Source organism: Astyanax mexicanus, chromosome 21 (genome assembly GCF_023375975.1).
Source record: "Astyanax mexicanus isolate ESR-SI-001 chromosome 21, AstMex3_surface, whole genome shotgun sequence".
Taxonomy (NCBI): Eukaryota; Metazoa; Chordata; class Actinopteri; order Characiformes; family Acestrorhamphidae; genus Astyanax; species Astyanax mexicanus.
Genome location: NC_064428.1, coordinates 34,708,948 through 34,853,126, shown reverse-complemented (window position 1 = coordinate 34,853,126; position 144,179 = coordinate 34,708,948). Strand labels below are relative to the sequence as shown.

The 144,179-nt window shown below is 37.1% G+C and overlaps 9 protein-coding genes and 1 long non-coding RNA gene across 20 annotated transcripts in view; 6 read left to right on the top strand and 4 right to left on the bottom strand.

Moving 5' to 3' along the window:
• Positions 1 to 1,392, bottom strand: part of LOC103032879 (transportin-2) — a 63,291-nt gene extending 61,899 nt beyond the window's left edge. For all 5 annotated transcript variants that reach the window (XM_049469185.1, XM_022674518.2, XM_049469184.1 and 2 more), the window contains exon 1: positions 1,157 to 1,392. The gene's annotated coding sequence lies outside the window, so the exon portion shown is untranslated. The remainder of the gene's footprint in view (positions 1 to 1,156) is intronic.
• A 4,895-nt stretch (positions 1,393 to 6,287) lies between these two features.
• rln3b (relaxin 3b) lies at positions 6,288 to 11,221 on the bottom strand. Of its 2 annotated transcripts, none has more exons than XM_049469221.1 (2): positions 11,013 to 11,221; positions 6,288 to 7,184 (listed from the first exon to the last, which is right to left on the bottom strand). In XM_049469221.1, exons 1-2 carry the CDS (start codon positions 11,182 to 11,184, stop codon positions 6,895 to 6,897), a joined length of 462 nt encoding a protein of 153 aa, XP_049325178.1. In that variant the 5' UTR covers positions 11,185 to 11,221; the 3' UTR covers positions 6,288 to 6,894. The 2 variants fall into 2 exon arrangements, with proteins under 2 accessions (XP_049325178.1, XP_007229570.3); XM_007229508.3 differs by lacking the exon at positions 6,288 to 7,184 and adding an exon at positions 8,967 to 9,863.
• A 4,425-nt stretch (positions 11,222 to 15,646) lies between these two features.
• Positions 15,647 to 42,495, top strand: rfx1b (regulatory factor X, 1b (influences HLA class II expression)). 4 transcript variants are annotated; one of them, XM_049469193.1, is made up of 18 exons: positions 15,647 to 15,896; positions 20,503 to 20,861; positions 25,959 to 26,062; positions 26,202 to 26,261; positions 27,476 to 27,555; positions 27,689 to 28,040; positions 29,215 to 29,396; positions 30,759 to 30,878; positions 31,067 to 31,188; positions 32,119 to 32,237; positions 32,345 to 32,454; positions 32,599 to 32,750; positions 33,481 to 33,578; positions 34,218 to 34,367; positions 34,624 to 34,832; positions 36,607 to 36,760; positions 37,819 to 37,864; positions 38,489 to 42,495. In XM_049469193.1, exons 2-18 carry the CDS (start codon positions 20,522 to 20,524, stop codon positions 38,626 to 38,628), a joined length of 2,538 nt encoding a protein of 845 aa, XP_049325150.1. In that variant the 5' UTR covers positions 15,647 to 15,896; positions 20,503 to 20,521; the 3' UTR covers positions 38,629 to 42,495. The 4 variants fall into 4 exon arrangements, with proteins under 4 accessions (XP_049325150.1, XP_049325149.1, XP_049325148.1 ...); XM_049469192.1 differs by having other exon boundaries at positions 26,187 to 26,261; XM_049469191.1 differs by having other exon boundaries at positions 26,184 to 26,261.
• Positions 42,496 to 45,712: 3,217 nt separating this feature from the next.
• On the bottom strand, positions 45,713 to 62,170 carry dcaf15 (DDB1 and CUL4 associated factor 15). 2 transcript variants are annotated; one of them, XM_049469197.1, is made up of 14 exons: positions 62,027 to 62,170; positions 60,375 to 60,472; positions 59,734 to 59,872; positions 57,992 to 58,098; positions 57,537 to 57,682; positions 56,448 to 56,606; positions 55,237 to 55,629; positions 54,170 to 54,400; positions 53,299 to 53,387; positions 53,025 to 53,147; positions 50,570 to 50,652; positions 50,107 to 50,211; positions 49,663 to 49,778; positions 45,713 to 48,220 (listed from the first exon to the last, which is right to left on the bottom strand). In XM_049469197.1, exons 1-14 carry the CDS (start codon positions 62,126 to 62,128, stop codon positions 48,165 to 48,167), a joined length of 1,947 nt encoding a protein of 648 aa, XP_049325154.1. In that variant the 5' UTR covers positions 62,129 to 62,170; the 3' UTR covers positions 45,713 to 48,164. The 2 variants fall into 2 exon arrangements, with proteins under 2 accessions (XP_049325154.1, XP_049325153.1); XM_049469196.1 differs by having other exon boundaries at positions 53,299 to 53,390; positions 62,027 to 62,169.
• A 6,831-nt stretch (positions 62,171 to 69,001) lies between these two features.
• On the top strand, positions 69,002 to 126,667 carry LOC103032576 (uncharacterized). The gene is made up of 11 exons (XM_049469486.1): positions 69,002 to 69,377; positions 71,422 to 71,469; positions 72,137 to 72,751; positions 72,985 to 73,050; positions 73,956 to 74,015; positions 77,564 to 78,256; positions 79,998 to 81,947; positions 86,823 to 86,870; positions 89,091 to 89,765; positions 91,044 to 91,585; positions 124,231 to 126,667. Exons 1-11 carry the CDS (start codon positions 69,362 to 69,364, stop codon positions 125,641 to 125,643), a joined length of 6,126 nt encoding a protein of 2,041 aa, XP_049325443.1. The 5' UTR covers positions 69,002 to 69,361; the 3' UTR covers positions 125,644 to 126,667.
• LOC111193606 (GTPase IMAP family member 9-like) lies at positions 108,203 to 109,792 on the top strand. Its single transcript, XM_049469218.1, has 2 exons — positions 108,203 to 108,250; positions 108,654 to 109,792. Coding segments are annotated over exons 1-2 (636 nt in total). The 5' UTR covers positions 108,203 to 108,249; the 3' UTR covers positions 109,289 to 109,792.
• LOC125785563 (uncharacterized) lies at positions 108,244 to 122,504 on the bottom strand. Its single transcript, XR_007427909.1, has 5 exons — positions 121,978 to 122,504; positions 117,523 to 117,643; positions 113,392 to 113,519; positions 112,567 to 112,865; positions 108,244 to 108,442 (listed from the first exon to the last, which is right to left on the bottom strand). It is a non-coding gene; the product is annotated as an uncharacterized LOC125785563 (long non-coding RNA).
• Positions 126,668 to 127,953: 1,286 nt separating the features above from the next.
• Positions 127,954 to 131,520, top strand: LOC103032260 (GTPase IMAP family member 4). Its single transcript, XM_049469219.1, has 3 exons — positions 127,954 to 128,007; positions 129,951 to 129,998; positions 130,987 to 131,520. The coding sequence occupies exons 1-3, from the start codon at positions 127,992 to 127,994 to the stop codon at positions 131,484 to 131,486; spliced, it is 564 nt and encodes a 187-aa protein (XP_049325176.1). The 5' UTR covers positions 127,954 to 127,991; the 3' UTR covers positions 131,487 to 131,520.
• A 1,515-nt stretch (positions 131,521 to 133,035) lies between these two features.
• LOC125785562 (GTPase IMAP family member 9-like) lies at positions 133,036 to 136,849 on the top strand. Its single transcript, XM_049469213.1, has 2 exons — positions 133,036 to 133,247; positions 134,432 to 136,849. The coding sequence occupies exons 1-2, from the start codon at positions 133,049 to 133,051 to the stop codon at positions 135,253 to 135,255; spliced, it is 1,023 nt and encodes a 340-aa protein (XP_049325170.1). The 5' UTR covers positions 133,036 to 133,048; the 3' UTR covers positions 135,256 to 136,849.
• Positions 136,850 to 137,998: 1,149 nt separating this feature from the next.
• Positions 137,999 to 143,278, top strand: LOC111196378 (GTPase IMAP family member 4). Of its 2 annotated transcripts, XM_049469214.1 has the most exons (3): positions 137,999 to 138,309; positions 142,312 to 142,362; positions 142,624 to 143,278. In XM_049469214.1, the coding sequence occupies exons 1-3, from the start codon at positions 138,144 to 138,146 to the stop codon at positions 143,247 to 143,249; spliced, it is 843 nt and encodes a 280-aa protein (XP_049325171.1). In that variant the 5' UTR covers positions 137,999 to 138,143; the 3' UTR covers positions 143,250 to 143,278. The 2 variants fall into 2 exon arrangements, with proteins under 2 accessions (XP_049325171.1, XP_049325172.1); XM_049469215.1 differs by lacking the exon at positions 142,312 to 142,362.
• The last annotated feature ends 901 nt before the right edge of the window (positions 143,279 to 144,179 follow it).

Sequence of the window (144,179 nt, the reverse complement as noted above, 5' to 3'; positions counted from 1 at the left end):
CCTATTAAGTGTTTTACAAATGCAAGAATGGAAAAATCTGAAAATTAAGAAAATACATATTTTTCCTGACATACTGATGGTGAGGTACATAGAAGAAAATTGAAAAATGCATTCCTTTACACTTATAAATTAAAAAACGAAATGTTACTCAGACCTAACTGAATCAGTGTTACCAATGTTAACGCTTAACAGTAACATTTTCTGATTATTTTATTCTAATTCTGAAAACAAAAAATGGGTGTTATACGTTTTCCATTCAATGTAGTAAATGTAGGGGTCATCCACTTTTTAAACAATTGGATAAAGATTAAAAACCTCATTTCTTTTTCACTACACTTAATGGATTTTTTTTTCATTTTTCCCCTTAAATTCAGAATTTTACCAAAAAAATTCAGTGTTCTGATTTTTCATTTTCCATGTTTGCATCATGTAACAAAAATCGGATGCTATAATTATAAATCCAACCTACTTTTGTTACAAGACGGAACATATGAAACAACAGACAGTTTACTAAATATTTTAAAATTTATTTTTTCTAAAAATCTGATTGTAAGGAGCAGAAATAGAAAAAGAGAAAATGTTGAAAATTGATCTCCTATTAATATACTGTACATTAAATATAAAAAGGAAAATTTAAAATTTCTCACCCAATTTTCTATTATCAGGTTTAGCACGAAACGGTCAGAAAATATAACTGATAAAACATTACACTGTCATTATTTGCTTAAGTGTCAACTGTAAAACATGCAAAGGCCATTCATATTAATAACAATAATAATGACATTGATAATAACAATTATAATAATAAATAACAATAACAAAAGTAAAAGTAATTTTAATCAACTCTATTAGGTTATTGCCTTGTATTATTGGCAGCATGATCTAATCTGCTTTTTTGGCATATTTTTACCTTTAAATAAACACTAGGGTAGCACAGTTTGGCAAGGTCGCACAATTCGGCATGACACCTAGTGACATAACTACACATGGAGCAACAGGGACGCGCGCGCGGGGGGGGGGGGGGGGGGGGCACGGCGGGACGACGCGGTTCTTCTGATTTCGGTCTGTTCGTGATGTTTCTGATTCTGATTATGTCGAGTCTGGGGCGCGAGCGGGAGGTAACGCGCTGGAAGTGCCGCCAAAGCGCGGGTCTTACCTGCCGCGGTCCGCGCGCCGATTCTCCCCTCCGTCTCCTGCCTCTCCTCGGTCTGTCTCTCCCGCTCTGTCCGGTCCTGCGGGGGTTGCGGGGCTGCGGTGTAGCGCTGCGGCGGTCGCGGAGCTGCGGGAAACCTGCGTGCGGCGTTTTCCCCGTTAATCTGCGGGGTTTGTTATTCTCTCCCCGGCGCCTGTCTCTCCGGGGGATTTGAACTCGCTCGGCCTCTGTAGCTGCGTAACCAGGGTTGCCAGATCCAACAAAAATATTCAGCCCAAAGTCAGTCTAAAATCCGCCCTTCAGAAGCTTAAACTAGCCCAAAATATATATCTGTCACACGTTTAAAGCAAATGGCAAACCATCTATCAGTGTAAGACTTAGTATTCAGTTTATAAGGGATTTATTATCCGTATTTTTATTTATCATAGTCATAAATAACATTGTAACATTAGTGAAAAACCTTTAATAGTAACATAATTAGCCAACTATCTCTTTTTAAACTGCTGCTGATGCAGCATTCCCAACTAGCATCACAGCACACCATTTGGGATGATGTGGGGAGAGAGCTACCCACCCAGAGAGAGCAAAGGCCATTTGTGCTCTCTCAGGGCTCCGTTAGCCAATGACAAGCTGCATAAACAGGATTCGAACAATCTCCTGATCTCTCCTCTTTAATGTTTTTTTCATCACCTTGTGATTTCTGGTTTCTAGTTACAATGGGATTTTTCTCATCTCTCTCTCTCTCTCTCTCTCTCTCTCTAAAAACCAAATGAAACCACTTAATTTGCCATTTAATTTGCAATTTTTAAGTATGGGTCATATGTGACAAAAATTTAATTTGAACTAGAAAGGCTTTTTTTCCATTCGGGTATTTCAAAGTGAATTAATTAATACAAATAAAAGCTTCACTTTGGCCTTGCCAAAAATGAAATCAAAACCCAATGGAAACGTTTTATTTATTAGTCCTTGCAATGGGTTACCTCACATAGTTATTTTCTCCTGGTTCTTATTGTTGTGATCAATCTTGATTTTAGTCTGGACCCCTAAACAAAAAAAATCAAATTTGGAAAACAGAGAACCTGGCAACACTGTGCTTGACACCGATTTCCCGCGCAGCCGCGTAGAGGAGCACAGCGCCACAGATTCTGTAGCGATGAGAAATAGCGCGCCGCTAAAGGGGCGCCCGCGAGGGAGTGCTAAATGAATGGGAGTGAATAGAGCTAAAAGGCTAAAAACTCAAATTAAAAATACTAACCAACTATTTATCCACGTTTTTATATTGATTTCACAAAGTAGAATAAAGTATTTTGCTTACTAATCTAAGAATAAATACCTATACATTTTATTTTTTCTACATTAGACAAACTTTACACAATAGATGCGCTAGCATTACTGCTAACTACTCTTTTTGCTGTGAGCTGACTGAGTTTAAAACGCCTAAAATTGGAGTTTAAAAGCTATAAAATGAATATCTGCACCACTGAACCATTTAATATTTTTTTCAACGAATACAATTTTCAGCATAAAAACTATCCAACATTTTCATATCAATCATTTTGCTCAATTGCTCCATAGGAACCTATTCATTGTTATTTATTTACAGTTATTTGTTTAATTATATAAGACTGTAGCTACAGATATTCTAAGATGATGTATTTGGTTGTTTTGTACATATATATTGAAACAATGATATAATATTTTATATAATATTTTATGTCATAAGAGTTTATATTTTTCTTATTATTTATTTATTTATTGTTAGTTTTTTCCCTAATGTTTTATATTTCTTATGTTCTTAGTTTATTATTAGTCATTTAGTAATTAGTAATTATCATTTCTCATGTTTCTTATCATTTTACTTTACTTTTACTTTTATATTTTTCTTTATTTTATATTTTATAAATTATTTACTTTTAATGCGTCAATTTGTTTTATATATATATATATATATATATATATATATATATATATATATATATATATATATATATATATATATATATATATATATATATATATATATAAGGTCACAGGATAACACATTTTGAGGTTGCAAGATAACATACTGAAACCAAGTGTTAATATACTTGACGTGCTGCTTTTTTTTTAAATAAACAAGATCTATATTTTGCGCAATTCAAAAATGACGGTAAAATCATAAAATATACATAACCATTATAATATTCCTTGTTTTAGTGTTTGGATTTATTATAATATTATTTTTTTATTTAAAAGTATAGCAGCAACACAATTAAAACAAATAGAACTCCATTGAGGAATAACACCTGTAGAGGGAGACAAAGGTGCAGAAATAAAGCATTGTAAGCAAAGGCGCTCATGTTTATTCATTTTAATTCGATCACATTTTATTTTACAATATTTATTTTATTGTACAACTACTACATCATTTAGAGAAAGTGTTGGTGGGGAATAACTGATATAAAACATTTACCAGCTTCCTTTCTTCCTATCTGTAAATATATTAAACATTTCTAAACTCTAATTTTGCTCAATTGAGTGCTTTAGCAATGTTTTAGTTAAACATTTAGTTAAACGTTCTAATAACCAAAAATGATTAGCTGGTCTCTGACTACCTCATCCATCCATCTGTAAATACATCTGTACATCTGTATTTATAACACTATAGCCTTTAGTAACTATTGTACAGTTAGTATAGTTTTATATCGTATTATATATTATGTCATTTCTTTAAATAGTCTTCAGATATATGTAATGCAGTAAACCAAGACCACTCTGAATGACTTTAATGATGAAGAATTTGTGTTAAAGTCCTGTTTAAATTAGAAATGAAGTGTGTAACTGCTTCCCAACTAGTGTTAGAGTGGTGAAACTATTACACATTGAGCTCTTAAGATGTTTGTAGCCTTTTATTACCAGCCTGAAACTCATTTCTGTACCTGCAGTCTGGCATTCTGTTCTTTCAGATGGATTAGTCATATGGGCGTTGGCACTGGATGGCAGGCAAAGTCCTTATTCAGGAGAATGGAGCAATCATGACTGTCCTTCACCACCTAAAGATCAGATCTTTACTAAGAGACAGTGTTAGTTCTGAGAAAAAGACAATGATTCATTATCAAACTAAATAATTAAACTTTCTTATGAAAATATGATTTTTTACTTTTTGGCTCTAGGTGAATCTCAGTTGTTTTATATAAGACCAATTGAAATGTTCCAAAATACATATTTTTTATTTTATTTAAGATTTTTTCCCATTTTCTCCCAATTTATCTGGCCAATTGTCCCACCTATCCAGCTGTTACTTCCAGTATATCCCCCAAATAACTAGTGATGCCACAACACAAACGGGTGAAGACTAGCACACGCCTCCTCTGATACATGTAAACTCAGACTCCGCCTATTTTTGAACTGCTGCTCATGCAGCATTATTGAGTAGCATCACAGTGCTAACGCTCGTAGGAAAGCGCAGCGACTCGGTTCTGATACATCAGCTGATCCACATCACCCTAGGAGTGATGAGGGGAAAGAGACAGCGCCATCTACTGTACCCACCCAGAGAGAGCAAGACCAATTGTGTGCTCTCTCAGGACTCCGGCAGCTGATGGCAAGCTGCATGACCGGGATTTGAACCAGCATTCTCCTAATTATAGTGGCAGCGCTTTAGATAGCTTTGAGGCTGTTTTTACTCCAGATAACTTCAGCTTCAACCTAAGAGTGTAGAGCTACAGGATCTACAGGCCCAGCTGTAACAACATCTGTAGGAAAATGTACTGCAGGATCCATACAGAACCTCCACCATACCTAACTGTTTCAATCTCATCTTGTATCCAGCAGGCTGTTGCAACAGAACAGGCAAACCAAGCAATTGCCTGGGGCCCCAAGCTGGCCTGGGGCCCCTAGTCAATGACTGGTTATGAACTGAATGTAAGGAAAAACTGTGTGAGTATCTCCCTAAAATTCTGTGATGGTCAATGCAGGAATATTCAACACCACTTTTATCAGAATCCCCCTCAAGTGGGCGCCTCCCACAAGTTAATGACAGTAGAATATAACCAGACTGGAACATGTTCAGCAGTATTCATCCAGTCCTGCTGTTTACTTGCTGTCTTTAACACTAGAACGGATTAACATATCCTTCATATATGAAAAAAAATTTATCAACTTCACAACTTTACTCATCTTAAGTTTATTTAACTGAGTTTTATATGGTTTTATTTGTAGCCATTTGTATTTGTGAGGCCCAAAGGCCTTTAAAAACGGTGCTGGTATCCAGGGTATATATATACATAACAAAGCCATGTATTGCAAAAACAAACCTTTATTTAAGTTTATTTGAGTACCACACAGCCAACAAACACATTCTCGTTAATACAGAGCGTTTGCATAATATTTTAATAAGTATATTAATAATTTAAACAACATATACCACATTCATACCAGGTGTATTGCACCTTCCCAAGCACTGTATATCAATTTATATGCCTCCTAACAACAAAAACAACAATATTAACACTGTAGTCTCACATTATACAGAGAGAGAGAATACGCAGTGGAGCTCTACTGTCCTGCTGAACCTCAACTCCAACCCTCAACCCACAATCCATCTAAAATACAATCAACCAATCAAGCCCTTCTGAAGACCATCACTGGAATTAATGCAGGAATTGGTATTGATTCATTACAATATTATTAAATATAGTATATATTTTTCATTAAATAAATATCCTTATGCTTGTTATATTGTTTATTCCACTACCAGAGTTTAGAGATTTTGAATTTGATTCACTGAATCATTTCGCAAAGGATAATAAATAATTATAACCAAATCAAATAGAATCATAATTGTACCAAATTGCAAACAATACTGGGTATATCATTTTATATACTGTACTTTTATGTATTTATGTTTTGTTTTAGTATATTTTAGTATGATTATCAATTGCACTAAAATATACAATTCAAATAGTAGTGAAATCTGAGCTTTTGTGATACACTGAATCATTTTCCAATTGAATCAAAAAGAATGAAGATTTATTTTTTGTATATTGTAGTATGATTATAAATTGTACTGAAATATGCGATTCAAATAATGCTAAAAACTGTGACCTCGTGATTTACTGAATCATTTTCCAATTGAATCCAATTAAATCAAATATTTGTATATTTTAGTATGATTATCAATTGCACTAATATATACAATTCAAATAGTGGTGAAATCTGAGATTTTGTGATTCTCTGAATCATTTTCAAATTGAATCTAATTGAACCAAATATAATGAAGAATAATATAATTTTAGTATAATTATCAATTGTACTAAAATATGTGATTCAATTAGTGAATGAATCTGAGACCTTGTGATTCACTGAATCATTTTGCAGAGAATGGATTTCTAATTCAAACATAATTGAATAGAATCCTCATTGAGTCGAATCCTGATTCAGTCAGATCATAATGTACTTGAATGACAATCAAACTGACTCACAATAATTTTTTTAGCCCTACCGTGAATAATAATGTAATTATATCCTTACTGAAACATCATAATTTATCTGAATCATAATCAGATTGAATCATAATTTAACTGAATCATTACCAAATTGGATCATTTCGTGGGCAGAGATTAATACTCTGAAATATGGGTGGAGTTAAAGTTCAGCAGGAAGCTTTGTCAGTGACTCCCGGAGGTAGCAGGAGGGGTGGGATGACGGACGGACAGACGGATGGACGGACGGACGGACGGAGGAAAGGAGGAGTGTGTTGCTCAGCAGAGGGAGCTGATCTCACTCTTACTGCAGCCCCACTTGCAGCAGGCATTGGACAGGCCGACCACCACGTCCCGCCCCTTCCTGTCGGAGGTACGCAGGGCCTCTAGGACCTCGTCGGAGATGAGCGAGCGGGCGGGCCGGGGGAACACCTCGGGGCCCTCGGGGGCCCAGCCGGGGGCCTCGGAGTCGGGGTGGGGCTTGTAGGACAGGGCGGGGACTGGGTTCGAGCTCCAGCCGTCAGAGGCCTCGTCATCGTGAGCTGAGAGGAGGTCACTGGACAGATCAGCTGAGAGGAACAGGAGTGAACATGGAGATATAAACAATAAACTGAAGCAAATGAATATTGAAGTGATCTATCAGACTACGAAGAAACACATAAGGAATCATGTAGTAACTTAATATTGTTAAACAAAGCAAAATACTCTGTGAAGAAGCTTTTAGGTGCTCTCGGTTTCTGGGGCTGGTAACTCTGATAAACTTTTCCTGTGCAACAGAGGAAACTCTTGTGCTTTTTTTTCCTGGGGTGGTCCTGATGAGTGCCAGTTCCGTCATCATAATGTTTTTGATGGTCTTTGCGGTTTAAAGTTCTTGAAGTTCGTCTGTTCGGATTGACTTACCTTCATTTTTTCCTAAAATAATTTTGTTCTTTACTTTTTTCTTATAATCTGGATTAGAACATTACTCAAATATTCACTATTCACTGTATACCTGTAACTCTACCTCTTCACTACTTTACTGTATCTCAAACACTTTATTAAGAGACAAGAAATTCAAGTAATTAACTCTTGATGAGTTCAGCACAGCTGTTAACTGAAAGCCTGAATTCCAGGTGACTCTACCTCATAAAACTGACTGAGAAAATACAGCCAAGAATCTAAAAGTTAAATTGTTTTGTTACTAAATACAACATATGTTTTTCTTCATAGTTTGGATGACTTTAGTATTAATCTACAATAAAACATTTTGAAATAAAAAATATATATATTTTTTCTATATTTTCTATTTATATATATAAATTCTTTCCTTATTCCTTAGTTTTTTACTCTCCTATTACTTAATAAAAAGACTTAATTATGCTTCTGCTTTACTCATCTTAAGTTTATTTAACTGAGTTTTATATGGTTTTATTTGTAGCCATTTGTATTTGTGAGGCCCAAAGGCCTTTAAAAACAGTGCTGGTATCCAGGGTATATATATACATAACAAAGCCATGTATTGCAAAAACAAACCTTTATTTAAGTTTATTTGAGTACCACACAGCCAACAAACACATTCTCGTTAATACAGAGCGTTTGCATAATATTTTAATAAGTATATTAATAATTTAAACAACATATACCACATTCATACCAGGTGTATTGCACCTTCCCAAGCACTGTATATCAATTTATATGCCTCCTAACAACAAAAACAACAATATTAACACTGTAGTCTCACATTATACAGAGAGAGAGAATACGCAGTGGAGCTCTACTGTCCTGCTGAACCTCAACTCCAACCCTCAACCCACAATCCATCTAAAATACAATCAACCAATCAAGCCCTTCTGAAGACCATCACTGGAATTAATGCAGGAATTGGTATTGATTCATTACAATATTATTAAATATAGTATATATTTTTCATTAAATAAATATCCTTATGCTTGTTATATTGTTTATTCCACTACCAGAGTTTAGAGATTTTGAATTTGATTCACTGAATCATTTCGCAAAGGATAATAAATAATTATAACCAAATCAAATAGAATCATAATTGTACCAAATTGCAAACAATACTGGGTATATCATTTTATATACTGTACTTTTATGTATTTATGTTTTGTTTTAGTATATTTTAGTATGATTATCAATTGCACTAAAATATACAATTCAAATAGTAGTGAAATCTGAGCTTTTGTGATACACTGAATCATTTTCCAATTGAATCAAAAAGAATGAAGATTTATTTTTTGTATATTGTAGTATGATTATAAATTGTACTGAAATATGCGATTCAAATAATGCTAAAAACTGTGACCTCGTGATTTACTGAATCATTTTCCAATTGAATCCAATTAAATCAAATATTTGTATATTTTAGTATGATTATCAATTGCACTAATATATACAATTCAAATAGTGGTGAAATCTGAGATTTTGTGATTCTCTGAATCATTTTCAAATTGAATCTAATTGAACCAAATATAATGAAGAATAATATAATTTTAGTATAATTATCAATTGTACTAAAATATGTGATTCAATTAGTGAATGAATCTGAGACCTTGTGATTCACTGAATCATTTTGCAGAGAATGGATTTCTAATTCAAACATAATTGAATAGAATCCTCATTGAGTCGAATCCTGATTCAGTCAGATCATAATGTACTTGAATGACAATCAAACTGACTCACAATAATTTTTTTAGCCCTACCGTGAATAATAATGTAATTATATCCTTACTGAAACATCATAATTTATCTGAATCATAATCAGATTGAATCATAATTTAACTGAATCATTACCAAATTGGATCATTTCGTGGGCAGAGATTAATACTCTGAAATATGGGTGGAGTTAAAGTTCAGCAGGAAGCTTTGTCAGTGACTCCCGGAGGTAGCAGGAGGGGTGGGATGACGGACGGACAGACGGATGGACGGACGGACGGACGGAGGAAAGGAGGAGTGTGTTGCTCAGCAGAGGGAGCTGATCTCACTCTTACTGCAGCCCCACTTGCAGCAGGCATTGGACAGGCCGACCACCACGTCCCGCCCCTTCCTGTCGGAGGTACGCAGGGCCTCTAGGACCTCGTCGGAGATGAGCGAGCGGGCGGGCCGGGGGAACACCTCGGGGCCCTCGGGGGCCCAGCCGGGGGCCTCGGAGTCGGGGTGGGGCTTGTAGGACAGGGCGGGGACTGGGTTCGAGCTCCAGCCGTCAGAGGCCTCGTCATCGTGAGCTGAGAGGAGGTCACTGGACAGATCAGCTGAGAGGAACAGGAGTGAACATGGAGATATAAACAATAAACTGAAGCAAATGAATATTGAAGTGATCTATCAGACTACGAAGAAACACATAAGGAATCATGTAGTAACTTAATATTGTTAAACAAAGCAAAATACTCTGTGAAGAAGCTTTTAGGTGCTCTCGGTTTCTGGGGCTGGTAACTCTGATAAACTTTTCCTGTGCAACAGAGGAAACTCTTGTGCTTTTTTTTCCTGGGGTGGTCCTGATGAGTGCCAGTTCCGTCATCATAATGTTTTTGATGGTCTTTGCGGTTTAAAGTTCTTGAAGTTCGTCTGTTCGGATTGACTTACCTTCATTTTTTCCTAAAATAATTTTGTTCTTTACTTTTTTCTTATAATCTGGATTAGAACATTACTCAAATATTCACTATTCACTGTATACCTGTAACTCTACCTCTTCACTACTTTACTGTATCTCAAACACTTTATTAAGAGACAAGAAATTCAAGTAATTAACTCTTGATGAGTTCAGCACAGCTGTTAACTGAAAGCCTGAATTCCAGGTGACTCTACCTCATAAAACTGACTGAGAAAATACAGCCAAGAATCTAAAAGTTAAATTGTTTTGTTACTAAATACAACATATGTTTTTCTTCATAGTTTGGATGACTTTAGTATTAATCTACAATAAAACATTTTGAAATAAAAAATATATATATTTTTTCTATATTTTCTATTTATATATATAAATTCTTTCCTTATTCCTTAGTTTTTTACTCTCCTATTACTTAATAAAAAGACTTAATTATGCTTCTGCCAATACATCTAAAGCCAGACTTTGTCCAAATGCCACCAATAAAGGCAGCATTACTGTGCAGCATCACAGTGTGCGCTGGGTGCCCAGCTCTTAAACATCTGCTAAAAGTTGTGCTAACCAACTGATATTACATTACATTAGAAGTAATAAGAGAAGAGAGCTTCATCTACTGTACCCACCCAGAGAGAAACATTATGGCCAATTGTGCTCTCTCTGACTCCGGCTGCTGATGGCCAGCAACAGTATCGGCATTAAAACCCTCAGGAGCCTCTTACATAAATACTGTATATATGCATTAACAATATAAATGAATATTATATTAATATTATATATATGTTAATTCGTGTCTCACCTGCCATGCCGATGGAGCGTCTCCAGCGTGATCCTCCACAGGTGAAGATAACGGCTCTGATGAACTCTCTTCCACACAGCTTCACTCCGTAGATGGGATGGCCGTCGGTGGCCTGTGCTTGACTCGCCAGAGCCACCAGCAGACAGAGGGTCAGCACTACTTCTTTATACATGACTGCAGAGCAATGAGCAATATAACCAGATACAGGGCTAAAACTAAAGAAACTGAAGTTCCTGAGAGAAATAGATGATGGCAGGACTCTCCGAATCTACTTTTCTGGGGTTCTTCGCTTTCCTCCCGGTTTGGAGATGCTTGCTATGGGTTCCTCAGCATCCTGGAAGCTCTTTTATAGGTGCTGGGTGTTCTATGGTGACCTATCGTTGGCCAGTGTCATTCAGAGGGGTGATGATAGTAGGCCTGATAGTGTGAGAGAGACCTTTAGCTGGACAAAGGATCGTCCCCAAGCCATCGTAATTAACCCAGACCCGAGCAGAGGGGGTTATGTCAGAGGAAATAACCTTATCTCACCACTCGTGACCTTTCTGACAACACACACACACCTACACATCTACACACCTGTGTGTGTAGAAGTCAGGGAACACACTGAACTACCCTCACCCTGCTATCAGGACCCCTTTTATTTTATTTTATTTTATTTTATGTTTTACCTCTTTTATTTAATTTAAAGCAATAATCAAATCGACAATTCAGTTAACAGTTTCTCTCTTTTGGAGATTCTAACTATTCTTATTCTTTTTTTTTGTATAAAAATGTTTATTGAGAATGTACAGTCTTCAATAAAGGTAGACAATTGTAAACATAACAGTACTTTTTTTTTTTTTAGAACAAAAAGAAAAAAAAGAAAAAGAAAAGAAGTAAAACATAATACAAATTTCTTATCTTTGATGAATAGCACACCTCCGTTCTCCCACAGCGCTCCAAGATCCAGAAATTTTAACAGTTTCTACAAACACCCTTCAGACTGGGTGATACGGGGCATAATTTGCCCTGATAAATCACTTTTTACACCGTTATCCAGCTCAAAGTAGCTCCACACCTCCTTGCTAGACTCCGGAGAGCCCTGACATTTAAAACAAGTCATTTATAACTTAAAAAGTGCAGAAGAACCTTATTAAAAACCTCTGTTTACATCCCATAACGCTAGCTTCAGCTCCGAGCGCCGCCATTACTCCTGGAACCGGCTTTGAGCCTGGATAACGGTGGAAAAAGCGATTTATCTGGGCAAGGTGAGGGGTGTTTGGACAAACTGTTAAAATTTCTGGATCTCTGAACGCTGTGGGAGAACAGAGGTGTGCTATTCATCAAAGATAAGAACTTTTTATCATGTTTTACTACGACAAAAGTCCATTTTACACCAGAGTTCTCCTTTAATGTCAACTTTATATTTTGTATATAAAGAGAGGACTGGGATGGGTGGGAGTCAGCGCCGAGCACTCAAAACCCGAGGAAAACAGCAAAACAGTAATCAGCCCTTTAATCAGGCATTTAAATGGCTTTTTAAAAAGGTAAATAAAAGCGTTTGTTTTTCTGGGATTAAAAGTGTAAATTCCGCTGTAACTGGAAATATCTGCGCTGAAAAACTGTGCTAGACTGAGGAGCACAGCTTTCCACACATGCTCACATTTACAAACACGTGCCCAGCCATGTGGATGGAGGCCATGCAGTTACCTCGTGTTTACTTCTACCACCATACAGCTCCCCATTCCCCTCCCCCCTCGCGCTTCTCAGGCAGCAGCAGCCTGTCACTCACACAGACACAGAGACAGCGCTGTGTATCTACTTCTTGTGTCAAGAATCAAAACAATGTAACGTGAAGTGTTTGATTTAATTGCCTTAAGTGACATCACACGTCCTGCTATGTGACTATTGCGCATGCGCACATCGCCATGGCAATGCTTAAACAATATATCGTCCAGCCCTAGCTTGGATTTAGAGAATCTATCCTTTTTTGAAAAACATCTTGTACATAGTTTATCGTTCACAACACCATTGTGATGGTAACTGACTGACAGACGTTCTAGATGATCTACAATTCATCAAAATTACCATATTTCTTCTCTTAGCCCAATGATGTGCACCCTTCTCAAAGTCTGTAAACTAGTAAAATGCCTTTGATTGTGTAGTAGAGCCATATCTAGCAGTCAACAATCTCTCACCATGAGGTACACTACCCAAAGAAAGATGGATGAATGGATGGATAGACCTTTATCAAGACTTTGGTGTTACTTTACTTCACTGTACTGTCCTTTAATCCTCTTCTGTCAGTTCCTTGGGGTGGTTTTAGCACATATTTTACTATTTTTTAGGGTTTTTTTACATTTCTGAAAGTAAATTAGATTAGTATTGTTTCTGTTCTTGAAGGCGTTGTTGCTGTCTAGACAGTGGCCTACTTGAACATCTCTGTGAGTTCAAAGCTTAAATCAAGCTTAGAATCAAAGATTTGACTCTTTTTTGGGACGAATCACAGCCTTAGTTGGCAGCAAATCTCTAAGTAAACATAAATAACTTTGCCTTTGACACATAAATGACGTGTGTGGTGTTTGGGGGGTTGAGTGGGGGGTATTTTAAAGGCCTCCTTGAGCATGCAACAGTACATATCTAATGTCAAAAAACGATATATGATATTTTATGGCCTTCCCCTGTACAACTGTGCTGAGGAACACAGTGGTAATGGGCAGAAAAGGGGACCTACATTTACCACAGCTAGTTTTATTAGATCAGTAAGAAGTAGTTTGTGGTTTTGGGTTAAAATCTCCACTGAATATTCAACATTTTCCCCAAAGAACAGTTATGAGGTGAACAAATATGACATCAGACGTCACAGGCGCAATATTTCAGCCCGGGTCTCTTGACCTGCTCTGGCATTTGGGTCTAAAGATAAGGGAACACAGTGAAAGGGGAAATGAGGTCACTGCCTGTGTGTTGTTTTGCCGTAACTGGGTAATCAGCCTATAGCCTCCTATCAGCAATCCCTCCGAGCTGCTCAGGTGTGAAATAACAAAGCTTAGAGAAAATTGATTTAGCAGTTTGGCCTTCAGAAAGATAGGAGGAAGCGTCAACGTATTCAGTATAAAATTGTTTTCCCTTACGCCTATTGTGCTGATAGACAAGACAACAAATACTGTACGAAGCACCAGTCCTAATTAAAAATGTCACACAGCCCTATCAGCACATCTTCAGCCAGCTTTTTCATCCATATTCATGCGATATTCATGCGAGTGCATTTGCTTATAGTTTCCCCCTTTAAATCAGTCTCTCTACTAAGCTGAATTAAAACCATTTCATATTTGATGTTTTGATTTTTCAGTTTAATAAATTGTTCCCTCAGTTTAACAATTAATTTCCTTGATTTAATTACACGCTACCTGTTTTTAATAAATCAGTATCTTAAATTTAATAAATTGTTCCCTCAGTTTATTAAATCACAGCTTAATCCATTCCCTTGGTCTCATTAGTTATTCCTTAAAATTAATAATGCATTTCCTTAGTTTAATAAATCATTCCCTTAATTTAATTAGTTATGTCTTCAATTTAATAACGTGTTCCTATATTTGAATAAATCATTCCCTTAATGTATTATATATAGCACTGTGGTGCTTACTCACAAGAGGCTTGAACTTGTATATCCGTGAAGCTGCTTTGTGACATTTGTTTTAAAAACAAAATTAATACATTTGAATTTAATTAAATTTATTAAATAATTTCCTCTATTTAATAACCAATTTCTTCAGTTTAATAAATCATCCCCTCAGTTAATAATTTCTTTAATTTAATTCGCCATTACCACCATCTAATAAGTCTTATTTTTCCTGGTTTAATCAATAATTTCTTTTGATTTAATGAGTCACTACGTTATTTTACTCATTTAACTCATTTCCTCAGTTTGTTAAATCATTCCCTCAGTTTAATAATACATTAGTTTATTAGTTTATTATATTGTCCCCCAAGTTCCCTCAATTGATTAAATCGTCCCCTCAGTTCAATAACTCATCCTCTTAGTTCAATAACTCATCCCTTCACTTTAATAACTCTTTCCCTCGGTTTATTTAATTGTCCCCTCCGTTAATAAAATAATTCTCTTAGTTTAATAACTTGTTCATTTAATTTTTACTTTATGTCGATGAAATTATTTATTGTTTGCAATTGTTTTTTTCCTCAGTTATTAGGGAACTCAATCATTTTTCTATTTTGATACTTTATAGTCTGTATAAAATTGGTTGATTAGTAAGCGGATTGGTTGGTGCTTGATTAGTTTAATAAATCATTTAATTTGAGTTAATTAAAGGTTTCCTCAGTTTAGTAAGTACTTTTTAAAGTTGAGGGAACGTTTAAAAGTCTGTAAACATTATTTCTTTATCTTAAAAGCTACTTTACGCTGTTTAGAGGAGGTTTGGCTGATTGATCGTTTCCCACTAGTTGAGTGTTGAGGAACGAGGGGCGTGTTCTTCTTGCGTAATGACAGGAGATGATTGACAGGCAGCTGTCACGAATGAGCGCGCGCTTCTCAAGAACGGTCCAATCAGAGGGAGGCAGGAACGCCGTGCTTCGCCGCGTCGCGCCAATCAGAGCGGGGACGAGGGCGAGAGGAGGGCGGGGCTTGGGGCGGGTGGGTAGCAACAGTTGCCCCGGTGAGGACGAGGCGCCATAGTCACGGTAGTCGTGGCGACCAGAGCCCAGCAACGGGGATCAACAACAACAGTCCGCGCGCCGTTAACGAAGAGAAAAACTACCGGAACCGCGCGGTAACGGGGAAAACCGGGCCCGGGGCGCGAGGAGAGGCTCCCGTTGCAGCTCGGGGCGGCGCGCGGGGCTCGTTTGAGGCGCGTGCAGCTGTAGCGCCGCTGAGCGCGAGGCCAGGCGGAGGTAAGCTGATCGCGGTTGTTATGACGATCCGCGCGAGCGGTACAAGATGGCGGGCGCGGTAGTTAACACGAGCGCGCGCTCTACTTTCACTTGTTGCCGCGCGCGCCTGTGTGTCTGATCCGCGCGCGCCTCCGTAACTCAGACCGATTAACATTAATATCAATAACTGAGAAAGTTCCTCAGCGCGCGCCTGGGTAACATGGCGCACTGCCCGCACTCTGATCAGGTTTTTAATCAGGTTTTTAATCTTTATAGTTTAATCCCTGTGTTTATATTAATCCGGATTTAAATTATTAGTTATAATAATAATTCAGCTGAGTTGTGTTTATTAAAGATGCGGAAAGTTTGGGCTGGGGAAAGTCGTCGAAAGGCCATATGCTCCAGATCCGTGCTGTCAGTAAGGGAGTGGAAAGTGGGCGTGGCGAATGGTGAAACGGGCGTGGTCAACTCGTGATTGACACCCGTGTACATCCAGTCAAATTACAGTATACTGTATCAGTAATACTGACTAAAACATACAGAGCCCCTAAGGTGACGTCCTGTAAAAAAAAAATCAGAAATCAGAAATCAATATTTGGTGGAATAATCCTGGTTTTTAATCACAGTTTTCATGCATCTTGGCATCATGTTCTCCTCCACCAGTCTTACACACTGCTTTTAAATAACTTTATGACTTTACTCCTGGTGCTAAAATTTAAGCAGTTCAGTTTGGTTTGATGGCTTGTGATCTTCCATCTTCCTCTTGATTATATTCCAGAGGTTAATAGGATGTTGGTAAACTAAGAGATTGATTTAATAAGCTGAGGGAGTCCTTTATTGAATGTATTGATCAAATTATTAAATTGCGGGAAATAGTTAATACATGTAGGGATTGATTTAATTAAATTAAGAGGGAATTTATCATAAAACAGAGGAAAAGTTATTATTTATTTAACTATTTATTAGTAGAAATATTTTGGTATACTGGGGGAATTTTAGACTTTTAACTTTTTAATTGTATTATTTAATTGTATTATTCTTATTACTATTCAAGTTAGCTAATATTTCCTGTGGCAGTGTCCAAATAGAATGATACACTCGTAACCATCTGATTTAATCTTATTTTTTATATTTTGTAATATTTTTGTCTTATTCTTAAATATATTCTTGATATTTTATTTGATCTGCGTTTATTTGTTTTATAAGCGTTATTTTAATGCATTGCATTCAAAGTTTTTATAAAAAAAAAAAAAGCGGCTTGTAAAAGAAAATCTTTGCACTGTATTTAGGTCTATTTTTGCCGTTATGCTGCCTCTTGAGAAGTTTACCAAACTTTTATCAAAGTTTGTAAGGTGGTGGTAGGCTTTTCTTGGTAATTACATGATCTACTTTTCATACCAATTATGAACATGACCTCATTATGTTTTTACAGGCTTCATTGTTGCTTATTATTTTTACTTAGTAAGAAATAGCTGAATTGTGCTCCTCTGAAGTAATGAAACATACCAGTCTTGGTGACAGCCAACCGTCTTGGACTCACCACTGTCATAGGCATAAGCCCCTAAACCCATACATCACCCAGTACCCCCCCAAAGTAGTCCCATTTTTTATCCTTTTAAATTTGAGCTGTGGGTGGAGTCAGCTAAAATCAGGGGGTTTAGTTACCCTGTAAATCTGGTGTTTAGACACTCCTTATTTAGACACGCTTCATTTAAAAGCACTTATGTCAATAATACGGGCCCTTTAATTGACCCAGTAAACACTTATCTTCCTCAAATTACGGTTTCCTGTGGTGAAATGTGTAATTTAAGCCTCACTGACAGGCAGATGTTTTTTTCTGAGCTCTGAAATTCAGTCACAAGAATTCCATCACAAGACTGGGCAAGTAAACACGGGCCGTTTGCACCTAATTTAATGTAAAAGGGGTGCATTGTAAAACCAGCTTGACAGGCTTCGCACGGCGTGGTGTCTCCAGGCTTCAGTCTGGTGTAACTGATGGTGTGTTTTTAATGTGTCAGTGGAATATTTGCACGAGGTCAGATTTGCATCTTGATTTGCAAGTAAAACAGTAACTCTGTGCATGCAGATCTACTGTACTTACACAGAAACTAATCCTCTCTGCAGAGATTTAAAGCGATACATTTTAATATCTTTGGCTTTTGGCTGCAGTTACAGCAATACTAATTAAAGGAGAACTGTGGTGTAAAATTAACTTGTAGTGAATGAAACATTATAACGAATACAAACTTTTGTCGAATAGCTCACTTCCGTTTGCTCCCAGCATTCCTAAACACAGCTCTTTTAGCCGATGCTCCCAACATGCTTACAATGCTAGTGATATGGACATAGAGTTACCAATGCAAATAAATCACTATATTTACACCATTAAAAACAACTCAAAGTAGGCCATGATATTTAAAACAAGGCACTGAAAACTTTAATAGTGAACAGAAAGTTTATTAAAAACACTGTTTATACACAGAGTACCTTTGGCTGGTTGCAAATAGTGTTTTCTTATATGCTCCAGAGCAGGGCCAATATTTTCCAAGCTATTACATGGCGGGCCAGCAAAAATAAAAAAAAAATCTGTTTTGTAAAATGAAGTGTAATGGGATGGAGTGCTGCTACAGACTAGTAGCTCTCCAGTCCAGAGGTTTGTTCAACCCAATTGCAGAACAGTTGATCTCAAAGCAGGTAAACCCAATAAAAAGGAAAAAATAAACACACGACTCTTTTTGCGGGATCGAACCTGTGTCTTCAGGGTCGCGGTCCAATACACTACTGCTAACTGGATAATGAATTGGGACACAGCAGAAAAAAAATGCCCTTATAAGGAGATAGGGAACCCAGAAACGGGCAGAGTAATGAGAACGGGTGTAAACTAAAGTCACGCCAAACGCGACAGAGAGAGAAACAGGGAAGGGATGTAAACAAAAGCTCACCAGAGAAGTTTTTTCCTTATCGTTCATTATAGTTCAAACAAGGCCAGATGTTTCATGCTTGCAGGCCACATCTGGCCCATAGGCCACCTATTCCACACCCCTGATCTAGAGAGTGACCTGTGTGTGCTTTTGAACATATGTGGTGCAACTTTATTAATATAGCTAAATGTATTTATTAGAAAGGGGTGACAAGAATCATATGGTTGTATAGTGCCTCTTTCATCTTTGAAGAACATTTTGGCATCAGTCCACTATTGTCAGTTTCAGTGTCAAGTTTCCTCTTTACACATTTATCCCTCAAACATACACACACACACACACACACAAACATATACACACACACAGGCATTGTTGAAAGTCCTACTTGTGGCCTTCAAACAGGAACTAACTTCCCCGTGCATTTCAGCAAGACACAAAAGCTATATTTCCTGCTTCTACACACACACACACACACACACACACATACACACGCACACACTGCTTGTCTCAGTACCTGCTTAAGATCACACAGACAGAAAAACACATCCTTTACAGTTGTAGAAGCTACAGCTTTAGTAAGTATGACTGAAGTAAGACTGTATATCGTCGCTGTCCAATAAAAAAAACCCACACTCCTCCATTTTTGTTGATTTTTAGTTTACTACATAATTTGAACAGACAAACTGTCCTTTACACTGTGCCAAAATTTCTTGATGAACGGACCAATAGAAACTCTTCAAAATTACTAGAAATAAACTCTTTTTACATTGACTTCCATTAAAGGTTTACAAGGTTTTTCTCTCTCCTGTAAAGTTGCTGTTTTGGAGATAAGTGTTTTTCATTGGACAGCAACGATATACATATACACTGCACAACATCTTTCAAAGTCTAGCACCTCTGCTGGCTGGTTGCAGTAAACCGTGTAGCTCCGCTGATTCCCATATGCTTCAATGGCAGAGAGCCCCGCCCATTTTCTATTTTTTTATTTTTCTAAACTAAATGTCTTTCCATCTCCAGTATCCCAAGGGTTCCAATACTTAGTTAGTTTCCTCTGTGCTAATATAAGCACATTTTTATCACATTTTCCCCCAGATATCAGTTAATAAAAGTGTGATACTTACCTGTGATACTTATCTTTAACCGTGTATTGCTATGGTTGAGGGTGGAGTTTCTGGGGCAATTTAAAAGGCTGAGTAATAGGTAGAGTAATCCTGAAAGAATTAAGATGTAGTTAGCGGTTCAGCTAACGTTTGGATTCTGTAGTATTTGTATTTGGTTTTGGCACACCTTTATAGTGTTATCTCGTCTGGATTGAGTTCAAACAGCACTTACAACATTATTTTATTTTATTTTAATGGTCACTGATATGTGCTGACTCTCTGGAAGCAGCAGCTTGGGGGTTAAACTGGATTGTTGTAGCTTCAGTTCGTCTTAGCAAACTATACAGTTCGTGTATATTGATGGAAATGTAATTGTTTGGTAATAAAATACATTAATTGCCCTTTTACTTTCACGACATTACGCTTACTGGACTAACTCAATGAAGGCAGTCTGAGACACCGGCCACATTTGATCTCTACTGTGAAAATTCAATTTTTTGGCTTCATATTTAGAGAACGGAGAACCCTGATGTTGATATTGTCTTTTAAGCATGTTCTGAATGTATACATATATATTTTTGATGTGTTTTTTTTTCTTTAATGCAGAATTTAAGCTGTAATCATCATGGCAACTCCAGGCTACACAGAGGAACTCCAGCCCTCCCAGCCTCAAGGGTGCAGCATAACCCCGGCCAAGGCCAACCAGCAGAAAGCCACACCCACTGCCACTCCCCAGTTCCTCCCAGAGATACAGAGCCCCTCCAGCTCCACCTCTGCACAGACGAGCACCACCTCCAGAGCCATACAGGCCACGCCTCTGATAAGCCAGAAGAAGACTGCTTTGCCCACACCCCCTCCGGCAACCGTGGCAACAGCAGCTTATGTAACCTCAGAGATTCAAAGCTCCGCCTCCCAGTCCAGCAATGGCCAGAGCACACCGCAGTTCATAGTGGTGACGGTTACAGGTAAGAGTTTTAGAACACCCCCACTTTTTTCCTTTATTTTTGTCATTGGGCTTAAAAAATGAATATTTTTACACACTTACACAAAGCACATTCACACTTCCATCATAATAATAACTAGAAAAAGACAGATAAAACGCAGAGAACTCTGTAACTATTAAAAGTAGAAGTCTTTTCTTTAGATTAGAAATTACAGATGAAGCCAGAGAGCAGTGAGTACTGTTTCCTACACCTTCAAATAAAGACTCTTAGAAACTGGAGAAAAAAAAACTGCTACAGGAGGACGTCTGGCTGACCCACATGGAAACAGCAGCTTTAGCCTTTAGCTCAGATTAACATGATTACTGATTAAAACTGAATCTCAGTTTTAGCAGAGAAGAGAAGAATTAGAGTTAGTCTGACAGGTGAAGAACTGCAGTAATAAAGTTATTGATAAGATAAAGATAAAATAAAAAAGCAGCTTGTCTGGGTCATACAGAACTGCAGCTACTACACTAATATTCTTATTAAATACATATTCAGAGTGAATATCCAGAATTAAGTCTAACAATAACCAATATGAAGGTAATTCAAATTTAGATTCAGATTTAACTTCTACTAACTTCAGAAGAAATTTCTAATAAATCAAAATACTATTAAGCTTCTGTTCGAAGTAATAATGGTCGCAACATACATACATATAACCAAGTTAATAAAATCGAATTATTATCCAGGAGAAAGTTATTATAAAAATAATTTCCAGATTCTCTAAATAGTTATACACATTGATGACCTTCAAAGTGTTACATTAAATTCTATTTAATTTCATTTCTAACATTCGTAAGAGATTACAATTTAATTTTATTATTTTTAAAATGCATTCTAACAATCATATCTAAATATATTGTATTATTAAAACATATTTTAACACTGTATTTAGAAAGTCTGATATTTAAAGATGGTTTTAATCAGATATTCTTATAGTAAAATAAAAATATATTCTAACAATTTAATAAAATATCTAATATTAAAACATGCAATGTTAGTATTATATGTGCATATTATATATATATATATATATACATACAGGTGCTGGTCAACGAATTAGAATAATTTGAAATAGTGCAATCATGAAATTCAATCATGAAAGCAAATCAGGTGTTTCCGTTTAATTGAATTAGAATAATTTTTATTATAATTACAATCATCACTTTCTCAGTATTTTGTGGCTGCCCCCTTGGCTTGTATGACTGCCTGAAGTCTCCGCGGCATCGATTTGACCAGCTTGTCGCAAGTTTCCGCACTCACAGCTTCCCAGGCAGTGGCGATGTTCTGCTTCAGTTGGTCCAGCGTAGTAGGCTTTCTGTCGCGAATTTTCCGCTTGACGATGGCCCAAAGGTTTTCAATGACATTGAGGTCAGGCGAGTTGGCCGGCCATGCCAAAACTTCAAGCTGTTTTTTAGTGAACCAATCTTTGGTCGACTTTGCCGCATGAGCCGGTGCAAGATCCTGTTGAAATATGAAGTCTTCTTCGCCGAACTGTACCTCAACAGTCGGAATCAGGAACGTTTCCAGAACATCTTGATATACGGCAGCATTGACAGTCTTCTTGAGGAAGCAGAGTTTCCCTACACCTCGAGCGGACATGCATCCCCAGACCATAACGCTCTGGGTAAACTTGATGGATCATTTCACGCACTCGTGGTTGTAGGTTTCGCCACCACGACGCCAGACATGAGGACCTTGGTCACCGAAGGAGATGCAGAAGCGTGATTCGTCACTGAAGACCACTTTCTGCCAGTCTTCAGCAGTCCACTCGCCGTGTTCTTTGGCCTACTTCAGCCGTTTCTCCATTTGTTTCTTGTTCAGCATCGGTTTTACTGCTGGAACGCGAGATTTGAAGCCGAGTTCACGCAGACGACGGTAAGTGGTTGATCTGGAGACGTCAGCGCCGGTCTGCTTGTTCCACAAGTCGGTGAGCTCGGAAGTGGACTTGAACCGGTTGCTGACTGCGATCTTTCTCAGCTGCTTGTTGTCGCGAGCAGAAGTTTTTCGGACGCCGGAACAGTTGGTGCGCTTGCTGCAGTTTTTCTTGAGAGCTTTGCAGACGGAAGACTGGCTGATGCCGAGCTGCTCAGCAATTTTAGTTTGGGTCAAGCCTTGTTGGCGAAGGGCTTGAATTTGAGCCACTATTCCGGTTGAGAGGTCGCGCTGCTTACCCATGATTGATTTTACAACTTAGAAATTCTACTCAACCCTGACTTTATACTGCACAGTGAACACTCTTCACAGAAAACAAAAATTCGAGCATTTATTCTAATTCAATGAAACGGTTTCTCCATTATTCTAATTCAATAAAACAACAGTGTCACAGTTAAATGGCCTAAATGGGTCTTTTGGAAAGCTCAGCTGAGCAAATTTTTTCCAGGTAACGAGTTCTGTGATTAGTCTAACGAGTAGGACAGGTGCGGTGAACACCTGATTTGCTTTCTGCACAAAAAATGCATTCAAAGAATTTCATGATTGCACTATTTCAAATTATTCTAATTCGTTGACCAGCACCTGTATGTATAAATAGCAATGTAATTGTTATAATTCTCAATTCTACACTGTAGAGTTTACACAGTGATGGTTAATAGTGAGATAATAAACTGCAGATTTTCACATTTTCACCATTTCCTCTCCAAACTTCCTTATTTCCACACCTTCACCAGACTGGCTCTGCTGCTTCTGCTTTTACCAGCTTTTAATGTCATTAAACACACTCATACACACACACACACACACACACTCAGGCCGTGTGTTAGAGGGTGTGTTAGTGTGTTAGAATATGCTCTGCTGCTGCGTGTTTATTTCTAGGACTTTCTATTAGTGGAAAGGCCTAGCAAGTGTCCCACATCTCACATTACACACACACACACACACACCTGATACACACACTCTGTTTCCTTCTCATATGAGCCAACTGTTCTCATTCACATTAGAGTAACACACTCACTCTGTTCCACTCGCACACACACACACACACACACACACACACACACACACACACCAATTTCACAATTTCTTTTTCTGTCCTTCAGATCACATGACTGTGTTTTCTGTTACGGAACAACATGTATGAGTATGATCTACACACACTAACCCTAAACAATAGAAATAAAAGAATTTGGGTCAAAAGTACACAGAGCAGCGATTCTCAACTGGTGGGTTGGGACCCAAAAGTGGGTCGCGGACACGTACTGGGCGGATCTTAGACACCTTGTAAAAAATAAATAAGAATTTAAATAAGAAGTTCAGTTTCCACCAAAAAAAAGTTTTAATGCATCCCTAACAGCAAGAAAAAAATACTTTTTGGCTATTTTATTTATACGATGGTGAAAAAATGGCAATATCAATGAAAAGCTTTGAAAAACCTAAATGTTTAAGTTTTTTTGGTTTCGAATTCGACCAAAATTGTTAATTTCTGGGCAAAACTACCCATTCAGCTGCTATTTAGCTGTATATCCCTCATCACTAGTGATGCCACAACACCAGGAGGGTGAAGACTAGCACACGCCTCCTCTGAAACATGTGAAGTCAAACTCCGCCTCTTTTTGAACTGCTGCTGATACAGCATTGCCGAGTAGCATCACAAAGCTAACGCTCGGAGGAAAGCGCAGCGACTCGGTTCTGATACATCAGCTCACAGACGCAGCCTTGTGCTGATCCACATCACCCTAGGAGTGATGAGGGGGAAAAGGGCACCATCTACTGTACCCACCCAGTGAGAGAGCAAGGACAATTGTGGTCTCTCGGGGCTATGGCAGCTGATTGCAAGCTGCATGACCGGGATTCAAACCGGCAATCTCCCGATCACAGTGGCAGCGCTTTAGTCCGCTGGACCACTCAGCGCCAACTTAAATGTATTTAATTGAGATTTAAAGTGATAGATCAGCACAAATTAACACACAATTGTGAAGCGAAATGAAAATCATACTTGGTTTTCAAAACGTTAATCAAATAAAAATCTGAAAAGTGTGACGTGCAAAAGTTTTCAGCCCACCTATACCAATACTTAGTAGAGCCATCTTTCACTACAATTAAAGCTGCAAGTCTTTTGGGGTGTATCTCTACCTGCTTTGCACATTTAGGTGACAAAATGTGCAAAAGTTGACCTGGGTGGCAGTGGAAACAGAACCAGGACAGAGGATGAAAATGCAACAGGTTGCTCCTGAGGATCTTCCCTCTCTATCTCTCTCCGACTCTATCTATCCCTCCATCTCTCCCTCTCTCTATCCGAGCTCTGTGTTTACTAGAACATGAGAGTGCTCGGCCGTCTGCTGAGATTAGCCGCTCAAGGCTAGCCTTGAACCCGTCCGTATAAGAGGAGCGTGAGACGCTCCCTCGTTCCCTCTCTCCATCACTGCTCCTCTCATCCCTCCGTTCTCCTGCGGTGCTGTAAAGTCATGTTCTACAGTAGCTGGCTGAACCCGCTGGAGCCGGCCTACCGTGAGTTAGCACAGCTATTAGCACAGTTACCTTCAGCGATTTGTGGATTTGTATCTGTTTTAAGTGCGTCTTAGACCAACTCCTGAAGTAAGAAGTTTCAAGAATCAGATTCGTATCTGTTTTTTTAAGCATGTCTCAGACCATCTTTTGAAGCAGTTTGAAGGACTGGAATCGTATCTGTGTTTTAAGCTTGTCTGAGACCACCTCCTGAAGTGAACAGTTTAAGTCATCTGATTTGTTTCTGTTTTAATGTCCTTTTTTACATGGTCAGCCACTTTGTGGCTCAGATAATGTTGGTCTCAAATGCTTAACTTTTACAACACTAGCACTTACGGTTGGCTAGGGCAGCTCTAGCAGGGCAGAAATTTAATATAATGACATTAGCCTTAGCATTAGCATATCAGATTGAACACTTTTTGGGTTGATTTTGACAGTTGTAGTCTGTTTAGTCATGTGCTTTCGGCTGGAGTGCTGCTGTCTTTTCTTTCTCTTTTTTTATCTGTCTCAGTTCCTCTTTTCTTCTTCCTGCCCACACACACACACACACACACACACATTTCTGGTTAACCATTGGCTAGTATTGCTAAACAGCATCCCCCTCTTTCTCTCTCTCTGTCTCTCTGTATATAGAAGGATCTCTTCATTCGAACGACTCCGTGTCGGACTCCAGTCCTCCCCCTGCTGTCCAGACAGGTGTACCCACCCATGTGGTGCAGCAGGTGCAGGCCGCACAGGTAACACACACACACACACACACTGACTCATCTGGGCATCCTGTTGGGTCTCTGAAGGTGCAATGCATGGTCTTTCAGTGTGGGTTAAAGTACTGAAGCTGTATTTACTGTCTTCCACCAGCAGAGGTCGGTGGTGCAGACCACAGCAAAGAGCCAGAGCGGCCAGCTGGGGGTCAGCAGCCTGCACATCACTCCTGATGTGAGTACAGCACACACACACACACACACACACACACACACACACACACAATAGTAATGACATACAGTTAAGACCTATCACGATAACCAATACACTGTTTAAGAAATTATTCTCCTTCTCAAGACGCTGAGAAAACTATTCCAGGTGACTCTCCCTCATAAAGACACTGAGATTAAAATACCAAGAGTGGGGCGCAAAGTGGTACTGCGGTCTAAAGTCCTCCCTCTATGATTGGGAGACGCTGGTTTGAATCCTGGTCATGCAGCTTGCCATCAGCTTCCGGACCCCTGAGAGAGCACAATTGGCCTTGCTCTCTCTGGGTGGGCACAGTAGATGGCGCTCTTTCCCCTCATCACTCCTAGGGTGATGTGGATCAGCACAAGGCTGCGTCTGTGAGCTGATGTATCAGAACCGAGTCGCTGCGCTTTCCTCTGAGTGTTAGCGCTGTGATGCTACTCTGCAATGCTGCATCAGCAGCAGTTTAAAAAGAGGCAGAGTCTGATGTGTAAGTTGGGTAATTGAACTTGTAAAAAATTGAGGAAGAAAATGGGATGATGATGATAATAATATTAATATTAATAATAATAATAATAATAATAATAATAATAAAGAAAATACCAAGAGTGTGCAGATCTGTCCTCAAAGATAAATGTGCTGTTTAAAAGAATCTAAAGTATAAAACAAATTCTGTTTTTTAAGACTTTTTACTGTTTACTAAATAATTCTGCATGCGTTCCGGTATAGCTTTTAAATTTACAATGTACAAAAAATAAAAAAAGGGCTCATACTTCAAATATTTGTGTGTAATGAGTTGTAATTAGCGCATTTAAAATAAGACCCTGTAGTAATTGCAATTGTAAAACTGAATTACTGTCATTTTAATGATCATATAAGAGCACAATAATGCATTAACAAAACGCATTTTACAGAGCAGTAAACAATATTTATATATGAATATTTATTTATATTTATATAACAATATTATTATATAACAATATTTATATATGTGGCCTGAGATGTCTATGATTTTTTACATTTTGTGATGCAGTGAACAGTTTGAGTGATCAGATTTTTCTGTTTTATAGATTTATAGATAGATAGATAGATAGATAGATGAAACAGTGAGTTTCATTACTTTTGTCCATATAGTGTATGTATGGTGTTTATTGAAAATAGTGGCATATCTAAAACTGTGTGTGTGTGTGTGTGTGCAGATCGCTCAGGTGGCACAGCATGTCTACTCCAGCCAGATTCAGTATGTGGACGGAGACGCCAACTACAACAGCACACCCATGTAAGCCACGCCCACTTCCTCCCATATTCATAATTATTAGGACAGTGCCTTTGTTCTATTGTTCCAAACATGTTTTATTAATGTATCTCTCTGTCTCTCTCTCTCTCTCTCTTTCTCTCTTTATCTATCTCAGTCGTTCCAGTGCTTATCCATACACAGACTCCTCCCTCTACACCCAAGCCACACCCCCTGCTACATACTATGAAGCCCCGCCTACTTCTGCCTCACAGGTCTCCACCCCCGTGACCTCTCAGCCGGTGTCTGTGGCTACAGGGTCCAGCAGCGGGGCGGCACCCATGTACTCGTGTGGTGGTGGTGCAGGTGTTACCGTGGTGACAGGAGGCTCCTCCTCATCCAGTGGGGGTGGAGCCGGAGGCGGGGCCAGCGGAGCAGGGCCGGGGAGTTATGTGGTTCAAGGTGGATACCTGATTGGTGGAGGAAGCCAGAGTTACTCACCCCACCACACACGAGCCTCGCCTGTTACTGTGAGTATATACAGTGTTATTATATTACTGTCTGTATATCGTATTTTTCTGACTATGAGGCGCACCAGATTATAAGGAGCATTGAGTGACACTAGTAAGGATGCCTATATTAAAGTGAGCAAGGGTGTCACCCTGTTTCCCTTCTAATAGAGAAGCTGGGGGAAGAACCTAAGTAAACAAAACTGTAATTCCTAAACAATCAAAACGTCAAACTAAATGGGCTGAATGTTAATCTACACAGATTTCTCTCTTAAAAAACGTTTATTTTCGGTGAGTTAAGCGCTTCTGTTTATTTACAATAAGCTTAGATTTCCAATATTTTGTCTAAGGGCGAGTTTTTAGTGAAGTTTCTTCAGCACTAAGGCTGGGTGCAGCAGCATTAGCATTAGCCTAGCTAACTGCAGCATGAGCAGGATGTAAATGTCGCCCAATAGCGCTACACTGAGGAACCCTGAGTGTTCCGGTAAGCCAGAGCTCTATCAGCCAGCGGTTCGTTTAATTTAGTTTGTTTTAACAAACCAAACAGGCAGACTACAGTCTGATATACTCAACCTTTGAATGGCGAAAGAGTTAGCGCTGTGGTTAGCGGCTAATGCTAATGCTGCTGCACCCAGCCTTAGTGCTGGAGAAACTTCACTGAAACTCCTGTATAACTCTGTACTTCAGTTGACTGTACTTTTACTGCTCCTTAATATCTGACTGGTAGAATTCATACATAAGGAGCACTGGCCATTTTTGGGAAAATTAAAGGATTTTAGGTGCGCCTTATAGTCTGAAAAATACATTGCTTTTTCTAAACAAAAACATTCCTGTACGCAAATTCAACAGGACAATGCTCGTTCACATACCAAAGTGACTTACAAGGTTATTTGTATTACAGAGTTTGGCTAATGTAGTGTTAGGAGTCTAGTCCAAGGACTCTTATTGATGTAGAGCAGTATAGTGACCCAGATCGGGAATTGAACCCCAGTCTATCACATGATGTGGTAGCTCACTGGCAAGTAGTTGCTGCATCACCGGAGCTTTATCTTCCTTCCAAATGTATGGCAACCCAACACTTCTTACTGGGTGCAGCTATTTCTTTGAGGATGAGTGTATTTATTTAAACATGTATGAATATTTGTATCTTATCTGTGTATAAAAGTACTGAACCCCCTCGCTCTGTGTCTCTCAGGTGCAGTGGTTGTGTGATAATTATGAAACAGCGGAGGGTGTTAGTCTTCCTCGCTGCACTCTGTACTGCCACTACCTGCTGCACTGCCAGGAGGCCAAGCTGGATCCGGTTAACGCCGCGTCCTTCGGCAAGCTGATCCGATCCGTCTTCTTGGGTCTACGCACCAGACGCCTGGGCACCAGGTATATATATATATACACACTATATATCCAAATGTTTGTAGATACGATATATTGAAACAATATATTGTGCAGCAACAGTTGGAGCCATTGCTGACAAACACAGCTTGTCTCTGCCCTGTAGAGTAAAAGGACTGCCAATAGAATAGGCCTTGAAAAAAAGGTAATACAAAACTGCAATATATATATATTTTTTATTCCAGCAGGCACACCACCAACACACAATATACTTTAAAATAGTTTGGCCATTGTTCGGTATAAATAATTCACACTGCCTTTTATATGCTTTTCTCAACCAAAATATTTAAATAGCAGAATATTTAAATATAATTTAAATATTTACATGAATGGAATCTGAAAATAGTAATTTCCAGGCCTGGTTTAAGTTTTGGAAAAATAAAAAATACCCAGAAAGTTTTTAAAAAGTCTTGGAAATGTCGTCTACAAATCTTTTTAGTTTTAGTTTATCGATGGAGAAAATCTTTTTTAAAGAAAAATTTTAAACTAACAACTACATCAGCTCAGAGTTAATTCAGGAATTGTGTGTCAGCAGCTCTATCAGATTCATTTTAGACCTACAATAATAAATTTTTTGGTTTTATTGTCCATGTCTGCACTTATGTTTTAAAAATCGTATGGACATGAACGACTTGAAGGCCTGGAAAAATCTTGAAAAAATCATAGAAATATATTGGTTAAAAAGTGTATGAACCCAGTTTATTACTCTTGTATGTGCCAAGTATATATTTTTTAAACAAAAACATTACATGGAAAAGTACATACTTTTTAAAATTAACATACTTAAATACGTACTAAATGTACTATTTTGGAACAATTTATGGCAACTTCAGTATATTTCAATTGAAATTAAGCTGGATTTAAACACAACATAAAAGCATTAGATTGTGCTTTTGAGTGCTTTTTTTATGCAACTTCTGTGAACTTAAGTAAATTTAAGTTTGTGTTTTTTGAACCCCTTTTTAATATATTTGAAGTATATTGTAAATGTAGTACTTTGCATATTGATGCACATATTGTGAACAGAGTAAGTATATTTAATATGTATTTTTTTCATAAAGTATATTAAATTGAAAATGCACGTTTAGTATTCTTTTGAACACTAATTTGAACATACTTTTAATGCTCTTCAGTATACTTCCTTTTCACAATTAAATTCAATTCAATTCAATTCTTTACCTTATTTGAACATACTTTTAATGCCTTTAAGTAAATTCTTTTCACAAGAGTAATCTTTTTGCTTATGTGATTTATATTTAAAAAAGCCTGTGATTTAGTGACTACTGCCTCTGTCTAAAAACAAATAAATAAAAAAAACGTGTGTGTGTGTGTGTGTGTGTTTATCAGAGGGAACTCGAAGTATCATTACTATGGCCTCCGGATCAAGAGCAGCTCCCCTCTTCAGAAGCTGATGGAGGACCAGCAGCACCTGGCCATGAGACAACAGCCCTTCTCTCATAAACACAGGTGTGTTACACAGTCACATTAACGCTCCAGTGTTTAATTTACAATCTTCTCTGGACAGTAGAGACAGTTACTCCAACAAAAGCAGCATAAACTCTTTATAACAACCTTCATTTCAGAAGAAACAAGGGTAAACCTGGATTGGTTGTTTCAGGTTGACTGACGTCTTCTTCTCTGGTTCTCGTTTGCAGGCTGAAGCCAGTGCAGAAGGTTGAAGGAATGACCAATGGGATGGGGATGGGGATGGGGTCAGGACAGGGGGTGGGGCTTGCAGACATCAGCACTCAAGTTCAACAGTATCAGCAGTTTTTGGGTAAATATTTGTCCACACATACACACACACATAAACACACATATACACATATACACTGTACTGTTATTTGTCTTAAGTTAATAATTTAACTACCTTAAAATTGATGGGATATTCAATAAATTATTATCAAATACAGTAATTTCCTATTATAGTATTTATTCATTTGTCATTATTATGCACCAATTATCACAAACAGTTATTCTCCATAAATTGTGTCAATTTCATCCCAAAATAGCAGATAAACTGAAAATATCTTAAAAAATAATAATAATAAAAACTGGATGATTGGTTTGATGTTGTTGAACATAAACCAAGCATTTCTGTACTTGCCTTTTTTTTGCATCTGGCTGCTCCAAATGGCACAAATGATGTCACTTCCTCTTTGTTTTATTGTTTAAAGCACATTAACAGCACATTATTTATAGAGAAAACTAATTATCTTGATGTGGTGATAAGTCAGACTGAGGGGCACACACAAAAAAACATTAACTATTTACTAAAAGTGATGTTATTAGTTAAAAAAAAAATTCTCTAGAAAATAAGGTATTTCTCCCAGACAATTATTGCAATTACTGTGGTATACACAGGCTTATTTTGTGGATTGGAACAGCACAAAAAAAAATCAGAAAAAAAGTTGAATTAATTTCACACAAAACTATTGTCTTTTTTTTTTTTAAATAACTTTAAATAACTTGGTTGTAAGCATGTGATGCTTGAAAAAAGTGGATAAGGAGTAAGAAATTCAAGCTATAAAATACATTTAATCTGTCCTGCAGGCTCAGGGTGCATCAGTGTCAGGGCGAACTCTCTGTCAACATTTAATAAAATGAAACATTATTACAGGAGACCCAGAAAATGCTGCAGTTTACTTTGATATAAATGGTCATGTTCTAAAAAAAAAATAATAAAAACTCTCTCTTTCTCTCACAGATGCAGCTCGTGCTTTGCCGGAGTTTCCGGATATTGATGTCCAGGATAAACCCCTGCCGGACGGGATTCTTCCAGAACACATCCAGGCCTTCCAGCAGCTCTACAGAGAACACTGTGAGGTAAAGTAGAGTGCTGTGTGTATGAATGAAGTGTGTTTTGTATGTGCATGTATGATCTGTGTGTAATTCTGTGTGTGTGTGTGTGTGTGTGTGTGTGTGTATTTCAGGCTATAGTGGATGTGATGGTGAACCTGCAGTTTCCTCTGGTTGAGACTCTGTGGAAAAGCTTCTGGAGGTTCAGTGAGGGACCAACTAGTGAACTGGCTGCTCTCGAACTGTGAGTCTGTTATCAGTGCTAAAACACACACACACACACGTTTCTCCTATTCCACTAAAGTACGATAAAGTGTGTGTGTGACGCTGGTGTGTGTTTAACGCTGGTGTGTGTTTGACGCTGGTGTGTGTGTGTGATGTTGTGTAGTAATGGAGAATCGGAGAAGCGTTTGCCGAAGTCGTGTTTGGTCCTGCTGTGTAAATACGACCCTGTTCTGAGCTGGAGCCGCAACTGTGACAACTCCCTCTACCAGACTCTAGTGGAAATCCTCATCCCCGACGTCCTCAGACCCATACCCAGTGAGTAACACAACTCTACACAACACTACACAACTCTACACAATTCTACACAACACTACACACCACTAAACAACACTACACAACACTACACAACTCCCTCTACCAGACTCTAGTGGAAATCCTCATCCCCGACGTCCTCAGACCCATACCCAGTGAGTAACACAACACTACACACCACTAAACAACACTACACAACACTACACAACTCCCTCTACCAGACTTTAGTGGTAATCCTCATCCCTGACATCCTCAGACCCATACCCAGTGAGTAACACAACTCTACACAATTCTACACAACACTACACAACTCCCTCCACCAGACTCTAGTGGAAATCCTCATCCCCGACGTCCTCAGACCCATACCCAGTGAGTAACACAACACTACACACCACTAAACAACACTACACAACACTACACAACTCCCTCTACCAGACTTTAGTGGTAATCCTCATCCCTGACATCCTCAGACCCATACCCAGTGAGTAACACAACCCTACACACTACTCCACAACACTACACAACTCTACACAACACTACACACCACTACACAACACTATACAACACTACACAACACTATACAACACTACACAACTCCCTCTACCAGAATCTAGTGGAAATCCTCATCCCCGACGTCCTCAGACCCATACCCAGTAACACTACTCTACACAATCCTACACAACTACACACAACTACTACATTAACTCTGATTAACTCTGACGTGTTTCTTTAGGTGCCTTAACCCAAGCCATCCGTAACTATGCCAAAAGCTTAGAGAGCTGGCTCACCAGCGCCATGATGAACATCCCGGAGGAGATGGTCCGCATCAAGGTCAGACACACACACACAAACACAAAAACACACACACACAGACACACGCACACACACACACACATATGGTCACGGAAGAATATGTTCTTTTCTTACATTTTTAAGAATTCTTGAATTGTTGTGTGGTGTATTAAAATGGTAAAAACGCTGTATTCATATGAAAATGTATTAGGAGTTTGTATTCCATACAATAGAATACTGGGTCATTGAGTTTGAGAGGAGCACTGAGTTTGCCTGGACTGAGGGTCCTGAGAGATGTTGGAATGTGGGCTAAGAGCCAAGAACACCCCACATCTGTTTCCTACTTTTCCTTTGCCTGAAACATACATATGTCCTTTTATGGTAAAGAGATGTGATATGCCTTCGGTCTAACGTATAAAAACCCTGTAACACAAAGAGAGGGGAGAGAGCTTCGGACACCTTGAATCAGGAAAACTTTCTCTCTCCACTGTAACTTCTGGAAAACCTGTTGTAATAAAACCTAACCTGATTGATAAAAATAGAAGACAGTGTGTTAAGTCTCATTTCTTCAAGAACCATCCATCAAGAGGAAGACACCACAGTTGCTCAGAAACTGCAGCAGTACATACATTAGAGAATTGTGTGTGTTTAAATGTGTGTGTGTGTGTGTGTGTGTAGGTTGTGTGTGCAGGAGCGTTTGCTCAGACTCTGCGCAGGTACACGTCTCTGAATCACCTGGCTCAGGCTGCTCGAGCCGTGCTGCAGAACTCCGCCCAGATCACACAGATGCTCAACGACCTCAACAGAGTGGACTTCACCAACGTACAGGTATATACACACACACACACACACACACACACACACACACACACACACACACACACACTCTTTCTGTTCAGAATTTATTATAGTTCAAACAACCTCATCCACATCCTCAACCACACCTGGCCCTCTGATATACAGAATAAAGTTATAATATAAATAATGTCCAGGATCTAGTTTATCATTTAAAATCTGAAATAAAAACACACTAACTCCACACTCTCTCTCCTATGTGTGTGTGTGTGTGTGTGTGTGTGTGTAGGAGCAGGCATCATGGGTGTGTGTGTGTGAGGAGCGTGTGGTGCAGCAGATCGAGCAGGACTTTAAGCTGACGCTGCAGCAGCAGAAGTCCCTGGAGCAGTGGGCGGCGTGGCTGGACGGGGTGGTCTCTCAGGTCCTGAAGCCGTACGCCTCCAGCCCCGCCTTCCCCAAAGCAGCCAAACTCTTCCTGCTGAAGTGGAGCTTCTACAGGTCAGTGCATGAGCACAGGGTCTGGTCCCTTACATTTAAAACAAATTGACAAATTAAAGCCTTAGAGCTTTAAACAAGTACTTTAACCCATAAGAGCCTGGACACTTTTCTGAATATTAATACCACATTCACTTCATGATGTAACAAAGTTAGCCAATAAAAAAAGCCATTTTAAGCCATTGAAACAGTAGCTTACACCCACTTACTGTACTTGAAAAAAACAGCAACGCAGACATTAGGGCGTGGCAGCACTAAAGCCAACACAGCAAAGCACGGGCTACGCTAGAAATGCGCACTCTCTCCACTTTTAGTTTCTTTGACCCGTTTTTCTGCGCTAGAAATGCGCACTCTCTCCGCTTTTAGACTCTTGGGCTGCGTCCAGAAACTTTTGCTACTCCTCCTCTCCTACTCCTCCTTTCCTACTCCTCCTCTCCTACCCCGGAAGAAGGTGGATGAATCGAGGAGAGGAGAGGAGGAGGAGGAATGGAGGGAAGGAGCTGTAATTGGGGAAATGGGACAGCTGATCCCTTTTAGATAGGATGTTGACTACCGTTGAACTGAGCCAATCACAACGCTCACTTTCAGCACGTTTCAGAACATTACTATCACACACAGCTAAAAATTCAGATATTCCAATAAAATCCTGAGTACTCCCAGCCGCATTTTAGGCCGCATCTCTGACCAGTGACTCTGGCAGCCCTGTCTGACCTCAGCCTTATGAGGGATTCAGTTCCTCATCAGTCCCTAAGTTAAAATAAATAAGTAAATAAATGAATTAATTAAAATTATATATATATATATATATTATAAATAATATATGTTTTTATATGTATAACATGATACACATAGGGTCATAAATATAGTTTTACTGAGCATACAGTTTATCTAAACTATAAATTATATTACTGCTTTACTGGCTGTTTAATTAGATAAGGAACCTAGTTGATTAATATGTTTATGACGTATATTTGGGCGTTGCCTTCTCCATTTTCGCGTGCTCTGTGGGCGTGGATGCAGTGATGTCATTGGAAAATCCCTAAAAGTCTTCCGGAGTAGGATAAACTGATGTAACCTCCGTTGGAAGCTTACTACAGGTGGATTTTAAGCGGCTTCTTTCGTCTCCTACGGTATTCGGACAGGCGGCAAGATGGCCTCACGAAATCAGTTTCCGGCTCACGGAGGAGAGGAGGAGGATCGGTAGGAAAAAGGAGACACTTTTGGGGTTTCTGGACGCAGCCTTGTTTTGTCCCGTTTTTCTGCGCTATAACTGCGCACTCTCTCCGCTTTTAGACTCTTTTGGCCCGTTTTTCTGCGCTAGAAATGCGCACTCTCTCCGCTTTTAGACTCTTTTGGCCCGTTTTTCTGTGCTAGAAATGCGCACTCTCTCCGCTTTTAGTTTCTTTGGCCCGTTTTTCTGTGCTAGAAATGCGCACCCTCTCCGCTTTTAGTTTCTTTGGCCCGTTTTTCTGTGCTAGAAATGCACACTCTCTCCGACTCTTTGACCCGTTTCTGACACCTAGTGTTCAAACTTTGAATCTCACATTATAAAAACCTGCTTAACAGCGGGCCAACTTTCATTCTATTTCTAAAATACCTCGCGGGCCGCTCCAAAAAAGGAAACGGGCCGCAAATGGCCCGCGGGCCGTAGTTTGGACACCACTGATTTAGACATATTAGTCTAAATACAGTACACGTAATAAAGTGAAATATATTTATCTACTCTTCCCACCTTATTAAATAAGACTGTGTAATCCTCATTATCTTGTCTCTGTAGCTCCATGGTGATCAGGGATCTGACTCTGCGCAGTGCGGCCAGTTTCGGCTCCTTCCACCTGATCCGCCTGCTGTATGATGAGTACATGTATTACCTGGTGGAGCACAGGGTGGCCCAGGCCAAGGGAGAAACACCCATCGCTGTTATGGGAGAGGTAACACACACACACACACACACACATACACATAACTGTGAACTGTGATAGACCACAGTACACATTATACTTTGTTCACTTATTTATTTGGCCGAAGTTATTGAAATATAGTTATAGGCATGGGCAGTACAGCTCTGGAAAAAAATAAGAGACCACTTAAAAAGTTTATTTGATTTTATCAAATTGAAAACCTCTGGAATAAAATCAAGAGGAAGATGGATGATCACAAACCATCAAACCAAACTGAACTGCTTTAATTTTTGCACCAGGAGTAAAGCAGCATAAAGTTATCCAAAAGCAGTGTGTAAGACTGGTGGAGGAGAACATGATGCCAAGATGCATGAAAAAAACTGTGATTAAAAAAGTTATTCCACCAAATATTGATTTCTGAACTATTAAAACTTTATGAATATGAACTTGTTTTATTTGCATTATTTGAGGTCTGAAAGCTCTGCATCTTTTTTGTTATTTCAGTCATTTCTCATTTCCTTTTTATTTAGAATTTGGGAGAAATGTTGTCTGTAGTTTATAGAATAAAACAACAATGTTCATTTTACTCAAACATAAACCTATAAATAGCAAAATCAGAGAAACTGATTCAGAAACTGAAGTGCTCTCTTAAATTTTTCCAGAGCTGTATATTATTATTTTTAAATGTCATTATTGTGATACTCAATTTCATAGACACCAAGGTGAACTGCACATTTCATTACAAACAGTGTAATTAGTCCTGTTTAATAGGATGAAGTGCAAATATTTGGATTGTTACTATTTACTGTGAGAATGTCTAAGTATCACAGTTGCAGGCAAAAGCAAACTACAAAATTAAAACAAAAACTATTTTGCAACCAAAAATAATATATATATATATATATTTCAATAAAGAAGTAAAATTTTGCATTATTTTCGATTATATATATATTTTTTTACACAATATAATATTTTGACTGTATTTCCAAGTCCTATTATAAAGGCATACACTGATAATGACACAATCAGCAGTTTTGATCTGAGACCTTTAATAAATATTGTCTTTTTTTTTTTCTTTTCTTTTTCAGTTTTCCAGTCTGGGTCGGAATATGAACTCATCAGACCTAGATAAAGGTACAGCATCCTCCACATCCTACTGTATATAGTTCTTTCCTTTTTTTTTACTGCACATAGTCTGTAAAGGTTATAGACTATGTATCAAGAAATCCACACACAAAATATGTAGACATATTTCTTATAGGCAAAATCATGTAAACATCATGTTAAAACTATGATGTCACTAATGTAAAAAGCCTGGCTGATCCATATATTTCATGCATCATTATGGGCACTAGATGTTTCCAACAAATTTTTTTTTTTTTTTTTTTTTTTTTTACTTTTTTACTGTCTAAATGTTTACATGCCACTGTGTTTTCACTGTTTCACATGTTCATTTTACTGTTGCCAATGTATTTTATATTTCATTGCTATATAAATATCCATATCATATATTACTGTAATTTTGTACACAGTGTTGTAACCTTGCTGTAAATTTAACAGCAATTTAGTGGAGTATTTTTATATTTATTTACTCTATCATGTCTTGATTTATTGTTTTGTGCTGTTGTACTTTTTATCTTTAATTGGCATCTTTGTTAAGGATCAAAGAAAGAATTGTATTTTCTTTACTGTATAAATGACAATAAACTCTTTGAACTTGAAACTGATTAAAGTATGCGTGTGTTTTCCACCTTGCAGAAGAGGAGGAAGAGGAGGAGGAGGAAAGCGATGAAGATCTGATGTGCGTAACAGCTGATTCGTCTGGATTGGGGGAGGAGTCTATGGAACCGCCCACCAAACTAGCCAGAACGGACCTGTTCACCCCTGCACACAATTAAAACACACACATACACCACACACATACCTTTATACACACACACACATATATATATATGCATATATACACACATTTCACTCAACACCATACACAGCCATTACACACACACACACACTTTATACACATATACACACACTTCCCATTGGCTTTCGGCTTTCTTATACACATATATATCCTGAGTTTCTCATCTTAGTGCCATGTAGTCACCTGCCTTACCCTTTACTGAGCTCCTCTGTTGCCTCTATCCGATAGTGTAATGTATTGATGTCTAATGCCTTAACTTGATTTCAGTGATAATGCCTTAAGTATAACATATTATAGCCTGTTTGTGTGATTTACAGCGTTTACAGTATACATCTTATATACACATATATAAATATAAACAGAGAGAGAGAGAGAGAGAGAAAGTCTGCATGTCTGAGTTAAAAAGAGTGAGATTTAGAGATTCAAAATCCTCAGATTTCTTAATCAGGAATCAGGAAACCGTTATTTTTGATTAAACGCCCTCCTGTTGCTTTTTCTCCCATCAGCCATCATGTTTTTCATTGCTTTGCATTTCCCTGATTTGCTGCTTCATGGAAGCTGTAGTTCTGTCACTTCTCCACATTAACCAACCAGTAATTATCATTCATTATTTTACATGATGCTAATTGGCCCCTACTGGCTGTCAGGCACTTTTAGCAGCATTAGCATTTGTGGAGTAATGCTGATATATTCATTCTATTTACTGTGGGAAATTGGATATCTGTGCATGGAATGATGCTGTTTCAGTGTAACATGCAGATAATTATACACTATTTTAAAAACAAATCCCAAAATATTATACCTAAAAATATAAAAATATAAACAATGCTTTTTTGTGTTTTATACTTGTGAGGTGAGGGAATCTGCAAAAAGGCATAAACAATATTCAGATTTGTAAATTATATAAAAAATAAAATAAAATCTGTCTATTGGACGTTTCACCTTTGACCCTTCATATTTCTGAGGTTTAAATCAAGTATATATATATATAATTTTTTTAAATTCTATTAACAATTCTCACCACTTAGATCAAAATTTAATAAAGCTTTGTTAAAATTAATTTTTTTGAATTACAGTACCAGTCAAAAGTTTGCACACACCTTAAATTCAGTATTTTTTCTTAATTTTAAAAATCATCAGTGCTGAACTCATCAAGAGTTAACTACTTGAATTTCTTGTCTCTTAATAAAGTAGTGAAGAGGTACAGTTACAGTAAAAATACACCATCAAAAATGTTATGATGATGAAACTGGCACTCATCAGGACTGCCCCAGAAAAGGAATAGTAAGAATTATAGATCAAAATTCAAAAATGCATTGTTAAAATCACATTTTTTTGAATTACAGTATCATTCAAAAGTCAGGACACTTTTTTATATTAAAAAACAGCTGTGCTGACCTCGTCAAGAGTTAATTACTTGAATTTCTTGTCTCTTAATAAAGTGTTTGAGAGCATCAGTTAAAGTAAAGTAGTGAAGAGGTAGAGTTACAGGTATACAGTGAATAATAGCTCTATATGAGTAATGTTCTAATCCAGATTATGAGAAGCAACAACTACTCAACTAAATAAAAAAAGAAAAAATAGACCATTAAAAATGTTATGATGATGAAACTGGCACTCATCAGGACTTGAGTTAGAGTTTTCTCTGTTATACAGGATAAGTTCATCAGAGTTTCCAGCCTCAGAAACCTCTAAAAGTTAACAGCTCCCCAGATAAGATTTTGGTTTAACACTGTTTTTAAATTACTACATGATTCCTTATGTGTTCCTTCATAGTCTGATAGATCACTTTACTATTCATTTACTATGTAGGGAAAAAAAAGAAAGAAAAACATTGAACAAAAAGGTGTGTCCAAACTTTTGACTGGTACTTTTTACAAAATGCAGATTCAATACTTGCGTCAGCTTTTAAGATCCATACAGACAAAGCTGATTGAAAGAAGTTGTTAGCATCTGTTTGAGACATTGCTAATAGTGGCTAATGACCATTAGCACCCAAATAGATAGTTTTACAACTTTTATAGTTTGTTCAGTGTTTACAAATAAAGTGTACCTGAATTATGCTAGTGATATTAGTGATATAAACAATAACTATTTTACAGTTTCGTGGCTATTAAAATCATGTAGTGTGAACAAATAATGATAATCATAGTGTACTGTATGAAGAGTGATATATTCTGTTGCTTCAAATTAATTTGGTAAATTAAAAAGATTATTCTGAGATCTGAGGTGCGTGTTGCCATTGCAACTATTCTCTGATAAAACCAGAGGCTAAAAGTTATATATACAGCCCTGGAAAAAAATATTTTTCTCAATCAGTTTCTCTGATTTTGCTATTTATAGGTTTATGTTTGAGTAAAATTAACATTGTTGTTTTATTCTATAAACTACAGACAACATTTCTCCCAAATTCCAAATAAAAATACTGTAATTTAGAGCATTTATTTGCAGAAAATAACAAAAAACATGCAGAGCTTTCAGACCTCAAATAATGTAAAGAAAACAAGTTCATATTCATAAAGTTTCAAGAGTTCAGAAATCAATATTTGGTGGAATAACCCTTGTTTTTAATCACAGTTTTTGTGATTAAATCTTGGCATCATGTTCTCCTCCTCCACCAGTCTTACACACTGCTTTTGGATAACTTTATGCTGCTTTACTCCTGGTGCAAAAATTAAAGCAGTTCAGCATGGTTGATCTTGATTATATTCCAGAGGTTTTCAATTTGGTAAAATCAAAGAAACTCATCATTTTTAAGTGCTCTCTTATTTTTTCCCAGAGCTATATATGTGTATGATATGTGTTGAATTAAGTGTAAAAATAGATTAAAAAAAAAAAAAAAAAAAAACATTTGTTTTTGTTTAAATTTAAAGGACAGATGATCCACCATGTTTTTTTATTTGGGTGGGCTTTGTTCATATTTGTGTATTTTTTTTTTTGTCTTTTTTCTTTTTGATCTTTGATAAGACAGCCTGTTGCCTGGCAACACAACATTGCTCCACGTTTTTTAAAGCATAAAAATCCCTCTAATATGTTCCAGATCGTAATGATATACTATTCTGCTAGTCTTTGCTTTGCTTTTTGCATTATTATTATTATTATTATTATTATACTTATTATTTTTGCCAGAGAAGAGATTCAGCTTTCTGCTCAGTGTACTGACTGTATTGATTTGTGCCTTTAAATTGAATATCCCTCTGTCTGGAGGATCTTTAAATGTATGAATAAATTAAGAGGATGTCACATTTTTATGCTATTTATTTTGCTTAAAAAAAATGCATCTTAGTGGCTTTAGACCAAATGTAGCTATGCAGTAGAAACTAAACTGTCCCAGTGTTCATACATTTCCATTTCCATGCCATTTGTCTGTTTTTTTTTATTTGCATGACAATCCATATTTAATATATAGTTTCATTAAGTCATCCATAATGCTGTCATTCAAATATATATATATATATATATATATATATATATATATATACACATATATATATACATATATACATACAGGTGCATCTTAAACAAATGTTACTTTATATCAGTAATTTAGTTAAAAATTTAGTTAAAAACATGAAACTCATATATTATATAGATGTCTTACACACAAGGTGATCTATTTTAAGCATTTATTTATTTTATTGTTGAGAATTATAGCTTACAGCCAATGAAAAATCAGTGTCTCGGAAAATTAGAATATTATATAAGACCAGTTGGTACTTTCTGCAGTGTGGGCAGTGTGCCAAGTCCTGCTGGAAAATGAAATCCTCATCTCCATAAAAGTGACTTTAGACTTGATAATAAAACACAGTGGATCAACACCAGCAGATAACTTCTTTTTTTTTTTGAGATGCACCTGTAAATTCAGGCCTCGGTTAAAAAAATATCCTTTATTTAGGACATGGACAGAAGTAATGGGACACCAGCTCATTATTCAATTGCTGTAATGGTGCTGATGTGAAATTGTGGTAAATCTGAAACAGAGATGCATATATTTGAGTATGAATAGCGCCCCCTTGTGGAGAATCTTTAGCCTGCTCAACGTGAGAGAGTTATAGGCAAAGCCTTATGATGTCCCATATGAACCAGTACAAAATATTTAAAATATTTAAGTGTAAACCATTTTACCAACTATGTCATAACATCCATCACTGCTGTGTACATTTCTGACATACTGTTCTAAACTAGAAGGTTTTACACCACCTTTTTTAAATCGTTACGAATGTTTTTGTTTTTTTAAATACAATTTGAGACATTTACATATACACGTATACACACATACAGTACCAGTCAAAGTTTGAACTTAAATTCAGTGTTTTTCATTCTTTTAAAAAAGTTCTGCATTAGATTAATACTAATATTATCCAAACTATTAAGAAAAACATATGGAAATAATTTATTAAACAAAAAAAGTGTTAAACAAACCAGAATATGTTTTATATTTTAGATTCTTCAAAGCAGCACCTCTTGGCTGGGTTTTCTCAGTCAGCTTTATGAGGTAGAGTCTCCTGGAATTCAGGCTTTCAGTTAACAGCTGTGCTGAACTCATCAAGAGTTAATTACTTGAATTTCTTGTCTCTTAATAAAGCGTTTGAGAGCATCAGTTAAAGTAAAGTAGTGAAGAGGTAGAGTTACAGGTACACAGTGAATAGTGAATATTTGAGTAATGTTCGAATCCAGATTATGAGAAGCAACAACTACTCAAATGTTTCGGTCAGTCAATCTGAAACAATTCAAGAATTTTAAAAGTATCCTCAAGTGCAGTCGCAAAAAAAGTTATGATGGAACTGGCACTCATCAGGACTGCACCCAAGATAAGAGCACCTAAAAGCTTCTTCACAGAGTATTTTAGTTTGTTTTACACTTTTAAGTTACTACATGATTCCTTATGTGTTCCTTCATAATCTGATAGATCACTTTTTTATTAATTAACTATGTAGGAAATAAATACAGATAAAAACACTGAATGAGAATGAGTGTGTTCAAACTTGATATTCATTCACATGAAACATAAAACATATTTTTTACACACATGAACGCACACACACACCTATAGCCAGCAGAAACCTTTACTATAGTCTTTCTACAATGTTTCTCCTGTAAACCTGTTTTCTAATGGCAGCTGTAATAGCCGGTTAGCAGCTATTTTCTCGTGGCTTTACTGTCTTTGGATTGGATGGTGGTTTTAGTGCTGTGGCCAATCAGAGTCCTCGGTTCTGCGGCAGTCGCTTGCACAAACGTATTGGCGTAATGGTTTTCTAGCAAGAAAAAAAAAGATGAAACAGTGCAGCGTAGATCTGAAGCAGTATTGATTATTGATTAACGATGTCCGCACTTAGAGTTTCCTGCTGTTCGCTGTTCTAAACCAATCAGACGATTGAAGCGCCGTGGCTGTGGGTCTGTAAAGGGTGTATTTATAACTTATACTGATCTGTTGCTGTGGACAGTTACTCTGTTAGGGATTAATTAATGGTTTTATGGATTTATGATTATATTATACTGTTTATACCACTGCAGCCTTATTTGGAGTGTACCTGTAGGTTTTAATGTGGGAGAAAAAAAATCTGTATTTAGCTATTATTGTACAACAGATTATAATTAAAAAGAAAAAAAATGTTGACCTACCATGTTGTTCTTGTATTTTTTTTCCTTAAGTTATAAAAGAGGTAGAGTTACAGGTATACAGTGAATAGCCATATTTGAGAAATGTTCTAATTCAGATTATAAGAAGAAAGAACTACTCAAATGTTTCGGTCAGTCAATCAGAAACATTTCAAGAACTTTGAAAGTATCCTCGAGTGCAAAAAATGTTATGATGAAACTGGCACTCATCAGGACCGTCCCAGGAAGAGCAAGAGCAAGATCTCATCAGAGTTACTGATACAGGATTGTACTTGTTTGGAGCTCCCAAAAGTATACGATTAAAAAAAATGAAAAGAATATTATAGATTATGGATTTAAAAAAGAAATACATTATTTAGCCTATTTAAATTATCGGTACCACTTTAAAATAAGACTACCTTTATAAAGGGTTTATAAATGGTTTACAATTCGTTTATTAATGGTTACTAATTAGGTTGTACATGCCTTAAAAATCATTAATAATCAGTTATAACACAGACACAACAATGTAGATGTCTGTGGGTTCACTATTTGGCAAACAACAGGTCATTGTTGCCCTTTCTACGTACAGTATGTGTTATAACTGATTATTAATGATGTTAAAGGCATTTACAACCTAATTAATAACCAATAATAAACACATTGTAAACCATTTATAAACCCTTTATAAAGGTAGTCTTATTTTAAAGTGGTACCAAATTATCTGAAGGTAAATGATCTCTTAAACACTTAATTAAAAATAAAATGTAGGTTTTGTTAAATGAATTTTTTTTTTACATTTTGGCCCATTTGCCCCTTTTATACAACTTTATATAACTTTATATAAATCTTTCTAAAATAAATACTTAGTAGGGGTGTACCATATCGTATCGTACGTGATAATAATAATATCGCCAAATTGTTTCAATATGGTGAACGATATTATACCCTGAAATATCGTGCCATATCGCCCACACCAAATTATCACATCAGGTTTCTACTTTTTTGCTGTTTTTAGCAAAAGAAAAATTTACACTGTTCTCGTTTCCCATTATATATTTACTAGAGACAGATTATATCTGTCCATTATCATTTATTTTACTTTAATCCTGGATATATGGAGATATGTAGAGCGCATTATTAGTACCATGACATTCTGGATCATTGACTTCTGCTACAAATTAATGATTAATTACTGATTAATTTCTTGTATTTTTTTAAATCTCAGTTAAGGGTGCGCCAGATCATATTGTATGAATACAGTGGTGTATTCTTGAAATCATTTTTTAAATTCAGTATTTCATCATATCACCAAGAGTATCGTTATCGCGAAAATACCATGAAATATCGTGATATTATTTTAGGGCCACATCGCCCACCCCTGCTACTTAGTGTGAGAAGACCTTCACTGGAAGTCACTGGATAAGAGTTTTATGGTGAGAGTAAAAAATACAGCCAATAAATTATTTATTTCAGAATTATTTATTCTTATCAAAAAATAATTACATTAGACAAGATCAAGTGTGAATGTTTGCCATGACGGAACGGAGGGACTTCATAATGCATGCAGTCAGACTGGCTGAAACCCCACATTTCATCCAAAGTCCCAGTCTACAGAGTATAACACACACACACACTCTACACACACCAGTCTACAGTCATTCCTACACAAGTTTACAAAGATGTCGTCCTGGGTGGCAGCTCTATACTGTAAAGTGGAATTCCTCGATTAGCCAGAACATCTGTAAAATGTTCCCGTCCAACAATGAAGAATGTAAACGTCTGACATCTAACTTATTCAGCTAAATAAACAGAGAAAGAACATAAAAAGTGCAGAACTGTGTTGAGATTCAACACTGACAAATTCCCTGTGTAATACAATGTGAGGTTTACCAAGTCAACCATGTCAAAAACCCAACAAATAATACATAGCAAGAGCCCTAGAGGCTCTTTTCATGTATTATGAGGCTACAGCCTTATGTAAATTGGAGAGTGTCTATTTTTTGGATATTAGTCAGATGGTCAGTGCTGAAGATGGGCATTTCCAACACTTGGATTGGTTCCAACGCAACACAAAAGCCAATCGATGCACAGGAACTAAATGTCAGGTTTAGAAGGTCTGGGTTTGTAAGTCAGCTCTACAGAATGGTAGATCTGGAACAGCTGGAGAGTTGGTTAAATAGGAGACCCAGGTGACATGCTCACCTTGTTCACACCTGGTATTACCATGCGTTCTGGGTGATCTGATCACAAAGTGTCGAATAGAAACATACCGTATTTTTCACACTATAAGGCGCACCTAAAATCCTTTAAATTTCCCAAAATTCTACCAGTCAGGTATTAAGGAGCAGTAAAGCCACTTAAAGCTGAAGTACAGAGTTATACAGGAGTTTCAGTTTAGTTGGATGGAGCAGTATTAGCATTAGGCGCTAACCTCTATTAAACTTATTTAGAGGTGAGTATTATCAGCATGTAGGTTGCTGCTAACCCCAACTAGCACTGCTGGAGCAGCATTAGCATTACCCGCTAACCATACCAGCTCTTTCGCCATTCAGAGGTGAGTATTATCTTACTGTAGCCTGCTTGTTTCTGTTCCCCATATTAAAACTACATGGAACGAACCGCTAGCTAATATTGCCCTGAATTATCGGAACACTCAGGGTTCCTCAGTGTAGCGCTGTCGGGCAGCATTAGCCGCTAACTTCTAGCAGATATCCGCTAATGCTTTAGACTTAGTGCTGGAGAAATTTAGGAATCTAAGCTTACTGTAAAAATAGAAGCGCTTTACCCACACAAATAAGCAGTGTAAATAAACATATAGTGCAAAAAATACAGTACATAATAAACACAATGCAGGACAACTTCGTCCACCGTCCGTGTGGGTTAGCTGAGCATGCTACAATAATAAGTACTAGCTAATGGACTCAAGTTGATACTTGTGGATGGTGCACAACCAAAACTAGCTGCATTTATCTCGATTTGGGCTGATTAGGGATCATCCAGGATTAGATCATCCAGGAAGCATGCTAATGCCATGTTTAAACCATGTTGGCACCAGGTGGGCATGAGTTCTGAGTGGGTTGGTTGTCCAACAGCAAAGCCCCGTGAGAAAATACAAATTACTACAATGCAGGAACTCTCCGTCCACCGTCTGTGTGGGTTAGCTGAGCACAAAGGTGATACTTGTGGATGATGTGCAACCAAAACTAACTGCTTTTATCACGATTTGGATTAGATCATCCAGGATGCATGTTAATGGGCTTCCCAAATGGGCACCTTATTATTAAGAACCACCTTAATCTCATATGGGTCCCATTTATTCCATATTATAACCCCTCATGATCCCGTCATAAATCCCATTTACTAAATTTAATGGTTCCAAGCTGGGCTACTCATACTGATTCATACTGATGTGTAAAGTAAACTGGATACATACATTAGTCCATTGACAACCATGCACACAAATCGCACTAACAAATAATACAAAAATAATAACCATCTACAGTACTGAATGTACGAATGTGTATCTACATATATATAAAACAAAAATACATTTGATGACACTTTGTTCGTTCCAGCTGTGATAACAGACGAGCAAACAGGCTAAATATTCTAGTGCAGCTTCCGCTAGCAAGGTAGCAGCAACAGGTATGGCTCACTGAACCTGGACAGCCAAAGTTTTCAATCCAGTCCAGTCAGGACGCTCAGAACTAGAAAACGAGTAAACGAGGATTAGTTCTTATTCCACCTTCCTTCTACACCAGACAAGGTCTCGCTTTACCTGCTCTTATACATAAATATATACACAATAATAACAATATATAAGAGGGTTCTGCAGAACACAGGGCTGAAAAGTTCTTAGAGGATTTAAAGGATCTCCTCCAATAAATCTGCTCATCCTGCTTGTCTGGTCCATTAGAGGACGATCCACGTCCCTCTGTCGCTGTCAGCAAGCACCTGAAGTGAGGTACCTACAACAGGAAAACACATTAACACAAGCTTTAATCCATATCTCCATAAAACAAGAGTGGCCAGTATATTAGAAACACCTGCCTTGTGCATACACATTCAGTGTGTTTCCAATAAAGTGGCCAGTGAGTGTAACTAGCTAACTGAACACAAGCAAGGTGAAGCTACAAAAGAGGGAGGGGTTTTCAATAAAGTGGCCAGAGAGCTGGAGCTATAAGAGAGAGGTTTCCAATAAAGTGGCCAGAGAGCTGGAGCTATAAGAGAGAGAAGGGTTTCCAATAAAGTGGCCAGAGAGCTGGATCTATAAGAGAGAGGTTTCCAATAAAGTGGCCAGAGAGCTGGAGCTATAAGAGAGAGAAGGGTTTCCAATAAAGTGGCCAGAGAGCTGGAGCTATAAGAGAGAGAAGGGTTTCCAATAAAGTGGCCAGAGAGCTGGATCTATAAGAGAGGGGTTTCCAATAAAGTGGCCAGAGAGCTGGAGCTATAAGAGAGAGAGAGGGGTTTCCAATAAAGTGGCCAGAGAGCTGGAGCTAGAAGAGAGAGAGGGGTTTCCAATAAAGTGGCTAGAGAGCTGGAGCTATAAGAGAGAGAGAGGGGTTTCCAATAAAGTGGCCAGAGAGCTGGAGCTATAAGAGAGAGAGGGGTTTCCAATAAAGTGGCCAAAGAGCTGGAGCTATAAGAGAAAGAGGGGTTTCCAATAAAGTGGCCAGAGAGCTGGAGCTATAAGAGAGAGAGGTGTTTCCAATGAAGTGGCCAGAGAGCTGGAGCTATAAGAGAGAGAGAGGGGTTTCCAATAAAGTGGCCAGAGAACTGGAGCTATAAGAGAGAGAGGGGTTTCCAATAAAGTGGCCAAAGAGCTGGAGCTATAAGAGAAAGAGGGGTTTCCAATAAAGTGGCCAGAGAGCTGGAGCTAGAAGAGAGAGAGGGGTTTCCAATAAAGTGGCCAGAGAGCTGGAGCTATAAGAGAGAGAGGGGTTTCCAATAAAGTGGCCAGAGAGCTGCAGCTATAAGAGAGAGAGGGGTTTCCAATAAAGTGGCCAGAGAGCTGGAGCTATAAGAGAGAGAGGGGTTTCCAATAAAGTGGCCAAAGAGCTGGAGCTATAAGAGAAAGAGGGGTTTCCAATAAAGTGGCCAGAGAGCTGGAGCTATAAGAGAGGGGTTTCCAATAAAGTGGCCAGCCAAAGTTACTAATTAATTTGACACCACCAAGGTGGAGCTTAAAAAAAGAAAAGAAAAAAAGCCTTCCCAATAAAGCGGCCAATGAGTGTAACTAAATAACTGTATACCAGCATTGGGGGGTTTGCAATAAAGTGGCCAGTTTTTGTAACTAACTAACTGTATACCAGCAAGGTGGAGCTATAAGAGAGGGGTTTGCAATAAAGTGGCCAGTAACTGTAAGGTATACCTCTGTGTGTGTGTGTGTGTGTGTGTGTGTGTTACGTACCTTTGTGCATGGCTTCATTGGTCATGCGGTTGATGTAGCGTGAGCTGCTCTCAGGGACGAGCCATCGCATAACTGTATTTACACACGACTTCCTGTACGAACTCCATACACTCCCACTGAAAGAGAGAGAGAGATTCAAACAATGGTAACACAAATTAATAAATAATAATAGTTATCGGCAGAGTAACCCTGCGGTCGCACTGTCATACTTTACTTTTCTTCTTACTGACCCAAGCAAAACCTTACTGAGCAAAAATCCACATCATATTAAACAGGATATGATTAATCAGCGGTTATAATCAAGTTAAAGGTTCACAGAGTAGAAGGATGGGAGAAATTTGGCAAATCAGTGTATCAGAATGTTGCATCACTGAGTCCTAATTAATTAGCATGAAGCAGGGACAGAATACTTAAATTTCTATAACAAAAACTCTTATTTCTTACCTTGTTTGCCCTTTAACCTCAGTGAGGTCTCCAACACCAACAGTGCAGCAGGCCCCTGTGTTCAGATCCCAGCTGACCTGCAGACTGGAGTGATACGACTTCGGCCTGATAAAACACACAACACACACACGCAGTAAATCACACCACTTTCTCTAAAGCTACTTATGAACTCTAAACCAACTAGCCAACACTGACCACGCTACTGTAAAATCCACTGATTTAAGCTCATTTTTATTTTTTACTTGTTAAAGTTATATTGGGGTGCCTCTCTGCAAGTTATAAGTGTATGTCGCCATTGATATTAACAGATATATGAACGTGTGTAATATCGGCATTAACCCATAATTCTAAGTATGAAGTAAGTGCTAGATAATACCCTGTAATTTGTGTAAACGATCACTACACAATTTTTAACACCTCGCTCAATATGTATGTGTGTGTGTGTGTGTGTGTGTGTGTGTACCTGCTGTGTTCCTCTTCACTATTGGAGAAGGCCAGCAGTAGAAGCCCAATGTTGATCACTACTATATTCGTCTCTGGGCAGACCTGTCGTCATAGAAACAAACCCCAACAACACATCATTGTAAACTGTTGCCATGACAACACTGCAAATAGACACCAATCAAATCAGTGTGCCTTTTGGCGTCCAGGAAACGAAATGAAAACGTATAGAACACAGTGTTACTGGTGCAAACCGCCACCGCTAATCTGAAGCGCTATTAGCAGCTAAGCTAACGACTAGCTAATGGCTGGTTGTGTCAGAAAATATAATATACAGCTCTGGAAAAAAAATCCAAGACCAAATTGAAAACCTCTGGAATATAATCAAGAGGAAGATGGATGATCACAAGCCATCAAACCAAACTGAACTGCTTGAATTTTTGCACCAGGAGTAAAGCAGCATAAAGTTATCCAAAAGCAGTGTGTAAGACTGGTGGAGGAGAACATGATGCCAAGATGGCTAAAAACTGTGATTAAAAACCAGGGTTATTCCACCAAATATTGATTTCTGAACTCTTAAAACTTTATGAATATGAACTTTTTTTTGAGATCTGAAAGCTTTCAGCTTAAATGACAATATTTTTATATAGAATTAAAGAGAAATGTTGTCCGTTGTTTTTAGAATAAAACAACAATGTTCATTTTACTCAAATATATACCTATAAATAGCAAAATCAAAGCAAAATCAGAGCAAAATCAGAGCAAAACTGATTCAGAAACTGAAGTGGTTTTAAAAATCCATTCTCAAAAACACTGTATACATTTTCAATAAATGGTATAAAATAGGGGTGTGACGAGATCTCGTGGCACGATATCTCGCGAGATTAAACGTGACGATATTTCTCGTCAAGCTTAAACCTGTCTCGCGGAAAAAAAAAAAAAAAAGTATAATAGTTAATAGTTTAGTGTGGACTTTTTAAGAGGGATCTGGCAACCCAGTAGCGATACCGCGGGTAGTCCAATGCGGACCCAAACCTACTGAGAAGGATTTAGTTGAATACACGCTTGCGGGCGCAATAAATCACAGACCAATCACGTGTGGGGTAAGATCACCAAACGCTCTCTTCAGTCAATCAGATCTGTGCAAACGCGGTAAGGAAAAAAATAAATAAATAAACACACCGCTCCTCATGCGAGATCGAACCCGTGTTGTCAGGGTCGCGGTCGTGAAACAACGCCTTTATAAGGAGATATGGAGCCCGAAAACGGGCGGAAAAACGAGAACTGGACCATACTGAATTCTAATTAAATAACTTACTCCTGGCATAGAAGATGCTTCTGCTACTTTTAAGTTGTATGTCTGGCTGCATTTTGTCTCCAGTGGAAACAATAAACGTTAACAGAGTGACAAACAAGACACAAACCATATATAAATACTGTAAATAAATCCTACACGTGACTGTTTCATAGGCAGGTGTCCTAATCCCTTAGCTCTGTACTGTATTTAAAAACATGTTCTGTCTCTGTTTGCACTTCAAGCATAGTCTTAATAACTGGTTATTATTATGAATAGTTAAATTGCAAGAGATTTAGGAGAAAAAAAACATAAACCCTAGTCTTTATGTGACTGGTTGTAGTTTGCACGTATTGTTTGCTCTATATAAGACCTAGAAAAGTTTTATTTTTATTTTTTAATCTTATTTTTATTTCTATTTCCTATAAAATCAATGGATGAGAAAAACCAGTCTGTTAATTGTGCGTTATATGATTTTGTCAAATGAAACTCTAGTTTTATTAATTTTTGACATTTTCTTTAAAATTTTATTTTTAAATCTCGTCTTGTCTCGTTCTCGTGAACCCAATATCGTGTCTCGTCTCGTCTGATTAGTGTCTCGTCACACCCCTAGTATAAAACTAAAAATTTGCTGTTCGTTTTTTGGTTCATTTAGAACAAGCTATATCTATTATCGGATCCCATGGTTCTCATTTGGTTAAACAGTATTCTTTTTTTTTTATTTTTTTTTTTAATCATTTTATGCATTTGTCACTCACCAATGAAAAAACAGTGTCTCCAAAACAGCAAATTTACAAGAGAGCAAATAAACCTTCTTAAATTTCAATGGAAGTCAATGCAAAAAGAGTTTATTTCAGGTAATTTTGGAAACTTTTAAAGACATTCTGACACAGAGAGAGTTTGGTAGTTTAAATTATTTAGTAAAAAAAAGAGGGAAAAACAGATCATTGGACAGTGACAATATGAGTGTTTTTTGTACTATGACAATTCTTTTACCTCTAAAATTAGATTAAAATTATTGCCATAAATCACCTTGTTTGCGGTATCAAATACTGAATCGTAAGGCCAAGATCCCTATAAACCCCTTTTTAATCCAAGTGCAATTTAGAATTAAACAGACTAAACACAATCTCTAAAATCAACCCACAAAAACGAGATTTAAAATAATCACGCTCACTCATACCTCTAGGATGACGACGTCATAGTCGCTGAAGGAGCAGAACTGCGAGGCCCACTCAGCATCGTTCCTGATAACTTCATTAATCAGATACTCAAAATCCAGCGTTAACTGCTCCACACAGATACACTGAGAGAGGAGAGCAGAGAATAACAGGAGAGAGAGTGTGAGAGGAGGAGGAATTATTGGAAAATAAGTTTAGAGTATTTCATGATTAAAATAGAAAAGTCTGTCAATTACAGCAATAATGATTACAGGTCTAAAACACACTCAAACACACCTGTCCACTGTACTGTCCCGTCACCAGCTGCAGGTTTCGTCCTTTTAGATCTGAGACTGTGAAAGGCAGCTGAACCTTATCCTCCTCCTCTGCTAAAATACAGAGAAAGAGACAAAGAGAGAGAGTAAGAGAGAGAGAGAGAGAGAGAGAGAGAGATTATAATGACTAAATATGTATGAATCAATATGCCAATATACTCAAGACTATAAAATAATACACTAAATAATATATACTAAAGCACTTAGGAAATACTCTTAACTACATTTTAATTGCATCAGCCCACTTCCAACGGAAAACCCTAATAGTGGCCAACTGTCCCACCCATTCAGCTGCTACTCAGCTGTATATCCCCTATCACTAGTGATGTCACAACACCAGGAGGGTGAAGACTAGCACATGCCTCCTCTGATACATATAAAGTCAGACTCCGACACTTTTTGAACTGCTGCTGATGCAGCATTACAGTGCTAACGCTCGGAGGAAAGCACAGCGACTCTGTTCTGATGCATCAGCTCACAGACGCAGTCTTGTCCTGATCCACATCACCCTAGGAGCGATGAGGGGAAAGAGCGCCATCTACTGTACCCACCCAGAGAGAGCAAGGCCAACAATGCTCTCTCTGGGCTCTGGCAGCTGATGGCAAGCTGCATGACCGGGATTCTAACCAGCAATCTCCCAATCATAGTGGCAGCTTCTCCGACCACTGGACCACTCGGTGCCCAGAAGCAGGATACGTTATTGGAAATTTTACACATGCTATATATTGTGATGTTTCACATTTTAATATTATGTAACATTTAACAGCTACCTTTAGATCAGTGAATAAGTGTGCACTGTGTGTGAACTGTGTGTTTGTGTCTCTCTCTCTCACCGCTCTCTGGTTCTGATGAGCCGGGCTGTTGCAGTCTGTATCTGAGGCGTGTGTAGTTCACATATCCAGGCTCTGGTGATGATGAAGCACGAGGTGAAGAGGAGGAAGAGGAGGTGGAGGCGGGGGACATGACTGCACTACAGATAACACCATCCTCCTGCTCTGTGGTCAGCGGCGCGCTCTGGCTCCTGGCTGCGCTGGACGGCCCTGGAAGGCTCGACTTATCATCCTCTGTTAATAATAAAGATATGAGCGGACATCAGATTACTTGAAGACACATCCAGAATAAAGAAAATACAGTATTGTGCAAAAGTTTTAGGCACCTAAGCAAACTACACTAATAATTACACAATTATCTCAGCAATATGAGTGTTTTTGCCACCACATATGATTTAAACAGATGCAAATAAACATAAATACAGTAAAAAGTAATAAGAATATCATTTTTAGTAGGTTGTATCCTGAGCTAAGCTGTAGAACAAAGTGAAAAGATTCCACATTTCTCCTGGATGCTCCTCAGCCAGCATGTGTATATGTTCAGTTCCATCAGCAGCTCACCTGATTTAACATCAGTAAGATTTGATTTACCAAACCAGTTGTTGATGAGATAAAACTAGAGATAACTCTATTAAACCCTATTAAAGATGTTTTAAGGAAAACAGGGCAGTAAAAGTTCTGCTTTTTAAAATGTATGTTTGCATTTATTGAAATGTTAGTGTTTTACTGAGCTAATAAACACTTACAAGTTTTTTCTTTACTACAAAATTTCCACAGGTGCCTAAAACATTTGCACAACATTATATATGTGCAATATTTGCAGTTTTAATGATGATGAGTCTGAAACAACTTGCGCTTCAACTACTACAATTTAGTAACCTTTACAGTCCCCCCCATATATATATATATATATATATATAAGCAATCCCAGTCTATAATTGGCCAAAATCCCACATCTTTACGACACTTTCAAGTCCTAATAATACTAATGATATACACACACAAAAATGAGTACTGCTGTAAATTATGTTAATATCGACTATATAGATCCTTTAATAATTCATCCTCACCTCTCTCTCTCGTCCTTCGCTCTGTTTCTCCAGAGGCCCTCAGTCTGTCTTTGGTCTCAGTCTTCTCCTTTCCCTCGTTTTCTCTCCTCCGCTCGCTCTCTCCCTCCATCCCGGCCGCCTGAGCCCGGCGGAAAATGTCTGCAGCGAACTCCCGCGCCCGCACGGCAGCCTGAGAGCGGCTGGGCGAGAGCGGAGTGGGCTGGGGATTGGTCTGTCTGCGATCAGGTGACCCATGAGAGGAGGAAGACGACGAGGCGGCTGATGATGATGAGGAGGACGATGATGATGATGATGATGAAGGGCTGGGTGGATGAGGAGAGGAGGGCGACTGGGTGTTTCTTTTTCTGTACAAAATCTGATTGTTTGGGCCATCTGCATCCTGCTGCTTTCCTTCTGCATGAGAGAGAGAGATGCAGTATAAATAGGACTTCTAAACATACCTTTGGAATGAGTCAGAGTGTTGGAGCTCCATCAAATTATTAAGGCACGAGTTGAACTAATTGAGCTTCATTTAGACGTTTTGGTAAAAGAACACCATTTTAAAATCCATATTTAACTGAATACAAATCAGATATTTCTTGTCCTTCAATACTTTTATTTTGTTACGGTTATTCTATTTTCAAACCTGCAGAATTTGGGGTAATTCCTGTTATTGATCTGGAATTATTAAGTGGAGTAGAGAGTGAACAGGCAGCTTCTCCTGTAGTGTCCTGTAGGAGAGTCCATAGTTTGAAGTATGATTAAACTATAATTTTTTAACAAACTTTTGTAAAATGCACGTTTACATTTTTTTCTGTTTGATATTAGATTTTAGAAACATTAAGTTTATTTGAGAAAAAATGCAAAATAATTTGTATGGCTGTTTATTATGTTCATTTTGTGATAAAAATAGTATGTTTTTATACCCTTGTTTTAGTAATAATAATAATAACTTGCCGGTGTTCTTTCTTTTTTTACTGCACTGCCGAAGTATAGGGACTCCAAGTATCTGCATTTACTTAAATTTAAGTGATTTGGAGGCAAAAAAAAGTGTTTCTTAAAGATTTGAGGCTGTTTTCACAGCAGAGAGATGTTGGACAATCAGGAAGTAGATATACTTGTTACACACAGCGTAATGTCAAACTTTAACATGACTCAAGACACTCACACAAAAAAGATGTAGACAGAGGACATACAGAGACAATTAATCACTAACATGAATCTCGACTGACCTGAACAGAGAGAAATGGCGCAGGCCACCAGTGAGTAGCTGGTGTTAAGGAGGATGACCTGATCTTTCTTCAGCTGCAGAGCCGGCTGGAATGTGGGGAAAGGGTACACCACCTGATAACGAGCATTCAGAACATAACCATGCTCCAAACACTCTCCTCCTGCACAGGGAAGAAGAGAGAAAGAAGAGATGGACAGTGTTTGTGTTTATTGGTAGTAGAATACATGTAGATTGATTCCTGTATTTGGAGCAGAATATATATTGGCAGGAAAAATACGATATACAGCTCTGGAAGAAATTAAGAGACCACTTCAGTTTCTGAATCAGTGTCTCTTTTTAGAGAATTTATTTATAGGTTTATGTTTGAGTAAAATGAACATTGTTGTTTTATTCTATAAACTACAGACAACATTTCTCCCAAATTCCAAATAAAAATATTGTCATTTAGAGCATTTATTTGCAGAAAATGAGAAATGTCTGCAATAACAAAAAAGATGCAGAGCTTTCAGACCTCAAATAATGCAAAGAAAACAAGTTCATATTCATAAAGTTTTAAGAGTTCAGAAATCAATATTTAGTGGAATAATCCTGGTTTTTAATCACAGTTTTTATGCATATTGGCATCATGTTCTCCTCCACCAGTCTTACACACTGCTTTTGGATAAATTGTTGCCACTCCTGGTGCAAACATTCAATTTAGTAAATCAAAGAAACGTATCATTTTTAAGTGATCTCTTATTTTTCCAGAGCTGTATATCATACGATACAGAGCATTTGAATACATTTTTGAATAAAAAAAATAACTTACCATCACCATTAATAAAATCTGAGCAAAAGGAAAATTTACTTTTTTTTATTCAATCATAAAGACTGCATAAAGCACTGCTACCTTAAGGGCAGGGTTTAATCAAAACACAAAATGAGCCACTTCTGACCCCAATCTTTACATCTGAACTAATCATGAAAAAAAATTGATACTGTAGTTTTAAAAATCGATAGAGTATTGCAAAACAAAATGTGATTTAATACAATATTTTCTTACACCTCAAGTATTTAATAAAACGTTCTTATGTGGAATGGTCTTGGGTACCTGTGCGTATAGTAGATGCAGTAGGTACTGGGCAGCACTGCTGGCAGGGCTGGGCAGGAGGCATGGAGGCGATGGTGATGTAAATATCTCTGTTATTTTCATCACTTATCATCATATTCATCAGGGCTGAACTGCTGCTGCGCGTACTGAAACACACACACACACACACACTCACATTAAAAATACTGATACATCACCAAGGAAACCAAGCAGTTATCAAATGTTCTTACCCATTCTAAAACAAAAAGCAACTTTAAGCCACATGAAGCTACTGTAACTGTTTAACCCTGTTTAACCTGGAGAATCTCGCTGTAACTCATTCCAAACATATTCACCAGCACCAGCAATAAAAATGTTGCAGACTTTAAAATCACCGTGTGCACATGGTTAAGGACAACTGGTTCAGCCAGTTCATTTAGTGTTTAATCTGATAAAAGTAAAAGAAAGGTTCTCACTTGAAGCCGAAGATAACGATCTTCGAGTGATCATTGTGCCACTCGCATACAGTCAGATACAACTCACTGTAGATATCCTCACCCGCAAACAAGCGTACATGGTGCACCTGAGAGAGAGAGAGAGAATATGAAAGAGAGAGAGAATATGAGAGAGAGAGAATATGGAAGAGAGAGAGAGAATGAGAGAGAGAATATGAAAGAGAGAGAGAGAATATGAGAGAGAGAGAGAATATGAAAGAGAGAGAGAGAGAGAGAGAGAATATGAGAGAGAGAGAGAATATGAAAGAGAGAGAGAGAGAGAATATGAGAGAGAGAGAGAGAGAGAGAGAATATGAGAGAGAGAGAGAGAATATGAGAGAGAGAGAGAGAATATGAAAGAGAGAGAGAGAATATGAAAGAGAGAGAGAGAATATGAAAGAGAGAGAATATGAAAGAGAGAGAATATGAGAGAGAGAGAGAGAGAATATGAGAGAGAGAGAGAATGAGAGAGAGAATATGAAAGAGAGAGAGAGAGAGAGAATATGAGAGAGAGAGAGAGAATATGAAAGAGAGAGAGAGAGAGAATATGAGAGAGAGAGAGAGAGAGAGAGAGAGAATATGAGAGAGAGAGAGAATATGAGAGAGAGAGAGAGAATATGAAAGAGAGAGAGAGAATATGAAAGAGAGAGAGAGAATATGAAAGAGAGAGAGAGAGAATATGAGAGAGAGAGAATATGAAAGAGAGAGAGAGAGACAGCGAAAGAATGAGAGAGAGAGGGAGAGAGAGAGACAGAGAGAGAATATGAGAGAGAGAGAGACAGAGAGAGAATATGAGAGAGAGAGAGACAGAGAGAGAGACAGAGAGAGAATATGAGAGAGAGAGAGAGAAAGATAAAGAGGATATGAGAGAGAGAGAGAATATGAGAGAGAGAAAGAGAGAGAGAGATAAGGAGAATATGAGAGAGAGAGAATATGAGAGAGAGAAAGAGAATATGAGAGAGAGAGCCAGAGGGAGAGAGAAAGAGAGAGATAGAAAGAGAGAACATGAGAGAGAGAGAGAGAGAGAGAAAGAGAGAGAGAAAGATTGATCTTAATAACAGGAACTTAAAATCTCTCCAAATAAGGATCTTAATTTTTGAATAACTCAAACAACTTTTATTCTGTTAAAGAAACATTATGAAGCAATTTGACTGATATCTTTTTTAGGGATCTTCACTGCCTGTAACGGTAGAAAACGGCATCTGTCATTTTTATAATAATACAGCACTATGCAACTTTGGTGGAGCTGCATGAGATCTCTCTCCAGAACTGTGTAACCAGCATAACCTGAGTAATATTGGTGTATAATCCTGTAACATAACTCTAATTCCTTAGTCCTGAGGATTCTCTCACTTCAGATCCTGCTACTGGATCTCTCAGCTTGTCCAGAAATGCATGTGTAATATCCTGTTACATTACTCTACTGCCTCAGTCCATATGCTTCTCTCACGACATATACTACTTCTGGATCTCTCAGCTTGTCCAGAAATGCATGTGTAAAATCCTGTAATTATTACTCTACTGCTTTAGTCCACATGTTTCTCTCACTCCATATATGCTGATTCTGTATCTCTCCAGAAATGCATGTGTACAGCTGTTTATAAGGGGGCATTTAAAGCTTAATTTGTATTTACTAGAGGTGGAGTAGAAGTGAATAAAATAATTAGAATAAATAGACTAAAAAGTGCCCGCAAAAATGATTAAGTTTGGATAATGACTGTTACCTGTTTGAGGCGGCTGTGCAGGTTGAACTCCCACCAGTACAGATGGTAGGTGTAGAAGGAGAAGTCATCGTCCTCACCACAGTCACTTGTGTAGGACAAAACGTAGCGCCCGCACTTCGTAAAGCCCAGAAAAATGTGACTGAATCAAAAACACAAGCAAATAAAAACAATGAACACCTGTATAACCATACATGTCTCCTAGTTATTTCACCAAGCAGAGTCTGGACTGAAATCTAGATATTATTATGGCTGTGGCAGTGAACCTCCAGGACTGTGCAATATGTTCAAACATATATATCCCAATACAACCAGTAAAATAACATTTATAACAGTGTTTCTCATTTATAGTCCTGTTTTAGCTGCACAGACAGAATAAAAAACTGGCTGCAGTAAAGCATGTATTTTTACATGTATTGATGATATAGATAGATATGAGAGAGCACAATATTAAACAACAGATATTTTTCTATCATCACACAAAATATATCACTATATCACACAGCCCTAATACAGTACGTGGTGCAAATAAAAAAAAGGAAAATTACTAAGAACAATCACCAATACTCCAAACACTGCCTGACTAAACACACCTGGAATAGAGATATTTTTTGTCAAACTATTGCTTTAAACCCCTTACTCACCCTGCTCTTAGAAACTCCTCACTGACGATGGTCTTTAACGGCACACAAACGCGAGGAGGAAGTTTCCGGAAAAGCCGCTGAGACAGGTGACCATAAAGCTAAGGGTGGAAAAACAGTGAGGAAATCACAGTGTTAGAAACATATAATCGGCACACTGGTGGTGGATGTAAGTAGGCTTAACTTATACTAAATTTTTTTCAATAAAATATTTTCATCCTCATTTCTTTAAAGCAACCATACACCCATTCAATTGAATTGAGTTGCACAGTTTCATGTCTGCAATTTGCCCAAATTTAACTAGACTGCCCAAAAATAAGAAAACCAACACTTAAAGCTATTAGCTAGATAGATCACAATGTAGATGTAAAATCAGAGCCAGATGCTACTTATGTATTGTATAAGTATATTGTAAAAAAGGAGAGAGAAGACTTTAAGGTACTATTACTGGTTTATTAATGTCTTAATGGTGCAGGACCAGCATATTTATCTGATGTGCTCCAGTGATATGAGCTGAGTAGAACTCTCAGATCATCAGGAACTGGTCAGTTAGTGCTGCATAAGATAAAATTTATTTTCTCATTTGTAAAGCGCTTCAAATCACCATTGTGTATAAAAGGTGCTATATAAATAAACTCGCCTTGCCTTTCAATCTATCTGTCTGTAACTCTATCTGTCTATCTGTATGTCTACCTATCTAACTGTATCAATCTTTATATCTATCTATTTAACTGTCTATCTATCTGTCTCAATATCTGTCTATTTACCTATCCATTTGCCTGTAACTGTCTATCTAGCGATAACTGTCTATATTACTGTCTATATATTCATCTATATGTCTATATGTAACTGTCTATATGTAACTGCCTATACGTAACTGTCTATCTATCTTTATATCTATCTATATAACTGTCTATCTGTCTCTCTAACTGTCTATTAACCTATCTATTTGCATGTAACTGTCTGTCTGTCTATCTATCTATCTATCTGTATGTCAATCTGTCTTTATATCTATCTATATAACTGTCTATCTTACTGTCTATATATTCATCTATATGTCTATATGTAACTGTCTATCTATCTATCTGTCTATCTGTAACTGTCTATCTATCTATATATCTGTCTATATGTAACTGTCTATATGTAACTATCTATCTATCTATCTATCTATCTGTATGTCAATCTATCTTTATATCTACCTATATAACTGTCTGTCTATCTGTCTCTCTAACTGTCTATTTACCTATCCATTTGCCTGTAACTGTCTATCTAGCTATAACTGTCTCTTACTGTCTATATATTCATCTATATGTCTATTATTTAGCTAAAACATTAGCAGTGCTATAAAACACTTTTCACAGATGCTAACTCTTCTCTCTACAGTGTTTAAAACCGCGGGTTTCTGAGAAACACTGGTACAGATTTATAGAATAAGGTAGCTAAACGCATTAATATACTTATTTCCATGTTTTAAATCAGTACTGTGAATAGTTACATAGCTATAGAGATAGAGATAGCTATATGAAGGACTGTAGCAAAGCTAGTTAACGTTAGCCTTTATCTCCTGCAGACCGGGCGGTCTTCTATCGTCTCCACAGCGCTGTTAATATATCGAATAAAGCTGAAGAGCGGCTGGTTTAGTCGGTGAACTCTACCTTCCCGCGGGTCAGCAGTTTAACGACGTGCTGCTTCTGTTTTCGCTGCTGTTTCTGCTTTTGTTTCTGATCATCTTTCTCCGATTTCGAGCTGGGCGCCATTTTTCCTTCTCGCCTCAAAAAATGCCTTGGCTCCGCCCCGTAGTTTCACCCACCTCAGCGAATGATTGGCTGCCGGCGGCAATTTGCAGAAAGCTGATTGGTTCAAACATCCCTCAATCAAATTAGTAAAAGTTTGGACATTTCTGATTGGACGTCGCCAAGGTCTGAAAATTCACCGCCCGGTAGTGTTTCTTATAACCTAGCTTATAAGGTCCGTTGTAAAATGTTATGTTTTCTGAATTAAACTCTTTTCTTTTTATTTATTTTCCTATTTATATATATTAAAAAAAAAGATTGTGTGTGTGTATATATATATATATATATATATATATATATATATATATATATATATATATATATATATTATATTTGTTTTTATATTATATGTTTAGTATTTTATTAGTATTCTAGGGTCAGATGAAATGGGAAGAAGATTAAAAACCTTTGTCAAAAAGGGATAAAATCTTTTTTCTTTTTTTAAATGTTTACTTCATTAATATAGTATTTCAATATATTTTGACTAAAGTCCACATAATACCAGTACCCACAGAAAATATATGGGCATGTATTTCTTTATAAGTTCATTTGTTAAAATGTATTTCAAACAAATGAAGTATGTAAAGTAAAAATATTTTTTGCCATTTTCATATGTATTTCTAAATGTGATTTACATAAATTTCTTTTGCATATGGATGTGGAACAAATATACCGGTAGGTTTAAAATAGGATAGTAATATTTCTGAGGTAAAATTTTAATAACATTTATTAACATTCATTTATTTATTTAACACCGCCTAATAAGCATTATGTGTTATTGTTGAAATCCTGACATTAAATCAACATTCATGTATTAAAGGTTTTGAATGGTTGGGATATGTAGGTCCTCTACACTTACATTAGTTAATGCTTTTAGGTGAAAGGTGCTAAATTCTCACAATTAATAATATTAATGTTAATAATTACACTACAAACTAGACTAAAAAAAGATTTAAAGATTTACATATTTAAATGTGGGTAGAGTTTAATACAAACCAAACATATAAAACCACTACGTTGAATCAACGTAAAATCGATGTGCACAAATAAATTAATTCTATTATTTTCAATAATGCATTGAAACCACGTTGCTGAATGAAACATTAACGTTGATTTAAGCCTTTTTATACCTAGGTGGATTTCTGAAACTGTAGCGCCATCTATAGTGAGAGATGTGGGATTACTAAATAAGTCTGAAAAATGACTCGTGATGAAAGAATTATTACTGTTATTTATAACAAATAAATAGGAATGTAAATTAAGCTTCTGCCTAAGCTCGACAGGTAGAGCGAAAACAAAAAGGGAGGCGGAGTCAAAAACGAGGATTCAGGTTGCCCTACATTCAGTTGGGGTTGGATCTTTGCCTGCCGGGAGACGGGCGGCAGTGGTGGGTCTTTTTCATCGACCCGGCAGTGCCAGGCACGTACCCGGCAGTACTAAAAACTGACAGGGGTCTTGCTGACAGTACGCCGGCAGTTTTAAAAACTGTCAGGGAGCTTCCTGACAGTACGCCGGCAGTTTTAAAAACTGTCAGGTAGCTTCCTGACAGTACGCCGGCACTACTAAAAACTGTCAGGGGGCTAGCTGACAGTACGCCGGCAGTATTAAAAACTGTCAGATAGCTTCTTGACAGTACGCCGGCAGTTTTAAAAACTGTCAGGTAGCTTCCTGACAGTACGCCGGCACTACTAAAAACTGTCAGGGGGCTTCCTGACAGTACGCCGGCAGTTTTAAAAACTGTCAGGGAGCTTCCTGACAGTACGCCGGCACTACTAAAAACTGTCAGGGGGCTAGCTGACAGTACGCCGGCAGTTTTAAAAACTGTCAGGGAGCTTCCTGACAGTACGCCGGCACTACTAAAAACTGTCAGGGGGCTTGCTCACAGTACGCCGGCACTATTAAAAACTGTCAGGGAGCTGGCTGACAGTATGCCAGCAGTTTTAAAAACTGTCAGGTAACTTCCTGACAGTATGCCGGCACTACTAAAAACTGTCAGGGAGCTTCCTGACAGTACGCCGGCAGTATTAAAAACTGCCAGGGAGCTTGCTGACAGTACGCCGGCACTATTAAAAACTGCCAGGGAGCTTGCTGACAGTACGCCGGCAGTATTAAAAACTGTCAGGGAGCTTCCTGACAGTACGCCGGCAGTATAAAAAAACTGCCAGGGAGCTTGCTGACAGTACGCCGGCACTATTAAAAACTGTCAGGGAGCCTGCTGACAGTACGCCGGCAGTTTTAAAACTGTCAAGGAGCTAGCCTAGGATGGACTCTTTCATATGGGAGTGGACCTGTTTTGGCATTATGGAAAAATCATGAGAAATTTAATTTTAAGCATGAATAATAAAAATAAATAAATAATATAAAATAAACAATACAGTGAATTTTTCCCAAACTTGCAGGAGTCATAGCCTAGGACAGACTCTTTCAAATTGTAGAGATCATGAGATCATGAGAAATTTAATTTTAAACATGAAAAAAAAAAAAAAAAAAAAAAAAATAATAATAATATGAAATAAACAATACAGTGAAATTTGCTAAAACTTGCAGAGGTGATAGCCTATGTTTTGGCATCAAATGCTAACAGTGGAACTGTTTTGGCATTATGGGAAAATCATGAGAAATTAAATTTTAAGCATAAAGAATAAATTAATTAATATAAAATAAACAATAGAGTGAAATTTGCCCAAACTTGCAGGAGTCAAAGCCTAGGACAGACTCGTTCAAATGGTAATGAAACTGTGTTGGCATTATGGGAAAATCATGAGAAATGTCATTTTAAGCATAAAAAAAACAAACAAAACAAAATTATATAAAATAAACAAAACAGTGAAATTTGCCCAAATTTGCAGGAGTCATAGCCTAGGATGGACTCTTTCAAATGGTAGTGGACCTGGTTTGGCATTATGGGAAAATCACAAGAAATGTAATTTTAAATATGCATATACTATATATATGTTTATATCTATATATTTTTGTAATTAATATAAAATAAACAAAACTGTGAAATTTGCCCAAACTCGCAGGAGTCATGGACTAGGACATACTCTTTCAAATGGCAGTGGATCTATTTTGGCATTATGGGAAAATCATGAGAAATTTCATTTTAAACATGAATAAAAAAAAGGACATAGGACAGATTCTTTCAAATGGTAGTGGATCTATTTTGGCATTATGGGAAAATCATGAGAAATTTAATTTTAAACATGAATAAAAATAATAATAATAATAATAATAATATAAAATAAAAAATACAGTGAAATTTGCCCAAACTTGCAGAGGTGACAGCCTATGTTGTAACTCTTTCAAATGGTAGTGGACCAGTTTTGGCACTATGGGAAAATCATGAAAATTTTAATTTTAAACACGCATACAATTGTTTTATTAATATAAAATAAACCATACAAACCATTCTGCCCACACTTGCAGAAGTGATAGTCTAGGATGGACTCTTTTACAAGGTACTGGATCTGTTTTGGTTTTTTGGGAAACTCATGAGAAATTTAATTTGAAGCATGGATTGAAAAAAGTAATATTAATATAAAACTCTCTCTCTCTCTCTCTCTTAAACACTGATGGGATATTATATAAAATAGATAATGTACTGCACAAAATATACAGTGAGGTGAGTTATTTTAATCCGTTTTTTCTCGTTTCTGGGCTTAATGTATGTCTGAATTAATATAATAGACTGAAACGTGTCGGTCTCCCGTTCTCTGTGTTTTTTAAGCGTGCTCTCCGCCTGCGCGGCTGTTTACCGTAAAATCGCACGTATACGCGCATCTAAATTTAAAGCGCGGATGACTTGACTGAGAATTTCCGAAGCGCGGATAGCTTGACTCCGGTCTTACTGTCAGCAAGCTCCATGACAGTTTTTGAAACTGCCGGCATACTGTCAGCTAGCCCCCTGACGGTTTTTAAAACTGCCGGCATACTGTCAGCTAGCCCCCTGACAGTTTTTAAAACTGCCGGCATACTGTCAGCTAGCCCCCTGACAGTTTTTAAAACTGCCGGCATACTGTCAGCTAGCCCCCTGACAGTTTTTAAAACTGCCGGCATACTGTCAGCTAGCCCCCTGACAGTTTTTAAAACTGCCGGCATACTGTCAGCTAGCCCCCTGACAGTTTTTAAAACTGCCGGCATACTGTCAGCTAGCCCCCTGACGGTTTTTAAAACTGCCGGCATACTGTCAGCTAGCCCCCTGACAGTTTTTAGTAGTGCCGGCGTACTGTCAGGAAGCTACCTGACAGTTTTTAGTACTGCCGGGTACGTGCCTGACACTGCCGGGTCGATGAAAAAGTGGCTGGCGGGTGACGTCACGAAGACCCACCACTGCCGCCCGTCTCCCGTCAGGCAGAGCTCCAACCCCCTCTCCCTACATTTATACTATACCTAAAAACTGGGATATAAGAGCCAGAAAACGCATATATGTCTAAAAAATAACAGTTAATCTATACTTTTAGTTAATTATTTATATATTTATATTAAATCTGAATATCTAAACATCCCTAAACATCTGAATATCTAGCCATATACCGCACCCAGCCAGCGGAGTAAAGTTAGTTTGATATTCGATATTCAGCGGAGATTCGCCTTTCGGCCGTTCTCTTGCTCACAGGCAATGTCCTAAACTCTCCCAAATTACATTTTCCAAACCACAGAAGAACAGAGAACAAACTACAAACGTCAGATTTTCTGAAAACACCCAACCTTTCTGTTTCTCCGAGAATATTTACTGAAAATGGCAGGAATCGCTGCAGCGGGCGCTGAAGCTGTTAAGGGACCGTCTGCAAAGTACGGACCCTGATTAAAAACGTAAACATTCACAGCGCCGTTTAATGCATTTCTACTGTAACACGCCCATATGAAATATAGATAAAAAAATCATACGTAGTCTTTAGAGACACACCTGAAAAATAACTACAACTTTTATTTTTGAAAAATATGATTTGGTTGATTTTATATTAATTTTTTAATAATAAAAATTGCTACTGTACTGCACTAATATGAAATATAGAAAAAAAATCACCTGTAGTCTTTAGAGACACACCTGATAAACATACTACAACTTTTAATTTTAAAAAATATGATTTGGTTGATTTTTTATACATTTTTTAATAATAAAAATTGCTACTGTACTGTACTAATATGAAATATAGAAATAAAATCACTTGTAGTCTTTAGAAACACACCCGATAAATATACCACAACTTTTAATTTTAAAAAATATGATTTGGTTGATTTTTTATAAATTTTTTAATAATAAAAATTGCTACTGCACTGTACTAATATGAAATATAGAAATAAAACCACTTGTAGTCCTCAGAGACACACCTGATAAACATATTACAACTTTTAATTTTAAAAAAATATGATTTGGTTGATTTTTTATAATTTTTTTAATAATAAAAATTGCTACTGTAGTGTACTAATATGAAATATAGAAATAAAATTACTTGTAGTCCTCAAAGACACACCTGATAAACATACTACAGCCTTTAGTTTTGAAAAATATGATTTGGTTGATTTTATATTAATTTTTTAATAATAAAAATTGCTACTGTACTGTACTAATATGAAATATAGAAATAAAATCACTTGTAGTCTTTAGAGACACACCTGATTAACATACTACAACTTTTATTTTTGAAAAATATGATTTGGTTGATTTTTTATAATTTTTTTAATAATAAAAATTGCTACTGTACTGTACTAATATGACATATAGAAATAAAATCACTTGTAGTCCTCAGAGACACACCTGATAAACATACTACAACTTTTAGTTTTGAAAAATATGACTCGGTTGATTTTATATTAATTTGTTGATACAAAAAATTGCTACTGTACTGTACTAGTATGAATAATAGAAATAAAATCACTTGTAGTCTTTAGAGACACACCTGATAAACATACTACAACTTTTATTTTTGAAAAATATGACTCGGTTGATTTTATATAAATTTTTTAATACAAAAAATTGCTACTGTACTGTACTAATATGAAATATAGATATAAAATCACTTGTAGTCTTTAGAGACACACCTGATAAACATACTACAATTTTTAGTTTTGAAAAATATGACTCGGTTGATTTTATATTAATTTTTTAATACAAAAAATTGCTACTGTACTGTACTAATATGAAATATAGAAATAAAATCACTTGTAGGTGTGTCTTTGAGGACTACAAGTGATTTTATTTCTATATTTCATATTAGTACAGTACAGTAGCAATTTTTATTATTAAAAAAATTATAAAAAATCAACCAAATCATATTTTTTAAAATTAAAAGTTGTGGTATATTTATCGGGTGTGTCTCTAAAGACTACAAGTGATTTTATTTCTATATTTCATATTAGTACAGTACAGTAGCAATTTTTATTATTAAAAAAATTATAAAAAATCAACCAAATCATATTTTTTAAAATTAAAAGTTGTGGTATATTTATCGGGTGTGTCTCTAAAGACTACAAGTGATTTTATTTTTATATTTCATATTAGTACAGTACAGTAGCAATTTTTATTATTAGAAAATTAATATAAAATCAACCGAGTCATATTTTTCAAAACTAAAAGTTGTAGTATGTTTATCAGGTGTGTCTCTAAAGACTACAGGTGATTTTTTTTCTATATTTCATATTATTGCAGTACAGTAGCAATTTTTATTATTAAAAAAATTATATAAAATCAACCAAATCATATTTTTCAAAAATAAAAGTTGTAGTTATTTTTCAGGTGTGTCTCTAAAGACTACGTATGATTTTTTTTATCTATATTTCATATGGGCGTGTTACAGTAGAAATGCATTAAACGGCGCTGTGAATGTTTACGTTTTTAATCAGGGTCCGTACTTTGCAGACGGTCCCTTAACAGCTTCAGCGCCCGCTGCAGCGATTCCTGCCATTTTCAGTAAATATTCTCGGAGAAACAGAAAGGTTGGGTGTTTTCAGAAAATCTGACGTTTGTAGTTTGTTCTCTGTTCTTCTGTGGTTTGGAAAATGTAATTTGGGAGAGTTTAGGACATTGCCTGTGAGCAAGAGAACGGCCGAAAGGCGAATCTCCGCTGAATATCGAATATCAAACTAACTTTACTCCGCTCACCCAGCCTTGTCTGATTCCAAGAAGGATGAGCCGTAGGTGTCATTTTACATCAGAAACTTCCTGATTTCACATTTGATCCCCACTGATAACATGAGATGGCGTCGACTATCGGTAAGTATCCAGTAAATACAATTAAAATAGGTGAGGTTTACTATTTTCAACATGTGTTTTTTTAAGCTAATATTGTCGAGAAACTAAGTCACTTTCCGTTTACAAAGCAGCTAAAGGCTTGGATTTTAGTGTAAATATGAAATGCGTATTGATCCAGAGGACACAGGCCTGTAATAAAGGCCTGCGTGTACAAGGAGAAAAACGAAAAGAAAGAAAATACATTCAAGCACAGTGCATTAAAAAAAATTATAGCCGTTTCCGTGTTTGATGCAGTTTAACGTTTTTTTTTTTATAGATTTACTGATGATCATGTCAATAATGGTTTCCATTCAGAATATATAAAAGGCGTTTAAAAAAACCTGTTAGACTACTGACTTGAATTATTACTTAACAGTTGACCATGGGGAAAACTTAGGGCACTATTTAACACACTGCACAGAAGTACAGATTTGTAATTTGAAGAGGCTATACCTACTATTGAGTACCTTTTTTTTGTACCCATGTTTTTTGTACCAGTAAAGATCATGAACATTATCGTCAACTGAATATGTGTCAAAAACTTGATTATCCAAAATTGTCTGGCCTTTTAAATGAAATGTATAAATAAAAAATATATATTGTTTATGAGTAGAGTGATACAGAATACTGAATGCATCTTTTGGCTGGTTAACTTATACAAATATGTATTTCCTGCTGTTAGAAAATACTTTGTACTGCAGAAGGAACACAACTGACCCTGTAAAGACCAATATTATACATTTGAGGATACAATTATGAAAAGTGTACGTTTGAGTACAAGAAAGTACTTATATTGTACTTCTGTTTTTAAGTTTGTGCATAAGACCCGATTTTCATTGCTTTCTTACACCCCGCCAAAAGTCTATTTTTATGCCTTCCACCTGCGTCGTTTAAATAACAGTGCTTGTGAATATATCTACACTGATGGTTTTGATGGTCTCGAAGTAAGGAGTGTTCTTGTAAATGTCTGCCGTATTACTATCCTGGCAATAGAAAACACAGAATACTAAAACAGAACACTAAATACAATAGCATTTATTTTCTTAAACGACCTGCTTGCACACCATAAATTAAAATGTATTAAGATTGATGATTAGAGCTACATAGAGCAAGTGATAAATAGAGCAACATCCCCAGCATAAAACTATCCTAGACTAGAGCAATCGTTTCTATTCCTGGTAGTAATGTTCCCTCTTGTCCTGTCCTGTGTTTTCCTATTGTAACTATAGGTGAGCAATTTGGTCGTTAAATAATATCATGATATTTCAGTGTATTTTGGTGATAATGATTGAAAACAAAAACACTAAAACATTTAATTAATTTTAAGTTTTTTCTTTAGTATAACAGTTTCAAACATTAAGTAGAAACAAAAAAATCAGCAAATTGAGCAAGTTGCACCTAGGCACCTTGTTACTAGGGATGCACTGATGTGGGAATTCTGGGCAGATGCCTATATACAATATTACACGCACATATTTACAGACGCCGATACACATATTTATAACATGCAGAGCGACTACACATCCACGTATAACTAATACAAATAAATCAAATTAACTTTAAAATCAGTGGATTTTAAAGTAGCACAGACAGTGTTGGCCAATTGTACTAGTTGCGGCCAGTGTCACTTGGTCCTTTTTCCTTCATAGAGTAAATACCTTAGCAAGTATCGGTTTAAAATATCAGCAAATTGATGCTGATGATAAAAAAATAAAAATAAAATTATCAGTCTATACAGATATAATTCTGAGTTAGAGATACTTTAGGATTAGGACTGGCAACCACTGCCATGCTAAATTCCTCACAGATGACAGGAAATTAAAAATGAGTTACATGTATTTCAGGAAATGTAATAATTTTATGTGCATCTCTGTCAGCAATATTCCTGTTTTCAAGTAAAAGTTTACAGAAAAATGTCCATGATTTTCACGCCTTACCTGCATTAGCTATGCATTGAACAAACACGTTGACTGTATATAATATTATCGCAGTGGAAAATAACATGCATCTTATATTTGTGGCACAGATCCATTGCGACCTCGGAGGAGGCAAAGTCTATCTCTTCCTCCATTCAGTAAGTTACACTGCTTTTATATTCTCTGGAATTACAATGCTGAATTATTTTTAATGTATTAAGTGTAAATGTTCTGTTGTTCAAAAACTAGAACACCATAGTCAAACAGTTTCAAGAAGTGGACCCTATAGTGCATGCAATAATTTGCCCCTATATAATTTGAAGGGAATAAAAGGTTGGTTTATTTAAGTGTGCTAGAAATGCAGCGCTGTGCCCCTCTATAGAATATATCATGGTCTCATCAGACCACAGGACATGGTTCCATTGTCTTTAGCAAGCTGTTTGTGGGCTTTCTTTTGTGCCTGGTTCAGAAGAGGCTTCCTTCTGGGCTGACAGTCATGCAGACATAGCTGATGCTGTGTGTGGCGTGTGGTCTGAGCACAATGCTAGAAGCACTCATGCGTCTGTTTTTTAAGCCAACCTCAGGATATGATGCTGAACACATGGACTCAGTTTCTTTGGTTGACTCTATGTGGACCATTCTAGAAAACAGCTGTAGCTCAGTTTAAGGGTGTTAGCACTCTTCTTATAGCCTATGATGTGAGGTATTAAGTTGTTTTAATTTGGAATAGATTTAGTAAGTTGTAGCAGTGTATTGAGACCCATGTTTCAGTAATCATGATGCAGCTGTAATTTCTTATTGAACATGTTTATTTTTATTATGCAGTGCGGCTCCTGCTTCTGGGGAAGAATGGTCAACAAAACAGATGTATGGGAAACTTTATCCTGCAAAGAGATGCGTTCAGTACTGAAATTCCTCCTGACCACAGTTATGAAGCAGAAAAAGTGGAGGGAAGAGACATCACACTCATCATCACCCCTGACCTGTTTGATCCTGAACTCTCTAGTGATGAACTGAATGATCGAGTGTCAGAGTGCATGACTCTGTGTGATCCTGGACCTCATGTTATAGTTCTGGTCCTACAGCGAGACGACTTCACTGAAGCAGACAGAAAACAGCTGAATTTCATCTTCCTTTCTTTATCTGAGGAAGCCCGTAAACACACCATAGTTCTGACACATCCCGGCAGCAGTGTGGATCCAGTTACAGATGATGTCTCTAATGAGATCATTGCAGAATTCAGTAACTGGCATTTTGACTTTATAAGTGGATGCAGTCAGACTGCTGTTGTACAGCTGATGGAAAAGAGGATTAAAGAGAATGGAGGAGGACACCTTAAGAGGGAGGAGTTTGTGATAGCTCCACTTGCAACGGAAGAGCAACAGCATCAGCTGCCAACAGTGCAGAGTAAAAATGAACAAACAGCACGGAAAAAGAAGAGTAAGTTACATTAAAAAAAATGTTTTATTTATTGGGACAATTATTGAATTATTTAAATTCGTTTTTGCCTCTCCCTCCCTCTGGCTTGTTCAATGTACCATCTCACTTTAAAACTGTTCAATAGTTTAATTACTACATGCAATTAGTTAGACAGAAAATCTTGATTATCATAAACATCATGTTAATCAGACTGCCATGCTAATGATAACAGTGGTTTTGGTGATATTTTGCAGAACCATTAAAGGTAATTGGGAGTATGATTTCAAAATTGCCTCTTGGTGGTAAACATGATGGTGATGGTAAGTAATGCTCTTATTCCCTCAGATTTTTTATTTTTTTCAGTCCCCCAATATGCAAGATATCTGCTCCAGACACTTCACAAATTTTATTCGTCCAATTTTTCTCCCACAGAAACAAATGTAATTCTATGTACAAACATGATATGATTATAAAAATAGACCCTACTGGGTTTGCCAGAGGCTACCAACTTGTGATACTTAGCATGAAGAAGATCAGAAACCTAAATATGAGTTGGGTTAATTTTGCTCCTCTGGTATTTCTTATGAATATCTTTCTAAATAGTTAAAACGGTTACAAGAGATTAATGAAATTGACCTGGACAAAAATGACGATACCCAAAACTTAATATTTTGTTGCACAAACCATTTGAGACTATTACTGCAATCAAGCAGTTTCTGTAACTCTTAGTGAGATTTCTGCACATGTCTACAGGTATTTTGGCCCACTGCTCTTGAGCAAACTGTTAAGTTGTCTTAGGTTTGAAGGGTACGTCTCCAGACTGTATATTTCAAATAGATCAGGGCTTAAAGAAGTTGAATGCTTTGTTCTTAGCCGTTCCTGGAAGTTTTTTTTTATATGATTTTCTGGTGTTCTTTACAGTTAAAGGCAGTCAAGTATTAATGTAGTTTAGCCATTTTCCCCATTTTCATTTATGTGCCCATAGCTTAAATTAGTGTGTAATGATTCTGGTTGGAATTATTTTTTGGGTCTGAAATTTGAAACGTTTAAGGACACCAAACCAAATCTTGAGAGTTGGATGAATGAGAAGATTCGTAATTAACATTAAATATTTTAGGTTCTGTCTTGAAAGAGTACGTCAACAACCTTGCAACTGTTAAGCAACAGAATAGCACAATAAACTGTGATGATCAGATTATTATGCTCATTAATATTTATTAACCAGGAGGAAGACTTGGGAGTATGATACCGAGATTCATTCGTGGTGGTAAACATGATGCAGAGGGTGAGTATTTCTCAACCAAATCTGGAAAATTTCTCCCAGATTTTTACCAACTTCCCAATTTTCAAGATATCCGTAACTAAACCGTTTGTTGCATAGACTGTAAATCAGTACTGTAGCGGGCTCAGTGGTTTTAATACCTGGTGCTAATTGAGATGTTGAAATATTTTAATTGGGCGCCAGTTATTAAATTAATTTAATTAGATTAATTAATAAATTAATTGATCAAATTAATTAATTAATTAGATTAATTAATAACACAAGACATCTCAGGGTGTGGTTTCTACAGGTGACAGAAATTTTCATAACCAAGTTATCCAGAAAAACACACTGAAATTACAGGTTTTATAATATAAAAGTATTTTATTAAATCACACAGATATGAGTAAATAATTCATTAAAAAGTCATAAATGTAGCCATTAGATATCAAATCATAGTGTAGAATGATAAATGAGAAATAAAACAACAAACACGTTATAATGCTGATATGAAAGGAATAAAGATTAATATAACTATTAAGTGAATATTTCTAAATAAGGGTCTAAGGCATTTTAAGTCTACGAAACCAGTTCTTATTTCCAACCAAGCAACTCCAAATGAGTCATCTATACTAAGAAGACTAAATTAAAGACCCGACCCAAACCATGACCAACAGACACCATCTGCCGAAAGATTAAACCCAGCTCTGCCTTACTCTGAGGTGTCGAGGTGGGCCTTGGCGACGTCCGTCTGGTTTGTGGTCGTCTGCTGATTCACCCCGAAAAAGGATCACGTGAGCCTGTCTGCAGGATGGTTTGACTTCCTGTGTCAGCACGGAGCCCCATTAGAACCCACAGGGTAAATCCCTTCACTCTCAGCTGGCTTGCTGGTGGCCTCCGGACCGCAGGTTTCTGGGTTGGATCTGGCGGATCTCTTTTTCAGCTGTACTTTAGCTAAACTTAGATGGAATAATGCTTGGCTTCGTAGATTGTAAAATAACCTTAGATATTTTAACTAGGATAGCTAATATTAATATACACTGCTCAAAAAAATAAAGGGAACACTCAAATAACACATCCTAGATCTGAATGAATGAAATATTCTCATTGAATACTTTGTTCTGTACAAAGTTGAATGTGCTGACAACAAAATCACACAAAAATCATCAATGGAAATGAAATTTATTAACCAATGGAGGCCTGGATTTGGAGCCACACACAAAATTAAAGTGAAAAAACACACTACAGGCTGATCCAACTTTAATGTAATGTCCTTAAAACAAGTCAAAATGAGGCTCAGTATTGTGTGTGGCCTCCACGTGCCTGTATGACCTCCCTACAACGCCTGGGCATGCTCCTGATGAGGTGGCGGATGGTCTCCTGAGGGATCTCCTCCCAGACCTGGACTAAAGCATCCGCCAACTCCTGGACAGTCTGTGGTGCAACATGACGTTGGTGGATGGAGCGAGACATGATGTCCCAGATGTGCTCAATCGGATTCAGGTCTGGGGAACGGGCGGGCCAGTCCATAGCTTCAATGCCTTCATCTTGCAGGAACTGCTGACACACTCCAGCCACATGAGGTCTAGCATTGTCCTGCATTAGGAGGAACCCAGGGCCAACCGCACCAGCATACGGTCTCACAAGGGGTCTGAGGATCTCATCTCGGTACCTAATGGCAGTCAGGCTACCTCTGGTGAGCACATGCAGCCCGTGCAGCCCTCCAAAGAAATGCCACCCCACACCATTACTGACCCACTGCCAAACCGGTCATGCTGAAGGATGTTGCAGGCAGCAGACCGCTCTCCACGGCGTCTCCAGACTCTGTCACGTCTGTCATGTGCTCAGTGTGAACCTGCTTTCATCTGTGAAGAGCACAAGGCGCCAGTGGCGAATTTGCCAATTCTGGTGTTCTCTGGCAAATGCCAAGCGTCCTGCACGGTGTTGGGCTGTGAGCACAACCCCCATCTGTGGACGTCGGGCCCTCATACCATCCTCATGGAGTCGGTTTCTAACCGTTTGTGCAGACACATGCACATTTGTGGCCTGCTGGAGGTCATTTTGCAGGGCTCTGGCAGTGCTCCTCCTGTTCCTTCTTGCACAAAGGCGGAGGTAGCGGTCCTGCTGCTGGGTTGTTGCCCTCCTATGGCCTCCTCCAAGTCTCCTGGTGTACTGGCCTGTCTCCTGGTAGCGCCTCCAGCCTCTAGACACTACGCTGACAGACACAGCAAACCTTCTTGCCACAGCTCGCATTGATGTGCCATTCTGGATGAGCTGCACTACCTGAGCATTCCAAACTGACCAAAACATCAGCCAGACAGCATAGGTTCTGAGAAGTGGTCTGTGGTCCCCACCTGCAGAACCACTCCTTTATTAAGTGTGTCTTGCTAATTGCCAATAATTTCCACCTGTTGTCTATTCTATTTGCACAACAGCAGGTGAAATTGATTGTCAATCAGTGTTGCTTCCTAAGTGGACAGTTTAATTTCACAGAAGTTTGATTTACTTGGAGTTTTATTGTGTTATTTTTTGAGCAGTGTACTTGAAGAAGATTAAATGCACTAGTCTAAGATGACTAAACTAACAGTCTATCCTTTCTTCATCTCTGGGCTTCCTAACCTCTCTCCTCTAACTTCTCCCTGAACCTCTTCTCCCACTCCAACTGAACTGAAAACTGCTTCTCTTCCAACTGCTCTGAACTGATCTGACTGTGTCTGACCCAGTTTAACTATTAGTCTCTGTGGCCTGTTTGGCCCTTGAGCTACGATTGGCTCTGTGGCCCAAATGTCTGTGTTTTGATTGGTCTAGGAGCAATTTCAAACTTTGGCGGGGAAGATGATCTTATTCACAAAGGGCCATAACCCCCCCCCCCCCCCCACATGGTCACCATGCTTCAGCTAGTGGTCTATTTTTCTAATAGACCAAACCAAAAGAAAACTCAACTAAACAGTGGATCAAAATACATTCTTCAGCATACCAGTTTGTGAGGATAAATTCAGGAAACAACAATCTTACAATTGAATCACAATAAATGTAATATATATATATATTTTGCCCACAAACAGTTTTGTAATATTCAAGATAATCTTAGAAATACAACAGTGGATGGTACCCTGTCAGAAAGAGATCAAGAGTCATGTTATTATTTAAACCCAATTAAATCACTTAAAAGATAATACGTGGTTAAATCACTGATAACCAAATAAAGCTAAATTATCAAATGTTAGTTAAACCTTGTTGATTCAGACTTGAATGTGTAGGAAAATTTAATCAGGACACATCCAAACACATATACCATATACCAGACACATATACCATTATTTAGTAAACATTCTATGAAACATCTTTTTTTTATATAGTCAATATATATGTATTTTAAGCAAAATCTTCTTAGTGAGAAATTCCTCCCTCTGCTGAGTGCGTAAAACATTATATATAGTTTGTAGCACTGATGTGAGGATTGGTGCAAGCACAATAGGCAGAGCAAATGTTATTTCTTATATCTTCATACTTTTGTAAAAAAAAAAAAAAAAAACCTTGTACATAACAAATATATTTTTTTTCTTATTCAGGGTTTCAGAGATTGAACTTGGTGTTGTGTGGGACTGATGGAGAACAGAAAGCGTCCATATCAGATCTAATACTGGGCCAGAGGCAGCGCAGTTCTGAACCCAGTCTGGAGCACAGCTTAACGTGTGTGATGAGAGCTGGAGAAGTGTCTGGACGCTCAGTTACCCTGGTAGAGATGCCAGCTCTCTGTAGCACACAATCAGAGCTATTAGAGGAGGATGTGAAGTATGAAGCTCTTCGCTGTGTCTCTCTCTGTGATCCTGGAGTCAGTGCTTTCCTCTTCATCGTTCCTGTTGGTCCCCTCACTGATGAAGACAAAAGAGAAATGAAGAAAATCAAGGAAACTTTCAGCTACAGAGTGAAAGAAAATTTACTAGTTATTTTTACCACACAAGATATTCAACAGACTGTGACAGATTTTATTGAACATGACACAGAAGTAAGGAACTTTCTTGCTTTGTGTGATGATCGATATACAATAGTTGAAACAAAGATGGGGAAATCCTCCAAGCAGGCAGGCGAAAAGCTGGTGGATGAAATTATTCAGAAGATCGAAGCACAGCCCTATTCTCTTCACATGTTTATGATGGCTCAGGAAGAAAAAGTTAGTCGTGAAGTGAAGGAGGAGTATGAAGAAAAACTGAGCAAAAAGGAGAAGGAAATTCAGGAGTTAAAGATGAAGTTTCAGTCAAAGGGTATGTACTTTGACTTCAGGTAAACCCTGGTATTATTTTTTTTTATGTCCATTCAGAGTTCTTTAATAGTCAATTTGCATCTCATTTTAAGCAGGGCTGGTATATTTTATTATTACTGAGTAATATATTAGCTATTAATGGTGTAATAGCTGAAATACAGTGCAGTTACTCTTTAAGACATATTTGAGTGGCCTAGAATCTCCTAAAAAATAACTTCTGGCATGTGTGAGCATCTTCTATAATAGTTTTGTCATTTAATTTTTTTTGCAGCTAAGATTTAATTGAACTGTACAGTTTAAAATTCTGAGTGCTATTAAATGTGTTTTAGATACATTAAAATACTTAATAAAATAATCACAGAGCATGTAATTAATTGTATTATTATTTTGAGTTTTGACACTATTATAACCGAAATCCAAATATAAACTATCAAAAAACAGAATTTGCCAAAATAGATTTCATAGAGTAAGCTACTTTAGTAGCATAGTGTTTAGACAGTTGCATAAAGTGCTCTCTAGAGTAGCAAAAAAAGCCATTGAGTCAATTTCTGTTTTTCAGTTTTAGTCACACCCCCATTTTATTTTTTGCCCCTTTTCCCACTTTGACTTGGCCGTTTTAAAATGTAGAATTTCTCCTAAAGCCCTATAAAAAAGGAGAGTATGGACAATTCTAATTGCAATAAAAGTGTGTTTCTCATTTACTGTTTATTATATTTTTTATATTATATTACATTACATTGTATTTTTTGACAGGTCCCCAAGTGGGAATAGTGGGATAGAGGACGAAAAGAGGGGGAGCAGGAAGTTAGAATTGATCACAGACAGTATTAAACCCAAGATATTTAGTTTTTTATCTGCTCAACTTCATTTCATTCACCGATATATATCCATTCCTGCATTTCACGCATGCACCACATTCCATAAAAAGTTGTGGGAAAGCATTTAACAGTTTAACAGTGTGTCAGGTGAAATTTTTCCAAATTCTTCTTGCAAAAACAGCATTTTTTTTGTTTCAAAGTTATCCATTCCGGCAGGCCTGTGCGCAGCATGTGGTTTTGCATCGTCTTGTTAAAAATTCATAGATGTCCCTGGACATAATCTGAAGCAGCATATGTTACTATAACACAATGTTCTCTATTGCATCACAGAAGTGTACTAACACAACGACACCATGACAAACCCTTGATTTTGTACTTTTGTCTTTGGTCTGAAGCTCAAAACAACAATTTTTGTTTCCACTGTGGTCCATCACAGATGCCTTAGAGCCCAGAGAAGTTGAAACACCTTCTGGAGGTGGTTAATGTGGGGATTCTGTTTTGCCGGGTAAAGTTTGTAACTGTATTGTAGTGTTTGTCAAAGGTTTGCTAAAATAATCCCCTGTCCTTGTGGTTCTCTCAGCTATTGCTGAATGATGGTTGTTGATGTAGTACTGTCTGAGAGATTGAGTATCCTAGATGTTTAGTTTTGGCTTGTGCTCTTGCCCTTTATGAAATTTCTCCAGAACACTTAAATGCTTTAACTATATTTTGGGCTGTGGATAGAAGACATATTAAAATCCCTTTCAATCTTTTATTTAATTGTACTTTTTTCTGCTTGTTGTACTTCTGCTCTGAGGTTGTACTTTAACAATTTCTTTTTACACGTATTTGTGTCTGTATTACAAACTGATTCTCTGTACTGATGCACTGTATGTTATAGTCGTGAAGCATACAACCTGTATTAACTACTTCTGTTATTTTCAGATGATGAAGCAGAAGAACAGGGTTCCAGCTGTTTAAGGGTGGTGTTGATTGGAAAGACTGGGAATGGAAAAAGTACAACAGGAAACACCATCCTGGGAAAAAAGGAATTTGCTACTGCAGCCAGTATGAATTCTGTGACAAAAGTTTGCCAGAAAGGAGTTGGTGAAGTTCCGGGGAGGAGAGTTGCTGTAGTTGACACTCCAGGGCTCTTTGATGCCTCACTGTCAATGGAAGAGGTCCAACAAGAAATTGTGAAGTGCATCTCATTGTCAGCACCTGGACCCCACGCTTTCATCATAGTACTGAGTGTGGGAAGAGTCAGCCAAGATGATGTGGAAACTTTAGATATGATAAAAAGGCTCTTTGGTCCAAAGGCTGCAATGTTCAGTATAGTGCTGTTCACTAGAGGAGATGACCTGGAAGATCAGACAATAAAGGAGTATGTAGAGAACTGTACCATCGAGCCAGTCAGGAAGATGCTGAGAGACTGTGGAGACAGATTCATGGCGTTTAATAACAAAGAAAAAAAGGACCGAGCCCAGGTTTCTGAGCTTCTCACACAGATTGAAATGGTGATAAATGCAAACACAACAAGTCAATACTTTACAAACAGTATGTTTCAAGAGGCAGAAATGTCCATCAAAAAGAAAATTGAGGAAATTCTGAGAGAGAAAGAGAAAGAGATTGAAGCTGAAAAAGAGAAACTGAAAACCAAATACAACCAGGAAATAGAAGAAATGAAGAAAAGACTGGAGAAAGAAACTCAAAAGGTTAATGAAGAAAAACTGCAAATAGAGAATCATTTCAAAGAAAAGATGGAAGCTCTCAAAAATGAGTATAAAGAAAAAGAAGAAATGGAGAAGAAGAAACAAGAAATGGAAGACAATGCAAGGGCAGAAAAAGCAAGAATGCAAATGGAAAAATGGCAAAACAGAATTAATGAGCTAGAAATAGAGAATAAAAAGCAGAGATATGAATTTGAAAAACAGCTAAGTGATAAAGATGCAGACGATAAAAGGAGGGAAGAGAGATACAAACAAGATGAAAAACGTTTGCAAAATCAGCAAAAGCAAGCCATGGATGCACTGAGAAAAAGACAAAGTGAAGACCTTAAACAGAGAGAATTGGAGGAAGATAGAAGGAGACAAAAAGAAGAGGATGAGAGACGTGATTGGGAGAGGAGAATAAAAGAGGCAGAACATGAGAGAACAGAGATACAAGAGGGCCTTAAGCGTAAATTGAGGGAATGGGAAGAAGAGAAGAAAAGGCAGATAAAGGAACTACAGGAAGAGGATCGGCTAAGAAAGCAGAAGCATGCTGAAGAGCTACGAGCTAAACAAGAAGAACAAGAAAGAATGAGAGAGAAATTTGAAAGAGACATGGAAGAAGAAAGACTTCGAAGAGAGGAGGAGAAACGACAGTGGAGAGAAGAAAGTGAGAGAAAAGACAGAGAGTATGAGAAAAAGAAGCGTACAATGGAAGCACAGATGAAAGAACATTATGAACAGATGGAGAAAATGAGGAGGGAAGAGCAGGAGAGAAGAAAACAAGAGGATGAAGAAAGAAGAGCTGAAGAAAGAAAACGACTGCAGGAAAGAGAGGAGGACATTAAGAAACAATGGCAGGAGGACATTAAGAATAAAGAGGCAGAAAGAATAGCCAGAGAAGAGAGAGACAAAAAGGAACGTGAGGAACTGAAAAAGAATCATGATCAAGAAATGAAGGACATGAAGAATAAATATGAAGATGTTGCCAGGCTGCAGGCTGAGCAGTTCAATGAGTTCAATGAAAGTAAAGAAAAACACTTCCAGGGGCTCACTGAGGAGTTTCAGAAACGTTATGAGCTTTTGGATAATCTCTATAAACTCACAGAGGGTCAAAAAAGTGAGGAAATCAAGAAACTACGGACAGAAATCGACAAACTAAAAAATGAATCAAGCTGTGCCATTCTTTAAGACAACTTGGTCAAAACATTCAAGTCAAATGTAGTTTAAGTAACCAAAAGAGGTATTTTGGATAAGTATGTAAGTTGTTGTTCAATGTATTATTAATATGCATGTTGACTGCAGGCTTATAAAACTGCATTTGAGCATTTTTACAAATTATTTACAACTATGATATTTTGGCTCATACTTTTACTTTTTATGTCTTTGTTACTGTTTTTTGTTGGCTGGTTTACAGCCCCATATCGACTTACAGAACTTCCATATATGATAATGATAACATTGTTTAAACACTGTACAAAAACTGTTATTATTATTATAAAAACTGTTATTAGTCTTCCCAAATGGTGCTGCTGCTCTGTCACTGTCCTCTCAAAGCAGTGTACCGTTAGCAAGCTGAAGCAATTGTAACACGTTAGCTTTAATTCCTAATTCCGAGCTTTAATTTGTTCCTGTGATAAAAAAGACACTGTTTTTCCTGTCTGTAACTTTTAAGTATATATAAAATGGGTCAACACTTTTACATAAATGTTTTGGAAGTTTTACAGCACTGTTTTGGTTCTGCTGGATATTTTTTGCAAGATGATTAATACTGAGATTCTGAATTCTACCTTTTTATATAACTATGGCAAAATAACCACATTTCTTGGGCAACACATTTCACATGTAAACCAGTTTTGTAAAGTTTATTTTTGTGCAGTTGCGTCCATCCTGCTCACATCCTCTTTGTCCATATGCAGCAGCATTCTTTATTACAACAGTTTTGCTGTATACAAAAATTATTTATCCAATATATTTTTCATTCATATTATTTCATTTGTACTTTTTGATAACAGAGTAAGATGGTTTAAAATATACCTAAAAATAAAGGCTCATTATTAGGTATGATGTTCAATCATCTCAAATGTTTAACTTTCTAATGTTTAACAATTTCCTATGAACTATAAGGCCAGGGAGTTAAAACTTAAGCTTTTGTTAATATAATGTTCTGTTTTCTACACATTCAGATTTAAATATAACATATTAAACATCTGAAGTCTAAAATTATGCCATTTTAATTTAGTTATTATATATTGGCATTTAGAAAACATTCTTATTCAGTAGAATTTACAAAGTTTTTTGTCATTCTCACTCAGAATATCCAAAGCTAGTACTGACAAACTCTAAATTCTCGAAACCCAAAATAAACCACACAATAATGTGAAGATTATTAAATTTAGCAAAAACGTGGAGAAGAAGATAACCAAGCTACTTTATTATTAAGCCCTTTTCCCCATTTTATCAAATGTATGCATATATACACTATTCTACATTTTACCTTATCTCCTTCCTATTTAACTTACTGCAGATGATATTATGGTGACCTCATCTGATACAGGCTCTCATTAGGTACTTAGACTTTATGATAGTATAATAGTCAGAAACATTAATTTTATTAAACATTTCAGACCTAAATTATCTCCACTGATGGAAAAAATAAGAATGTTGTTTTCTGTTTATAATGCACAGAAAATAAAACTTTAATATTCTACTATAAAATCTTTATAAAAAATAAAGATAAAAAACTAAAGTATTCGATTCCATTGGAAGCCTGTGTGTAATATTTTATATTTCATATTGGCCTTTCTATTTCATAAACTATCCTAAACAGTTCTAAATAACATTAAATTAGTTGCTTTTTAATTTTTAGTTACTTTTTTAGTGTTTTTGCAGTGAATAGGACGAAGTTCATTTTCTGATTTATTGTCTGTTCTGATGGACAACAGCTCTAAAATAGTGTTATGTGTAACAAAACATTTAAAAAAAGAAAATACAATATGTCATGAAGGTAACTGAAGGTTGAATTAAGTTCAAAACAACTCACTCCTTAACTGTAGCTTTAGATTAATCCCAAGCTAAATAGCCATGTAACTGTAACCTAGATAGCTAGCTGACATTAACAGTTTAAAGAATGTGTTTCCTTACAAATATATTATTAATAACATATTCCATTACCTAGCATTTATAAAATGTAATAATAAATATGATTTAATTTACAATGTAATATGGACAGCATTCTTACCTGAAATAAGTAAAGCATCTGCAGGAAACTGAGGGTCTGAGGTAAAATTAGCCAGTTAGCTAACGATTTACCTCAGAACTGAATTCCCGCGCTTTTTGATTCGAACAGCTGTGACTGCGCCTGCGCAGATTCGCTGATCTACAACTCATATATTTACCAGGGTTTGTGGGTGAGTATGTTTTACAGATCATTACATTTGCCGTCATGTTCTTGGATTTTATTTAATGGTTTCAATAACATAATATTGTACCATATAATAATAATAATAATAAAATTAGTATTATTATTACTACTATTTATTATTATTATTATTATTATTATTATTATTATTATTAGAGTCTCAAACATTCCAATCCATGAAATAAACGTTGATTTAATGTCAGAATTTTAACGCTACCTGTTGTTTAAACAAGGTAGATAAAATGTTTATGTTGCTTTTAGGCAATGATACAGTATTTCTACTGAAAATACTAAAAAATATTTTTTTAATTTTTCTATACACAAACCCAGACAGCAAATGTATGTTGAATCAATGTTAATTTTCAATGTTAATTGTAAGGCATTGTTAAATAAAGGTAGTTTAAAGGTAGTTTATTTTTTCTGTCATCAGCATTAAAAGTGTAACTTATTAAAAGTTTATCCTTTACTATCGGGGAGTAATACCCTACTTAACCTAATCTTAACTAAATTCTACATAATATTACTGGGGAAATAGTAAAACATCTGAGGAGGGAGGCAAAACTTCAGTAAAAATACACTGATATGTGCAGATATATGAGGTTTTAGCGCCATCTAGTGGGAGAAGTGTACTTTGTAAATGACACAGAGTTGAGATAAAAATAAGGCCTAGACCAAAGACACAGCAAATAACCAAAATAATCTGTTGATGAACTCAACAACATTTTTATTTACAGCAAATAAATATGAACAAATATGAACCAGAATTAACATATAAATCAGTGAATATATATGTATATATTTTTATTTAAAAATGTATTGGGGTATTCATTTTGTATTGGTTTAGACTGTTTTCAGGTTTTTTACACAGTCTATGATAGCATGGGATTATCCTGCTTGGAGCTGTTAGTTCATAATGTTTTGATTGTTGAAAATAAGGTGTGTTTTATACTACTAATTATGTTATTAAGGAACAATAGATTAAGATGTTAATTTACTGAATATGTTTTGTTGATCATTAATGCATAAACATCCCCACCCCCCTCCCAATAAAACTCTCTCTCTGATTCTACTTTTGATTTCAGCTCATGAGATGAACAACAGGAGATGGCGTCCAGCAGTGGTAAGTGTCCAGTTACTGAATAAAAATAGATGTGGGTTACGCCGTGCAGCGTTTTTTCACATTAAATTAATTTAAAAAGATCAGGAAAATAAAACACGTGTCCGGTAACTAAGCGGATCAGCTCCACGTCTTGTTTATTTACAGGTTAGTTTATTATAACAGGCGGATCTGGACAGATCTGATCATACTGGGGCGAGTCTCCACCACAAATCCTCCGTAAAGCTGTTTTCTTCGTTAAAAAGTTCGTAAGAATGATCGTTAATTACGAAGCGTTTCTGAAAACCTCCGAAATCAAAGTAAACGATGTGAATTCGCTGCGAAATGAACGAAAAACCCAAACTATCCGTTATTTACAAACTACTTCTACAACTGGATTTACCTGCAGTTCATCACAGAAACGACAGGGGCCGCCAAATCTCGAGAAAAGGGATCCGCATAAACCATATAATAATAATAATAATAATAATAATAATAATAATAATAATAATAATAATAATAATAATAATAATAATAATAATAATAATAATAATAATCTAATTTAACGCATTTTTATTTATTTGAAAAAATATTAACACATCATATACCATTTACAGGGACACTCTTCTCTTCATTTAAATTACTATTTATTTACTAAATTTAAGATGTTAAAAACTTGTTTCATTTCCATGTCAAACATGCAGAATGAAGTTTGTTTTCTGAAAAAAAATGTATTTACTTTAATTTACATTAATGTACATTATAAAAGTCAGTGTAATTTACTTTTGCAAAAGACTGAATAAAAATAATATTAAATTAAAGTTATTATTAAGTTATTAAGTTATTAAATATAAATTATTATTTTCACCCAGGAAATTAACACATGCTAAAACCTACAGAATTTAACCAAGGTTTGTGACCTTGAGGTACATTTTATTTTAATAGAGCAGTCCTGTGCATGTATTTGTTCATTTTACAACAGTTAAGAACATCCCTTCAGAATCAGTATTGGTACTATTACAAAAACACATTTAAATGCGTTTTGAGATGAAATAAAGAAACAGTGTGTTTTAATCAATGTTTGAGATTTGCTTCTCCTTAATAATCAATGCATTGATCATTGCACAACAAGCCAAAATATTGGTGAAGTTTTTTGTATGTTAGCCAGCACACAACTAAACACAATGGATGTTATAGTCAGCAAAGGTTTTTGACATCATGTCTATTTATTATAAAATAAGTCGTAATGTACTGTAATTATCGTGATATATTTCAAGTATAAAATAGTCATACACTGCAGAATATGAATTAGAAAATCTTATAGCTAATAGCTAATAGCTAATATTTCAACAGCAAAATAGCTAGTATTAATGTTGGCGTATTTACAGTTTTGGTGTTGGTTGGGATGTTAGCAGATTTACAGTGAGTAGATACCTAATGTAACATATTACTGTACTCTAAGGCTTTGCATATGAGACATCACATATATGTAACATTAACACAGCAAAAAAAAAAAAAACATGTATATTATGTTTGTGCCACAGATCCATGTCGACCTGGAAGGAGACATGGTCTCTTCTCACCACTACTTAGTAAGTTACACTGCATTCATATTTCTCTGGAGTTTCTACAAAAACTAAAATCAAAATAAAATAATGGTCACTCGTTATTAAATTTAATATTTGTGTAGCATTTTTTACAAATGATGTTTTCGCAAAGCAGCTTTACAGAAATGTGATCGCAGGACAAATAATCAGAAAAAACATTAAACATTCAATACAGAACCTCTAGTGAGCAACAGAGGCAAGCATTCACATAGCTTAACTTTTTCCACATTTTGTTACAAAACAGCCTTATTCCAAATTGTATTAAATTAATCTCTTTCCTCAAAATTCTACACAAAATGCCCCATTATGGCCATATGAAAAAAGTTCTTGAGAGTTTTGAAAATGTATTAAAATAAAAAAAAAAACAAAGAAATGATATTTACATAAGTATTCACAGCCTTTGCTTAATACTTTGTAGAACCACCTTTGGCAGCAGCTTGGCACACCTCTCTTTAGGCAGTTTTGCCCATTCTTCTTTGCAGTACCTCTAAAGCTCCATCAGGCTGGATGGGAGACTCCCGTGCACAGCCATTTTCAGATCTCTCCAGAGGTGTTCAATCGGATTCAAGTCTGGGCTCTGGCTGGGCCACTCCAGGACATTCACAGAGTGGTCCTGAAGCCACTCCTTTGAGATCTTGGCTGTATGCTTCGGATCATTGTCCTGCTGAAAAATGAACCGTCACCCCAGTCTGAGGTCAAGAGCGTGCTGGAGCAGGTTTTCATCCAGGATGTGTCTGTACATTGCTGCAGTCATCTTTCCCTCTATCCTGACTAGTCTGCCAGTTCCTGCAGCTGAAAAACATCCCCATAGCATGACGCTGCCACCACTGTGCTTGACTGTAGGGATGGTATTGGCCTCGTGATGAGCAGTGCCTCAATTCCTCCAAACATGACGCCTGGCATTCACACCAAAGAGTTCAATCTTTGTCTCATCAGACCAGAAAATTTTGTTTCTCATGGTTTGGCAAATTCCAGACGGGGTGCCTTGTGCCTTTTACTAAGGAGTGGCTTTCGCCATACAGATTGGTGGATTGCTGAAGAGAGGGATGTCCTTCTGCAAGGTTCTCCTCTCTTCACGGAGGAACGCTGGGGCATCGGGTTCTTGATCACCTCCCTGACCAAGGCCCTTCTCCCTCGATCGCTCAATTTAGACGGCCGGCCAGCTCTAGGAAGAGTCCTGGTGGTTCCAAACTTCTTCCATGTACGAATGATGGAGGTCACTGTGCTCATTCTGACCTTCAAAGCAGCAGACATTTTTCTGTATCCTTTCCCAGATTTGTGCCTCGAGACCATTTTGTCTTAGAGGTCAACAGAAAATTCCCTTGACTTCATGCTTGGTGTTTGCGCTCTGACATGCAGTCAACTGTGGGACCTTATAAAGGCAGGTGTGTGCCTTTCCACATCGTGTCCAATCAACTGGATTTACCACAGGTGGACTCCATTTAAGCTGTAGAAACATCTCAAGGATGATCAGTGGAAACAGGATGCACCTGAGCTCAATTTTGAGCTTCATGGCAAAGGCTGTGAATACTTATGAAATGTGATTTCTTAGATTTTTATTTTTAATACATTTCAAGAACTCTCAAGAAAACTTTTTTCACATGGTCATAATGGGGTGTTTTGTGTAGATTGTTAAGGAAATAAATTAATATAATACAATTTGGAATAAGGCTGTAATGTAACAAAATGTGGAAAAACTGAAGCGCTGTAAATACTTTCCAGATGCGCTGTATAAGGGGGGACCATCCAAACCACTGGTCAGACAACTTTTAAAATGCTCACTTTCACAAACTTCAGGGATGCAGACATGTTTTTTGTAGGCAGTGACTTCCTTTGTGGTGTCAACCACAGTCCCAAATAGTCTCCATTTGTGGACTGTTTGCCTTCAAACTAGCTCTAGTCCACAGCTCCAAATGAGCAAGGACTCTAATCTAGCCATTATGACAGTTTTACATATATTTTAATCTAGTATTGTTAGATTTAACTAAGCTACTAATACAGTTTATATCTGATATATAAATTAGGACTTGTTTATTGTTGGGGTCTAAAGACTAAAATGGACTGGCATAATATATGCTAAATCATAATTTCTGATACCTTTGGATTTTTTTAATACATTATTTATATCATTAAATCATTGATATTTTTGCGCGTTTCCTGTTCTAAGTTGGACTAACATGTTCAAGCTTGTTTTGTCTCATTCAGTGTCTTGGAGGTTGAACTTTGTGCTGTGTGGGACTGATCAAGCACAGAAAGCCTCTATATCAGATCTCATACTGGGCCAGAGCCAGCGCAGGCCCAAGCCCAGTCTGGAGCCCAGCTTCATATGTGTGACGAGACATGGAGTAGTGTCTGAACGCTCAGTTACCCTGGTGGAGATGCCGGCTCTTTACAACACTCAAGAGAATGATGCAAAGTGTACAGCTCTCCGCTGTGTCTCTGTCTGTGATTCTGGAGTCAGTGCTTTCCTCTTAATCATTTCTCTTGGTCTCCTCACTGATGAAAACCGAAGAGAAATTGAAAAAATCCAGAAAATCTTCGGCTCCAGAGTCAAAGATAATCTAATAGTTATTTTTAAAATGCCCAATATGGAACAGGCTGCTTTTATTAAAGGTGACACAGAACTCTGGAACTTTCTTGCTATGTGCAATTATAGACATGTAATTGTGGAAACAGAGATGGGGAAATCCTTTGAGAAAGCAGGTGAAGAGCTTCTGGCAGAAATTACAAAATTGATCGAAGCACAGCCCTATACTCTTCTCATGTTTGTGATGGCTCAGGAAGAAAGAGCCTGGTGTGAAGCGAACGCAAAGTATAAAGAAGAGCTGAGCAAACATAAGAAGGAAATTCAGGAGTTAAAGAAGCAGCTAAAAGCACAAGGTAGGTGTTTTAACTTCAAGTATGACTTTTACATTTATTTTCATCCAGTAGGGGTGGGCAATATGGCCCTAAAATAATATCACGATATTTCATGGTATTTCCGCAATAACGATACTCTTGGTGATATGATGAAATACTGAATTTAAAAAATGATTTCAAGAATACACCACTGCACCAAAATGAGTGTTAAATTTTCTTATTGCATACGATATGATATGGCGCACCCTTAACTGAGATTTAAAAAATTACAAGAAATGAATCAGTAACCAGAAATTAATCAGTAATTAATCATTAATTTGTAGCAGAAGTCAATGATCCAGAATGTCATGGTACTAATAATGCGCTCTACATATCTCCATATATCCAGGATTAACGTAAAATAAATGATAATTGACAGATATAATCTTTAGTAGATATAAAATGGGAAATGAGAGCAGTGTGAATTTTTCTTTTGCTAAAAACAGCAAAAAAGTAGTACCCTGATGTGATAATTTGGTGTGGGCGATATGGCACGATATTTCAGGGTATAATATCGTTCACCATATTGAAACAATTTGGCGATATTATCGCGAACGATACGATATGGCACACCCCTATCATCCAACAGTTGGATACTGGATTAACACAAAATATTATATATATTTAGAAGCATCTTATTGCATCACAGGTGTATAGTAAAAACAGCAACTAGTCATGCAGACTGCTTCTACAAACATTAGTGAAAGAATGGTTTGCTCTCAGGATCTGAGTGGACTCCAGCACTGTGGTACCATGATAGGATGCTTCAGCTGTCATGACGTTTCCTCACTACTAAATATTCAACAAGCAACTCTCAGTGATATTATAACACAGTTGAAGCAGCTGGGAACGACAGAAACCCACGCTGTCAGCAAAAAATAGCAGAGCGTGTTCAGCGGATGCTAAGGAGCATAGTGCATAGATGCAATACCGTGTTTATCCTGTATAAGTGAATGGGGCGACCAAACATGTGCACATCTGCAGCTGCTGCTGTACCCTTTAAAATAATGTTTAGTTACAAGGACTCCAAACAAGATGGCCCAACAAAAGAAGTTTGTTTTGAATGCTTTGAATTTCTTACATTTAGCTGTGCAGTATTGTTGGGCAGCAGACTGGATAGCAGTAGATGATATAAGGCTCATTACAATCAGAAGAGACATGCGACTTTTATTTTTTTAGAGACTTGAGACCTGAATTGGACTTGAATGAACGTAAACATCTCTGATATAACGTGCTGACTAGTGCAAATGTTATTTTCAGGTAATGAAGAGGAAGCACAAGTTTCCAGTTGCTTAAGGATAGTATTAATTGGAAAGGCTGGAAATGGAAAGAGTGCAACAGGAAACACCATCCTGGGAAGAAAGGAATTTGCTACTGGAGCCAGTATGAACTCTGTAACAAAAATTTGCAAGAAAGGAGTCGGTGAAGTACTGGGAAGGACAGTTGCTGTAGTTGACACTCCAGGTCTCTATGATACCTCACTGTCAACGGTAAACATACAGGAAGAAATTGTGAAGTGCATCTTGATGTCAGCACCTGGACCTCATGCTTTCATCATAGTACTGAGTGTGGGAAGAGTCACCAAAGACGACGTGGAAACTTTAGATCTGATCAAAACTATCTTTGGTCCAAAGGCTGCAATGTTCAGTATAGTGCTGTTCACTAGAGGAGATGACCTGGAAGATCAGACAATAAAGGAGTATGTAGAGACCTGTACCATCGAGCCAATCAAGAAACTGCTCAGAGACTGTGGCGACAGATTCATAGTATTTAATAACAGAGAAAAACAAGACCGCACCCAAGTTTGTGAGCTTCTGACACAGATTGAAATGGTGAAGACATCCAACCCATCATGTCAGTTCTTTACAAACAACATGTTCCAAGAGGCAGAACTGTCCATCAAAAAGAAAATCAAGGAAATTCTTAGAGAAAAAGAGAAGGAGATTGAAGCTGAAAAGGAGAAACTGAAAACCAAATACAGGCAGGAGATGGAACAGATGAAGAAAAGACTGGAGGAAGAAAAACAAAAGGCTGCCAAAGAAAAACAGCAGATCAGAGAAAAGATGGAAGCTCTCAAGAAGGAGTTGGAAGAAAAATATGAAAGAGAGAAGAAAAATGAAACAGCAGAACGAGAAATTAAACGACTGCAGGAAAGAGAATATGAGATAATGAGACAATGGCAGGAGGATATTAAAAAGATAGAGGCAGAAATCATGGCTAGAGAGGAGAGAGAGAAGACAGAACTCAAAAGGAAACATCATCAGGAATTGGAGGACATGAAGAAAACACATGAAGCTGAAGTCAGAAAACTGGTTGTGCAATTTAGTGAGTTCACTGATAGCAAAGAACAACTGCATGGGGAAACGGAAATGTACCAAAAACAGTGTGAGCTTTTGGAACATATCCAACAATTCAATGAAAGTGAGGGTGGAGCAGATGTTGTGTTACTAAGAAGCAAAAAATGTACCATCCTTTGAGATGTAGTAGGACTGATGCTGCAGCAAATGTTCATAAAGTGCCAGACTTTGTGCAAGGAAACATGCCAAAGGTGAAGGGAAGGGAGAGACATTTTGGGCTGGAGTTCAGGTGGCTTCTGCTTGTAGTAGGAAGCCAGACCAGAACTGCCAAAAAGAAGGAAGCAAAGGGGCAGATAAGTAAAGAGGGCGTGTAATGGGACAACACCAAGCCTCTGAGCTGAAAATTGGCATCCTAGGTGGTGGGGGGCTGGAAGGTGGCAGTTTGTGGAACATCATCTTTAGTTATTTCATAAACCATCAAAAAAATAATGATAATATTCTATTTTAGAAGTGCAACATAACGCATTTGCTCATTACATTTAAAGAGCATTATAGATCCAAGCTTTTAAACTGTCCTTGCCTTCCCTCTTTAGTTTGCATAGACATTTCCATTTTAAATGAGCTTTGGCCCAGAGAAGATGGCACTATATTGTATTGGATGGTGTTGACATATGGCTTATTCTTTCTAGATGCGGCACGACAAACTGTGTTCTATTGCATCTGTTTATTATAAGAACCTCTTACTCTCTCAGCCTTTTGTGGGCTGCTCCTAATTTGTTTGAAATGTATTATTGCCATCAAGTTCTAATTGATGTGATGTTTTTTTTATGAAATGGTAAAACCTCAGGTAGGTGTTCTATGCTCTATTGGAATAAAATATGGGTTTCTATGGGAGTTCTTAGTTAGATTGTTACATTCTACACAGCATTCAACATTTCTAGAATTGAGGTTGTAATATAACTATTAATTATCCAAGTCTTGTGTTGCTTATTTAATTGTTTATTTATATTTGTTTTAATTTAGTTTAAGAAAATGAGATTGCCTGGCACTTTAGATTTTAGAATTTGTCATTGCCAACCAATTCAGTAATGTGATTTATTATTTTTAATCTATTCTTTCTCTCTCTTGCATCTTGACTATTGTTAATAAAATAGTATATTTTTTATATCATTCTCTGCCTCTTATTGATTGTTTTGTTACAATCAGGGTCTGTGAAGGGTAAGGGCTTTATATTCTTGTTAGGGTTTTTGCACCTTTTTTTTAACGGGAGTGATGTAGTCAATAAGAGTAAGAAGAAGAAAAAAATTATAAAGGAAGTACATTTTGCTTAAAATCATTGCGTGTGGAAGAGCTCCAACCATTCAAAGCCTTTAAACAAACATTGATTCAGTGTCAGTATTTCAGGCTAACCTCCACCTATTGGGCAAGGTTAAAGAAAGGTTGTTTTACAGGTTGTTTTCCATAATAATCATTAAATGTTTAACGCTTATTCTATGTTCTTTTTCATCAGTAAGTAATACAGTATTTCAATAAATCTTAACTGAAGTCAACACAATATTAGTGGGGAAATGGGTTTAAAACTAGAACAGAGATGTACGGATATGTGAAGGTATTGCGCCATCTATTGGGAGAATTGTGATTTCGAAATGAAACAGAAACAGACACGCCAACTGAGAAAAATCTGCGTAAACTGTTGATAAACTAAACAATACTGTTATTTAAAGCAAATAAATATGAATATTTTACATATAAGTTAGCAAACAACCACTGAGTGAAAAAGGCAAAGACAATTAGGGGTTTTAGACGTATTTTAAAAGTATATAAACACATGATATCTGCTACAAACACTGTTTAAATCATTTTTAATAATTAATTAGGGACGATATTTTGCTTTTAAAAAATACGAGGTATTTTATATATAAATAACTATAGAATAAATATATACAAATAAATGCGATTTTTTTTGTAGAACATTAATTGCAAACATTTACTCATTTACCAAGACATATAAACAACCCCAAAAACCTATATGACTAATCATCTTTCATTCCAGTTCAACCCATGTGTTTTACAATTAAACCAAGTCCAACTGGACCATCCAAGACACAACTAGGCGGTTTTATATAGGGGGTTATTTATATTTAAACACCACTCCCCCATCCAACCCCGACATACTCTCTCTGTGATTCTACTTTTGATTTCAGCTCATGAGATGAAGAACAGGAGATGGCGTCCAGCAGTGGTAAGTATCCAGTTACTTAATATAAAAATAGATGTGTGGATCGCGTCGTGTTGCTTTTCCCTTTTAACTGTTTAAAATGGTTTTAAATGTATTTTTTTCTATTTACCAAGCAGTTTAGGCCGTGTTTACAGTATAGTGTATATAGAATAGCTACAACGGGCGACCGTTGAGTCAAGTTATCCGCGCTTTGACGCTTCACGGTCTAGTTATTCGCGCTTTAAATGTAGGTGCGCGTGTTCTCTTGATATAACGGTAAATGAACGTGCAGCTTGAAAGCACGCTGAAACACGCGCACACATACCTAGGATTAGTCCCAGTTGCATACTAAACATAGCACAAAAAGTAAGGAACTTGGTGGTTTGGTGGATTTGGTATGTCTTTGTTGTATCATTGCTTTTTGGCAACAACTCTTATACCATTGGAACGCCTGGTAATTTCTCCTTTAACTGGAGCCACAGTACAGCTGAGTAGTACAGCTGAGGATGTGGGTTGCAAAAGTTTTGCCAAATTTCTGGTACACTATATACACTTGTTTTGAGCTTCTGGTACTCCCAGGTCCTGCATCTTATTGACATCTGATTAGCAGCTACTGTGATCATGGGCTCTGCTACAGTGGTCAGTAGGTTCTGCTCCAAGAATCAGCATCATGCCACGTTTGGCTGGTCTGGATATAGGACCTGTGGGATGGGGCCATTTCAAGCTGGTGTTCCTTAAAACCAAGTTGCGGTGTTGTGCCGAATTCAGCACCCCCGCCAGGAACAGCGGCCCCTTTTAGGAGCGCGCGCTATGTCGCTTGAATCGAAACCTAAGATAATCCGCTGATATGTGTTTGTTTATTTTGACCAATTAAACATGAATACGTCTCATTTCACTAATCAATAACCCGAGAGAAGGTGCTTTTAGTGGCGAGGGTGCTAACCAATCATGAAAAGCAGGTGACATGTTTATTTTTCATTACCTTTTACCAGTCTGTAGCTTAGTGCAGCATGGGTAATTCTAAGTAAAGTCAAAGCCAAACAGACGGTACTTTGGATGGTAATGCATGTCTGTTTTATTTTCTGACATTAAAAAATAAGCAAAGAACACAACGAAGCAAACTAAATAAACCAGAAACTTACTAACACGGCAGGACTTTGACTACATGCAATGATACATTAAATTTTTTACAAGTTTTAACACGCCAGGGACCAAGATAATAAAGTCCAAACACAGAGACTGAGGGTCAGACCAAGACATGGGCTAAGGTGTGACAGCGGGGCTGCTCAATTCGGCACAGCAGTGTTATTTTAGCGTGAGCCCTGGTACCAGTATCTCCAAACTGAAGGCCAAGATCCAGAGACAGTCCGGGAAGACGACCACACCCCAAGAAGATCATCAAAACAACAAACGAGTCAATGACCGGTTTTTCATTGGCACAACTCACATACCGCTCTGCTCAGCATATACATGTTCCTTACAAATATGGCTCCATTTAAAAAAGAAATATTTTTGCTGATACAACAAAGAAATACTCTAATAATCTACCAAACACAAACTCCCTTACTTTTTGCGCTGTGTTTGTAAAGGAAATGCCAAACGGTGAATGTACTGCAGAACCGTCTACTAAGTTTTTACAAATAATTTAAAAACATAGTTTTCACTTTAGAACATTCCTTAATGTTATTGCCTGGGATGTGGTCATTTTTTATCTGTTCTCTACCTAGTCTGGTGTGTGGTGTGTGTGTGTCTCCTCTGTGTTTAATTTAGGCTGCTTCCTGATTTACCGTTATATCAAGCGTACACGCGCATTTAGATTTAAAGCCCTGATGACCTGGCCAGGAATAATCGGAATGCCGATAGCTTGATTCAAGAAAACAGGCGTATCTATTAATAGGATAAAGCTCACCATACTAGAGCGAGTTCCACCAAGGCTTACATAATGGTGTGTACTTTTTAAAATATTTTAAAAAAGGATCGTTAATTACGTAGCGCTTCCAAAAATCTCCGGAATTAAAGTACAATGTGAATTCGCTCCGAAATCAACGACTAACCCAAACTATCTATCCGTTATTCACAAACTAGTTCTGCAACTGGATTTACCTGCAGTTCATCACATAAACGCCAGGGGGAAGAAGGGATCCGCATGAAACAACTAAACAAAATAATAATATTATTAATTATAATACAATTCGTAATGCAAATTCTTTAGCATGAATATATATTATTATTATTATTATTATTATTATTATTATTATCAACAACAAAAACAACAGCAACAATAATAATAATAATAATAATAATAATAAAACTCAAACATATTAGCAAAATGCTATATTAAACATATGATTCAAAACACTATATATAATATTTATATTATATTAGACAAAGACCTAACTGGCACTTTGGACATAGCTGCCATTACCTTTGGTCTCTACAGTTTAGACTGTTCAGACTCTGTTTGTGAAATCGGCAACATGGCGGGCAGGTCTGACTTCTGTTCTACAGAATGAGAGCGCATGGATAAGCCGTTTATTGCAGAAAGTAAACCTGGATTTGTTTTTGAAAGATGCCTACCAAAAGCCCATATATAATTGCAAGAATTAATGAAACTTTACACTAAATAAAGCAAAAAAAACGTATAAATTCTAAGAATCAAAAGTTGTAATTTTCTAAGAATGTTCTGCAAAGCAATCATTTTGCCACATCAAAAAATAACAGATATTGTATGTTTTTGGCACAGGTCTTACACTACCTCGAAGGAGGCAAAGTTGGGATGGAACACCTCTAATTAGTAAGTTACACTGCATTGTTACTCTCTGGAATTACTACATTGCATTATTTGTAATATGTGTCCAGGTCTTTCACTCTGAGTCTGAATTTTTACAGACAAAAATGTATGCCAGCTTTTAAAAACATGGTAATGTTGTCTTCCACACATGAAACAGTGACCTGTGAGATGTGTGTCTCCTGCATTGAATACGGACGAGATATCTGCCAGAGTCACTTGTCTGTTCACTGAGGGTCACAATCATTACCCACTGCACGGTCCATGATGGTGGTAATTTATTTTTTGACTTGTTCCCAGTACTGTAAAGTTATCTTGTATATGGGAAGGAAGTGCCAATGGAGGTGCTCCTGACTCAAGGTGGTCAGGTAATGCTTTCAGTTTGTATAACCATCCATAAAATACTTTCAGCAATATTTTATATTGTTAAAATATTCAGATAGTTAAAAAAAAAAGTAGTGATACAACCTAGTAATGTGTCCCATGACTACGGGGAAGTAGCACTGCACTAAGCTGTGGGATATGTGTTGGGGGTGGGGGGTGGGTGGGATGGTCTCCTGCATTGAATGTGGATGTGATTTCTGTTAGAATTGCTTATCTGTTCACATGGACAATTCTTGTAAGAAGCCGGCAGTCACATTCACTTTACAGTGGAATATGTCATAGAAGACATTACCACCCACTGCACTGTCCCTGAAATGACGTATTTCTGGTTCACAAGTGACTGTAAAGCATTTGGCTTCTATCGGTGACACACCTCAGGCCTGATTTCCTTTTGCATAAGCCACACTAATGAATTTAGACATAACAAAATATCCATATTCACTATACTTGTGTTGGACACAGATGGACAGATGAAATGTGGACTCCATCTTTCACACAGCTACATACACACTAGTGTAGCACAAATACACTGTGCATGCTAAGAAGTCCAAGTAATTCTGCATTGATGAAAATAAAATGTGTTGTATTTACTCCTAAATTTAAAGACTGTATCAGTTACATACATTTTCTTCATCAAAGATATATTAACAGAAAACACCAATTGAGGAAATCTAAAATTTAAAGCTGAAAACTGGTATGTTCTTATATTAATCAGAGTATTTATCATAAATAGTAAAGTGTTAGTAAAGCTTTATAATTACATTTCAATTTTATTTCGCAGTGCGGCTTGTGCTGGTGGGGAAGAATGGCCAGCTAAACAGAAGAGTGGGAAACTTCATCTTGGGAAGAAATGTGTTCGATCCTGAAAGTCCTCCTTGCCACAGTCAGGGAGCAACAAAAAACTTAAATGGAAAATACATCACACTCATCATAACCCCTGACCTGTTTGATCCTGAGCTCTCTAATGACGAACTGAATGAGCGAGTGTCAGAGTGCATGACTCTGTGTGCTCCTGGACCTCATGTTATAGTTCTGGTCCTTCAGCGAGACGACTTCACTGAAGCAGACAGAAAACAGCTGAATTTTATCTTCAGTTCTTTATCTGAGGAAGCCCGTAAACACACCATAGTTCTGACACAGCCCGGCAGCAGTGTGGATCTAATTAAAGAGACTGTCTCAAATGAGATCATTGCAGAATTTGATAAATGGCATTTTGAGTTTAGTGGATGCAGTCGAACTGCTCTATTGGACCTGATGGAGAAGAGGATAAAAGAGAACAGAGGAAGATGTCTTAAGCAGAAGGAATCTGCGATTACTCCATTTGTAACAGAAGAGCAACAGCATCAACAACCAACAGTGGAGGGTGAAGCTGAACAAGCAGTACGGAAAAAGACAGGCAAGTCACAAAAAGATGCAAAAAAATATATATATACTTTCATGTCATATTTGTTCTCCTCCCCTTGAATTGTTTAAAAGATTAAAAGATTTGGCCACAATTTTGGTCACTCACATTAATATTCTCAAACCAGGAGCCGTATTTGGTTATGAAATACTCTGGGAGAGTGGTGGACCTAATGAAATCTGTGGAAATAGCTACCGACGCATTTGATCTTTACTGTTCAGACTCGGGTTGCTAAATTGACAACTTGGCGGACAGGTCTAGCTTCATTTCTAAAGAACAAAAGCAAATTGAAGCATGGCTCACATCCATAGATAGAAATTAAACTTAAATTTGAACTTGCATAAAGTAAACCTGAAATACTTTTTGAAATAGGCCCACTAAAAGCCCATATTTAATAGTATGAATACATGAATAGACTTCCACAACATTTAAAAAATCTGAAAACTTGACACATTCTAGGAATCAAAAGTTGTCATTTTCTAAGAATGTTCTACCAAACATTATTCACTGCAATTAGACCACAGCAGAAAAATAACAGGTAACTTGTGTTTTTGCCACAGATCTACCACAACCTCGGAGGAGGCGGAGTCTAGATGAACCTCCACGAAGTAAGTTACACTTCTTAATTCTCTGCAATGACTACTTTACATTATTTGTATTTGAATGTATATATTCTGCCCTGCCAAAGCAATGGGTCATTCAGTTTTATGGTTCCATGCAAGTGGAGAAAGGTTAAACATACTGTGGCACAAGGGGAAATCCAGCTGCCGGTGGAAATATCTGATCTCGAAGTCTTTTGTGACGACATGTAAACAGATGAGTACTTGGGCTGTGTCATGGACATGACATCTCTCACTGAGAGCCAAGAAAATGTCTCTGATCCTTCTGGAAGCAGTTTGCCTGAGAAGGGACAAATTCTCAAACACTCTAAGTCTTCATATCTTTGGATAACAATAACATTTCATTACATTATGTGAATTTCTTTTATTTTCTAATTGTACATTTCTAAATCTGACTATTTATCTGTACAATTTTGTTTTTTTTTCCATTCAGTATCTCTGAGATTGAACTTGGTGCTGTGTGGGAATGATAGGGAACAGAAAGCTTCCATATCAGATCTCATACTGGGCCAGAGGCAGCGCAGTTCTGAACTTAGTCTGGAGCCCAGCTTAACATGTGTGAGAAGAGCTGGAGAAGTGTCTGGATGCTCAGTTACCCTGGTAGAGATGCCAGCCCTCTGCAACACACTATTAGAACTAATGGAGGAAGATGTAAAGGATGAAGCTCTTCGCTGTGTCTCTCTCTGTGATCCTGGAGTCAGTGCTTTCCTCTTCATCGTTCCTGTTGGTCCCCTCACTGATGAAGACAAAGGAGAAATGGAGAAGATCCAGAAACTCTTCAGCTCCAGAGTGAAAAATAACCTAATTGTTCTTTTTACAGCACATGCTGTTAGACAGCCTGTGATTGATTTTATTCAACGTGACCCAGAAGTAAGGAATTTTCTTGCTGTGTGTCATGATAGATATATAGTTGTGGAAACAGAAATGGGGAAATCCTCCAAACAAGCAGGTGAAAAGCTGGTGGATGATATTATAAAGAGGATTGAAGCACAGCCCTATTCTCTTCACAAGTATGTAACGGCTCAGGAAGAAAGAGTCAGACGTGAAGTGGAGGAGGAGTATAAAGAAGAGCTAAACAAAAAGGAGAAGGAAATCTTGGAGTTGAAGAAGCAGCTCCAGCAACAAGGTAGGTGCTTTGCCTTTAAGCTATTCCAAACATGAAGTATAAGGAAAATATAAAGGAAAATAAATATAAATAGATTTAGAGTAAATTCAAATAGGTTTTCAATACAGAGTTCATGGCTGGACAGTTGTACCACATGATTTTATGACACTTTAATTGATGACGTTTTTTTAAGAAGCAAGTACATATATAGGAGAGGCACTACATATATCAACTTTTAATGAATTTTAAAAGTTTTTGATTTAAAATAATACAGTCCGACAGAAAATTTAGGCATGACTTCATTGACCCACTGACATAAGCTAATGTTATTTTCAGGTGATGAAGAAGAAGCACATGGTTGCTTAAGGGTGGTGTTGTTTGGAAAGGCTGGAAGTGGAAAGAGTGCAACAGGAAACACTATCCTGGGAAAAAATGAATTTACTACTGCAGCCAGTATGAACTCTGTGACAAAAGTTTGCCAGAAAGGATTCGGTGAAGTACTGGGAAGGACAGTTGCTGTAATTGACACACCAGGTCTCTATGATCCCACACTGTCACCAGAACAAGTCCAGCAAGAAATTGTGAAGTGCATCTTGATGTCAGCACCTGGACCCCATGCTTTCATTATAGTACTGAGTGTGGGAAGAGTCACCAAAGATGATGTGGAAACTTTAGATATGATAAAAACGCTCTTTGGTCCAAAGGCTGCAATGTTTAGTATAGTGTTGTTCACTAGAGGAGATGACCTGGAAAATCAGACAATAAAGGAGTATGTAGAGAACTGTACCATCGAGCCAGTCAGGAAGATGCTCAGAGACTGTGGAGAGAGATTCATGGTGTTTAATAACAAAGAAAAACAAGACCGTACCCAAGTTTCTGAGTTTCTGACACAGGTTGAAGAGATGATTGATTCAAACATATCAAGTCGGTTCTTTACAAACAGCATGTTCCAAGAAGCAGAAACGTCCATCAAAAAGAAAATTAAGGAAATTCTTCAGGAGAAAGAGAAAGAGATTGAGGCTGAAAAGGAGAAACTGAAAACCAAATACAACCAGGTGATGGAAGAGATGAAGAAAAGGCTAGAGGAAGAAAAACAAAAGGTTCATGAAGAAAAACTGCAAATAGAGAAGCATTTCAAAGAAAAGATAGAAGCTCTCAGAAAAGAGTTTAATGAAAAAGCAGAAATGGAGAAGAAGAAACAGGAAATGGAAGACAATGCAAGGGCAAAAAAAGCAAGAATGCAAATGGAAAAATGGCAAAACAAAATTAATGATCTAGAAATGGAGAATAAAAAGCAGAGAGATGAATTTGAAAAACAGCTAAGTGACAGAGATGAGGAGGATAAAAGGAGAGAGGAGAGATACAAACAAGATAAAGAACATTTTCAAATTCAGCAAAAGCAAGCCATGGACAAACTGAGAAAGAGTCAAGAAGAAGACTACAAAAGGAAAAATTTGGAGGAAGATAGAAGGAGACAAGAAGAAGAAGATGAGAGACGTGATTGGGAGAGGAGAATAAAAGAGGCAGAACATGAGAGGAAAGAGATACAAGAGGACCTTAAGCGTAAACTGAGGGAATGGGAAGAAGAGAAGAAAAGGCAGATAAAGGAACGACTGGAAGAGGATCGGCTAAGAAAGCAGAAGCATGCTGAAGAGCTACGATCTAAACAAGAAGAACAAGAAAGAATGAGAGAGACATTTGAAAGAGACATGGAAGAAGAAAGACTTTGGAGAAAGGAGGAGAAACGACAGTGGAGAGAAGAAAGTGAGAGAAAAGACAGAGAGTATGAGAAAAAGAAGCGTACAATGGAAGCACAGATGAAAGAACAGTATGAGCAGATGGAGAAAATGAGGAGGGAAGAACAGGAGAGAAGAAAACAAGAGGACGAAGAAAGAAGAGCTGAAGAAAGAAAACGACTACAGGAAAGAGAGGAAGACATCAAGAGACAATGGAGGGAGGACATTAAGAAGAGAGAGGCAGAAAGTATAGCCAGAGAAGAGAAAGAAAAGAGAGACCATGAGGAAGTAAAAAAGAAACATGATCAAGAAATGAAAGACATAAAGAATAAATATGATGATGTTGCCAGGCAGCAGGCTGAGCAGTTAAATGAGTTCAATGAAAGTAAACAAAAACACTTCCAGGAGCTCACTGAGGAGCATCAGAAAAAGTATGAGCTTCTGAATAATCTCTATAAACTTACAGAGGGTCAGCAAAGTGAGGAAATACAGAAACTACGAGCAGAAATTGACAAACTAAAAAAGAAATCAAACTGTACTATTAGTTGAGAAGTCAGTTGTAATGAATGATGCTGCACCGAAAGCATTTTGATTCATATGATCAATAAAATACAAAAATGAACAGATCCTGGGTAACTGCTTTTACAAAACTTGCTCTTGGTTATATGAAACCTCATTCTCGATAAAGTGATAAAAACATATCATTATTATAGTAATAGGCAAGTGGCTTTTAAGGTGAATTTACGAAATGCAAAAATCTTTTGTTTTACATTTGACATATGCAGACAAATCCGGTGATTATAAATTAATCAATATTGAACTAAACTGGAAATCCGATCGAATAGATTTGGAAAAACTACTTGTTTTTACTGTTTACTGAAAAAAGTAACTGTGTATGTTCCTTCTTTCTTTTATTATTTAATTGTTTTTTTCTCTAATGCTTAAGCAGAATGATTAATCTTCTTAAAATTAAGAAATGTTGATTTGTCTATTTTAAAATAACCCTTAATTTGATATGATTACCATTATAGATGAGTTATGTGTGTTTAAACCAATGTTTTTTAATCATTGTTTAGTCACAAAAACCTTTATTCCAAATATTGTCTGTTTCAATGACATAGGTAAAAGTGTGGTCTGGGGTGAAGGTGGGGTGCCAGCCTCTTTGGTAGACTTTAATGGTGTCAATATAGAAACTGACACCATTAAACTGAAATCTCAACAAATCTTTAAGTTTTTACTAAATGTATTTGATGATTACTTAAAGATTTGGTAAAATCAAATCACAGAGAGCAACACTAGAGATATGTTTAATAGTGAAAGTAAGAGCATTTTCACATACACAATGCAGTGAAGGGAACTTAAGGGATTGCGACTAAACAGCTGTGTAGCCTTAAGAAAATTACCAGTGAGGCAAACCAGCAAAAACAGCTTCAGTTTAACAGGGAGCAAAAATATTGAACTCTTAGAGTAATGGAAGAAGGTCATGTGAAGGTCTGATGAATCTAGATTACCCTGTTCCAGAGTAATGGAGCATCAGGATAAAAGAGAGGCGGCTGAAGTGATGCACCCACCATGCCTAGTGCCTACCTTACAAGCCTGTGGTGACAGAGCTATGATCTTAAGTTGCTGCTGACTATCTGAATATACTGAATGGCCAGTTTTATTATTTTATTATAATTATTAAACAGTAACATTGAACATATTTTAAACATTGTCATTAACTACATATAAGTTATCTTCAAAAAAATGACATTGCTGTAGACTGCAAATGGAATCTTAAATTACAAGTTATATTTTAAGGAAAATGTGTTTAAATAAATACATTTAAATTAATTAATTAAATTACATAAATAAACAAACGTAGAAATGCTGTGCATATTGGCAGGAACTGAGCATGGCTGAATTTGGAGGATATTGGCCTCTGTGTTCTTTTTACCGTTCTGTTTGTTTGTATTGTGTTTTTTTACATACATTTATATTTTTTTCTTGTGTATTCCACAGCCTCATTTCTTGCTTTTCAATAAAGAAATTATTTATAACTAAATAAATAAATAATATTTTTCCGTTAATATTTTTCTCTGTATAATTTAGTAGCGTTGGGGTGCTCTTTTCTTTCTTCCCAATAATAATAATAATAATAAAATATTAAATAATAGCATTATTGTGAGCTTATGCTCACTTATCGTGCTCAGTTTATTGTGAATTACCAAAGAGGGTCCCAGGTTAGTCCTCCCCGCTATTTATATATATATATATGTATGTTTTGTGTGGTTTGTTTGCTAGGCCTATTATTCTATTCTATGAAAATCAGTTAAGTAAAGTGACTTATTCTTTTTATTTTATTTATTTTTTGATTGTATCTCAACTATTAATAAAAGAGTGTATTTTTGACGTCAGTCTCTGCCTCCATATATTTTTATTACGTTTAATTACAGTCAGAATTTGTGAAGATAAAAAAAGTCTTCATCCTCTTTAAATGGTTGTGGTATAGTACATTTTTGTTGGGTAAAAATGGCTATATATTATGTATAATACAATGAAATATAATAAAAATATAATATATGATATAATAAATTAAATTCATTTTATTAAAGACAGCGTTCTTACCTGAAATAAGTGAAGCGTCCACAGAAAACCGAGGGTCTGAGGTAAAATTAGCCAGTTAGCTAACGATTTACCTCAGAACTAAATTCCCGCGCTTTTTGATCTGAACAGCTCGTGACTGCGGCTGCGCAGATCCGCTCTACATTCGATCTACAACTCATTTACTATCCAGTGTTTGTGGGTGAGTATGTTTTATAGATCATTAAATCTGCTGCGCTTGAGATATTTTTGGATTTTTTTTTAACATAATACAGTAGCAGAATAGTGTACTCATTTTTTTTTACAATAATTGAAAATACTAGTATTTTACTACATAATCATAAAATAAACTGAGAAATAATTGCATTACGATAGAACAGTAAAATTCGACATATTTTTATTTTATTCTATTATAGCTTGTACTGTTTTCTTGGCGTTTAGAAAGGATCATTTTACATTACAATAATACTAAGAAGAATAACAACAATAATAATTAAATTAATAATTATTATTATAGCTTGCACTGTGTTCTTGCAGTGTGGAAAAGGATCATTTTACATTACAACAACTTAATATTAATAATAATAATATTAATAATAATAATAATATTGTCATGTAAAATAATTCTTTCTACACTGCAAGGACACAATTACCTTTATTATTATTATTATTATTATTATTATTATTTGAACTGAGTACCCTTTGCCTAAAAGCATTGTGAGTGTAGAAGAATCCCAACCATTCAAAGCCATTAAATTAACGTTATATCAGTTCTGACTGTTAGCCAATGTTAAATAAAGAAACTTAAATAAAAGTTGTTTTTTGTTCGTCAGCATTAAAAGTTTAACGTTTATTCAGTGTTATTTGAGTAATAGTGCTTTTAAATAAATCTGCACTAAAGTCTAGATAATATCACTATAGAAATTAGTGTAGAAATCCAGAAAAAAAGCAAAATATATGAGCTGAAAGTAAAAAAAAAAGTCAATTAAGTATAATAATATGCGTAAACTGTTAATAAACTCAACAACACAATCATTTATAACGAAAATGAAATATTTGTAACATTTTAAAGCAAATAGATAAGAATATTTTACATTAATGATAGAAAACAAACACTGAATACGAGAGACTGAGAAAACAAGAAGTAAAGGCATGACAACCACTATAAATATAGTGTCTTTTATACTATATATATAGTAAAGGCATGACAACCACTATATTTATAGTGTCTTTTATACTATATATATATATATATATATATATGGTAAAGGCATGACAACCACTATATATTGTCTTTTATACTACTGCTTATGTTACTAAATAATAATAATAATAATAATAATAATAATAATAATAATAGACTAAGATGAGATTTTTTTTATTGAATGAGTTTTATTGAACATAATTTATTATCCTTTACTCCCCCCACCCTCCTCCCAATAAAACTCTCTCTCTGATTCTACTTTTGATTTCAGCTCATGAGATGAAGAACAGGAGATGGCCTCCAGCAGTGGTAAGTATCCAGTTACTGAATAAAAATAGATGTGGGTTTGGTCGTGGTGCGTTTTTTTCACATTAAATTCATTTAAAAAGATCAGGAAAATAAAACACGTGTCCGGTAACTAAGCGGATCAGCTCCACGTCTTGTTTATTTACAGGTTAGTTTATTATAACAGGCGGATTTGGACAGATCTGATCATACTGGGGCGAGTCCTCCAACCCAGATCCCCCGTAACGCTGTGTTCTTCGTTAAAAAGTTCGTAAGAATGGTCGTTAATAACGAAGCGTTTCCGAAAAAACTCCGGAATCAAAGTGAACTACGTGAATTCGCTGCGAAATGAACAAAAACTCAAACCATCCGTTATTTACAAACTACTTATACAGCTGGATTTACCTGCAGTTCATCACAGAAACGACAGGGGCCGCCAAATCTCGAGAAAAGGGATCCGCATAAACCCTATAATAATAATAATAATAATAATAATAATAATAATAATAATAATAATAATAATATATATATATATATATATATATATATATATATATATATATATATATATATATATATATATATATATATTCTTTGGATGCACATGATGAATTCATTGGACAACCATGGTCAAATTAAATTTACCATATATTGACGTGGTGGCATCCTTCTAAAAAGCTCCATGAGCAGCTATGGTGTAAAACAGTAGTAAGTAGTGGCAATGCATCAAATTCACTAACAGTTGACAAAGTTGTATAAAATCCACATGAGCTAGTTTAAAATTTGCTATCAATAAAAACATTTCAAAAGTATAAACTAACTGGACTGGTGTAGCCAATTTATTTAGAAATGACTTACATATTAAAATTAAATATAAAATTATACAGTTGTACCTCAACTCAGAGACTTGATAATATGCTAAGATTTGCGGTAAAAAAAAGAAATCTGCCGTAGCCTTTAGCATAAAAATATTTAAGCTCTGGACAGCAGTAATATAAGGATGCTGTGATTTTGATTTGTGAATTTCATTGAACACTGTTACCACAACATTTCTTACACTGCAACACTCTGCAAAAAATCCATTGGCAAAAACTAGACAAAATATATGTAAATTAAGATGTAAATGCTTAAATAAAGCAAAAAATCTGCCAATGGGATGAGTGTTTTTTTTCTTAGTAAGATTTTTTAAAAAAGCAATCACAAAATATCAAAATGAGTGAAATAAGCTTAACTGAGGAAAATAGGGGGCTCTAAGGTGCTGCCACTAGAATCTGATGGTTGCTAGATCAAATCCTGAGTCATGCTGCCTGCCATCAGCAGCAGGATTCAAAAGCAATCACAAAATATCAAAATGAGTGAAATAAGCTTAACTCAAGCAAAAATCCCTTATTTCTTGGCTTAAATTCATACAGAAGAATCAGTATAACTTGACTAGTAACATTTTGTGCTTATTTCGGGTTCAAATGACTTAAAATAAGGTGAACATTTTAAGTGAGTCTAAATAAGAGCATACTACTAAACAATCTTACACTTATCATGCTTAGTAAGACAAAAATTATTATCAGAGAAAAAAAAGTAAGATTTATTGCCTTGAAATAAGATAATTTCACTAGCTAAGATTAATGTTTTTGCACAGTCTACAGTAGATCATGATGAGCTGTTATTAATGTTATACTGTAAGTGAAGCTGTGATGTAAGATCACTGAAGCATTTTCTGAGAATGCTGTATTGAACCTTGTTTGCTGAAATTACATCACCGTAACAGAAAATAACAGACAACTTGTGTTTTTGGCACAGATCTACCACAGCCACAGTGGAGGCAAAGTCTACTTGAACTTCCACACAGTAGGACACAATGCATTCATATTCTCTGGAATGTGGAGTAAAGGCTTTTTTTTATTATTTAAAACCATGTCCATTTTTTTCTGCCCAAAAATAACACTCTGTGTGAAAGGGCCTTTAATTCTTCTTCTTCTTCTTCTTCTTCTTCTGCTTCTTCTTCTTCTTCTCAATAACAGCTTTTTATTTGCTGCATCCCTGAAAAACAGAAATGGCTGTGTATTAATAAACTGAAATTAGTTGATTAGACATTGCATTAAATATCTTGGTTTTCTGTCTGCTATATAAATAAAATTAATAAATGTACTTACTTGTAATTGTGCTTATCATGCTGTCCTAACATTTTCTGAATTTGGGTTGAATTATGATTAGTAAAGTATTATAATTTAATTTCTGTTTCCTTATACAGTGCGGTTTGTGCTGGTGGGAAAGAATGGCCAGCTAAACAGAAGAGTGGGAAACTTCATCCTGGGAAGAGAAGTATTCGCTCCTGAAGCCCCTCCTCACTGCAGTCAGGGAGCAACAGAAAACGTGAAGGGAAAGTACATCACACTCATCATCACTCCTGACCTGTTCGATCCTGAACTCACTAATGAGGAACTGAATGATCGAGTTTCAGAGTGCATGACTCTGTGTGCTCCTGGACCTCATGTTATAGTTCTGGTCCTTCAGCGAGACGACTTCACTGAAGCAGACAGAAAACAGCTGAATTTCATTTTCAGTTCTGTATCTGAGGAAGCCCGTAAACACACCATAGTTCTGACACACCCCGGCAGCTGTATAGATCCAGTTTTAGAGACTGTCTCAAATGAGATCTTTACAGGATTTGACTTTATAAGTGGATGCAGTCAGACTGTTCTATTGGACCTCATGGAGAAGAGGATAAAAGAGAACAGAGGAAGATGCCTTAAACAGAAGAAATTTGTGATGGCTCCACTTGTAACAGAAGAGGAACAGCAGCAACAACCAACAGTGGAGCGTAAAGCTGAACAAGCAGTGCGGAAAAAGACAAGTATGTCACAAAAGGATGCTGTTAAAAACTGAGGAAAATAGGGGGCTCTAAGGTGCTGCCACTAGGATCTGATGGTTGCTAGATCGAATCCTGGGTCACGCTGCTTGCCATCAGCAGTCGGAGTCTGAGAGAGCACAATTGACCTTGCTCTCTGTGGGTGGGTAGATGGCGTGCTGTCCCTACAGCACTCCCAAATTAAGAACTAGGGGAAATGGGGGCTCTAAGGTGAGAGCACAACTGACCTTGCTCTTTCTGGGTGGGTAGATGGCGTGCTGTCCTCACAGCACTCCCAAGGTTAAGAACTAGGGGAAATAGGAGGCTCTAAGGTGCTGCCACTAGGATCTGATGGTTGCTAGATCGAATCCTGGGTCACGCTGCTTGCCGTCAGCAGCCAGAGAGAGCACAACTGACCTTGGTGATGCCGGTCACTGTGCGCTGATGTATCAGAGCTGAGTTGAGCACGCAGGCTACTCTGTAATGCTACATGAGCAGCAGTGTTGCCTTCATGTGCTAGTCTTCACTCTCCTAGTGTTGGGGGCATTGCTAGTAATAGGGGGAGTCTAAGTAGGTGGGGTAATTGGCCTTCCAAATTGGGGAAAAAAATTGGATTAAAAAACTGGGGGAAAAAAAACAGATTTCATTTTCCCCATGAAATTGCTTAACAGTGTAAACACCTTTTGCAATAAGTCAGGTATTAGAGTAACACTTATTTTCAGAAACTGTGATAATAAATCTTCTATGCTGTTGATAACAGTGGTTTTGGTTACTGACACTAATGTTCTTGAACCAGGAGGGGGTATCAGAGATTCAATCGTAGGATTCTTTCGTGGGGGAAAACAGAATGGTGAGGGTGAGTATAACTTAATCTTACATGTCTTTGTTATCTTGATTGTGCATTGCAAAGCAAATTTTCTCCCACATTTTTGCCAGTTACATCAATTAGTCCAGAATGTTTAAACTGATCAGGAATGACATATTTGTGCGAAGCTTTTTTATTTGATATACAATATATATTTCGCTGTCCAGTTTTCTTTGTGTAATTATGTGTGCAGGCGTCGGGTGTTTTATATGATTGCCTAGCAACACCCTTGTAACCACATGAAATGTCATAGTTACAACATAGCAACCAATTTAAATAGAATAGAAGCCCCCTAGCAACACCACTGCAACCACATGGGATTTCATAGCAGTCACCTTCAATCGCTTAGCAAGGACTTAAATATACCCTTTTAACCACCCTATATGGAACATGACTGGCTATCAGCATCTTACCAATATTTAACAATCATATAGCAACATTACATAGTGTCTCCTAAAAGTGAGCATTTCTCTTGACATTTGACATTTCTGCAAATATTTTATTAGATATTTTCGTGGAAGAACAGTATAGAGATGAAACTTGGATATAATGTTGATCAGACATTGCTTGAACTATATTGGGTTCTGCTATCATAAAAGAGTTTAAATAAATGTAAAGTAACAATGTGCCTATATTTAATTGTGCTTTCCATCCTGTCCCAACTTTTTCTGAATTGGGGTTGTATTATAATTAGTAAAGTATTATATTTTAATTTATTTTTATTTCACTATGCAGTGCAGATTATGCTTTTGGGAAAGAATTGCCAGGAAAACAGAAAAGTGGGAAACTTCATCCTGGCAAGAGATGTGTTCGATCCTGAAGCCCCTTCTCAACGGAGTCAAGTAGCAACAGAAAAATTGAAGAAAAGATGCATCACACTCATCGTCACCCCTGACCTGTTTGATTCTGGACTCTCTACTGATGAAGTGAACGATCGAGTGTCAGGGTGCATGACTCTGTGTGCTTCTGGACCTCATATTATAGTTCTGGTCCTTCAGCGAGACAACTTCACTGAAGCAGACAGAAAACAGCTGAATTTTATCCTCAGTTCTGTATCTGAGGAAGCCCGTAAACACACCATAGTTCTGTCACAGCACAGCAGCAGTGTAGATGCAGTTACAGACGATGTCTCTAATGAAATCATTGCAGAATTCAGTAAATGGCATTTTGACTTTATAAGTGGATGCAGTCAGACTGTTCTACTGGACCTAATTGAGAAGAGGATAAAAGAGAACAGAGGAAGATGCCTTAAGCAGAATGAATTTGTGATGGCTTCATTTGTAACAGAAGAGGAACAGCCTCAACAACCAACAGTGGAGCGTAAAACTGAACAAGCAGTGCGGAAAAAGACAAGTAAGTCACCAAGATGCTGTTAAAAACTGGTGAAAATAAGGGGCTCTAATTGGTCAGTGTACTTAGGCACTACCAGCATGATTGGATCTTGGGTTCTACTGCTTGCAATCAGCAGCCGGAGTCAGAGAGAGCATTGCTAGTAATAGGTGAAGTCCAGCTAAATGGATGCAGTAATTGCCCTTCCAAATTAGGGAAAAAACAGGATAAAAAAACTGGGAAAACCTGTTTTCATTTAAATTGAAGCTGCAGTGTAAGATCACTGATGCTGACAATTTTGTGAGCATGCTGCATTAAACATTGTTAGCTGCAATAACATCACCGTAACAGAAAATAAAAGACAGCTTGTGCTTTTGGAACAGATCTACCACGACTGCGAAGGAGGGGAAGTCTACCTGAACCTTCACACAGTAAGTTACACTGCATTCATATTCTCTGGAATTACTATTTCGTATTATCTGTAATATGTGTAAAGACCCTTTCACTCCGAGTCCCACTACACTTCAGTAGATTTAAAGACAGGTAAGTCATCCAAAATGCTTTAGGTTTCTAATAATTGATTTAGGCAATTAAATCAATACATTTCGAGCTAGAGAGATTTCTTCAGCTTCAAAAGAGGCTTCCTTGTGGGATGATGGCCATGCACACCAAGTTAATGCAGTATGCATCGAATGGCCTGAGCACTGCAGGCTGGCCTCCCACTTCTTAAACCTCTGCAGCAATGCTGGCAGCACTCATTGTTTTTTTTGTGTAAGCTAATTTTTGGATATGAGACAAAACATTTGTATACAACTTCTTTGGTTGAACCTGGTGAGGCCTGTTTCAAGTGGGACATGTCCTGCAAAACTGCTGTATGACTGTAAGGAATTAATAGCAGAGTATACATCAGCAAACTGGTGCTTATGACTGACTAAGCTGACTAAGAGTCTAAAGAGTCTGACTAAGAGTCTAAACCTTGTTCTTTTAAATCTGAAAGTTCTGCAGCCGAGATAAAGTAGTTCATTAAATAGTGATCCAATGAAGGGTGCCGATTGGTCCAGCAGTCTAAAGCGCTGCCACTATGATCAGATCACTGGTTCGAATCCTGATCATGCTGCTTACCATCAGATCCAGGGCCCTGAGAGAGCACAATTTGCCTTGCTCTCTCTAAATGGTGCTCCTTCTAATCACTTCTAGGGTGATGTCAATCAGCACAAGGCGTCTGTGAGCTGATGTATCAGATCCAAGTCACTGCGCTTTCCTCTGATGCGCTGTGATGCTACTCAGCAATGCTGCGTCAGCATCGGCAGTCTGACTTTACATGTATCGAAGAAGGCATGTCTTCACCCTCCTTGTGGGATCATTAGGGATTAGGGATACACAGCTGAGAAGCAGCTGAATGGGTGGGTCAATCGGCCTGGCTAAATTGGGAGATAAATGGGAGAAAATTAGAAATACATTTTTTAAACAAAAAACAAAAAAAAAACAAAGAACTCCTAAAATTCCACCTCTGTAAATGCAAAAAACTGTGCTGCTCTTGAAAATTCAAGCTCTCGACGTGAGGAAAGGAAAAAGAATGACGGATCCTGGAGTTGAATTTTTTAAATATACGTAGAAAAAGTAAGGCAATTGTTAAAAAAAAATGTAATACACTAAATATGTAATGTTTACAGTGTATATGTGCAGTACCACATTCAAATATTTTTGGATAATTTAGAAAAAGTACAAGAAAGTACATTTTAAATATCTGTGAATATCTCTTTAACAAGTTTTTTTTTATTCAGGGTCTCAGGAGTTGAATTTGGTGCTGTGTGGGATTGATGTATCACATAAAGCCTTCATATCAGATCTTATACTGGGCCATACCCAGCACAGTCAAAAGACCAGCCGGAAGCCCTGCTTGCCATGTGTAAGGAGGCGTAGAGAAGTACCTGAACCCTCAGTTACCTTGATGGAGATGCCGGCTCTCTGCAGCGCTCATAAGGAGGATGTGAAGTGTGAAGCTATCCGCTGTGTCTCTCTTTGTGATCCCGGAGTCCACGCTTTTCTCTTCATCGTTCCTGTTGGTCCCCTCACTGATGCAGACAAAGAAGAAATGATGAATATCCAAGAAATCTTCAGCTCCAGAGTGAAAGATAATCTAATAGTTATTTTTACCACACCTACTATGCAACCGCCTGTTACAGATTTTATTGAACATGACTCAGAAATCAGGAGGTTTCTGGCTTTGTGTGATGATAGATATATAATAGTGGAAACAGGCATGGGGAAATCCTCCAAGCAGGCAGGCGAAAAGCTGTTGGATGAATTTGTAAAAAGGATTGAAGCACCACCCTATTCTTTTCACACCTACATGATGATTCAGCAAGAAAGATTCAGGCGTGAAGTGGAGGAGGAGTATAAAGCAGAGCTGAGCAAACAGAAGAAGGAAATCCAGGAGTTAAAGAGGACGATCCAGTCAGGAGGTAGGTGATTTGACTTCAAATAAAGCCTAAAATGAAGACTTTTACAAATATATTCATCCAGCCATCGGGTTGCAACCAGGGGAAAAAATGGGACTGGGCCACAGGCTATCTGAGCACTGCATGTTTCTCTGCATTTCATCAAAATAGATATTTTACATTTGTGAATCGATTTAGAATTGCTCACATTTACTTACTTCATGATGCATGTAAGAATCAATCCCCAGATCCCTATTTCTGGGGTTTACAATGGGTTTTTCTGATAAGAATTTTAGCTTACTAAGCATTGTGTAATTGTAAGATTGCTTTACTTATTTTAGGAATAATGTCATCTTATTATGTTATAATGCAATCTTATTCAGTCTTACTTAAACTTGTCTCACAATTTAAATTGTCCTGATTCTTGTGCACAAATTTAAGACACAAATTAAGGGATTCTTGCTTAATTTAAGTCTTACTTCGCTTTTTTATAGATTTTATAATTGCTTATTATAAGAAATTCTACTTAGAAAAAAATCTCTAACAATGTATTGCTTAATTAAAACATATATGTCTCACTTTACATATATTTTGTCTGTTTTTTGCCAATGGGTTTTTTGTCTGTGTGTTCCCTTGTTTTATGGCATCAATTACTTTTGTTTTCCAATTATTTATCATTGAAGCACAAGGTTTGAAGAAGCAGAACTTTAATTATAACTTAATTGTGGAAGAAACTCTTGAAATAAGGTAGATAGCTTCCTTCCATGACACTGCCACCCCCATATTTAAGAATCTGAATGTGCATCTTTTGTTGTAATGTAGAGTTTCACAATGTTTGCAGTTTCCACTGAACATTTTCCAAGTTTTTGGCTTATCCATGTGGTCATAAGTACACTTTAGACAGGAAGCAGTGTAGAGTAGTGGCTTCCTCCATGTTAGTGGATTTAAAAGGATGACCACAGTGATGTTGAAATAAATGTATTTGTAAATGTGCCTCACATTGCACATTAGACAGGCTTAGAAATGTCTTTGTAACCTGGTGAGATTAAAAAAAGAACCTGGAATCTTCTTTGTTCGATGTGTAGTGAAAAACAGTAAAGTCTCAAGTATAGGTTAAAGAACTGGAAGGCCTGTTGAACCTACATTAACTAATACACCTAGAGGTTCAACTAGAGGTTTTATTTATATTTCTGTATCTTTAGAGATAATATTAAATTCTGGACAGTTTTATACAGAAATACAAATTGTAAAGCCAGGGTGGGCAATATTATATCGTATACAATATATCGTGACGCAGAAATATCATGATATTAAAAATCTATATCGTGATAATAGAGATGTTCGGTCTTAAAAGTAGTCTATTATTTACTGTGAAGCTTTAGGTGTATTTATTGTATAATTGTTTTAGTTTGCAGTTTATATGCATGCAATAAATATTCTGCAATATTATTTGCTGCATTATATTATTTTATGCTATATTATTTATTTTGCCACATTATGATTATGCTGTTATACTCTTATACTATATTCCTGAAATGAATTATTAAAGCTCACCTTCCGCGAAAATCCGATTTTTCTTGTTTTTTGTGGAATACAGTAGGTCTCTCCGAGTTGAATGTGTACACCTGCACATTAAACTGTTTTGCAGCCCCCATTGTCTGCAGGAGCTAAGCAAAGAAATCCCCCCTCCCCCCCTCCGAAAAACGGGTGAATTTTGAATTATCTTTCTGCCTACGTAGGCAGAAACTCACAGACCAGCCCACCTTGGCTCGAGAAACTCCCAGAGGCGGAGCTGAAGCGACGCAACATCACCGCTCATCAGTTAGGAGGTGGGAGGCAGTGAGCGGCAGAGCGGCGGAGGGGCGTCGCAGTGCTCCTAGCCAATCAGAGGAGAGATATTTGCATGCTGTTTGCATGTATGAATATTCATGAGCAAAGCTGGAATCCGGTCATTTTGGACACACCCCTAAAACAGTCCATTAAAAAAGAGCTATACAGAGACACCTGAGCACTTTTTTTTTTACAAAAACGGCTCACATGTCATTCATTCATACTAGAGACCACAACTAGACATTTTAAAATGAAAGAAAAAACGACGGAAGGTGAGCTTTAATTTTTCTGTTTTCCTACATCGCCAAGTATATCGTTATCGCCAATATACCCTGAAATATCGTGATATTATTTTAGAGCCATATCGCCCACCCCTATTGTAAAGGGTTCACAGCTGCAGGGTCAGTTGTAATCATGAAGCATACCATGGTAACACATTGTAGAATATCACAACATGTAGTATATTAATGGTACTTTTTTTTCAGGTGATGAAAACAAACTTGAGGCTCCGAATTCCCTGAGGATATTATTGATTGGAAAGACTGGGAATGGAAAGAGTGCAACAGGAAACACCATCCTGGGAAGAAATGAATTTGCTACTAAAGCCAGTATGGATGCTGTGACAAGAGTTTGCCAGAAAGGAGTTGGTGAAGTACTGGGGAGAACAGTTGCAGTAATTGACACTCCTGGTCTCTTCGATCTCTCACTGTCAGTGGAAGACACACAGCAGGAAATTATGAAGTGCATCTCAATGTCAGCACCTGGACCCCATGCTTTCATTATAGTACTGAGTGTGGGAAGAATAAGCCAAGAAGAGGTGGACACCTTAGATCTGGTAAAAAGGATATTTGGCCCAAAGGCTGCAATGTTCACCATAGTGCTGTTCACTAGAGGAGATGACCTGAATAATCTGACAATAAAGGATTACGTAGAAAAATGTACCATCGAGCCAGTCAGGAAGATGCTCAGAGACTGTGGAGACAGATTCATAGCATTTAATAACAGAGAAAAACAAGACCAAACCCAGGTTTCTGAGCTTCTCACAAAGATTGAAGAAATGATTAATGCAAACCCATCAGGTCGGTTCTTTACAAACAGCATGTTCCAAGAAGCAGAAATATCCATCAAAATGAAAATCGGGAAACTTCTGAGAGAGAAAGTGAAAGAGATTGAAGCTAAAAAGGAAAAGGAAAAACAATGGAATATATGAAAAAATTAAGAAGGTTGATTTAAGCTCTAAAAGTTTAAAGAAAAAGAAGAAATGTGGAAGAAAAAATGAGAGATGAAAGACAAATGCAAAGTCAGAAAAGGCAAGAATGCAAATGGAAAAAGGAAAAACAGCTAATGGAAACAAAGGCAGAGGATAAAAAGAGAAAAAAGAGAGAGAGAAAAAAAAAGATTTATTTTTTTAAATCAGCAAAAGCTAGCAATGGATGAACTGAGAAAGAGACAAGGCTAAGACCTTAACAGGAGAGATTTGGAGAAGGATAAAAGGAGACAAAAAGAAGAGGATGAGAGACATGATTGGGAGAGGAGAATAAAAGAAGCTGAGCACAAGAGGAAAGATATTCAAGAGGACCTTAAGCGTAAACAGAGGGAATGGGAAAGATACATGGAAAGACGGAAGGAGAAACGAGAAAAAGATGATCAGAAGAGAAAGGAGAAGCATGCCAAAGAGCTACAAGCAAAGCAAAAAGAGAAATTTGAAAGACACGTTGAAAATGAAATATTTCAGAGATTGGAAAAAAGCAATAAAGAGAGCATGAGGAAAGAAATGCCTCCTATCTGTGCAAAATCTCCTCCAGACCTTCTCCTGCCTGTGCACTCTCCTCAAGACCTCCTCCTGCTTGTACACTCTCCTCCACACCTCCTCCTGTCTGTGTACACTCTTCTCCAGACCTTCTTCTGCCTGCAAACTCTCCTCCAGACTTTGGAATATGCATCCATACAAAAATAAAACTGAATTAAAATACAAATACGTATTTGACATTTATTTTTCAACACGTGCAAAAATATCATGACAGTTTTTTTTAACATACTGTTATTTCAAAGTCAAATCTAAAGTTAAAAGCTTAATGGAAAAAGAAAACTGAAACTTCACTTTGGATTTGCTTTTTCCTCATGCACTGCATGATAAGTGTTAAAATGAAAATGCATTATGCATTTAGGTTTTCTTTTTTAACAGTGAAAAGCTAAAGATGTGGCAAAATGCAAATGCAAAATGGGTAAATAATACCAAACTGTCAGTTTAAGATTATTTTTTTAGCCCTCAATGTTTTCATAGCAAAGTACACAGAAACATCATCCACACCTATAGCACAGATGAAACTGTGAGGAAGCTGCAGAGGTGGGAATAACAGCAATAAACCTTTTTTTTTATCTTACAGTGTGAAAAATTTATACAAATTCTAGGCAGGGCTGGTATGTTTTATGACTTCTAAGGAACACATTTAAACTAATAATGAAAAAAAATATTTTAGAGTTTAATGTCTCTTTAAGACTTAAGAAATTAAAGGCTAACTAAAACTCCTGATTTTAGCTGATTCCACTCTCAGCTCAAATTTGAAAAAAGGCTAACAAATGGGAGGAGTAGTTTGGGAGGGACACTTGGTGATGTATGGGTTTAGGGGTGGGGCAGGAGGAAGAGCTGATTGGCTGAGCTGCAACAGCAGCAGTGTGCCTCTGATAGCGGTGAGCGAAGATGGTTGCACGTCAGCTGGGATGTTGTATTATTGATTGACTGATCTGCATATTGTGATGTGTCTGTGTACTTTAGTACATGCCTATAGCACAGTTGAACCTGAGAGGGCGCTGCAGAGGTGGAAATTACGCAATAAATGATTTTAGGACATTTTTATAATAATTTTAAACAGGATTGATATGTTTCATTGCTTTAAATGAACACATTTTAGATATTAATGAAAATAATATGGTTTACGGTTTAGTAGCTCTTTAAGAGTAAAGACATTGCAATTAAGTAAAAACAATCTGTGTAAACTATGTGTAAAATATGAATATTTTACCTATTTTACGTTAACATAAGCAAAGAACCACTGAATAAGAGGCAGAGACAACGATTTGTAAGGTTTATTTACAAGTGTAAATAATAATTAGTATAAAGTAGTGATAATAAATTATTAGTCTCATTTATTGATTTTAACTGTACTGATTTTACTTTATCGTTAATTGCTTTAGGTTGCTTTTAGAGTTTTTAAACAATATATAAAGACATGAAATTGAGTGTTTAACACTGTTAGATAATCAATAAAGGGTTATAAAAATAGAGTAAGATGTTAATTTACTGAACTAACTTTCTTGAAAATTAAACCCCCCACCCACCCCCACCCTTACCCCTCCTCCCAAAACTCTCTCTCTGATTCTACTTTTGATTTCAGCTCATGAGATGAAGAACAGGAGATGGCCTCCAGCAGTGGTAAGTATCCAGTTACTGAATAAAAATAGATGTGGGTTACGCCGTGCAGCGTTTTTTCACATTAAATTAATTTAAAAAGATCAGGAAAATAAAACACGTGTCCGGTAACTAAGCGGATCAGCTCCACGTCTTGTTTATTTACAGGTTAGTTTATTATAACAGGCGGATTTGGACAGATCCGATCATACTGGGGCGAGTCCCCCACCCCAAATCCCCCGTAACGCTGTGTTTTCGTTGAAAAGTTCGTAAGGATGATCGTTAATTACGTAGCGTTTTTTAAAAAAAACCCGGAAGTAAAGTAAACGATGTGAATTCGCTGCGAAATGAACGAAAAACCCAAACTATCCGTTATTCAGAAACTACTTATACAACTGGATTTACCTGCAGTTCAGCTCATAAACGACAGGGGCCGCCAAATCTCGAGAAAAGGGATCCGCATAAACCCTATAATAATAATAATAATAATAATAATAATAATAATAATAATAATAATAATAATACATCTAAAACACACATTTATTATATAAATATACATTTATTTGAAAATGAGTAAACCATAATATACCTTCTGTTCATTCCACAGCATTAAAAATACTGTTTATTTACTTAATTTAATGTTGAATTTGTTTAATTTCTAAGTCTAATGTTCAAAAACAAGTTTATTTCTGAAGAACGTGTATTTAATGCACATTAAGTTAATCATTATTATCTTACCAGGAAATATCAAACTCTTCAAAATACTGAATAAAAATAAAACAATAGGAATAAACTGAATAAAAATAAAAATAGGATATATACTCCTTTGTATATTCTGACTGTAATATAAAGAACAATAATAATAATTCATAATAACAAGATAAATAAAACCTGTTTAACTTTAGCCATTGTTTTTAAACTTATAAAAAAAGCTATAAAGGAATATTGGCATCTATAAAATGAACATGTTAAAACTTACATAATTTTGCATTTGAGGTGCCCAAAACATAATAAATAATAATAATAATAATAATAATAACAATAATAATATATATTTTTTATTAACAATGGATACATATCACTATATTTATGTATCTGTGTGTGTTTATGTTTATGTATTTATGTGTCTGTGGGGGCGTTGGGGTTAACATTGTGCTACCATTGTGCATGTAAAGAACATTAGTAAAGCAGAAAAAACCTTGTATATTATGTTTTTGTCACAGATTTATTTCGACCTCGGAGAGCGCAAAGTCTTTCCCCACCTCCTTGTAAGTTTCACTGAATTCATATATATATATATATTTGATTGTATAAAAAATGCAAATTAAACAAAAAATCTTTTTTTGTTTCTAACAGTTGACTTTTATTTGATCCATCCATTTCTGTTTTTCAGGCATGAAGTATTCCAAAAAAAGTTGGGATGGGACAACAAAAGGCTGTAAAAGTAAGTGTTTCTAAAAAAACTTTGGATGTTTTACCATCTAAAGCCCATAATATCATAAAAAATTTAGAGAATCTGAAGAAATGTAGTGATTCATCTGAGCTCGTCTGCTTTAGTTCCGGACCAGAGAAGAATGCATAACAAAACAACTCTGTTCTTTTCAAAACTATCTATAACAAATATACACTCTGTGATCCCCTATGTGATTAAATTCAATTCAATTCAATTCAATTTCTATAACGATTTTTACAACAAAGGTTGTCACAAAGCAGCTTTACAGAGAAAAACAGGTCCACGCCTCTTATAAGCAGCACAGTGGCAAGAAAAACTCCCTTTAAGAGGAAGAAACCTTGGAAGGAACCAAGACTCAGTCAGAGGAACCCATCCTACTCGGGTTGACCCGCTCAGTACAAACAAATAACAAACAACAAACAAATAACAGAACAAAACAGTACAGAGAATAAATGTGATGTGATGACCCCACTTGTAACAGAAAAAGTCTAGGCAACAGCACTAAAAACAGAAAAAACACAGACTGGAGAAATAGAGAAGGAACAAAGTGTGGAAAAAGAACAGCAAGTCAGAAACACAGAGACAGATGATGTTAAAATCTGTTAAAAACAGTTTAATTTATTTTATTAATTTATTTTATTTTTAATTAGCCTGTTCAATGTACAATCCCCTTGAAAATGTTTAGAGTTTAACTGCTATGTTAAATAAGTCAGTTAACAGAATCAACACTATTCTCATATAAATTGTAATATTTCCACTATATTAATTTAATATATTAATTGAATATTTCAGAGCCAGATACAAGGATTGTGAGTCTGTTCCAGAGATTTGCTGGAAGAGGTAAACAGGACAGTGAGGGTAAGTAATACTCATTATCTTATTAGTGGCTGTGCATTGTAAAGCACTCACTGATTCTTGCTGGCTAAATCAGTCAGCAAAGTTTCAAGATTTGGGTATCATTCACATTTGAACCAAAACTTGTGCCTGGAATTTGGGACTGGTACCAACAGTATTTTTTTCTGCACTTTCTCTCTATTAACAAAAATGTCAATGGGAAGTCTTCAGCTTTCATTGTGGGTAAAAACCTTTCCCTATTGGCCCTGGATAAACTACCACCATCTTTATCTTCCCCCTTTTGCCTCACTCACTCTGGCTTTGGCTCTGCTGTACTTGCTGGGGTTGTCAGCATACCGTTCACTCCAGGGAGTGTCCAGGGTTCACAACTGCTCCCATACTCAGGCACATTGCCCTGGATTCAGGCCAGATTAACAGGGATGGGGAGGGCTCCCTGAGTTGCATGTCAACACAATTGAAGCTGAAGACTTTCCAAGGTCTGGTTGGCGGCAATGGCCCAATGCTGTAGCACTGCTATGTGTCTTGTAGGTTACAGCTCTGTCTACCTGGTCAGTGCCGCTGCATTTCCAATAGTGTATGCTTGAGACCCTGCTGGAGACTTAGTTTTACTTTTTCAACCACAAGAGGAGCACTGGGGTTACCACTGGCCTTGACAGCACCACTACAGCTCTTTTTGCCTTGTCAGCAAAGCAGCACAATCTAAAAAAGCAAGCTGAAGCCTCAGGCTAGCTGCCTTGTATTCATTTTGAAAGAAATCTGAAAGAAAGCAAAAGAAACTAAGAAAAAGTAAAGCAGAATTTTGGAAAGAAATGCATGTATAGATCCCTACATAGAAACAAATAGTGTAAAAACTGCATTAAAAACCTGATTAATATTTCAAGCTTGTTTTTTATTCATTCAGAATCTCAGAGGTTGAACTTGGTTCTGTGTGGAATTGATGGAGCACTTAAAGTCCTTATATCAGATCTTATACTGGGCCAGAACCAACGCAGGTCCGACCCCAGTCTGGAGCCCAGCTTAACATGTGTAAAGAGAGCTGGAGAAGTGTCTGGACGCTCAGTTACCGTGGTGAAGATGCCAGCCCTCTGCAGGATTCTTAAGGAAGATGTGAAGTGTGAAGCTCTCCGCTGTGTCTCTCTCTGTGATTCTGGAGTCCATGCTTTCCTCTTCATCGTTCCTGTCGGTCCCCTCACTGATGCTGACAAAAGAGAAGTGGAGAAGATTGTGAAAATGTTCAGCTCCAGAGTGAAAAATAACCTAATAGTTATTTTTACCACATCTACTATGCAACCGCCTGTTAAAGATTTTATTGAACATGACACAGAAATCAGGAAGTTTCTTGCTTTGAGTGAAGATCATTATATAATAGTGGGAACAGAGATCGGGAAATCCTCCAAGCAGGCAGGTGAAAAGCTGGTAGATGAAATTATAAAGAGGATCAAAGCACAACCGTATTCTCTTTACATGTATATGATGGCTCAGGAAGAAAAAGTCAGACACGAAGTGGAGAAGAAGTATGAAGAAGAACTGAGCAAACAGCAGAAGGAAATCCAGGAGCTAAAAATGAAGCTAAAGGCAGAAGGTAGGTGAATTGATGTTAAATATACCCTGAGATAAATACTTTTGCATTTATATCTTGCCAAAAAAGCTCTTCAGTAGTAATTTTGGACAGCGTATTCACGAAATATAGTAAAAGCAAAGTAATCGACATAAACAGGGAAATTTAGACCCAAACCAGTTCAAACCATGTTGGCGTACTCTCTTTCAGGCACATAGTGAAAGAATGTCACTCCTTTTAAAGACTTCCTGGGTACCATACTTTTGTGTGTCTGATGGTTATATTAAGTGGCTTCTTACATCACCATATTCACTCATTCAGATGTTTGAATCTACTCCCTCTATTTGAATATGGCAATACAGTTTACATTCACATTTTTAAAAACACTCATTTGCAAAACTCTTCTTTGACAGCTGCCACCCTATCTTCAAAACCTAATGCAAACAGTACATATAGGTTAACATATTTAAGAACTGCATGAGGAATATATTTTCCTCATACACGCTTCTACTGCTTTTGCTACTTATTGTTTTAGACTAAATTCTGTTGTTCTCCTTCTTGCCAGGCTATTACGGTATATAAAGAACATGTCTGCTCATGTCAAAAGATAAAAAAAGGACTAAAAATAAATATTAAAAGCATGTATGTCATTGTAAAATCACATGGTAATATAAAACAAGTAGTATTGCTATTTCCAGGTGATGAAGAGGAAGCAGAGGTTTCCAGTTGCTTAAGAATTGTGTTGATTGGAAAGACGGGGAATGGAAAGAGTGCAACAGGAAACACCATCCTAGGAAGAAATGAATTTGTTACTGAAGCCAGTATGAACTCTGTAACAAAAGCTTGCCATAAAGGAGTTAGTGAAATAATTGGGAGGACAGTTGCTGTAATTGACACTCCAGGTCTCTTTGATGCTTCACTGACAATGGAAGAAATACAGCAAGAAATTGTGAAGTGCATCTCATTGTCAGCACCTGGACCTCATGCTTTCATCATAGTACTGAGTGTGGGAAGAGTCAGCAAAGAAGACGTGGAAACTTTAGACACAATAAAAATGCTGTTTGGTCCAAAGGCTGCAATGTTCAGTATAGTGCTGTTCACTAGAGGAGATGACCTACAAAATCAGACAATAAAGGAGTACGTAGACAAATGTACCATTGAGCCAGTCAGGAAGATGCTCAGAGACTGTGGAGACAGATTCATACCATTTAATAACAGAGAAAAACAAGACCAAACCCAGGTTTCTGAGCTTCTCACAATGATTGAAATGGTGAAAAACACAAACACATCAAGTAAGTACTTTACAAACAGCATGTTCGAAGAGGCAGAACTGTCCATCACAAAGAAAACTGAGGAAATCCTCAAAAAGAAAGAGAAAGAGATTGAAGATGAAAAGGAGAAACTGAAAATTAAATACAACCAGGAAATGGAAGAGATAAAGAAAAGACTAGAGGAAGAAAAACAAAAGGCTGATGAGGAAAAACAGCAACTACAGAGAAATTTTAGAGACAAGATGGAAGCTCTCAAAAAAGAGTTTGAGGAAAAAGATCAAATGGAGAGAAAGAAACGAGAGATGGAAGACAAGGCCAGGTCAGACGAAGTAAATATGCAAATGCAGCAATGGCAAAGCCGAATAACTGAGTTAGAAATAGAAAATAAAAAGCAAAAAGATGAATTTGAAAAACAGCTAAGTGAAAGAGATGAGGAGGATAAAAAGAGAGAAGAGAAATACAAACAAGATAAAGAACATTTTCAGAATCTGCAAAAGCAAGCCATGGAGGAACTAAGAAAAAGTCAAGATGAAGAATTTAAACAGAGAGGCGTGGAGGAGGATAGAAGGAGACAAAAGGAAGAGGACGAGAGAAGTGATTGGGAGAGGAGAATAAAAGAGGCAGAACATGAGAAGACAGAGATACAAGAGGACCTTAAGCGTAAACTGATGGAATGGGAAGAAGAGAAGAAAAGGCAGATAAAGGAACTACAGGAAGAGGATCTGCAGAGAAAGCAGAAGCATGCTGAAGAGCTACGAGCTAAACAAGAAGAACAAGAAAGAATGAGAGAGACATTTGAAAGAGACATGGAAGAAGAAAGACTTCGGAGAGAGGAGGAGAAACGACAGTGGAGAGAAGAAAGTGAGAGAAAAGACAGAGAGTATGAGGAAAAGAAACGTACAATGGAAGCACAGATGAAAGAACAGTATGAGCAGATGGAGAAAAGAAGGATGGAAGAGCAGGAGAGAAGAAAACAAGAGGACGAAGAGAGAAGAGCTGAAGAAAGAAAACGACTGCAGGAAAGAGAGGAGGACATTAAGAGACAATGGCAGGAGGACATTAAGAAAAGAGAGGAAGAAATCATGGCTAGAGAAGAGAAAGAGAAGAAGGAATGGGAGGAACTGAAAAAGAAGCATGATCAAGAAATGAAGGCCATGAAAAATAAATTTGAAGATATGGCCAGGCAGCAGGCTGAGCAGTTAAATGAGTTCAATGCAAGTAAAGAAAAACACTTCCAGGAGCTCATGGAGGAGCAACAGAAACGTTATGAGCTTTTGGATAATCTCTATAAACTCACAGAGGGTAAAAAAAGCGAGGAAATTAAGAAACTAAGAGCAGAACTTGACAAAATAAAGAAGAAATCAAATTGTACTATTAGTTGAGCAGTCATAGCAGTTGTAACGAATGATGCTGTAGTGAAATGATGCTGCAGAAAAACTATTTTATTCATATGATGAATAACATGCATGTATTAGGCAAGGATCCATTTGAGGATGGGTAACTGTTTTTGTGTGTATTAAATATATATTCTTCTACATATAAAGTACAGGCCAAGAGTTTGGACACACCTTCTCTTTTTCAATGCGTTTTCTTCAGACATTTTCCTGACTATTTACATTGTAGATTCTCACTGAAGGCATCAAAACTATGAACGAACAAATGGAGTTTTATGTACTTAACAAAAAATAGTGAAATAACTGAAAACATGTTTTATATTCTAGTTTCTTCAAAATAGCCACCCTGTGCTCTGATTACGGCTTTGCTCACTCTTGTCATCATTCAAACTGAATCAAAAATTGAATCCAGTAGATTTGGTAAATCAGTGGTACTCAGCCCTACTTATCACAGTCTGCTGCATCTGTAGCAGCATATCTCATAAGTAGGCTTGTCACAATAAGAAACTTATTGTGATAAATGATATTATTGTTGTTTTAAGACAAATGCCACTGTCATAATGGTAATATTATAGCATAACAAAGACATTATATCCTTTTAAAGAAAACACAATTTAATTATCATAGTTTGGGAAATATATACTATTTCCTTTAACTACTGTAGTCACTGCACACTGTGTATATGGAGTTGAAGCATTGGTCTGGTGCTGTATGACTAATTAAAATACTTGTTACTGCTACATATATGAATGTGAACAAAACATACAAATAAACACAACAGATGATATCACAATTATCTAATATTTTTTATGTCATATCCGCTTATTGTACGATAAGTCGATAATGTAATTATAGTGTTAGGCCTACTTATTGGTATATATATGCAGGCTGTGTTTTTACTGTGTGTGTATGTTCCTTCTTTTCTTATTTAATTTGTAAATTTTGTAATGCTTAAGCAGGATGATTTAATGTTCGCAGTTAAATTAAGCATTGCTTTGGGATGATTACCATTATGGATGATGCATGTGTGTTTAAACCAATGCTTCTAATCATTATATGAACCCCAATTTGTCATTAAATAAAACCAAGTTTTATTTCAAATGTAATACAAGTGTGGTCTGTATTTTTACTGTTTTTTGTGTATATGTTCCTTCTCTCTTTTCTTAATAATAATCTAAATCCCTGAATAATCTAAATCTCAGTAGATAAATATTTGTTTATATCAAAAACCTGTAAAAAAAAAAAAAAAAAAAAACTTCTTTGTATGGAAATGATTTTTATATATTAGATATTTACATAACTGTCATCCTTATTTCTGTTTGACATATCATACCCCCAATAAGTCTGTCTGTCTTCACTTGTCTATTTTTCTTGTTAGTTTTAGCAAACCTAGCTGGCTAGTTAGCTATGTAATTTTCTAGCCTGGGTTTATAATTAGCTAGCTAAATAATATGAACAATCTGAAGAGAAAGAGCCCATGTCCTCACAAATACAGTAAAAACAGCTAATTAAACTACAGGGAATTAAAAATATAATATAAAAATAAATCAATTATTAAAACATATATAAAAAATAAAACCTATATTAGTGTACGTTTTATTATACGCTGATTTTACCTGTAATAAGCAAAGTGTAGCGTCTACAGGGAAGAGAGGGTCTGAGGTAAAATTAGCCAGTTAGCTAACGATTTACCTCAGAGCTGAATTCCCGCGCTTTTTGATATAAACAGCTGTGACTGCGCCTGCGCAGATTCGCCGATCTACAACTCATACTATCCAGTGTTTGTGGGCGAGTATGTTTTATAGATCATTAAATCTGCCGTCTTGGTTTCCAAACGAGCATTCATTACACTGGTATTCTAATAATCACTCACAAATAACTATATTATACTGTTATACTAATACTAAAATAAACTGAGAAATGTGTTGCCTAAGTGCAGAATACTCTATTTTTCTTAGTTTAAAGAGGGTTGTCTTGCTTTAAAACCTGCAAAACGTCAGCTAAGATAATGAGAGGTACGGATATCTAAAGTACGGATAACTTTTTTTATTATGCAGTAAATATGTAGCACCTAAACAAGTAGTCTTATTGATCTGATCTTATCTAATATTTATAGATTTTTTTATTTGATATTTTATTTATATATGCCAAAATGTTGTTTTAATTTATTCAATTTATTGATGGGATTATAACTTTTTTGGACCTGGTATGGTCCACTTGAGATAAAAACACACAGGGATTTATCCAGAAGAGAGTGGGGTTTATATTTCACCGCCCCCCCTCTCTCTCTCTCTGATTCCACTTTTAGTTTCAGCCGATGAACAGATCAACAGGAGATGGCGTCCAGCAGTGGTAAGTTTCCAGTTACTGACTAAAAATAGATGTTTACCGCGTGTTTGGGCATTTTCACATTGAACATGGAAAATTAAGTAATTTCCGTTTATTACGCAGAGCAGCGTTCATAGTATAGCTTAATATGTCTAAATCTGTTAGTATATCTGTAACAGGCGCATCTATTTATACGGCCACTGGGACAGATCTGACTATACTGCCGTGAGTTTCTCCCAAAGCCCCTGTAACGCTGTTTACTTCGCTAAACAGGTCTTAAAATATGTAGCGTTTCCAAAACCTCCGGAATTAAAATGAACGATGTGAACTCGCCCTAAAATTAACGAATAATCCAAACTATCCATATTTATAAACAGCTTGGGTAAAGCTGTAACCAAAACCCGTGATAACATAATTTAATAATTAGCGTTCCTGTTGTGTTTTCCCATTTTTCTCTGTCTCTGACTGTCTCTCTCTTTTTTTGCTCGCTCTCTTTCTCTTTTTCTCGCTTTCTACCTTTTTTTCTCTCTCGCTCGCTCGCTCTCTTTGACTGTCTCTCTTTTTCTCGCTCGCTCTCTTTCTCTCTCGCTTTCTCTCTCTGATGTAAGTGATTGACACCACTAATATAATTTAATTTTATCAATTTAAAGCTGATATTTCTTAAAAAGAACACTAAAATGCATCCAGTAATAAGGGAAAAAATTGTAGTAATAAAGTAATGCTGTTGTTTTTTATTTTAATAAAGGGCCATCAGGCTCATTGTTTGTTTGTTCCACCTAGATCAAAAGATCCTCACATGATGAGAGTTGGAGAGAACCCTAATTTCCAGTATTTAATAAAAGAGCTCGAGCCCCGTTACAACATTCCATCCCAAAAAACAAAACATGATTATAATAAAGTTTAATTTTTATTATGAAGTTGATAATGGTGAGGCTATAAAGAATGTCCTGTTTGTAGCCTGATACAAATACATGTTATAGCTGTTTAAAGGAGGAAGCACCTTTAACCTGAAAAAATAGAATTGAACTGTTGTATCAAAGAAATAAAAAAAATACATACTAGAGATGATTTCAATAAAAAAGATAAAAAATCAATTGAACTACACAGAGCAGACAAAAATGGAGTTAATAATAGACAATAAACTACTTATATTTAATATGCTGATGATACATTATGCTTCTCTGTAACCCCACATACATAAATTACAAGTTGGTTGTGCTCCGCAAGTTATGAGGGGCCGTTCTAAACCAAAAATGCCAGGGCCAATTTTTTGTCCCAGTTCAGCCCTGAACCCCGCCCATCCCCAAAACGGACAACTACGGACAACTTTCAATCACATCAATCACTTTCAATCACATTTTTTCAATATACTGTAATTCTACCTCCATTATTTAAATGCAACAGCTAATGTAACCCTTGCTTATATTTTCAGATTTTTATATCCTCAAAGAATTCATTATTTAAAACATTATTCAGCTCTATTCAAAAAGGTGTGGTTATTGTAAAAGGGCTGGATTACACCTAGCCGGGGTGGGTCTCCACAGTCTTTCTCCCTCCTCTGGTCTCTACTGCGCAGACTCGGGTTTCAGGATCGCCAACATGGAAGATTTTCGCTTTATTTTCATTGAATGAATGGAAACGGCGACACGACATCCATCTTTTTTACAGTCTCTGGTCCTCCCCAAAAATTATATTGCTCCCACTCAGCTCAGCTGTTTTATTAATGAGGAGACTGGTCACTGACTGCAAATAGGAAAGCTGTCAATTATGGAGCTGGTTCAGGGATTAAGCTCCGCCTCTCAGTAAAAGTAGAACAGGAAAAGTTAAATGTTTCATAATAAAATGTTTGTGAGAAATAACTTAATCTTGAAGGTTTCAAGTAAGTGGTAATTTTGTGAGAATGTTCTACTAATATTGTAACATTGTTAACACTGTTAAATAACAGGAAAATTATGTTTGTGCCACAGACATACCACAACCTCGGAGGAGGCAAAGTCTTCCTGATCCTCCATTTAGTAAGTTACACTGCATTAATTTTCTACATTGTATGGTCAAATTGTCAGTCAAATTGTACGGACAAAAAATAACACCACATCTGCTTGATCAGCCTCAACATGCTGACTATAAAAATGCAGAGGCTGACAGTTTGGAGCTGAATGGCTTGTGAATAATAGCAAGCTCTTTACAAAGACTTTATGGAGGGGTTTAAGTGTTTAGCAGCATCCTTTTCTGTTCTTTTTCCACAAAGACACAAACTACGTCTTTCCTCGTGAAGGACCACTCGTTTGGAGGAGGAAATTAAAGAGAACAGGAGTGAACAGGAAGAAAAGACAGAAAAACTGTATAGAAATAACATGTAATAGAGCTGTTAGGTTTTAGACTTATTTCCAATACATATAAAATTGCATCCCTTTTTTCTGTCTGAAAAAATATTAAACCAGCATCTTCAGAGAATGCCTTCACATGTGTTCTCTTTGAACTGAATGGTACTTAATTAAAACATTATAGTGTCTCTCTATTATTTTTGAAGTCTTCAAAATGCCTCAAACTGCAGAGATAATCAGATGAGGTGTTACTTCATTCAGTGTTGGCAATTGGGGCGAGAATGTTATCCTCTAGTTGACTTGAAAGAAAATACATCTTTTCATGATGTCCTTTACCAGACTGCACATTTTACTTGCATTTTGGAATGTTAGTTTAATCACATGAACAGCAAAGGCAGGATCTGAAAACTTCTTTCTTAAAACTGTGATTCAAAATTTTAAAAACGTCCCTTAAAGGATGGCCTAGTCTAAGTCTTTATATTTTTGGAAGACCATGCTAAACATGCTAAAACGTCCCTTAAAGGATGGCCTAGTCTAAGTCTTTATATTTTTGGAAGACCATGCCATGTCATCACACCATTATTATTTCTGCTTATGTGTTTTTCTTTTTTTTATTATTTGTAAATATCTCTGTTCTAAACCTGACTAATAGTACAAGCTTGTTTTCTTTTTCATTCAGTGTTGAACTTGGTGCTGTGTGGGACTGATGCAGCACTAAAAGCCTCCATATCAGATCTTATACTGGGCCAGAAGCAGTTCAGTTCCAACCCCAGTCTGGAGCCCAGCTTAACATGTGTGACAAGAGCTGGAGAAGTGTCTGGATGCTCAGTTACCCTAGTAGAGATGCCAGCCCTCTGCAACACACTATCAGAGCTATTAGAGGAGGATGTGAAGTATGAAGCTCTCCGCTGTGTCTCTCTCTGTGATCCTGGAGTCAGTGCTTTCCTCTTCATCGTTCCTGTCGGTCCCCTCACTGATGAAGACAAAGGAGAATTGGAGAAGATCCAGGAACTCTTCAGCTCCAGAGTGAAAGATAATATAATAGTTATATTCACAGCACCTAATATTCAACACCCTGTGACGGATTTTATTGAAGTTGACCCTGAAGTAAGAAACTTTCTTGCTGTGTGTCATGATAGATATACACTGCTCAAAAAAATAAAGGGAACACTCAAATAACACAATATAACTCCAAGTAAATCAAACTTCTGTGAAATTAAATTGTCCACTTAGGAAGCAACACTGATTGACAATCAATTTCACCTTCTGTTGTGCAAATGGAATAGACAACAGGTGGAAATTATTGGCAATTAGCAAGACACACTCAATAAAGGAGTGGTTCTGCAGGTGGGGACCACAGACCACTTCTCAGAACCTATGCTGTCTGGCTGATGTTTTGGTCAGTTTTGAATGTTGGTGGTGCTTTCACACTCGTGGTAGCATGAGACGGACTCTACAACCCACACAAGTGGCTCAGGTAGTGCAGCTCATCCAGGATGGCACATCAATGCGAGCTGTGGCAAGAAGGTTTGCTGTGTCTGTCAGCGTAGTGTCTAGAGGCTGGAGGCGCTACCAGGGGACAGGCCAGTACACCAGGAGACGTGGAGGAGGCCGTAGGAGGGCAACAACCCAGCAGCAGGACCGCTACCTCCGCCTTTGTGCAAGAAGGAACAGGAGGAGCACTGCCAGAGCCCTGCAAAATGACCTCCAGCAGGCCACAAATGTGCATGTGTCTGCACAAACGGTTAGAAACCGACTCCATGAGGATGGTATGAGGGCCCGACGTCCACAGATGGGGGTTGTGCTCACAGCCCAACACCGTGCAGGACGCTTGGCATTTGCCAGAGAACACCAGGATTGGCAAATTCGCCACTGGCGCCTTGTGCTCTTCACAGATGAAAGCAGGTTCACACTGAGCACATGACAGACGTGACAGAGTCTGGAGACGCCGTGGAGAGCGGTCTGCTGCCTGCAACATCCTTCAGCATGACCGGTTTGGCAGTGGGTCAGTAATGGTGTGGGGTGGCATTTCTTTGGAGGGCCGCACAGCCTCCATGTGCTCACCAGAGGTAGCCTTACTGCCATTAGGTACCGAGATGAGATCCTCAGACCCCTTGTGAGACCATATGCTGGTGCGGTTGGCCCTGGGTTCCTCCTAATGCAGGACAATGCTAGACCTCATGTGGCTGGAGTGTGTCAGCAGTTCCTGCAAGATGAAGGCATTGAAACTATGGACTGGCCCGCCCGTTCCCCAGACCTGAATCCGATTGAGCACATCTGGGACATCATGTCTCGCTCCATCCACCAACGTCACGTTGCACCACAGACTGTCCAGGAGTTGGCGGATGCTTTAGTCCAGGTCTGGGAGGAGATCCCTCAGGAGACCATCCGCCACCTCATCAGGAGCATGCCCAGGCGTTGTAGGGAGGTCATACAGGCACGTGGAGGCCACACACAATACTGAGCCTCATTTTGACTTGTTTTAAGGACATTACATTAAAGTTGGATCAGCCTGTAGTGTGTTTTTTCACTTTAATTTTGTGTGTGGCTCCAAATCCAGGCCTCCATTGGTTAATAAATTTGATTTCCATTGATGATTTTTGTGTGATTTTGTTGTCAGCACATTCAACATTGTACAGAACAAAGTATTCAATGAGAATATTTCATTCATTCAGATCTAGGATGTGTTATTTGAGTGTTCCCTTTATTTTTTTGAGCAGTGTATAATTGTGGAGCTAGAAATGGGGAAATCCTCCAAGCAGGCAGGTGTAAAGCTGGTGGATGAAATTATAAAGAGGATCGAAGCACCGCCCTATTCTCTTCACATGTATATGACGGTTCAGGAAGAAAGAGTCAGACGTGAAGTGGAGGAGGAGTATAAAGAAGAGCTGAACAAAAAGGAGAAAGAAATCCAGGATTTAAAGACAAAGCTTCAGCAAGGTATACCTATAGGTGCTTTGGCTTTAAGCAAAGCAAAAAAAAATACTTCTACATTTATGTTAAATGTGTTAATGTTCTTCATTAGGAATTTTAGAAATTCAAGTTCAAGGTCCTCTGTACTTCTTAATATCTTCTTTAACAATCTATGTCTAGTTGTGAATTATTTTTATTCAAAAGATTATTTGGACACTCTCTGCTCTGCTGGTGAAGAAACTACAGTTTTTGAGAGTGAACTCTAACATTTTGCCAACATTCAGTTTTGTTTATAGCAGGGGTGTCCAAACTAGAAATAGAATGAAAGTTGGCCCGCTGTTAAGCAGGTTTTTATAATGTAAGATTTAAAGTTTGAACGCTAGATGTCAGAAACTGGCCAAAGAGTCTAAAAGCGGAGAGAGTGAAGTTTTAGCGCAGAAAAACAGGCCAAAGAGTCTAAAAGCGGAGAGAGTGCGCATTTCTAGCGCAGAAAAACGGGCCAAAGAGTCTAAAAGCGGAGAGAGTGCGCATTTCTAGCGCAGAAAAACAGGCCAAAGAGTCTAAAAGCGGAGAGAGTGCGCATTTCTAGCGCAGAAAAACGGGCCAAAGAGTCTAAAAGCGGAGAGGATGCATGTTCAAGTTCATGAAAACTCTGGAGGTCAAGATGAGGTCTAGAAACTAGTGTGGTATTCTATGTTGTGCTGACCACATCTTGACCGCCAGAGTTTTCATGAACTGCTGCATTAACATTATTAACGTTGGTTAAGGTGACAGGGTGGCCCATACATGAGGAAAAGGGTCAGTGTAAAGGACTGAGAAACTTGGACAAGGGTCAAATCCCTGAAACTGCAGTATTTATTGAAAGTCAGTGTTATACTAAATACCATATTGATATTGGTCATTTAACAAATATTCTTTATATATCTGTGTTATTTCTTTGATGGATTTTATTTTTATTGATAGTAAACCTCTGCTCAAACAGCATGAGTGTTTCCACAGAAACAGATTAACACAAAGATTTTGTTGATGTTACTCATTAAAAAAATGTTGAACACATCGATTAATTATATACAGAATGAAATATCTGTCTCAGAGAATGTATGTGAACTTGCTTTAGGTGTATAGTGGGACTGGCTTTAGCAACAATAACAACAAACTTCACATTCTTTCTACCCAATAAATGTACTGACTAGTGCTCATGTTATTTTCAGGTGATGAAGAGGAAGCACAGGTTTCCAGCTGCTTAAGAATTGTGCTGATTGGAAAGACTGGAAATGGAAAGAGTGCAACAGGAAACACCATCCTGGGAAGAAATGAATTTGTTACTGAAACCAGTATGAATTCTGTGACAAGAGTCTGCCAGAAAGGAGTTGGTGAAGTACTGGGAAGGTCAGTTGCTGTAATTGACACTCCTGGTCTCTTTAATGCCTCAATGTCGGTGGAAGAAGTACATCAAGAAATTGTGAAGTGCATCTCAATGTCAGCACCTGGACCCCACGCTTTCATCATAGTACTGCGTGTGGGAAGAGTCAGTAAGGAAGATGTGGAAATGTTAGACACAATAAAAACGCTCTTTGGTCCAAAGGCTGCAATGTTCAGTATAGTGCTGTTCACTAGAGGAGATGACCTGGAAGATCAGACACTAAACGAGTATGTAGAGACCTGTACCATCGAGCCAGTCAGGAAGATGCTCAGAGACTGTGGAGACAGATTCATGGTGTTTAATAACAGAGAAAAACAAGACCGCACCCAGGTTTCTGAGCTTCTCACATTGATTGAAGAGATGATTGATTTAAACATATCAAGTCGGTTCTTTACAAACAGCATGTTCCAAGAAGCAGAAATGTCCATTAAAAGAAGATTTGAAGAAATTCTGAAAGAGAAAGAGATTATAGCTAAAATGAAAACCAAATATAACCAGGCGATGGAACAGATGAAGAAAAGGCTGGAGGAGCAAAAACAAAAGGCTCAAGAAGACAGACAGCAAATACAGAGATATTTCCTGAAAAAGCCTTGGACTTTTTCCCCCAAGTAGGCCCACTGACCCTCTGGGGCTACTGTTGACTATATCTACAGTATGTGATTGGGTGGTAACCCTTCACATTGTGCACTAGCAAATGTCCAGGAAAGAGTGATTGTTTATTTGTTTATTAGTGCAATTCTAGTTGGAATGCAAAACTAATCAGCCAATGTTGGTTAATTACAGCAATTGATGTAGACAAGAAGAATGAGGACAAGGAATTGAAAAGATAGAATCAAGAACTCAAAAAGATCCAGTTTTACCATGGGGAGGTTTTCCCTAAATCTTATCATATATATAGTGGCTTGCAAACGTTTCCATACCCTTTTAACTTTTCCATATTTTGTCACATTACAACCACAAACATAAATATATTTAATTGGAATTGAATGTGAAAGACCAACACAAAGTGGTTTACAATTGTGAAAGAAAAATGATGCATGATTCAAAACATTTTTTTACAATTAAAAAACTGAGAAGTGTCTTTTCACATCTAGAGACTGAAATTTTTGCCCATTTCCCATTGCAAAACAGCTCAAGCTCCACCAGGTTGTATAAAGAGTGTCTGTGAACAGCAGTTTTTATGTCCTGCCACAAGTTCTTGATTGGGTTTAGGTCTGGACTCTGGGCCAAAACATGAAAAAACATGAATATGTTTTAAACCATTTCATTGTAGCTCTGGCTTTATGTTAGGGTCATTGTCTTGCTAGAAGGTGAACCTCCACCCCAATCTCAAGTCTTTTACAGACTCCAACAGGTTTTCTTCCAAGATTGCCCTGTATTTTTTCCCATCCATCTTCCCATCAACTTCGCTGTCTTTGCTGAAAAGAAGCAGCCCAAGAGCATGATGATGCTGCCACCACCATGTTTCACAGGGGATGGTGTGTTCAGAGTAATGTGCAGTGTTAATTCTCTGCCACACAAACATTTTAAATTTGGTCTCATCTGACCAAAGCACCTTGTTCCATACGTTAGCTGTGTCCCCAAACACGGCTTCTGGCTACAAACTGCAAATCGGACTTTATATTTTATATTTTTCTTTTAACAGTGGCTTTCTTTTTGCCACTTTTCCATGAAGATCACATTTGTGCAATGCACGACTAATAGTTGTCCTGTGGACAGATTCCCCCACCTGAGCTGTGAGGAGCGTGAGAGGAACCGCATGGCGCGCAGAGCGGTGTGAGCGCGTCTCAGAGCGGCAATTTCAAACGCTGTTTTTTGAAGCGATTATGTACGTGTGTGCGACTGACTGACTTACTGACTAAGTGGGTGTGTTGGTGGCCCAGTTAGCATATACATATGTAAAGAACTGTATGCTTATATAAAAAAATAAAAAAATAAAATATGTGAGAGGGAAATAATTTGTATATTTAGTTCATTATAAGTCAGTGTTTATTTTATAGTTTAAAAATCGTAGTTAAAATATTAAAGTTAAAATGTGAGGTGATATAATGTAAAACACACACACACACACACACACACACACACACTCAGAGCGAGACCTGCAGACACACACGGAGGGAGTTGGGAGAAAAAGAGTGTTAGCTGCCTGTTGCTGATGTTACTATGCAGAGCCGTACGGTGTGAAATAAACAGAGTTTTTTTTCAACTTTGTAACCCGACCATTTTTCCACCCCTCAGAAAAAGAGACTTGGAGTTATCAGGAATAACACACAATCGTTGAGGGTTACATTTATATAAAAATACATGCATATTTAATTTAATTTTACTTTATTTTAATTAAAAAAACTATGTTTTACAGATAATTTGATCTGCCATTCTGGTTTCAATTTTGTATAATTTTCTGAATTATGAAGAGCACAAAACTGGCCGTCTGCAATGTAAATAACATAATATAGTGATAGAATATGCTGATATATTCTCCAAAACCAGCTTTCAATATACTTGTGTTCTAATAAACACTCACACATAACTATACTATACTGTTATATTAATACTATAATAACCTGAGAAATTCATTCATTTCGATGGAAAACCCGCATCAGTTTTATCCTAAGAAATCAGTTAACCACTGCTGAAAATGCTACTTACAAATTTATAATTTTGTTTAACAAAAGTATGTTGAAAAAAAAGTTAATTCTCCCATTTCTAATGGATTGAAACCATATTGTATTTATAATATATATTATTATAGCTGTATACTGTGTGCTTGTAATGTGATCTTGCCATTACTATTAAGGTATTTGAACCTATACGGAAGACACTACAATTAAATTAAACAGTCTTAGCAAACTGTTCATAAACTGTTCAACAACACCTATTTAAAAATAAATATTTAACATTAATGTAAGGTTGACTTACTCGTCATTTTCAATGCTTATGTTAACTAAACTAAGTTAATAAACATTAATACTAAATACATGTACTAATTTACCGTGATAAAAATTTTTTTTACAATAATAATTCTATTATTTTTAATTTTTTTGCTTAAAAGCAGAATAATCTATATTTTTCTCAGTTTAAAGGGGTTGTCTTGCCTTAAAAGCTTCTAAACGTAAGTGAAGATAGAAGGAGATGAACGCATATCTGATCATGTAGCGCCATCTATTGGCAAATCGATTAAAAAAACATTTCTAAATGGTTGGTTGGAAAAAGTAGAAAATAACCAATGATTCAGAGGGGCGGATATATCAAGGGGTCGGATTAACTGAAAACATATATATATATATATATATATATATATATATATATATATATATATATATATATATATATATATATATATCATAAATGATATAGATAACATATAACTGAGAACTAATAAACACCCATATTAATCTACATTTACGCATCTCATTTTAGTTTGAACCATGTGTTTTATAAGTAAAATAAGCTGAACATAACATTTTATTTATTTTTCATGCCAAACGCGTCTTTTTTAAATGATGGGATTATTGATATTAACTTTTTTGGACTTTATACGACTTTGGACTTTATTTTTTGGACTTTGTCCACTTGATATAAAAGCATACACCCCCCTTTCTCTCTCTCTCTTTCTGATTCCACTTTTGATTTCAGCAGATGAACAGGATATGGCGTCCAGCAGTGGTAAGTATCCAGCTACTGGGAAAAAAACATTTGTTTATTGCGTGGTTTAGCATTTTTACGTGCAACTGTTTCTTTAAAAAAATTAAATAACTTTCCCTTTCTTCGAGCAGCGTCAGGGCTTGTTTATAGTATGGCTTAGTATATCTAAATCTGTTAGTATATCTTTAACAGGCGCATCTATTTATAGGCGTGCAGCAGGGACAGATCTAACTATACTGCTGTGAGCTTCTCCCCAAAGCCTTTGTAACGCTGTTTACTTCGTTAAACAGGTTTTAAAAATGGTAGTTAATCATGCAGGGTTTCCTAAAAACTGAACGATGTGAACTCGACTTAAAATGAAAGAATAATCCAAACTATCCATATTCACAAACTCCTTTAGCTGCATTTGCCTGCAGTTCCGCACATAAACACTAGGTGTCGCCAAATCTCAGTAAACGGGACCCGGATGTAACAAAAAAACGTACTAGATAGATGGATGGATAGATGAAATTGCTATACATTAAGTATCAAATATCAACTAAATATGAGTCAAATGTATAGTATAACTTTATATACAGTGTATATAAAAATATATAACATATTGCACAAACAATATACTAACTATATATTATAATAATTAGATGTACAGGATGAATTAATTGGACAATCATGGTCAAATTAAACTGCCCATGTATTGTTAAATTTCATAAAGGGACGCACTTTTGTTCCTTTTTAAGCCTGATTCAACCCTATTGATTCAGTGAATTTAACATGTTAAAATATTAAAAGAAAAAAAAATGCTATGTCTGTTTTCTTATTCAATAAGTGAAAATTCGAAATGTGTGTGCAGAATTATTTTATATTTAAAGACCAGTGTCTATTATATTTTTTCACACTTGACATTACACGTACTCAGCTAACAAGAATAATACAAATATTCAGGAGTTTTTCCATATAAAAAAGATAAAAATGCCAAAAGTATCCACTCGCCTTCATTTCTGTGTTTGGTAATGTGAGGTTTGGTTGGCTATGGAAACTCTACTGTTCCTAGATAATCTGAAACTACATGAACTTTGGAGGACTGTAGTGATTGACTTTTCAGAAACCTTTGCAGGTTCTGTCTTAATTTATACATTATTAACCTGAAATATATGCCTACTAAAAGCCCATATTTAGTTTTAAGAATAAATTAATAAATGTTTTACAACATTACTGTCACGAGGGTGACCCAGGCAGGGAGACGAGGAGACGAACGCAAGTGCAGGTAGGGCGAAATAAATAATTTAATAAATAAATAACAAGTAAACAAAGAACAAGTAAACACGTAACAAAGATAAAGAATAACCAATAACCAAAACAAACCAGTGAAACAAGAGAACATAAACTAAACCAACAAGAGATAATAAATAACAAAATAAACCGGGTGCGCTTTATAACATCAGAAAAATTTGACTGTTTCTGACGCAACAGGCCACCCAGCTCCTGGTACAAGCAGTCGTCATCTCACACCTCGACTACTGCAATGCCCTACTAACCGGCCTCCCGGCCTGCGTAGTAAAACCACTCCAAATGATCCAGAATGCAGCAGCACGTCTGGTCTTTAACCAGCCAAAATGGGCACATGTCACCCCACTGCTCATTGAGCTCCATTGGCTAACAGTTGATGCTCGCATCAAATTCAAAGCTCTTACAATCGCCTACAAGGTGATGACAGAACAGGCTCCTTCCTACCTGCACTCACTCCTAAAGGCTTACGCTACCTCCCGGCCGCTGCGCTCCTCCAATGAACGTCGCCTCGCTTTACCAAACAAACATTCACACCAAGCAATCCAGACTGTTCTCATACAGAGTTCCCCAATGGTGGAACAAACTACCTTCTACTACCAGATCAGGAGAATCTCTCACTATCTTTAATAAACTCCTGAAGACAGAGCTCTTCAAAGAGCACTTACTCTCCTAACACCTCTAACTAACTACCTTCTACTACCAGATCAGGAGAATCTCTCACTATCTTTAATAAACTCCTGAAGACAGAGCTCTTCAAAGAGCTCTTACTCTCCTAACACCTCTAACAAACTACCTTCTACTACCAGATCAGGAGAATCTCTCACTATCTTTAATAAACTCCTGAAGACTGAGCTCTTCAAAGAGCACTTACTCTCCTAACACCTCTAACTAACTACCTTCTACTACCAGATCAGGAGAATCTCTCACTATCTTTAATAAACTCCTGAAGACAGAGCTCTTCAAAGAGCACTTACTCTCCTAACACCTCTAACTAACTAACTACTTCTAACCTCATTTCCTTCTTCCCCTCCTTCACTCCTCTATCCCATTATCTTCCTTTGACCTCCTTTAGGCCCTGTCTAAAGATATTTTTACCTTCTATTACTTTGTACTTCACTATTGTAAGTCGCATTGGACAAAAGCGTCTGCCAAATGTACAGGTGCTGGTCAACGAATTAGAATAATTTGAAATAGTGCAATCATGAAATTCTTTGAATGCATTTTTTGTGCAGAAAGCAAATCAGGTGTTCACCGCACCTGTCCTACTCGTTAGACTAATCACAGAACTCGTTACCTGGAAAAAAATTTGCTCAGCTGAGCTTTCCAAAAGGCCCATTTAGGCCATTTAACTGTGACACCAGAATAGTGGCTCAAATTCAAGCCCTTCGCCAACAAGGCTTGACCCAAACTAAAATTGCTGAGCAGCTCGGCATCAGCCAGTCTTCCGTCTGCAAAGCTCTCAAGAAAAACTGCAGCAAGCGCACCAACTGTTCCGGTGTCCAAAAAACTTCTGCTCGCGACAACAAGCAGCTGAGAAAGATCGCAGTCAGCAACCGGTTCAAGTCCACTTCCGAGCTCACCGACTTGTGGAACAAGCAGACCGGTGCTGACGTCTCCAGATCAACCACTTACCGTCGTCTGCGCGAACTCGGCTTCAAATCTCGCGTTCCAGCAGTAAAACCGATGCTGAACAAGAAACAAATGGAGAAACGGCTGAAGTGGGCCAAAGAACATGGCGAGTGGACTGCTGAAGACTGGCAGAAAGTGGTCTTCAGTGACGAATCACGCTTCTGCATCTCCTTCGGTGACCAAGGTCCTCGTGTCTGGCGTCGTGGTGGCGAAACCTACAACCACGAGTGCGTGAAAAGATCCGTCAAGTTTCCCCAGAGCGTTATGGTCTGGGGATGCATGTCCGCTCGAGGTGTAGGGAAACTCTGCTTCCTCAAGAAGACTGTCAATGCTGCCGTATATCAAGATGTTCTGGAAACGTTCCTGATTCCGACTGTTGAGGAACAGTTCGGCGAAGAAGACTTCATATTTCAACAGGATCTTGCACCGGCTCATGCGGCAAAGTCGACCAAAGATTGGTTCACTCAAAAACAGCTTGAAGTTTTGGCATGGCCGGCCAACTCGCCTGACCTCAATGTCATTGAAAACCTTTGGGCCATCGTCAAGCGGAAAATTCGCGACAGAAAGCCTACTACGCTGGACCAACTGAAGCAGAACATCGCCACTGCCTGGGAAGCTGTGAGTGCGGAAACTTGCGACAAGCTGGTCAAATCGATGCCGCGGAGACTTCAGGCAGTCACACAAGCCAAGGGGGCAGCCACAAAATACTGAGAAAATGATGATTGTAATTATAATAAAAATTATTCTAATTCAATGAAACGGTTTCTCCATTATTCTAATTCAATAAAACAACAGTGTCACAGTTAAATGGCCTAAATGGGCCTTTTGGAAAGCTCAGCTGAGCAAATTTTTTTCCAGGTAACGAGTTCTGTGATTAGTCTAACGAGTAGGACAGGTGCGGTGAACACCTGATTTGCTTTCTGCACAAAAAAGGCATTCAAAGAATTTCATGATTGCACTATTTCAAATTATTCTAATTCGTTGACCAGCACCTGTAATGTAATGTAATGTAATTCTCAAAGAATGTTCTACTAACATTGCAACATTGTTCACTGCAATAAGATCACCACAGCAAAAAATAACAGGTAACTTATGTTTGTGCCACAGATCTACCACAACCTCGGTGGAGGCACAGTATTAATTACGACCCTCCATTTAGTAAGTTACACTTCATTCATTTTCGCTGGAGTTACAACATTGCATTTTTTGTAATATGTGCCCTTTCGTTTCACTTTCATACAGTATGAGATACAGTGTCTTTGGTTCATACTCTCTGCTATGAAATAAAAGTGAAATAAGTGTAAATAGAAGAAACACTTTACTTTTATTTACGCTTTCCATGCTGTCCCATTTTTTCTGAATTTGGTTTGTATTATTACAAGTAAAGTATTATATTAATATTTTTGTTTCATTATGCAGTGCGGATTCTGCTGCTGGGGAAGGATTGCAAGGCAAACAGAAGAGTGGGAAACTTCATCTTGGGAAGAGATGCGTTCAATACTGAAATTCCTCCTCACTGCAGTCAGGGAGCAACAGAAAACGTGGAAGGAAGAGGCATCACACTCATCATCACCCCTGACCTGTTCGATCCTGAACTCACTAATGATGAACTGAATGATCGAGTGTCAGAGTGCATGACTCTGTGTGCTCCTGGACCTCATGTTATAGTTCTGGTCCTTCAGCGAGACGACTTCACTGAAGCAGACAGAAAACAGCTGAATTTCATCTTCCGTTCTTTATCTGAGGAAGCCCGTAAACACACCATAGTTCTGACACAGCGCAGCAGCAGTGTGGATCCATTTAAAGAGACTGTCTCTAATGAGATCACTGCAGAATTCAGTAAATGGCATTTTGATTTTATAAGTGGATGCAGTCAGACTGCTGTTGTGGAGCTGATGGAGAAGAGGATAGAAGAGAATGGAGGAGGTCACTATATGTGGGAGGAATTTGTGATGGCTCCACTTGCAACAGAAGAGCAACAGCATCAACAATCATCAGCACAGAGTATGGCTGAACAAGCAGTGCAGAAAATGACAGGCAAGTGACAAAAATGCTGTTAAAATCAGGCAATAACCATTCTCATATAGATTGATTTTGATATTTTAATATTTTTGAAACATACAATATCCCTTTAAGTAGTTTAAATTATTTGCAATAAATCAGATATTAGAGTCCACCATTTTTACAGCAGCTTTGAAAATCAGTCCCTCACATTATTATTCTCGAAATATGAGCCATAATTGATATCAGACACTCTGCTGCCTGACTGCTGCCCAACACTTGGTCTGGAGGGCGGGCTGGACCTAAACAAATGTGTAGCCATAGAGAAGGACAGATTAAGGATAGTCTGGGCCCCTGGGCGAAGAGAATGCCTGGCTATGTGTAGGTCTCTAGAAAGTCAAGGAGCCATGGTAAACGACTTCTATGGAAGTCAGGGGCCCCATAGCCAGTTTTGGGTACGTTACTTTGAAAAAGTAATTAGTTATAGTTACAAGTTACTTCTCTAAAAAAGTAACTGAGTTACTAACTGAGTTACTCCACTATAAAAGTAACTATTGCGTTACTTTTGTGTTACTCACCCCGTTAACCCCCACCCCACCACCCCTCGGCCCCCACCTTCTCAGAGAGTGTGTCATAAGCCAGATGAAGTGCACGAGTGCACGACAGCAAAGACAACAATCATTGCTTAGGCGGTTATCTTATCTATCTCATCTATCTTATAGCGCAAAGTATTAAAAAATTAAATTACTTAGATTACTCGTAATTAGTTAGATTACTCGTTACTAATAAAGTAATGGTGTTAGTACTGTCTACGCTTATTTCAACGCCGTTATTCCCATCACTGTACATAGCTGGGGCCCTCGTGATCAAGGGCCCTCTACTGGTATGACCTGCTCTTCTCTAGGCCCCCCTGGTAGGTGCTCCCATAAACAGGGCCCTCTAAAAATATGCCTCCCCCTTTCCTAGGACCCCTA

Coding starts and splice junctions, on each gene's coding strand:
- rln3b (XM_049469221.1), bottom strand. CDS start 11,184: ATGTATAAAGAAGTAGTGCTGACCCTCTGTCTGCTGGTGGCTCTGGCG. Junction 7,185..11,012: donor ACGCTCCATCGGCATGGCAG/GTGAGACACGAA, acceptor TGTTCCTCTCAG/CTGATCTGTCCAGTGACCTC.
- rfx1b (XM_049469191.1), top strand. CDS start 20,522: ATGGCAACTCCAGGCTACACAGAGGAACTCCAGCCCTCCCAGCCTCAA. Junction 34,368..34,623: donor TGGACTTCACCAACGTACAG/GTATATACACAC, acceptor GTGTGTGTGTAG/GAGCAGGCATCATGGGTGTG. Junction 37,865..38,488: donor CTCATCAGACCTAGATAAAG/GTACAGCATCCT, acceptor TCCACCTTGCAG/AAGAGGAGGAAGAGGAGGAG.
- dcaf15 (XM_049469196.1), bottom strand. CDS start 62,128: ATGGCGCCCAGCTCGAAATCGGAGAAAGATGATCAGAAACAAAAGCAG. Junction 57,683..57,991: donor ATCGTTATCTTCGGCTTCAA/GTGAGAACCTTT, acceptor TGTGTGTTTCAG/TACGCGCAGCAGCAGTTCAG. Junction 49,779..50,106: donor GAGGTTAAAGGGCAAACAAG/GTAAGAAATAAG, acceptor TCTCTCTTTCAG/TGGGAGTGTATGGAGTTCGT.
- LOC103032576 (XM_049469486.1), top strand. Junction 71,470..72,136: donor TCTATCTCTTCCTCCATTCA/GTAAGTTACACT, acceptor TTTATTATGCAG/TGCGGCTCCTGCTTCTGGGG. Junction 72,752..72,984: donor AACAGCACGGAAAAAGAAGA/GTAAGTTACATT, acceptor GATATTTTGCAG/AACCATTAAAGGTAATTGGG.
- LOC103032260 (XM_049469219.1), top strand. Junction 129,999..130,986: donor TCTTCCTGATCCTCCATTTA/GTAAGTTACACT, acceptor TTTTTCATTCAG/TGTTGAACTTGGTGCTGTGT.
- LOC125785562 (XM_049469213.1), top strand. CDS start 133,049: ATGGGGAAATCCTCCAAGCAGGCAGGTGTAAAGCTGGTGGATGAAATT. Junction 133,248..134,431: donor AAAGACAAAGCTTCAGCAAG/GTATACCTATAG, acceptor TGTTATTTTCAG/GTGATGAAGAGGAAGCACAG.
- LOC111196378 (XM_049469214.1), top strand. CDS start 138,144: ATGATGGGATTATTGATATTAACTTTTTTGGACTTTATACGACTTTGG. Junction 138,310..142,311: donor GGATATGGCGTCCAGCAGTG/GTAAGTATCCAG, acceptor TTTGTGCCACAG/ATCTACCACAACCTCGGTGG. Junction 142,363..142,623: donor TAATTACGACCCTCCATTTA/GTAAGTTACACT, acceptor TTCATTATGCAG/TGCGGATTCTGCTGCTGGGG.